At 46.0% G+C, this 144,179-nt stretch overlaps 5 protein-coding genes and 3 pseudogenes across 10 annotated transcripts in view; 7 read left to right on the top strand and 1 right to left on the bottom strand.

The window, feature by feature from the left end:
* The window catches only part of LOC149453299 (uncharacterized), a 17,972-nt pseudogene extending 15,715 nt beyond the window's left edge, over positions 1-2,257 (top strand). The window contains exon 8 of the transcript XR_016314679.1: positions 1-2,257. This exon is cut by the window's left edge and continues 1,955 nt beyond it. The product of XR_016314679.1 is annotated as an uncharacterized LOC149453299 (transcript).
* Positions 2,258-2,715: 458 nt separating this feature from the next.
* On the top strand, positions 2,716-10,477 carry LOC149453298 (uncharacterized). The gene is made up of 6 exons (XM_089688314.1): positions 2,716-3,448; positions 3,569-3,870; positions 3,987-4,130; positions 4,223-4,357; positions 4,699-4,840; positions 8,862-10,477. Exons 1-6 carry the CDS (start codon positions 3,415-3,417, stop codon positions 10,343-10,345), a joined length of 2,241 nt encoding a protein of 746 aa, XP_089544440.1. The 5' UTR covers positions 2,716-3,414; the 3' UTR covers positions 10,346-10,477.
* Positions 10,478-19,629: 9,152 nt separating this feature from the next.
* LOC149453297 (uncharacterized) lies at positions 19,630-39,792 on the top strand (annotated as a pseudogene). Its single transcript, XR_016314700.1, has 6 exons — positions 19,630-19,725; positions 19,820-19,961; positions 20,215-20,312; positions 21,796-21,931; positions 24,217-25,677; positions 37,797-39,792. The product of XR_016314700.1 is annotated as an uncharacterized LOC149453297 (transcript).
* Positions 39,793-64,125: 24,333 nt separating this feature from the next.
* Positions 64,126-67,817, top strand: LOC149453296 (uncharacterized). Its single transcript, XM_089688233.1, has one exon. It carries the CDS (start codon positions 64,126-64,128, stop codon positions 66,835-66,837), a length of 2,712 nt encoding a protein of 903 aa, XP_089544359.1. The 3' UTR covers positions 66,838-67,817.
* Positions 67,818-72,063: 4,246 nt separating this feature from the next.
* LOC149453295 (uncharacterized) lies at positions 72,064-79,239 on the top strand. 2 transcript variants are annotated; one of them, XR_016314694.1, is made up of 7 exons: positions 72,064-72,187; positions 72,525-72,648; positions 72,765-73,168; positions 73,816-73,956; positions 74,915-75,136; positions 78,562-78,993; positions 79,114-79,239. XR_016314694.1 is itself a non-coding variant. In XM_089688552.1 (5 exons), exons 2-4 carry the CDS (start codon positions 72,564-72,566, stop codon positions 73,915-73,917), a joined length of 591 nt encoding a protein of 196 aa, XP_089544678.1. In that variant the 5' UTR covers positions 72,064-72,187; positions 72,525-72,563; the 3' UTR covers positions 73,918-73,956; positions 74,915-77,616. The 2 variants fall into 2 exon arrangements, 1 of the variants encoding a protein (XP_089544678.1); XM_089688552.1 differs by lacking the exons at positions 78,562-78,993; positions 79,114-79,239 and having other exon boundaries at positions 74,915-77,616.
* LOC149453294 (uncharacterized) lies at positions 73,935-89,498 on the top strand. Its single transcript, XM_089688623.1, has 5 exons — positions 73,935-73,956; positions 74,915-75,304; positions 75,474-75,669; positions 79,114-79,166; positions 84,062-89,498. Exons 1-5 carry the CDS (start codon positions 73,935-73,937, stop codon positions 85,078-85,080), a joined length of 1,680 nt encoding a protein of 559 aa, XP_089544749.1. The 3' UTR covers positions 85,081-89,498.
* Positions 89,499-99,942: 10,444 nt separating this feature from the next.
* Positions 99,943-128,125, top strand: LOC149453293 (uncharacterized). Of its 2 annotated transcripts, XM_089688557.1 has the most exons (3): positions 99,943-101,349; positions 109,664-109,725; positions 127,543-128,125. In XM_089688557.1, exons 1-3 carry the CDS (start codon positions 101,019-101,021, stop codon positions 127,663-127,665), a joined length of 516 nt encoding a protein of 171 aa, XP_089544683.1. In that variant the 5' UTR covers positions 99,943-101,018; the 3' UTR covers positions 127,666-128,125. The 2 variants fall into 2 exon arrangements, with proteins under 2 accessions (XP_089544683.1, XP_089544684.1); XM_089688558.1 differs by lacking the exon at positions 109,664-109,725 and having other exon boundaries at positions 99,943-101,354.
* Positions 118,498-139,008, bottom strand: LOC149453292 (uncharacterized; annotated as a pseudogene). Its single transcript, XR_016314699.1, has 9 exons — positions 138,922-139,008; positions 137,674-137,797; positions 137,256-137,557; positions 136,991-137,140; positions 136,754-136,889; positions 136,300-136,499; positions 134,792-134,921; positions 129,828-130,908; positions 118,498-119,528 (listed from the first exon to the last, which is right to left on the bottom strand). The product of XR_016314699.1 is annotated as an uncharacterized LOC149453292 (transcript).
* Between the last annotated feature and the right edge of the window lie 5,171 nt (positions 139,009-144,179).

Raw genomic sequence — 144,179 nt, 5'->3', positions numbered from 1 at the left:
GAACCTTGATTACTTACCTACCTGATGAGGGGTCCACGGAAGGTCTGCTAAGGATACCCACCTTTATTGGAACAAGATCCTGTAGTGATCTTAAAGGTGTGTTGGCCCATTGGGTCACAGAGTGAAGGTGATGGGGCAATCTAGCCACAGGAGGAGCGTGCATACACCATCACTGGAAGTTACCTGTGTGATCACTTTTTGCATGAATATATCCAGAGCAGAGCACCAGTATCTATTATTTGTGAACTTTTGTATTAATCTTGGTTGGTGACCATCATATACTCACTTATCACGCCCCTAGAGTGTGATTGAAGGGGCCACATGTGCAGTGATTAGTTCCTTAGCAGGAACAGTATTATAGATCACCCACCTACCTGCATATATATACTGTATATTAAGAGCATGTGTGGCATATATATGTTTTGATTAATTCATGTGTATCTGTATTGACTTTTTTACTACAAAAAAGCTATGGCTATATTTTGATTTATTTATGTTTTCACTGTGTAAGGTATCAGTTTGAGTGCTAGAAGCTTGTGAGAACAGGTATTCCATCAAGCGCAGGAGGAATATTCATTTATTTATGTTAAAAATTCATGTAGTTACTGTGTGTAATTTATAAATCATGCGCATCAATTTCAGTTTGGCTTTCATTCTTTTGTTTTTCCATAATTATAAATATTGAGGAGATGAACTTACCTGGGTTTTATTCGGTGCCGGTTTAGCGAATGCTACTGAAGTTTGGATCCTGAAGCCAAACCTTGGATATCAGTGATGGCCATTTTCTGAGCTAATAGTCAAGGGATTGTCCAAGAAAGGGAGCTGGGCAGCGGCCTGAAGGATGTGTACCAATGCTTTAAAAAATGTTAATGATTTTTCAGTCGCGTCTGTGGGGTTGATGGTGACATGCTCCGCATTTGGCGGTCCCATCCACTGGCGCATTGTCTATGGATTAGGGTGTATAACTTAGTACTATCGCCTACACAAATCAATGTCAGGAGAAACCAGTGGGACGCTTTCCTCCGCAGACCAATAAAAGATGTGCCACGGCGATCTCCTTCATTTTTATGGCTACAAAGCAACCCACAGTCCACGTGTAGAAATCCTCTACCCTTAGTTTTGTGGAGGTTAAGTACAGAATACAAGACATTTTTATTCATGAAAAGCTCACTTCGATCCTGGAGGACAAACATGATACATTTTTTAAGTATGGCAGCTCATGCTTGATTACCAACTGGTCTCTTGCACTTGCTACATTTGTGATCCAAGAGTTTATTATGGTAGTCCTCCTACTTCGCACTAGCTTTCGGGAACAGAAACCGCTGTACCCCGTGGAAAAAGTTCCTCTGCCACTTTTACCATTTTTTTCTCTTGGTTTTCAGAGTCCTTCACCTACTTTCCCCCTCTTGCTTCAGGGTCACCCTTTATTTTTTCTTACAGGAAAGTTCTCCTGTACCATTATCCCCTCCCTCCTAGATTGTAAGCTCGAAAGAGCAGGGTCCTCGAACCCCTCATGTATCACATTGCATTGTATTGTTACTGTACTGTCGCATGTTCTGTCCCCCTTTGTAATGTACAGCGCTGAGTGAACTGTTGGTGCTTTATAAATACTGTATAATAATAATATTAGAGCCAACCGTCCAGCCAGAGCCTCTGGTTTATATACAGATATATGAGACTGCTGATGGCCTTCTTGGATGTGATGTCAGAGATGTCAAGTGACATTCTATATCAGTAGTTCCTAACCTCAGCCATCAGGTACCTCAACAGGCCATATTTTGGGGATTTTTCCATAAATATGACAGCTGTCATACATACCAAGCCATTGACATGGATTACAAGCACCTGTGCAAGGTGAATAAAATCCTGAAAATATGACATATTGGGGGTAATTGAGGGGCGAGTTTGGGCAGCACTGGGCTACAAGTATTCCCCTCTGCACCCGCTCCATCAGAGGGATACCTCCTGATTTAAGAATTCTAGTAAGAGGGGCAGCCACGGGAGAGGAGGATCTGTGGTGCTCCTTCGGCCATAGGTGGGGGTAAGTTACCCTGAATACTGGGTGTGGTATAATAGAGTCTCCAAAGATAATATGAGAAATAGAGAAAAAAAAAAGCGCCACAAACTAAATAGAACAAAAGCTGCACTCCTAACCAAAAAAAAAAACAAAAGAGGCTGTCATTGCTGGTGTCGGCTAGACACCCTGTTTGTGAGTGCATTTCTGACGTTTTAATAAAACATTTTGGTTTTAAATGTACTACACCATGATTTCCTTTTTTGATTCCCCGAACATGATCTATGGTATGGAAATGTGATGAATACCTGCTGTTAAAGGCTATTTCATATTGTGCTGACTGGCTGCTTGCAGTATATTGCTCCCAGTTTAGATTACTTCTGCTGATCATCGCTCCCAGAGCAAACGCTATCTTTGCTGACTTATAATCTGGTCAGCATGGAGCTCTGGTGAGTGTACCCATTTCATTCGGTGGTGGATTTTTTTTGCACGGTGTTTGATTTATACAAGATTTCAGAACTGTGTAATTACTTTGTTATGGTGGATGGACTTTTATATTTTTTCTATCACGGACATCATTATTTTAAACTAATAATTTTTGTATTTACTTATATTTAGCGCACTCTTTGATTTATTCACATAATAGAGTCTCCGCCTACTTGTGTATACACAACACATGTATTCCTTCTACTCACAAAATACTCCTTAATTACAGAGGAACCAATGACAGTCTCCCAGACACAATGCAAGGGAGGGAAAAAAATATTTTATGAAAAAATACGGCAAGTAAATAATTAACATATTTAATTTTTCTATGTCTCTATCTGCATTTTTTAAGATGGTTACAGGATCTGGCTAGGGTGGCCGCCTCATCCTTTTAGAACTGAACACATATTAATGACACGGGTTCTGAGGCCAATTTAAAGCAGATAAGGCACTTAGTGAGTTTAATTTCCACCCTAATCAGCCACAGAACCCGTGTTCTTAATATGTGTTCGGTTTTAAAGGGATGAGGTGGCCACCCCTAGATCTGGTGGTTCTTATTTTTTACCCATTGTGGCGTTATCTTATAATAATCACATGCTGATAACAGCCGGGACTTCCCCTTTAATGACATTACTGGCAAGGTGGAAGATCTATTCCTTATATATGGAGCGGAACACGGAGACAGGAAGAGCCTGATTGTACCGACACAGAAAGTGATCCCACAAATGGGGAGGACATGGTGTTAGGTGCATACAGGAAGTGAGGTCATTTAGAAACAGGAAGTGATATAGGGGTCTAAACAGGAAATTCCAGGTGAGAAGTGAGTTGAGAGGAAGTAACAAGAAGACGATGTTGGAACTGGCAGCAAAGAAGGTAATCACATATTCATTTATTTAGAAGGACACAAGGACGTCATGATGGACAATCAGCCGCCCCTCACATCATCGGGTAAGAGGAGACTTTATTGTAAAGGAGAGAGCAGTACGGAGGGTCCACCTAGATCCCCCATCATCTGATAAACACATAGAAACAATGGATTCAGTCAGTGTGTGTGTGTGTTTCCTACAGATGGATCCAGTCATGGGAACCCACCAGAGAGATGTCCCTGTCCTCTGTATTCCCGGGATTCCACACAGGAAGGTCACACCAATCCTCACCATCATCAAGTAGATGGATCCAGTAATAGGAACCCACCAGAGAGATGTGCTCATCCTTTGTATTCCCGGGATTCCACAATGGAAGATCACACCATCCCTCACCATCATCAGGTAGATGGATCCAGTAATGGGAACCCACCAGAGAGATCTCCCCGTCCTCTGTATTCCTGGAATTCTACACAGAAAGATCACACCATCCCTCACCATCATCAGGTAGGTGGAACTGAGCAACTAGAGCTCAAATATGTTGTAAAATTCTACACTTCAAGATAACATTTTTTTATGTCCTCTTGTTTCCTTTTACAAATTCGTTCATATTTGGTCTTTAGGGTGAAGAACTGAGAGACATCAAAGTTGAGGTTAAAACGGAAAAAGAAGAGACGTTTGGGGATCAGCAGTCCATGGAGGAGGGTGATCCTCTGTATTCCTGGGATTCCACACAGGAAGATCACACCATCCCTCACCATCATCAGGTAGGTGGAACTGAGGAACTAGAACTCAAATTCAAAGTAGAATTATATGCTTTGAGATTACATTTTTCTATGTTACCTTCTATGTGCTTTAGGGTGAAGAACTGAAAAACATCAAAGTTGAGGTTAAAGTGGAAAAAGAAGAGATGTTTGGGGATCAGCAATCTATGGAGGAGGGTGGTCCTTGGTATTCCATACAGGAGGATCACACCATCCCTCATCAGAATCAGGTAGGTGCATGTAGATCTAAAATTGAATTGTAAGCTATGAGATTACATGTCTATGTAGTTTCTTCTTGTAATGCATATTTCTACATCTGAAGTGCAGCCTTTGTTCCCCCCATCCCCATTTATAGCTCCTTTCAGCGCCCTACATATTTTAAACCCCCCATTTTTTAAAATGAATATACATTCCTTTCCTCTGGTCTTAAGCCCAGTCACAAGCCATAGTGGGTCCTCTTCCTCCTTGTGTTCTTCCAATGGAGGATGCATACTAAATTATGTAATTTGTGTCTTTTATATCTGCCTAGAGTTTGACTTTATTAGATGTTTTCTATTATTTTGGGGTTTAGGGTGAACAACGGATTAATATAAAAGCTGAGGTTAAAGAGGAAGAAGTGGTGACGTATGTGGGGGGTGGTCAGCCATCCACGGAGGAGGTTGGGATGGTTATGAAAAGTGAACAGGAAGAACTTTCTCTACCTATCAATACAGGTAAGTACAGGCACTATGGAAGAAATGGGTCACAGTCTCATTTTACTTCTGAGTAGAAGGATTGTAGTTTAAGTACAAATGTTATATAAGTAGCAGATCTTCGAATCATCCTGCAGGGAGGTGCTAAATGGGTAAAGATGTGTTTGCCTAAAAAAGTATTAATGTGTGCTGTTCCAAGGGTTAACACTTGGTGCTGTGATGTACCTTCCCCGGCACGTGTCACTTCCTGCTTCTGAAGTGACATATGCAAGAGGATACTGGACCTTGGGGCCTGTCCATGTATGGGGGGGGGGGTTGATCAGTGAGGGAGCTGCAAAAGATGTGAATTGAACTGTATGGTGGAGTTTCCCCTTAGCGGGACCCCGGGATGGGTTCCAAGGACTGGAATTTTGATATTATTTACTGAGATGAGGAGGCGTCTGTGTTACTTTGGAAGAGAAGGTACTTTACAGTGTATTGGGGAGACGTGGAGAACGAAATGTACAATTCAGTTTTGTCTTGATGTCACGGAGTGAAGCGTAATAAGGAGCAGCCAGTTCGGGGCGGAGAGAATGGTGGTGGCTGGTGACAGAGGTTCTGTAGATAAGAGGGGCCAAGCTGCGTACCAAGCTACCACGTTATGGCCTACTGCAGGACAGAACCCTCCTAGGGACCATGCCCGGAGCCACAGTGTGCAAGGCCTTGCAAAGTAAGAGTGGTGATTCCCATCCTTGCCATGTGCTGGGTTGTGATCCATGCCAAGCTGGCCATCTCCATCCTATTCATCTTCATTGGTAGTGCACTGGAGTTGGCACATCTGGAGTATTATAATTATCAATAAATAAATACTAAAGTGCCTATTATACCTAACAATTAATGCTCTCTGAGAAAGAGCTCATATACATATATACATCAGTGTAAATTGGATAAAACGTGAAATGGTAATAACAATTCCAAGTGAATATATAAAAAATATTTTCTCAAATTATTATATAACTGTGAATCACACCAATATACGATCACCATCTGTGAATAATCAAAATTAGTAATATATAAGACACAAGAGAAATCCTCCCCACACTGACCCGCACAGGGCCAAAAGGCTATTAATCTCCTCTGTATCAGATCCTTATGTGTAGATAGCTCATCCAGGGATCACAGGGGGATTGAAAACTTCTCTATTCCACTCCACCTCCACTCAGTGGTATATAAGACACAAGAGAAATCTTACGTGTCCAGGAGAAGGCAGAACCAGTGTGGGGAGGTGAGCAGGCACTGCTGCCATTTGAGGATTTGTGCACTAGAAGTGAAGATCACTTTTTCCACGAAGTTTCACTTGCATGGACTTTGTTTAATTTTGATTATTCACAGATGGTGATCGTATATTGGTGTGATTCACAGTTATATAATAATTTGACAAAATATTTTTTATATATTCACTTGGTATTGTTGTCATTACCATTTCACGTTTTATCCAATTTGCACTGATGTATATATGTATATGAGCTCTTTCTCACAGAGCATTAATTGTTAGGTATAATAGGCACTTTAGTATTTATTGATAATTATTATACAGCGCTTCACTAATTTGTTAACACATTGATCACTTATTGGTTTAGGCGAGTGACAGCACCTAACACTATAGGGATAATATAGGGAATTTTCTATATAAAGCGCAGGAGGATACTCCCATTTTACATCTGGAATATTGATCTGCTCATGTAAATTTTCACTGGTCACATGCTTATTGTACTTTTCGCTTCACATGATTGCATATTTGCCATCAGATTCATTACCTTGTATTCCGGTATAAGTGGCTACAGTCTCCCTTCCAACTTTTCTTCACTAGAGAACTTATTGGTTAAGAGGAGCTGTCTGTGTTCCTTTGGAAGAGAATGTGCTTTACAGTGTATTGGGGAGACGTAGAGAACGAAATGTACTATTCAGTTTTGTCTTGATGTTACGGAGTGAAGCGTGATAAGAAGGAGCAGCCAGTTCGGGGAGGAGAGAATGGTGGTGGCCGGTGACAGAGGTTCTGTAGGTAAGGGTAGCTTGGCATGTAGCTGGGCCCCTATGTTAGGGCCTACTGCAGAACAGAACCCTCCTAAGGACCATGACCGGAACCACGGTGCACAAGGCCTTGCAAAGTAAGAGTGGTGATTCCCATCCTTGCCAGAGTTGCAAAAGTTTACATTGTAAAGTGAATACATTCCAAATGCAGTCCCAATTATTACAGTAAAAGTCAGAGATATACCCCTGTCTTACCTGTCAACATTGCTGGTCCCTATAAATAGTCAAGGCTTTGCCTGTAAGGGTGGACCAACCCCCAGAGGGGTCTTCAGAGTCTGGGTTCCATAAGGATGGACCATGGCCCTGGGCTTATATAGCACCCTGTAGCTAACTGCCTATAACATATAAAGTGGAGAGGAAAAGGTCCATCTCCATTCCTCAATATAACATCATGTTCCAGACAAATGAGGAGGAAATACTGGACACCATATGAAAGGTCCATCTCCATTCCTCAATATAACGTCATATTCCCACAAAATTGTATGGCATCTCCATTAATCCCCATAGTCGTCATTAATAAACAAAAAATGTTGCACAGTGTGTTGTTGTTTTGGATGTTTTATATCCTTTAACCACTAGCCTGCAGGGCACTTATACCCCCTTCCTGCCCAGGCCAATTTCCTGCTTTCAATGCTGTCACACTTTGAATGACAGTTGTGCGGTCATGCAACACTGTACCCATATGAAATGTATATAATTTTTTTGTGACACAGCTTTATTTTGGTGGTATTTAATCACCTCTGGGTTTTTTATTTTTTCTTAAAAATAAAAAAACCACTGAAAATTTTGAAAAAAAAAAAGTTTTTTCTTAGTTACAAAATTTTATAACAAAAACTAAGTGATTTTTCTCCTTCACTGATATGCGCTAATGAGGCTGCAGTGTTGGGCACTGATAGGCTGCACTGATGGACACTGGTAGGTGGCACTGATGGGCATTGACAGGCATCACTGATGAGCACTGAAAGGCAGCACTCATATATGGTACTGATAGGCGGCACTGACTGGCACTGTTAGGTGGCACTGATTGGCATTGATAGGTGGCACTGACTGGTACTGATGGGTGACACTGAAAGGCAGCTGAGATGGGCACTGATAGTGGCATTGATATGCACTGGTAGGCACTGATATGCGGCATTGATGTGGCACTGACAGGTGGCTTGGATGAGCACTGACAGCTGGCACTGATGGACACTGGCAGGTGGCACTGCTGGGGCTACACAGATCATCAGGGCGCACTGATCATCAGTGCAGATGTCCCCTCCGAGGAATGCCTATTACCAGCTCTCCTCTCCTCTGTCAGCGTGACAGCTCATGATCAGAGAAATGCCGATAACCGGCATTTCCCTATTTACATGCGATCAGCTGTGGTTGGACACAGCTGATCACATGACCGAGCCGACACCTTTGGCTCTTTCCGTTGATCGGTGATCTGCTGTGTCCGAGGGACACAGCGCACCGCCGATCGCCACGCTAAGCGCTTCCGGAGCTGCGCATGCGTGGTTAGAATGGGAGGACGTCATATGACGTCCTCTCAGAACAAGAGAACCACCTTGCGCCCGTCATTGTACTATATGGCGGGCGGGAGGCGGTTAATCTTTTTTTTTTTCATATTTTGATGTTACAATTGTACCCAGTACTATGTCAGAGTTCTGTTGACTGTTAGACCAATGACTTTTTTTTGCTGACTAAGGTTGGAGTCCATATATGATCTGCAAACCAAATTTAAAATTCAGGCAATCCAATGTAGTAACAAACCACTAATACATTTTATCTAATGAAGCCTTGGTGATGGATATTTAATATAAAAGAATCTGCAGATCATATATGGACTCGGTGTGAACACTTTTTTTGATCGATTTTTGGAGGGAGAACAGGAGCCCAGCTGTGAGATCGGCACTGCACTGTTGGGGAGGAGGAGCTAAATCTCCAGTTATCTGTGAATTCTGATGTTTCTTCCGTTTCTCTCCATCAGATGGGGCTGATGTCAGGAATTCCTCGGAGAGATGTCTTCTATTATCTGCTGATTGGAAGTCAGAAGATAATGCCATCACACAGGATTCTCCAGGAGTGAATCCAGATACACCCAATATCCATCACAGACCTTCCTGTCCGGAGACATCAATGGATCCCTCTGATCGGGGGGAATATTCTGACCAATCACATACTAGGAGTGCAAATGTCCATTTAGGATCTCACACTGCAGAGAGACCAACAGATCCATCTAATCCCAAGGAATCTTCCTCATTCCATGAAGGAGCTCACCGAGGGGACAATTTATTCTCATGTTCAGAGTGCGGGAAATGTTTCACTCAGAAAGGAAACCTTGTTAAACATCAGAAAATTCACATGGGTGAGCGTCCTTATTCATGTTCAGAGTGCGGGAAATCTTTTGCTCATAAAGGAGATCTTGTTGTACATCAGAGAAATCACACAGGTGAGCGTCCTTATTCATGTTCAGAGTGCGGGAAATCTTTCACTCAGAAAGGAATCCTTGTTAAACATCAGAGAATTCACACGGGTGAGCGTCCTTATCTGTGTTTAGAGTGTGGGAAATCTTTCCATAAAAAACATCATCTTGTTACACACCAGAAAATTCACACGGGTGAGCGTCCCTACTTATGTTCAGAGTGCGGGAGATCTTTCATTCATAAAGGAGACCTTGTTAAACATCAGAGAATTCACATGGATAAGCGTCCTTATTCATGTTCAGAGTGCGGGAAAGCTTTCACTCATAAAGGAGCCCTTGTTAAACATCAGCAAACTCACACCGGTGAGCGTCCCTATTCATGTTCAGAGTGCTGGAAATCTTTCACTCAGAAAGGAGCCCTTGTTAAACATCAGAAAATTCACACAGGTGAGCTTCCTTATTCATGTTCAGAGTGCGGGAAATGTTTCACTCAGAAAGCAGACCTTGTTGTTCATCAGAGAATTCACACAGGTGAGCGTCCTTTTTCATGTTCAGCGTGCGGGAAATCTTTCACTCAGAAAGGAGCCCTTGTTAAACATCAGATAACTCACACAGCTGAACTTCCTTATTCATGTTCAGAGTGCGGAAAATCTTTTAATTTAAAAAAAAACCTTGTTAAACATCAGAGAATTCACATTGGTGAGCGTCCTTATTCATGTTCAGAGTGTGGGAAATCTTTCAATTCCAAAGAAAACCTTGTGAAACATCAGAGAATTCACACAGGGGTGCGTCCTTATTCATGTTCAAAGTGTGGGAAATCCTTCACTCAGAATGGACACCTTGTGCAGCACCAGAAACTTCACACGGGTGAGCGTCCTTATTCATGTTCAGAGTGCGGGAAATCTTTCACTTATAAAGGAGACCTTGTTAAACATCTTAGAATTCACACGGGTGAGCGTCCTTATTCATGTTCAGAGTGCGGGAAAACTTTCACTAATAAAGGAGGCCTTGTTAAACATCTTAGAATTCACACAGGTGAGCATGCCTAATCATGTTCAGAGTGCGGGAAATCTTTCAATAGAAAAAAAAAACCTAGTGCAACACCAGTGTTTAGGAAATCTTTCTATAGGAAAGATTAGACTTTTGAACAACAGAAAATTAAGTGTAATGTGCATGGTGGAGGAGAGCTGTCGGAGAATGTAGTGTGGATGGTGGAGGAGGAGAGCTGTCGGAGAATGTAGTGTGGATGGTGGAGGAGGAGAGCTGTCGGAGAATGTAGTGTGGATGGTGGAGGAGGAGAGCTGTCGGAGAATGTAGTGTGGATGGTGGAGGAGGAGAGCTGTCGGAGAATGTAGTGTGGATGGTGGAGGAGGAGAGCTGTCGGAGAATGTAGTGTGGATGGTGGAGGAGGAGAGCTGTCGGAGAATGTAGTGTGGATGGTGGAGGAGGAGAGCTGTCGGAGAATGTAGTGTGGATGGTGGAGGAGGAGAGCTGTCGGAGAATGTAGTGTGGATGGTGGAGGAGCAGAGCTGTCGGAGAATGTAGTGTGGATGGTGGAGGAGCAGAGCTGTCGGAGAATGTAGTGTGGATGGTGGGAGGAGAGCTGTCGGAGAATGTAGTGTGGATGGTGGAGGAGAGCTGTCGGAGAATGTAGTGTGGATGGTGGGAGGAGAGCTGTCGGAGAATGTAGTGTGGATGGTGGGAGGAGAGCTGTCGGAGAATGTAGTGTGGATGGTGGAGGAGAGCTGACAGTGTGTTTTCTACTGATTGGCGAGTCCTGAGTCCCAGAGCTGCTAAGGACACTCTCCAGCATACCTACCCCTCAGCTCCCTGTTGCTACTTGGGTGATCAGAGGATCGCAACTTGGCTAACGCCTGCCGCGTAACATCTCCACTTTTTAGGAGTTCTGAAGCTGACCAAGCTGTATTTTAGACTCTGCACCTCAGCCCTTCACAAGGCTTTCACCATCACTAATCAAGCATTCATGCTGAGCTCCTAATACTTTGTGGCTTTTGCAACCATCTGCCCATCTCGGACAATCACGTCCTGCTGATAAAATGAATATCTCTGAGTGTTAGTATTACAAAATAACGTCAGAGGACTTTTCTTTAAAATTCCAAAAGAGACTGGATCTGATGAGGACTGCATCTCCTGTCCTAATCCATTCATTCCTGGTGATGGATCCTCCAGCACTGTAGGTCGGGCTGATTGGTCAGATCTGAGGTCTTCTCCATCCATGGAGCACCTTCAGGAAGCACATGGCGGAATCCCAAGTCATTCCAATGTGTTTGGATGACAATGAGAAGATGTATTATCCACAAGTAGCAGCAACTATACCAGAATACGTTCCGGTGATGCCACATGTGCACATTGGAAGGACGTGAACTATAGTATATAAAGAAGCCCTGCGTGTATGTTGGTAATCATAAAATATTGTCCAATAAATACGAGATTTCTACAATCAAGGTGTGCACTTTTGTGTTTCCATTTCAATTTGTTTCTCATTCTTTTGTTTCGCCATAATTATAAATACGGATGAACGTACCCAGGTTAGATTCAGTGCAGGTTCGGTGAATGTTATGATGGTTGGATCCCAAATCCAAACCCCACTGAAGTCAATGGGAGTCGAACCTTAGATATCGGAAGTGGCCATTTTCTGGGCTAAAAGGCAAGGGATTGTCAAACACGGAGCTGGGCAGTGGCCTGAGGGATATGGACCTGTGCTAAAAATTGTTTTACACATTATCATTCCGCAGTAAAAGAGTCTTTTAAGGCAGCTTATAGCAGGGCTCAACAAATCCTAGGTTGCCATGGCAACTAGAAATTGCGTCCTGACGCCTGGGTTCACGCACTGCCTCCCACTGATTTCAATGCAAAATCACGTCCCATTGACTTTAATGCAAAAACGCCTCCCATAGACTTCAGTGCAAATCCCCTCACCACTGACATCAATGCAAAAATGCCTCCCATTGACTTCAATGCAAAAATGCCTCCTATTGATGTCAGTGTAAAAAATGCCTCCTATTGATGTCAGTGTAAAAAATGCCTCCTATTGATGTCAGTGCAAAAACGCCTCCTACTGATGTCAGTGCAAAAACGCCTCCCATTGACTTCAATGCAAAAATGCTTCCTATTGACGTCAGTGCAAAAACGCCTCTGTGACGGGAGTGACTTTGGGTGGGGGGCCCATGGAACACAGCCGCCCTTGGAGAGGTGGGGAGACCCCTGTCTCAGCTCCCCATATCCATTATGTGTGAGTCACCCTGTGCCTGTTAGGGGTACAGGGTGATCTGTCCTAGTATTGTGTGGACATGTATAGGTGGGGTGTGGGGGTTGTTCATTGTTTACTGCCACGTGGTTGTTCCATTGTTCTATTGTGTCTTGCTTGCCAGCAAACTATTATGGGATGTATGTGTTCCTGTATTGTCTACTGCCATGTGGTGTATCCCATTGTTCTATTGTGTGTCTTGGTTTGGTGGGGGGTGTTTCTGGCAGCCCTTCCACCTGATGGGACGGCCTGCTGATGTGTTTCCTGTTACTGGGTGTATTTCCCCGCCCTGTGTATATATCTTGTGTTTGTGTTAAAACAAAGCAGTTCACTTCCTGTCTTAAGAAGCCTGGTGCTGTCTCGTCTTGTATGGCCAGTGGTGGTGTCCGTGGATTTGTGTTCGGACAGGGAATCGGGAGTCTAACGGAAAAACCCTAGCGCAGTTGGGGTCCGGTTCCGTTACAGCCTCCCATTGACTTCAATGCAAAACCACCTCCCATTGACTTCAGTGCAAAACCACCTCCCATTGACGTCAGTGCAAAAATGCCTCCTATTGACGACAGGGCAAAAACGCCTCCTATTGACTTCCATGCAAAAATGCCTCTCATTAACTTTAATGCAAAGTTGCCTCCCATTGAATTCAATGAAAAAAACGTCCACTATTGACATCATTGGGAAAATGCCTCCTATTGACTTCAATGCAAAAATGCCTCCTATTGACTTCAATGCAAAAATGCCTCCTATTGACGTCAGTGCAAAAATGCCCACCATTGACATCAATGCAGAAATGCCTCCTATTGACTTTCTTGTAAAAACGCCTCTCATTAACTCCAATCCAAAAATGCCACCCATTGACTTCAAAGCAAAATTGCCCTCCGTTGAATTCAATGAAAAAACGCCCAATATTGACATCATTGCAAAAATGCCTCCCATTAACGTCAATGCAAAATTGCCTCCTGTTGACTTCAATGCAAAAACACCCACTGTTGACATCATTGCAAAAATGCCTCCCGTTGACTTCAATGCAAAAGTGCCTCCTATTGACTTCCATGCAAAAATGCCTCTCATTGACTTCCAAGCAAAAACAACTCCCATTGACTTCAATGCAAAAACTCCTGTCAATAGCAATCCTATGTGAACACTTATCTCCACAAGCGAGTCTGGAACGGATCACTACAAACGAACACAGGACCCTTTTCATAACGGCAATCAAAATGCAACGCGTGTGGATCGCATCTGTGTGAACCAGCTTAATAGGAACATGTAATATCCTGCCTGTCATGTGAATCCGTGAGTTTGAAAACACCTCCAGAATCGCATGTGTGTGAACCAGAGCGGCTCCATTCACTCCTGGGCGTGTTGGGATCATGACAGAATCACTGCGATCACAAAATCCAGGCCCAGGTTCCATTATTTTCAACGGCCCCTTAAATATGGTGAGGTTTTGCCGTCATTGTTGCGCAGCAAATTGCATTGTGTGAAGGTTGTTACCCAAAGGTTGCCTTGCCTGGGCACTGACAACTCACGCTACGCTGAAAAACTAAGTGGTTCCTAAGTTTTTTAGCTGGCTCCTAGATTCAATGCAAATTTGTCTTGCTCTGGCTTAACCACTCTAAGTCCGGACACTTTCGCCCCCTCCCAGTCCAGGCCAATTTCAGCTTTCAGCTTCATCACACTTTGAATGACAATTGCGCGGTCATGCGACACTGGACCCATGTGGCATTTTTTAGCATATTTTTGAGACAGATAAAACTTTATTTTGGCAGTATTTATTCATCACTGGGGATTTTTATTTTTTTCTATATAAATAAAAAGTCCAAACATTTGGAAAAAAATTGTGTTTTTCTTATAAAATTTTGCAAATACTCTTTCTTCATAAATCTTGGCCAAAATTTATTCAGTTATCTTTATAGTAAAAAAAATAAATAAATAACCCAAATTAGTTTATAACCAAAAATTATAAATTTTCTAAATTTTTCTTTGACATTTTTGTTATATTTTTTTAATTTTGCAAATAAATCTTTTTTATATCATTATTTGTTTTTTTACATACTGTCACCCTAGCAGTACAGTGTCACCATAGTGACACTGTACTACTTTAAGTGGGTTTTCTACACTGATTGCTTTTACACCCATAAAGGCTGAAAAACCAATCATTTCTCCTTCTCTCTGGCTGCATTCCTGCAGCCATTGAAAAATACTATGTGAGCTGTGACTGGTCACAGCTTGTCACATGGTACACGGTTATTGTGAATAGCCCTGTACCATGTGATCTCGGTGATCATTCACAGATTTCACACATAGTAAGCAATGATGTCAGAAGTGACATCTTGCTTACTACTATTCATGTGATCACTGATTGGCCAATCAGTGATTACATGAATCGGGACCACACAGAGGTCCCGTACAGTGATCGGTGTCCGGATTGATCTTGTGCTTTTTTTTTTTTTTTTTTAAATGTCCGGAACCAGAAGTGACATTGCTCCTGTCCTCCAAGGGCATAGAGAGTGGAGGCCATCTTTTCTATTCATGTGATCCCTGATTGGCCAATCAGGGATCACATGAATCGGGACCTCACACAGAGGTCCCATGCAGCGATCGGTGTCCGGACACAGCGGACACTGGATCGCAGGGAGCGTACACAGGCAGGGAAGCGGGGAGGACGTTAATAAATAGCCACGCGCCCCTACACTGCTTGGTTAAAGGTCAAAATTAAAACGTTAGAAGTCCTTCAGATTGCACATTTAGGGGATGCCTTAAAGGAAAACTTCAAGATAGGCAAAAAAAATCTCCGATTACTATCACCCCTCCTTCATAAAACACTAAACCATTAATAAAATTGTGAAATTGATGAGGACAAAAGTTGAATTGGATGTTCATGACTTCATCTCTGTGTAACGAAACCGACCCCAGACTGCGCTTGGGTACTTCCGTTAGACTACCACTTCCCCATCCGAACACCGACCACAGGTTTACTTCAAGACGACACCAGTCTTGAAGTAAACCAGGAAATAGACTAGTGTTGTCTAGTCTTGTATGGTCAGCTGTGGTGTCTGTGGTCGGTGTTCGGATGGGGAAGCAGTAGTCTAACAGAAGTACCCAAATGCAGTCTGGGGTCGGTTCCGTTACATTGGTGGCAGCAGTGGGATTCACACAATCAACAAACCCCAATATTAGGACAGATCACCCTGTACCCCTAGCAGGCACAGGGTGACTTACACATAAGAGGGATATGGGGAGCTGAGACGGGTCTCCCCACCTCTCCAAAGTGAGCTGGGTTCCATGGGACCCCCACCCAAAGTGACTCCTGTCACGCTCTGTAATTCAAAAGATAACAGCATCTGCTCTGCCCGGGAGGAGGTGTGACAGCTGAGATTACATCCTCTCCTCTCTGCAGTAAAAGGAAACTACAGTTCCCATCATGCACAGGAAATTGTAGTGAATGTGGGCGGGTACACTAGGCCTGTACATGTTGAATGTGTCTGAGAGTCCCGCTCCGCCAACCACTACAAGTGGGGCTGAATGACATCACTGCTTCCTGGAAAAAGAACTACAGAAGGGAGGTGCCAAGACTGGTGGCTGGAGGAATAGGAGGCTGAGCAGCCACTGTTCTTACAAACAGGAAACCCAAGAGAATTAACGGCTTGATTTGAAAACGAATCGGCTATTGCAGAGCAACTACGGAGTGATTCAGAAGAAGGAGGACATAGTCAGTGAAAGTAGGAAATCAGCAACAAGGACATGTAAAGAAGTTTTTGCCCGGAGTTTTCCGCTTTACAACCAAACGTGGTTTTCGCAGAACGTTACGATTCTCAGCGACACCATATTGGAGCATCACATAAATTGTGTGTAATCATTTCGTTTTGCTCGTTTCATTGGCTCAAATGCAGCAGAAACTAACCTACATGGTTGGTTTCCATTCCAAAAGTCTTCTTTTGGTGGTCGTTTTGGTTTTTTCAAAGTCAGCAATTTTTGGTTGTAGCAGTGTCAGACCACAAGTGAGCGCTGGAAGTAGCATGGATAATCTAGATCCTATGTGCTATCTTCCTGGTGTCCGTCCATAGCAGCATACCGGCGACAGAGCTCCGGGTGGGCACCAGGAAAGGAAAATTATGGTAAATATAGAAAACATTTCCGTTGTAATTTATAACAAAAGGACAAACATTTAAATAATAAATATGTATAAAATGAAGCCAGATCCCACCTCCTTGTGTATCACTCAACACTGAAATAATAAAAAAAACTTGAGAATTGCACTACACTTTCTGTTCTCCCAATGGGAGTAGGAGGAGATTTCATAGATATGTATGAATGTAGACCACAGGATTCAAACCATGATCTCACCCGGAATGTACAGACAGGAAGTGATGTTGTGTATAAAAAGGAAGTTCCGGGTGAGAGGTGAGTGGGGCAGAACTAGAGAGGAAACATTGCTGGAACTGGCAGCAGAGGAAGTAATAAGATATTACTTTCCATTGACACCCAGTAACTCCCCCGTCATGTACGTCCTCTTCCTCCATCGTCATGTCCGTCATCGTCACTGTGACATCTTTTTTGGTTTATAGACCGGATACGTCCTAAATATAGAACCATTTATCCAACCGTCCATCCAGATCCTCTGGTTTATAGACCGGATACGTCCTAAATATAGAACCATTTATCCAACCGTCCATCCAGAGCCTCTGGTTTATAGACCGGATACGTCCTAAATATAGAACCATTTATCCAACCGTCCATGCAGAGCCTCTGGTTTATAGACCGGATACGTCCTAAATATAGAGCCATTTATCCAACCGTCCATCCAGATCCTCTGGTTTATAGACCGGATACGTCCTAAATATACAGCCATTTATCCAACCGTCCATCCAGAGCCTCTGGTTTATAGACCGGATACGTCCTAAATATAGAACCATTTATCCAACCGTCCATCCAGATCCTCTGGTTTATAGACCGGATACGTCCTAAATATACAGCCATTTATCCAATCGTTCATCCAGAGCCTCTGGTTTATAGACCGGATACATCCTAAATATAGAGCCATTTATCCAACCGTCCATCCAGGGCCTCTGGTTTATAGACTGGATAGATGAGACTGTTGCTGGATGCCGCCATCTTGGATGTGATGTCAATAGACTCTCTAGTGAACTCAATAGCAGTAGTCCACCACATCAGTCCTCAGACTCCCAGCAGGCCATGATTTTTAGGATTTTTCCTTAGATATAATAGTTGTCATAAAAGCCAAGCCTCTGACATGGATGTAAAGCACCTGTGCAGGAAATCCTGAAAACATGACCTGTTGGGGGTAATTGACTGAGGCTGGGTAGCTTTGCTCTACAGGATACTCCTACCAAGCACTTACAGAAAATAGTATGTAGTGGGGCATAACTTCCAACTTAATAATTCTAGTAAGAGGGGCACCCAATGGAGAGGAGGATCTGTGGTTCTCCTGTGGCCATAGGTGGGGGTGTTGAAGTTACCCTGAATACTGGGTGTGGTATAATAGTCTCCGCCTACTTGTGTATACACCACACATGTGCACCTTATTTCTCCTACTCCCCTTTTGTTACGTTATACCCATTCTGATGGTATGGGTATCAGTCCCTGTTCTGATAGCTAACCGGAGATCTTTTCCCGCACTGGTTCCACCCGGCCGCATCGTTCATTCTCAGTGTTCTGTGAATGGGAAACTACAAGTTCCATCAGCCTTTCTAATTCTCAATGAAATACCAGGGCACGGTTGATCACCCTAGGTAGTTCATTGAGCTTCCTGTCAAGAGTGTAACTTTCTGCCCGTGTCAGAGGCACAGGCAGACAGTTACACAGATAGCCTGCAGGATCATGGCATTACACCCACCATCTGCTGATTGTGCTTTACAGCTCCCCAACAAAAAAATAAACAACACAAAAACAAATGTATATATTTTTACCTGCAAACAATGTGCATTTATTATTATTTTTTTGTAAAAGTGAACTCATCCTTTAAGATGGTTACAGGATCTGGTGGTTATTTTTTAACCATTGCAGTGTTATAATAATCACATACTGAAAGCATACAGAACTCCTCCTTTATTGACATTAATCTCAAGGTGGAGATCTTTTTCCAGTTATATCAAGAGGAACAAAATACAATTCACGGTGGACCGTGGAGACAAGAAGTACATCATTTTACAGACAGGAGGTCAGAAACAGGAGGAGATGCCACAACTGAGGAGGAAGTGATGTTAAGTGAAAACAGGAAGTTATATACTGACAGGAAGTGACAATCCAAGAACAGGAAGTGATGTAGGAGGTCTAAAAAGGAAGTTCCAGGTGAATTGGGAGGAAGTACAGGGGACATTGCTGGAACTGGCAGCAGAGAAGGTAATAAGATATTATTTTATATTTACACCCAGTAACCCCCCCTCCCCCGTCATGTCCATCAGCTTCCTCCATGGTCATGTCTGTCCGCTTCCTCCATGGTCATGTCCGTCCTCTTCCTCCATCGTCACTGTGACGTCTTTGATCTCCAACAGATGGTGATACACACATGACATCACTCTCATCTTTATTAATAAAACACGGACCTGACCGGAGAGGTGAGCAGGATTCTGGGAGGTCAAATGACATCACTCCTATCTCACTAATAAAACACAGACCTGACCAGAGAGGTGAGGAGGATTCTGGGAGGTCACATGACATTATTGTTGCTTTTTTCAATATAGAATATACCTCCTGTGAAGTCTGCTGACCATTTAACCATCACACTTCTTTCCCCACATACCTTGAATCCCAAGAGAAACAATTGCAAGAGGATACTATAAGTCACCAACAAAATCACTGAGCTGCTGCCGAGAGTTGTCAGCATGTCACTGTCTATTTCTCCATGGAGGAGTGGGAGTATTTAGAAGGACACAAGGACCTCTACAAGGACGTCATGATGGACAATCAGCCGCCCCTCACATCACCGGGTAAGAGGAGACTTTATTGGAAAGGAGAGAGCAGTACGGAGGATCCACCTAGATCCCCCATCATCTGATAAACACATAGAAACAATGGATTCAGTCAGTGTGTCTGTTTCCTACAGATGGATCCAGTCATGGGAGCCCACCAGAGAGATGTCCCTGTCCTCTGTATTCCTGGGATTCCACACAAGAAGGCCACACCATCCCTCACCTTCATCAGGTAGGTGGGAAATGACTCAACTATATGAGATTACACCCTTCTCTCATTTTATTGATGCTCACATTTAAAAGGTTTTATTTTTTTGTTGCTTTAGCATGAAGAACAGATGTTTGTGAAAGTTGTTGTTAAAGAGGAAGAAGAGGAGACGACTGTGATGGGTCATCAGGAGTCTATGGAGGAAGTTGGGATGTTGGAGACAACTAAAGAGGAGGAACCTTCTCTAGATACCAGGACAGGTGAGTAATGAACACAAAATACAGAAACTGTTTAAGAATATAGATTGATGGTAGAGGATCAGTGAATGTACACATCAGTTAGTATGATCTCTACAAGGACATCATGATGGACAATCAGCCGCCCCTCACATCACCGGGTAAAAGGAGACTTTATTGTAAAGGAGAGAGCAGTACGGAGGCTCCACCTAGATCCCCCATCATATGCTGAACACATAGAAACAATGGATTCAGTCAGTGTGTGTGTTTTCAACAGATGGATCCAGTACAAGGAAGCGAACAAAGAGGCATCCTCGTCCCTTGTTGTCCTGGAATTCCTCACAGGAAGATCCCACCATCCCTCACCAGGATCAGGTAGGTGGGCTCAGTGTATAGGACACAAATATTTCTGAATTTGTGAGATGGCATTCTTCTAAGTAGTCCCTTATTTTAATGCCTACTTTCACATCTGAAATGCAGTCTCTGCCCTGTGCACCCTATTTACAGCTCCTTCTTTAACCACTTGCTAACCACTCTATAGCCGAATGACAGCTACAATGCGGTTGTCCAGTTCTGGAAGGGCGTCATATGACGTCCTCCTGCGCCAACCCCCCCCCCCCCCCCCCCGCCCAGCGGCGCGCACAGCTGATCACATGATAAGTGAATAGGCCAATCATAATCAGCTGTGTCCAATGACACATCAGATTATGCAGTAAATACAGTTGCCGGTTATTGGCAGCACTGTCATAGCATGAGGAAAGTACTGCTGATAACCGGCAACTGTCACAGAGCAGATCGGCAATGATCATCAAGGCACTGATGATCAGTGCCCTGCAGTGCCTCCCATCAGTGCCGCCCAGCAGTGCCACCAGTCAGCGTCTCCCATCAGTTCCCCCCAATCAGTGACCATCATTGCAGCATCATCAGTGCCTCGTCATTAATGCCCACCAGTGCCACCTCATCAGTGTAGCCTATCAGTTCTGCCTCTCCGTGCCACCTCATCAGTGCTGCCTATAAGTGCAGCCTCATCAACGCACATCAGTGAAGGAGAAAAATTACCTGTTTGCAAAATGTTTTAATAGAAACAAAGAAAAACCTTTTTTTTTTCAAATTTTTTTGCTCTATTTTTTGTTTATAGTGCAAAAAATAAAAAATCCAGAGGTGATTAAATACCACCTAAAGAAAGCTCTATTTGTGTGAAAAAAAATGATAAAAATGTCATACGGGTACAGGGTTGCATGACCGCGCAATTGTCAAAGTGCGACAGCGCTGAAAATTGGACTGGGCACGAAGGGGGTAAAAGTGCCCGGTAGGGAAGGGGTTAAACACCCTACATTTTTCACCCCCCCCCCCTTTTTATTGTTTTTTTTCTGTGGGTCTTAAGTCCAATCACGTCACCATGGGTCATCTTCCTCCTTGTGTTCCTCCATCATGGGGTACAGGCTGAATGATTTGGTGCTCTTCTTTGCTCCTGTAAGTCCAGGCCATTGTGATGATTTGCCCCTAGGGGGCGGGTCCCTGGATTCCTAGGCTCACAGGTTATGGGTAGTACACCTGATTTATCTCTGCTTTAGGTCAGTAAAACCTGCCTGTCTTATCCCTCCCCCAGCCTGTGACTGGACAGTGAAAGGAGAAGCAGCAGACTGTCGAGTTCCACTCTCGGTCACTCTGCTCTCTCCTGCTGAGGTAACGCAAGAGCCTGATCCAAGGTTCACATTCAGGTGTGTGCTGCTTACATTTTTAAAAATAAAAAACATTTAATGACGTATTAATGAATACAGAGCTGCTGTCATTTGTGTCTTTTATATCTACTTGGAGTTCAGCTTTCATGGATGTTTTCTATTATTTTGGGGCTTAGGGTGAAGAACGGAATAATATAAAATTTGTAGTTAAAGAGGAAGAAGAGGAGACGTATGTGGGGAGGGATCAGCTGTCCATGCAGGAGGCTGGAATGAAAAGTGAACAGGAAGAAATGTCTCTACTTATCAACACAGGTAAGTATGGGCACTATGGAAGAAACGGGTCACAGTGTTATTTTACGTCTGAGTAGGAGGATTGTAGTTTTAGGAAAAATGTTAGATAATTATCAGAGCTTCACATTCTCCTATAGGCAGGTACTAAAAGTTTTTTGCCTAATAAAGGATTCATGTGTGGAGTTGCAAGGGTTAACATTTGGTGCTGTGATGAGCCTCCCCCCCCCCCCCCCGTGTCACTTCCTGCTCCTGAAGTGATATATGTAGGAGGAAACCAGACCTCATGGGAGGGGTGATCAGTGAGGGCGCTGCAAAGCTGTGAACTGATCAGTAAGGGGGAACTTCCCCGTAGCGGGTCCACAGGATGGGTTTTTTAAGGTCCAGACTTTCGATCCTATTTACTGAGATGCGACTTATCTATAAAAAGGTTTGGACAGCACCGCACAGTACAGCCAAATCCGGTACAATGATTGGAGAGAGTGTGGAAATGCAAATATGACTCTTTATATCCCACCTATGAACCTACCCCACATCTCTCCCCTGCAATGTAAAGCATTGGATCAAAAAAAAGCACTGATCTAGCGCTGTAAAAAAAAAAAAAAAAATGGCCGCTCTGGTCCTCCAAGGGCATAGAGGTGAGTGGAGGTCATCTTTCCTTCACTCATCTCAATGCCCAGCGCCGGGATTGTTTGATGGTTTCTCAGGTAAGGCTGAGAACTACCAAGTGGCGGCAGCGGTGGGCAGGCTGCGGTGACAGCGGGCGGCGGCGAGGGGCGGGGTTTTTTTTGGCACCTGTATTGGTGCTTTTTTTTTTTTTTTCATATCGGCCGATGGCCGAAAGGGGTGTTTTCAGCCAAAATAACCTATGATGTTATGGAGTGAAGCATGATAAGGATGACCAGCCAACAGGGGAGAAAGCACTGAGGTGGCTGGAAAGGGGAGATTCTGTAAGTAAGGGTAGCTTGGCACTTGGCTATCCATATGGAGTGGCTGGGCCTCTAAGTTAGGGCCCTCTGCAGAGCAGGGCCCTCGGTGGAGGTTCAGGGACTATGTCTGAAAGCATGGTGTGGAAGGCTTCCTGAAGTCATTTAATTGATTCTTGAGGTTCTAGAGTGAAATAGAAGTGGAGGTTCTGTAGCGAGGGGTGACTTGGCGAATCTTACTGAGCAGCTGGGTCCCTAACACAGGGCCAGAACAGAACCCTCCTAGGGGCCGTGTCCAGAACCATGGTGTGTGTGGCTTCGTGAAGTAAGCGTGGTGACTCCACACTTTTCCTTTGAGTTGGAAATGGCACAGTGCACACCGTGGTGAAGAGCTGGTGGAGGACAATCAATACAGCGAGACACGATCCTTCTGGTGTGGGGCCTGGTGAGGTGGTGTTGACCCACATGTAAGACAGTATGAATGTATTAGCACGCTGTTCCCCCATACTGCCTACAGTCCACTTCCACATACTCGCCAGGGCCCTGGTTACGGCATACAAGGGATAACAGATATATAGAGGAAAGACCCAAGGGTCAGATAGGGGCAAGCAAAGGTCCACATCTGGCCCCTTGGTCGCAGTTTGGAAACCACTGGCCTAGGCGATCGCAGTGGGAGCGGGTACCTGTCAAATTCAGGTACCCCCCCACTCCCCAAAGATGCCAATCCTTAACGGGGAGCCTTAAAGCAGAACTTCCCCTTTTGGGTGGAGCCCCGCTTTAACCTCCACCAGTGTGTGTGTAAATCTGACAAGCTGACTTTTGGCTGCCAGGTGAAAGCGATCTGGTGGCTATACAGCTGTACTGATTTCATGCCCTCCCTTACACCCCTGCCATGTTTCATCCACCATGTTGGGTGCTGCTGGGTAGAGGGGAAGGAGACCTGCGAATGTTCATTTGCTGATCTCCCCTCCCTAGTAAGAACCTGGAAGTGTTGTGAATTACATCACTTCCGGGTCTACCCGTGTCTTCCCCCAGACGCTCTGGCTGGGGAAGGAGCTAATGGAGCATGATCTGTATTTTATTGCCTTCAATAGAAGGAAGGTGAGACATTAGGGGTCAAAAAGACCCCTGATGTCCCATTAAAGGGTTAGTAAACCCCTAAAGAAAAAAAAAGTATTCTGGACAAGTCATATATGGACTCTGCAGGAAAAGATTTCTGATTGGATGTTGAACAGAATTCCAGCTAGAGATCGGTATTTCCATGTATTCCTCTGACAACTGAACCTGGAGTTCAGTTGTCAGAGGAATACATGGAAATGTGAACTTCTGACATTTGTGAACTTCTGACATTCTTTACTTTTTTTTTACATTTCTTTCCATCAGATGGCTATTATACCAGGAATACCTCGGAGAGACGTCTTCTATTATCTGCTGATTGGAAGTCAGAAGATAATGCCATCACACAGGATTCTCTAGGAGTGAATCCAAATACACCCAATATCCATCACAGACCTTCCTGTCCGGAGACCTCAATGGATCCCTCTGATCAGGGGGAATCTTCTGACCAATCATATACTATGAGCGCATATGTCCATTTAGGATCTCACACTGCAGATAGATCAACAGATCCTTCTAATCCCAAGGAATCTTCCTCACCCCGTGAAGGAGCCGAGAATCTATTCTTATGTTCAGAGTGTGGGAAATGTTTCACTCAGAAAAAAGACTTCACTGAACACCAGAAAATTCACACTAGCGAACGTACTTTCCCTTGTTCTGAGTGCGGCAAATGTTTTAAACAGAAATGCACCCTTCTTAGACACCAACAAGTTCACACAGATGAGCGTCCCCATTCATGTTTAGAGTGCGGGAAATGTTTCAAGCAGAAATGCAACTTCCTTAGACACCAGAAACTTCACACGGGTGAGCGTCCCTTTTCATGTTCCGATTGCGAGAAATCTTTCATTTGTAAAGGAGACCTTGTTACACACCAAAGAATTCACACTGGTGAGCGTCCTTATTCCTGTTCAAAGTGCGAGAAATCTTTCATTTGTAAAGGAGACCTTGTTAAACACCAGAGAAGTCATCTGGGTGGGCCTCGCTATTTACGTTCAGAGCACAGGAAATCTTTCTCTAAGGAACAGAACTTAGATGAACATCAGAGAAATAACCAGCCTCGGCGTTCCTATTCATGTTCAGAGTGCGGGAAATCCTTCACTCAGAAAGGACATCTTGAAAAACATGAGAGAATTCACACGGGTGAGCGTCCCTATTCATGTACAGAGTGCGGGAAATCTTTTACTCAGAAAGGAGACCTTGTTAGACACCAGAGAATTCACATGGGTGAGCGTCCTTATTCATGTTCAGAGTGCGGGAAATCCTTCATTCAGAAAGGACACCTTGATAAACACCAAAGAATCCACAACGGTGAGCATCCATATTCGTGTTCAGAGTGTGGGAAATCTTTCTCTGAGAAACAGGTACTTCTTAGACACCTGAGAATTCACATGGGTTAGTGTCTTTATTTATGTTCCGAGTGTGGAAGTTCGTTCGCTCTGAAAGGACACCTAGTTGACCACCAGAGAATTCACATGGGTGAGCATCCTTATTCATGTTCACAGTGTGGGAAATCCTTCATCCAGAAAGGACACCTTAATAAACACCAAAGAATTCACAATGGTGAGCATCCATATTTGTGTTCAGAGTGCGGGAAACCTTTCTCTGAGAAACAGGTACTTCTTAGACACCTGAGAATTCACACGGGTGGGCATCCTTATTTATGTACTGAGTGCGGGAAATGTTTCAGACACAAAGAAACCTTTATTACACTCCAGAGAAGACACACCACACGGAGTCCTCAATGACTTCAAACTACGAGAAATGTTTTACAGGTAAGAGAAGTCTGATTTGACTTCAGAGGAAAACCACCTGACGATTCTTTTGACAACTAAGCTGTTGATTGGTCAGTTTCATCCGGTAAAAAAAAATTGTACAACTGTAGGAAGAAAATACTTACTATATAAAAGGAGAGCATCCTCAACAAATGTGATGTTAAATTTATAGATGGAGTTTGATGGGTGAGTCGTCTCTTGGCTTCTTGTGTTTCTTGGAGGGATGGGCCTGCCCCCCACTTCTGGTATCCCCCTTCCTCTTTTTTCATTTTACATACTTTAAAAAAAAAAAAATTTGCAGCGTGGTAGCCCCTCAAAATCGGTTAAGGGGCTACACAAAGATATAAGCATACCAGGGAACAATTGTAACCCAGTGAGCCTCAAATTCTCCAAGGGGGAGCAAAGTGGTATACAGTGCACATCACCATACGTTAGTGGCATGAAGGAAATCTGACTTTTTAGGGAGTGGTTGGATATTTATATACCTATATGGAGTAAATTCTAGTACTACAGTCTTCATGAATGAGTACTGAGAAAATGAGAATGTAGTGTGGATGGTGGGGGGAGGAGAGCTGTCGGAGAATGTAGTGTGGATGGTGGGGGGAGGAGAGCTGTCAGAGAATGTAGTGTGGATGGTGGAGGAGAGCTGTCAGACAATGTATTGTGGACAGTAGGAGAGCGGTCAGAGAATGTATTGTGGACAGTAGGGGGAGAGCAATCAGAGATTGTCAACAGAAACATGTATCTGTAATTAAAAAATGTCTGTTTAAAATGTAAAAGAAAAAAGAAATGCACAAATCTGCAGCCCCTATTGGATAGGCCCCACGTCCAGAGGAAAGAAGCAGATTGTATGTAGATTTAAAAAAAAAATGTACTGTTTTGGAGCCTAAAGATGAAAAGGGTTAAAGATTGGCACCTCAGATATTAGGCCTATGGCCTCCAGAAATTAAAAATAATAATGTCTTTTTGTGTTAAATTGCAAATAAAAAACATGAACCAATTTGCACCACACTTTTGAAGCCTTTATTGGATAGGCCTCAATTTCTGAGGGAGAGAACCAGCACATTGCATCTGGAAGTAAACATTTGTACAAGGCTAGGCATTCCTATTCATGTTCAACGTGCTGGAAATCTTTTACTCAGAAAGGACAGCTTCAAAAACATGAAAGAATTCACATGGGTGAGCGTCTTTGTTCATGTTCAGAGTGCGGGACTCGGTCTTCGCGGGACTGAGATTCAGCTTGGCAGCCACTTTTGTTGTTTTCTTATTCTGGGTCCCAATCCCGCACGTCATCTTGTCTCTTTCGGTCGGATGACCATACGGACCGCGCTTATGCTCATCAGATGACGTTTTCCCGGAAGCTGTATACGCCTTCATAACCTTTGATACGTTACCATTTATCCTACTGTCCATCCGGAGCCTCTGGTTTATAGACCGGATACATCCTAAATATAGCCATTTATCCAACCGTCCATCCAGAGCCTCTGGTTTATAGACCGGATACGTCCTAAATATAGAACCATTTATCCAACCGTCCATCCAGAGCCTCTGGTTTATAGACCGGATACGTCCTAAATATAGAACCATTTATCCAACCGTCCATCCGGAGCCTCTGGTTTATAGACCGGATACATCCTAAATATAGAATCATTTATCCAACCGTCCATCCAGAGCCTCTGGTTTATAGACCGGATACGTCCTAAATATAGAACCATTTATCCAACCGTCCATCCAGAGCCTCTGGTTTATATAGCAGATACTTGGCACCACCATCTTGCATGTGATGTCAGACAACCCAAAACTGTAACTCAAAAGGAACCTGAAAGCACTAGTTCCCAACCTTTAGTCCTCACATATTCCCAGCAGGCCATGATTTATGAATTACAGCACCTGTGCAAGGTGAGGGAAATCCTAAAAGCATGACCTGTTGGATGTAATTGAGAAATGAGGTCAGGCAGCACTGCTCTACAGTAGTCCTATTTTTTAACCACTGCAGCGTTATAATAATCACATAATGAAAGCATACAGAACTCCTCCTTTAATGACATTAATCTCAAGGTGGAGATCTTTTTCCAATTATATCAAGAGGAACAAAATACAATTCATGGTGGAACACGGAGACATGAAGTACATGATCATACACACAGGAAGTCAGAAACAGGAAGTGATACCACAACTGAGGAGGAAGTGGTGTCAGGCGCAGACAGGAAGTGAGGTAATATGAACAGGGCGTGATGTAGGGACCTAAAGAGGTAGTTCCATGTGAGAGGTGAGCTGGGAGGAGACAGGATCACATGACTGGACCAGTACACACTGAAAATAGGTAAGTATATACATCTTTTTTATACAGCTTAGTATACATGTTAGGATGAGCAGAAGGAGCATTTGTATACTAGTTAAGCTTTAGCTGGACTTCTACTTTAAAACTTACCCTGGCGATCATCTACCTGCTGATCGGAGAGGTTAGGAGGATTCTGGGAGGTCACATGACATTAGTGTTGCTCTTTCAATGCGGAGTTTTCCTCTGGTGACCATTTAACTATTACAGTTCTTTCATCTCATGCCTTGAAACCCAACAATCAATGAGAAGAAGATTCTAGAGGTCACCCAGAAGATCATTGATCTGCTGACAGGAGAGGTGAGCGGTGCCGGGAATTCTGGGACATTCTCCAGTAATAGACAAGGGATGTGTAGCACAGTGGCTAAGTGGTTAGCACTTTCACCTGGCAGTACTAGGGTCGCCGGTTAGAATCCCATCCACAGCACCACCTGCCTGGAGTTTGCATGTTCTCCCTGTGCCTGCGTGGGTTTCCTCCGGGTACTCCGGTTTCCTCCCACACTCCAAAGGCATGCTGGTAGGTTAATTGGCTCCTGTCTAAATTGTCCCTAGTATGTGTATGTATGAATGTGAGTTAGGGACCTTAGATTGTGCGCCCCTTGAGAGTTAGGGACTGATGTGAATGTACAATACATATGTAAAGCGCTGCGTAAATTGATGGCGCTACATAAGTACCAGAAATAAATAATGTGTCTGGATGGTGACTGTATCATTGTGTGTGCCAGGTTCCTATAAGGTGTCAGGATGTCACTGTCTATTTCTCCATGGAGGAGTGGGAGTATTTAGAAGGACACAAGGACCTCTACAAGGACATCATGATGGACAATCAGCCACTCCTCACATCACCGGGTAAGAGGAGACTTTATTGTAAAGGAGAGAGCAGTACGGAGGCTCCACCTAGATCCCCCATCATCTGATAAACACATAGAAACAATGGATTCAGTCAGTGTGTGTGTTTCCTACAGATGGATCCAGTCATGGGAACCCTCCAGATAGATGTCCCCATCCTCTGTATTCCCGGGATTCCACACAGGAAGGTCACACCATCTGTCACCATCATCAGGCAGGTGGATCCAGTAATGAGAAGCCACCAGAGAGATGTCCCCGTCCTCTGAATTCCCGGGATTCCACACAGGAAGATCACACCATCCTTTACCATCATCAGGTAGATGGGACTGAGCATGAAGACCTAAAAGTTCTAAACTATAACCTTAAAAAGAATTCTAAGCTATGAGAGGACATTCTTTGATATTATTTCTTTTTCCTTTTTACAAATGTATTCTATCATCTTTGGGGTTTAGGGTGAAGAACTGAAAGACATCAAAGTTGAGGTTAAAGAGGAAGAAGAAGAGATGTTGATGAGTGGAGATCAGCAGTCTATAGAGGAGGGTGGTCCTCTGTATTCCTGGGATTCCACACAGGAAGGTCACACCATTCCCCACCATCATCAGGTAGATGGGAAGAACATAAAAGTAACTCCAGACTGTCTGAGATTACACTCTTCTCTTAGCCTATTGGTGCTCACATTTTAATCCTTTCTATTAGCATGAAGAACAGATGTGTGTTAAAGTTGAGGTTAAAGAGGAAGAAGAGGTGATGACTGTGATTAGTTATCAGGAGTCTACGGAGGAAGTTGGGATGATGGTGACAAATAAAGAAGAGGAACCTTCTCTAGACACCAGCACAGGTGAGTAACGAACACTAAATACAGAAACTGTTTAAGATATAGATTGATGATGGAGGATCAGTAGACCTTCACATCAGGTAATATAATCTCTACAAAGACGTCATGTTGAAGAATCAGCCACCCCTCACATCACCGGGTAAGAGGAGACTTTATTGGAAAGGAGAGAGCAGTACGGATGGTCCACCTAGATCCCCCATCATCTGATAAACACATAGAAACAATGGATTCAGTCAGTGTGTGTGTTTCCTACAGATGGATCTAGTAATGGGAACCCACCAGAGAGATGTCCCCATCCTCTGGAGTCTCAGGATTCCACACAGGAAGATCACACCATCCCTCACCATTATCAGGTAGATGGATCCAGTAATAGGAACCCACCAGAGAGATGTCCACATCCTCTGTATTCCCGGGATTCCACTCAGGAAGACCACACCATCCCTCACCATCATCAGGTATGGGGAAGTGACCATATAGACCTAAATATGTATTCTAAGCTATGAGATGACATTCTTCTATGTATTCCCTTGTTTTAATACTTTCTTCCATAACCAAAGTACAACCTTTGCTCCCTGCACCGGCCATATCCATTTCCAGCTCCTTCTTTTCAGCACCCTACATATTTTCACCCCCTCCTCTTCTCTTTTGTGTACCTCCAATGGGTGGTGCTTACATAGCGCTGTAATTTGCTCTTGTGAGTTCAGGTGGATATGATGATGTGCCTATAGGTGGCGGGTCCCTGGCATTTTAGGCTCACAGGAAATGGGCAGTAACGCCTGCCGGTCTTGCCCCTCCCCCAGCCTGTGACTGGACAGTGAAATGAGAAGCAGCAGACTGATAAGCTCATCTCTCTGTCACTCTGCTTTGCAGCACAGCTGATTGGCTCATTGTTCTCCCTCTCCCAGTCTGAGCTCTTATGTACAGGTAATGCAGGAGCCTGCTCACATTCAGGTACTTACATTTATAGGAAAAACACATTCAAAGATGTATTGATGATTACAGAGCTGCTGTCATTTGTGTCTTTTATTTTTGCCCAGAGTTCAGCTTTACTAGATGTTCCCCGTTGTTTTGGGGGGTTTAGGGCAAAGAACTGATGAAAATAAAAGTTGAGATTAAAAAGGAAGAAGTGGAGACGTGTGTCGGGGGTGATCAGCTATCCATGGAAGAGGTTGAGGTGAAAAGTGAACAAGAAGAAATGTCTCTTCCTATCGACACAAGTAAGTAACAGACAATATGGAGGAAACGGGTCGCAGTCTCATTTTATCTCCTAGTAAGAAATAGTGAGGGGCCGAATACCCCCCCCCCCCCCCATTTGAACCTTATGAAAGCTTGACTGCGAACTTCAAATAGAGAGAACAATTCACCAAGGGGTATCTGAGTATGTGGTAAGATAGCGCACAGCTACTAAAATCAGGTATGAGATATATTATGAAGTCATGCAGTAAATAGACCCAGCACTGAGTTCATTCCATGGTTGCCAACATTCCAAAAGTTGTATATCCAAAAGGTGTGTTCCCCAACAGTTTGAACTGGGACTTTAAGGGCAACCCAAAACAGACAACAGATAATAATTAAATAGATAAATTATGATGTCTTTTCACATCTTTGGAATAAATGAACATATAACATACATGTTAAGAACCTACATACAGCATAGTAATTAAACTGTATACCGTATATACTCGAGTATAAGCCGAGTTTTTCAGCACATTTTTTGTGCTGAAAAACGGCCCCCTCGGCTTATACTCGAGTCAACGTCTGCAGATGTCTAGCAGGGGGCGCTGCTTCTAAAGCCAGTGCTTCTCAAATAGTGGGGCGTGCCCCCTGGGGCTCCGTCAAGGGGGGCGCGTACAGGGGTGGGCAGAGGGCTGCTGTCTCTTACCTGGCTCCCACGATGATCCATCCAGGAAGTGCTGCTCCTTCCGTCACTCCGGCCACTCCCTCACTCCTGCCGCTTGGCTCCGCCTCCTCACCGGTGATTGGCCGCCAGAACTGTAGCTCAGATAAGGTACACAGGCGGCCAATCACGGGCGAGGAGGCGGAGCTGAGCGGACCCACGAAAATCGAGTGAGGGAAAAGCCGGTAAGTGTGCAGTGCAGAGGTGCTGCTGCAACCACATATGCTGGCTGCAGCAGCACCATACTGCAACAGGGGTCAGCAAGTGTCATTGGTGTCAGTGGGAGGAATAGTGCCGCATCATTGGTGTCACTGGTACTAATGATGGGGCATTATTCCTCCCACTGACACCAACGATGGGGCACTATTCCTCCCACTGATACTAATGATGGGGCATTATTCCTCCCACTGACACCAACGATGGGGCACTATTCCTCCCAGTGATACCAACGATGGGGCACTATTCCTCCCACTAACACCAACGATGGGGCACTATTCCTCCCACTGACACCAACGATGGGGCACTATTCCTCCCACTGACACCAACGATGGGGCACTATTCCTCCCACTGACACCAACGATGGGGCACTATTCCTCCCACTGACACCAACGATGGGGCACTATTCCTCCCACTGACACCAACGATGGGGCACTATTCCTCCCACTGATACCAACAATGGGGCACTATTCCTCCCACTGACACCAATGATGGGGCACTATTCCTCCCACTGACACCAATGATGGGGCACTATTCCTCCCACTGACACCAATGATGGGGCACTATTCCTCCCACTGACACCAATGATGGGGCACTATTCCTACTTATAACAATTTTATAGACAAATGATACTATTTACAGTCGCGCAAAATGTTTTCTTCTTCCTAGGGGGGGCATGACAGAAAATAATTGAGAAGCACTGTTCTAAAGCTAAGGTTTCCATAACCGCGGCTGCAGATATGGAAACCTTTGCAGTGATGTGCTGGGCATTCCTACAGTGTGTGCTGTGCCTGTGCGAGCGGTGGGTGCTAAGTTGTCACCTGCCGCCCGCAGAAGTAGTTGTAGTAAGCACGGACCCTCCGCCCCCCCCCGACTTCCCCCGCAGAGGTACCTGTAGTTGAGCAGAGTTGGCCCCCCCTCGAGCCCGCAGCAGCACATCCTGGACAGTGTGACAGGCTCGGGCTGTCACAGGCAGCGTTAAGGAGGCTGGCACATCACACAGAGGCACAAGCTCCTCCTCTGTATGTATGTGCCAGCCTCTCAGTGAAAACACACACATAGCCCCTGTAAATTCAGCAGATTGAGCCACGAGGAAGGGGAAAGTAAAATTAAAACGTGCTATATTACAGGTATTTTTATTTAACATGATAGTTGTGTTGCCCATGTTCAGGGTGGTTGTCCTAAGTGGGAACGTACTGTCCAGTGCCTAATGTACTATCTACTGCCGAGCGAACGTACTGTCTAATGCCAAGCGAACGTACTGTCCAGTGCCAAACGTACTGTCCACTGCCTAATGTACTGACCTCTGCCTAATGTACTGACTACCTAAGTAATATAGGGACTGATTTATAAAGCCAAATGCAAGTTAAACTTTTCAAGTGGAGAAAAAGGAGGGACGGGGCATGACGCCCCCCTCCCCATCCTAAAAATTCTTTTTTTTATCCTGTTAGAAATGGATCCCAATATCGGTGCCAGTACTTCTAATCCTGGACCAAAACAAAAACGCAGGTCATACGAAGCTGCTTTAAAACTTAATGTTGTGTCAAGAGCAGAAGAAAGCAATAACAGTATTGCAAGTAGGGAATTTTGTGTTGACGAAAAACAAGTAAGGGAGTGGCGGAAAATGAAAGCTGACTTGGAAAAGATTCCAAAGGCAAAAAAAGCTCGACGTGGTTTAACGACTTCATATGGGGCTCTAGAGACTGAATTGCATAAATGGGTTATGGAGTGTCGTCAAAATGGTTACTGTGTAACACGCATGGGAATTCGCTTACATGCCCTTCAAATGGCTGAAGATGAAAAATTTAAAGTACAAGGCACTAAAAAATTTGTTGCATCAGCAGGATGGTGTACCCGCTTCATGAATAGGTTTGGCCTATGTTTGCGGCAAAGAACAAAGATTGCACAGAAGCTGCCAAAAGACCTTGATGAAAAAGGGATGTCATTCCATTCATTCATCATAAAAAAAAGAAGGATCCATAACTATGACCTTCAAGATATTGGGAATATGGATGAAACGCCTATGACCTTTGATCTTCCAAGCAACAGAACTGTGGCAAGTTTGGGAGACAAAACTATTTTACGAAGAACCACAGGAAATGAAAAAAACCATTTCACAGTCGTTCTGTCATGTTTGGCTAATGGAACCAAGCTGCAGCCTGTTATTATTTTCAAAAGAAAGACCTTGCCTAAAAAGGTCAAATTCCCACCACGAATTACAGTGCGTGCACATATTAAAGGCTGGATGGATGAAGACGGAACAAAAAAATGGATGGAAGAAATTTGGAATGGACGACCAGGAGTAGCCTTAAAGAAAAAACCATCATTGCTAGTTTGGGATATGTTCAGAGCCCACACATCTGATGACATAAAAACATTGGCAAAGTCTTCTCAAGTTACTTTGGCCGTTATTCCAGGTGGGCTTACATCTGTATTGCAGCCCCTAGATGTGTGTTTAAATAAACCTTTCAAAGATCGTGTGCGAAAGATGTGGCATGAATGGATGTCATCTGGTCAAGCTCAACTGACAAAAGTTGGAAATCGGAGAAAGCCAGACATAGAATTGATAGCACAGTGGGTTCGTGATGCATGGGAAGATATTCCAGAGGACCTGGTGCAACGCGCCTTTAAGAAATGTGGCATTAGTAATGCTATGGATGGCAGTGAAGACAGCGCATTGTATGAGAACGACAGCAGTGATGGTGATGACTGTGAAGTCAGTGATGATGACAATGTGTATGCTGATAACATCACAGGAGCTGAAGCAGCTGAAGCTCTGTTTGGACATACTGATGATGAGGAAGAGAACTCCAGTTTTGAAGGATTTTAGCTCTTGTGTGTTAGCTTGGTTGCTGATTAAGCTAAGGTTGATGTACTTTTAAAGATACGGTATTTTTGATACCATATTGTTTTTGTTGACCCCATTTTCCACTTACAGAGCTATTTTACTGTTTTTTGTTTAAATAAATATTCATGTGATTTTATTGGTCTCTATCTTTATTTTTTACATTGACTAGTAGGTGCCTCATTTCCCACCCTCGGCTTATACTCGAGTCAATAGTTTTTCCCAGTTTTTTGTGGTAAAATTAGGTACCTCGGCTTATATTTGGGTCGGCTTATACTCGAGTATATACGGTATATAACTTTCAGGGTGCGGTGGAACAAGCCCATGTAGGGGGAAGAGTGGGCGGGAGGCCCTACAATGACCCTCTGCACTGCTGGACATAAGAACCAGGACCGGCCGGCCCTGGTGCGGTGGAGAGGAAAGACCAGAACCAAGGGAGGTGTCTCCCCCCTCAGCCATGTCAAAGCATGCGTAGTGAGTAGAGTAGCAAACCTCCCCAAAAATTCACCCCACATACATGCAAACCTAAAAATAAGCATTGGGGTGACTACACGATGGAGTGAGAGCAATAACTCATGGACCTGTAGGGACTTCTGGAAAATGTAGGGTTTCAAAGTTTGACACAGTTTTAAGGATGCACACAAATTTAATGCTTGAAAGGTTAAGCACTTATCTAATCTGAGCACACTCATCTGAGCACACTCATCTTTTATATTTTACCAAACAATTTGGTAACATTTTGTTGGCGTGCCCTAAAATTAACTTTAGCGCGTTTTTTACTGAAATTGTGCACTTAAAAAAAGTGGTTGAGAAAAAAGTTTATCCTGTAAAGGGAATACATTCTAAACGCAGTCCAAGTTATTACAGTAACAGCCAGTGATACAATGTAACCAGTCCCTATAAATGGCCAAGGCTTTGTCCATAATAGTGGGCAAACCCTCAGAGGGGTATTCAAGGTCTGGGTTTCATAGAGATGACCCACAGTCTTGGACATGTATAGCACCCTATATACCTCAATCTAACGTCATGTTCCCAACAAATGAGGAGGAGATAGTGGACACCATATGGAAGGTCCATCTCCATTCCTCAATATAACGTCATGTTCCCAACAAATGGGGAGGAGATACTGGACACCATATGAAAGATCCATCTCCATTCCTCAATATAACGTCATGTTCGCAACAAATGAGGAGGAGATACTGGACACCATATGGAAGGTCCATCTCCATTCTCAATATAACGTCATGTTCCCAACAAATGAGGAGGAGATACTGGACACCATATGGAAGGTCCATCTCCATTCCTCAATATAACGTCATGTTCCCAACAAATGAGGAAGAGATACTGTACACCATATGAAAGGTCCATCTCCATTCCTCAATATAACGTCATGTTCCCAACAAATGAGGAGGAGATACTAGACACCATACGGAAGGTCCATCTCCATTCCTCAATATAACGTCATGTTCCCAACAAATGAGATACTGGACACCATATGAAAGGTCCATCTCCATTCCTCAATATAACGTCATGTTCCCAACAAATGAGGAGATACTGGACACCATATGAAAGGTCCATCTCCGTTCCTCAATATAACGTCATGTTCCCAACAAATGAGATACTGGACACCATATGAAAAGGTCCATCTCCGTTTCTCAATATATCGTCATGTTCCCAACAAATGAGGAGATACTGTACACCATACGGAAGGTCCATCTCCATTCCTCAATATAACGTCATGTTCCCAACAAATGAGATACTGGACACCATATGAAAGGTCCATCTCCATTCCTCAATATAATGTCATGTTCCCAACAAATGAGAGGAGATACTGGACACCATATGAAAAGTCCATCTCCATTCCTCAATATAACGTCATGTTCCCAACAAATGAGAGGAGATACTGGACACCATATGAAAGGTCCATCTCCGTTCCTCAATATATCGTCATGTTCCCAACAAATGAGCAGATACTGGACACCATATGAAAGGTCCTTCATTCCTCAATATGACGTCATGTTCCCAACAAATGAGGAGGAGATAGTGTACACCATATGAAAGGTCCTACTCCATTCCTCAATTTTATTTTAAGAAAACATAGTTTTAAAAAGGTGTTCACACTGGAGTCTGTGATAGGAGTGATGTTTGGGGGTGGGGGGGACCCCTGTATCAGCTTCCCAAATCCCTCTTATGTGTAAAGCACCCTGTGCCTGTTTGGGGTACAGGGTGAAATATTATAATATTGGTGTGGGGATTGTTCCTTGTTCTCTGCCAGCTGCATCCCATTGTTCTAGCAAACTAATATGGGATGTAATGTTTGTGTATTGGTGTGGGGGTTGTCCATTGTTCACTGCCAGGTGTTGCATACCACTGTTCTATTGTGTGTCTTGGTGTGGTGGGGAGTGTTTCCAGCAGCCCTTCCCCCTGATGGGGACGGCCTGCTGATGTGTTTCCTGTTCCTGGTTGTATTTCCCCGCCCTGTGTATAGATCTTGTGTTTTGTGTTAAAATAAAGCAGTTCACTTGAGTCTGGTGCTGTCTTATTTCTTGTATGGTCAGCGATGGTGTCCGTGGATTTGTGTTCGGACAGGGAAGTGGGAGTCTAACGGAAATACCCAAGTGCAGTCTGGGTCCGGTTCCGTTACAGAGTCTATATATGATCCGCAAATTCTCATAATTAGTCATAGCTGTTAGTTATTAAAGAATCTGCAGATCATATATGGACTCGGTGTGAACACTTTTCTGATCGATTTTGGAGGGAGAACAGGAGCCCAGCTGTGAGATCGACATTTGCACTTATTCCACTGACAGGGGGAGGAGCTAAATCTCCAGTTATGTGTGAATTCTGATATTTCTTCCATTTCTCTCCATCAGATGGCGCTGATGTCAGGAATTCCTCAGAGAGAAGTCTTCTATTATCTGCTGATTGGAAGTCAGAAGATAATGCCATCACACAGGATTCTCCAGGAGTGAATCCAAATATCCATCACAGACCTTCCTATCCGGAGACATCAATGGATCCCTCTGATCAGAGGGAATCTTCTGACCAATCACATACTAGGAGTGCAAATATTTATTTAAAATCTCACATTGAGTGTAAGCATCCTTATTCATGTTCAGAGTGCGAAAAATCTTTCACTCAAAAAGCAAACCTTGTGCAACACCAGAGAATTCACACGGGTGAGCGTCCATTTTCATGTTTAGAGTGCGGGAAATGTTTCACCCAGAAAGGAAACCTTGTGCAACATCAGAGAATTCACACAGGTGAGCGTCCCTTTTCATGTTCAGAGTGTGGGAAATCTTTCACCCAGAAAGGAGACCTTGATAAACACCTGAGAATTCACACTGTTGCGCGTCCTTATTCATGTTCAGAGTGCGGGAAATCTTTCACTGAGAAACAGGTACTGCTTAGACACCAGAGAATTCACACGGGTGAGCGTCCTTATTCGTGTTCAGAGTGCAAAAAATCTTTCACACTGAGAGGAAACCTAGTTGAACACCTGAGAATTCACACGGGTGAGCGCCCTTACACATGTTCAGAGTGCGGAAAATCTTTCACACTGAAAGGAAACCTAGTTGAACACCTAAGAACTCACACCGGTGAGCATCCGTATTCATGTTCAGAGTGTGGGAAATCTTTCACAAGGAAAGGAAACCTAGTCGAACACCTGAGAATTCATATGGAAAAATGAAGCCTGAATGTGCGGGAGAGCTGCCACGGAATGTTGTGTGAAGAGTAGGGGAGAGCTGTGACAGATCAAAATGAAGCGGAACTGCTGTAGAATACTTGCCTGTTCCATGCTCCAGGTCCGGGTCATTTCTTCTGTGCCCAGCCGCCAAGTTCCTGCCTCCTCTTGCACTTCAGCCAATGACAGGGTGGGCACTGTCTTGAAGGGTCAGCGTGGAGGTTGCTCTATTTTCAAGAAACACATCATAACTCTAGTAGCTGGCCCTCCTGGTTTCCTAAGTGACGTATTTGTTTTTGTTTTTTTCTTCAGTGCTTGTCCAATATTGTCTCAATGACCCCTACTCTCCGTCCAGCTCCAGCGTCTCAGTGGTTCCCAATGTCATGAGTTATTTCAGCCTTGTGATCCCAGTGTACTCCAGGCTGAGAGCTCTTACCTGCCTCCTTGGGTGATCAGAGGACCGCAACCTTGGTAACCCCTACAGTAAAACCTCTCCACCTCTAGGAGCTCTGGTGAAGACCAAGTGGTACCTTAGACTCTGCACCTCAGCCCTTTTTAGAACCCAACGCAATATTCCCCACGCACACGTTCCTGAAAATAGCTATTTGGCAATAATGGGTGCTGCAATGGACCACGGGCTGAGAACCATAGACAATCCAAGTGGAGAAATGTCACCAGCACACCAAGGATTCCTCGAGAAGGGTCCAAAGCTTTATTCTTGTGGTCACATGGTACGCATAGAGCAACGTTTCGGAGCCATGCAGGGCCCCTTCGTCAGGCAAGTGATGCTTCTCAGGGCTCTCACCAGCACTAGTCAAGCAGGTGCACCAAGCTGTCTACTCTGGCTTATGCCAACGTCCACCCAACTGGTAAAACTAATTCCTGCTCAGCCACTCAACCGCTAGTGGGAGCGGATTCCCTATCCTTGACAGTGTGGATGGGAGGAGCTCTGAGGGAATGTAGAACAGACATTGTAAAAGGAGGTATAAAAGCAGAGAATGTAGAGAGTGTTTAGTGATGTGGACACTTCTGAGAACAATGAGTGGTGGGGATGTAGACGCTGATGATAGTGTGCCAACCAGGGTGCCGTCATCACTGAATCATTTGTGCGCCGAGGACTTTTCTTTACAACTCGGGAAGTGACTGGATCTGATGACAGCTGAATATCCTTTCCTAGTACAGTCATTCCCGGTAATGGAAGCTTCTAGTACTGGAGGTGAAATGTACAAAACGTATTATACAGTAAAATCATTGGCAGCGATGTCAAAGGTGCAGATTTACTATGAAGGTGCAATGACCGGTACGTAATAAAGGAATCGGGTGTGTATCGGTAATCAAAAATTCATATACCGTATTTCTATAATGAATGTGTGTACTTTAAAAAACAAACTGAATTAATGCACAAATGTATAGTCTTTTGTTTTGCCATAATGTAATAATATACTATAAAAAAAACGTTTTGGTGGGTTATGAGAAATGGCCCCCCCAGACAAGATATTACCTGTAGGTAAACAAGAGAAAGCAGAACCTTCACTATGTGGAAGAGTGGGTGTGACAATAAAGCTGGTAGTGCCTCCATCGAGGACAGGGCCCCCACCATGAACAGTGCCAACACCCAGGACAGGGCTCCTAACCAGAACAAACAGAGCCCCAACCCAGGACAGGGCCGACACCTAGGAGAGGACCTCCATCCAGGACAGAGCCTCCACCCAGGACAGAGCCCCTACGCAGGACAGGGCATTCACCTTAGCGAGGGCCTCCACCAAGAACAGCACCTCCAGCCAGGAGAGGGCCCCCACCATGAACAGTGCCTCCACCCAGGACAGGGCCCCTAACCAGAAAAGAGCCCCCACCCAGGACAGGGCTGTCACCTAGGAAAGGGCCTCCATACAGGACAGGGCTCCCACTCAGGACAGAGCCATCACCTAGGAGAGGGCCCCCACCCAAAACAGTGCCTCCACCCAGGACAAAGCCCCTACCAAGAACAGTGACTGCACCCAGGACAGGGCCCCCATTCAGGACAGTGTCCCCACCCAGGACAGGGCTCCCACCAAGAACAGTGCCCCCACCCAGGGCCTCCATGAACAGAGGGGATTCCCTTCCTGGGAAATTAACCTCTTGGCGCGAGGTGTACGCAAATAAGCGGTCTCTTAGTGGGTTGGCCTTGATGCAAAGAGGCTGCATATTTGCGCACCAGATGTAAACAAACACGTGCCAAGAATGCGCACCCTGCGCTACTTGCAATCAGGAGCTTTCCGATCATGTGACAGCCAATCACAGCAGTCACATGATCATACACCCTGCCCCTCCTCCCGCCATCAGAAACCCCTTAAAGGGCCGGGCGGTTAATCAGTAATCTAAACAAAGTAATTGGGAACATAAGAACTACTGCAACCAGCATATAACACACAGATGTACACCAGTATAGAAACAATTCTATAAAAGTAGTGATTCATAACAGTACATACATCCAATGTTCAAACGTAAAGGGCCCAATAGGGGTCCTGGTGTAACCGGCTATATATAGTTATTAATAAAGATACCCCCCAGATGAATGTTGCAGTCAAGTCGCAGGGGCCCCTGCAAATGATGCAGTTTCTGCTTGTGTCAGGAGACCGGAAGGCATGATCCTCCAACTGTTGTCCAACCAGCCTGGAATGGAACTTCTCATCGGCAGGAACTGTGGTGTGGCACAGGAACTCTCAAGTCAGCCTACCTACTCTGCACTTTAGTCCCTCCCTAGCAGTTTATAATAGTCTCTTCCGGTCCAGGATTTAGCAGCATGGAAAGAACGTGTAGCTGAAACTTTCTTTCTCTCTGCTTCCTCCTCCTACAAGAGGGATAGGATATATTATATTGTAAAGCGCTGAACAAACTGTTGGCACTACATACATCCTGTATAATAATAATATACAGAGTCCCTGCCCCCCCCCACTCCAAACAAGTTATATAGAGAGTTCATGCCCCCCCCAAAGCAGTCATATACAGAGTCCCTGCCCCCGACCCCAAAGCAGTCATATACAGAGTCCCTGCCCCCCACCACAAAGCAGTCATTTACAGAGTCCCTGCCCCCAACCCCAAAGCAGTCATTTACAGAGTCCCTGCCCCCAACCCCAAAGCAGTCATTTACAGAGTCCCTGCCCCTCCCACCCCAAAGCAGTCATATACAGAGTCCCTGCCCCCCCCACCACAAAGCAGTCATTTACAGAGTCCTTGCCCCCCCCCCCAACCCCAAAGCAGTCATTTACAGAGTCCCTGCCCCCCCAAAAGCAGTCATATACAGAGTCCCTGCCCCCCCCACCACCATAAAGCAGTCATTTACAGAGTCCCTGCCCCCCCCCCCCCAACCCCAAAGCAGTCAGTCATTTACAGAGTCCCTGCCCCCCCAAAGCAGTCATATACAGAGTCCCTGCCCCCCCCACCCCAAAGCAGTCATATACAGAGCCCCTGCCCCCCCCCCCAAAGCAATCATATACAAAGTCCCTGCCCATCCCAAAGCAATCATATACAGAGTACCTGCCCCCCCCACCCCAAAGCAGCCATATACAGAGTCCCTGCCCCACCCCCACCCAAAGCAGCCATATACAGAGTCCCTGCCCCCCCCAAAGCAGTCATATATAGAGTCCCTGTCTTCCCCCCACCCCAAAGCAATCATATACAGAGTCCCTGCCCCCCGCACCCCAAACAAGTCATACAGAGAGTCCCTGCCCCCCCCCACTCCCCCAAAGCAGTCATATATAGAGTCCCTGCCCCCCCAAAGCAGTCATATACAGAGTCCCTGCCCTCTCCAACCCAAAGCAGTCATATACAGAGTCCCTGCGCCCCCCCCCCCCAAAGCAGTCATATACAGAGTCCCTGCCCCCCCCAAAGCAATCATATACAGAGTCTCTGCCCCCCCCCCCAAAGCAGTCATATACAGAGTCCCTGCCCCCGCCAAAGCAGTCATATACAGAGTCCCTGCCCCCGCCCACTCCCCCAAAGCAGCCATATACAGAGTCCCTGCCCCCCCAAAGCAGTCATATACAGAGTCCCTATCCTCCCCCCACCCCAAGGCAATCATATACAGAGTCCCTGCCCCCCACACCCCAAACAAGTCATATAGAGAGTCCCTGCCCCCCACTCCCCCAAATCAGTCATATACAGAGTCCCTGCCCCCCCCCCCCAAGCAGTCATATACAGAGTCCCTGCCCCCCCCCAAAGCAGTCATATACAGAGTCCCTGCCCCCCCCACTCCCCCAAAGCAATCATATACAGAGTCTCCGCCACCCCACTCCCCCAAAGCAGTCATATACAGAGTCTCTGCCCCCCAACCCCAAAGCAATCATATACAGAGTCCCTGCCCCCACCCGAAAGCAGTCATATACAGAGTCCCTGCCCCCACCCCAAAGCAGTCATATACACAGTCCCTGCCCCCCACCCCAAACAAGTCACATAGAGAGTCCCTGCCCCCCACTCCAAAGCAATCATACACAGAGTCCCTGCCCCCCCACTCCAAGGCAGTTATATAAAGAGTCCCTGCTGCCCCCCAAAGCAGCCATATACAGAGTCCCTGCCCCTCCCCCCCACAAAGCAGTCATATAAAGAGTCCATGCCCTCCCCGTACCCCAAGGTAATCATATACAGAGTCCCTGCCCCCCGCACCCCAAACAAGTCATATAGAGAGTCCCTGCCCCCCCCCACTCCCCCAAAGCAGTCATATACAGAGTCCCTGCCCCCTACTCCAGGGCAGTCATATACAGAGTCCCTGTCCTCCCCCCACCCCAAAGCAATCATATACAGAGTCCCTGCACTCCCCCCCCCCCCCCAAAGCAATCATATACAGAGTTCCTGCCCCCCAAAGCAATCATATACAGAGTCCCTGCCCCCCCCAAAGCAGTCATATACAAAGTCCCTGCCCCCCCCCACTCCCCCAAAGCAGCCATATACAGAGTCCCTGCCCCCCACCCCAAAGCAGTCATATACAAAGTCCCTATCCTCCTCCCACCCCAAAGCAATCATATAGAGAGTTCCCTGCCCCCCACTCCCCGAAAGCAACCATATACAGAGTCCCTGTCCTCCCCCCAAATCAGTCATATACAGAGTCCCTGCCCCCTACTCCAGGGCAGTCATATACAGAGTCCCTGTCCTCCCCCCACCCCAAAGCAATCATATACAGAATCCCTGCATCCCCCCCCCCCCCAAAGCAATCATATACAGAGTTCCTGCCCCCCAAAGCAATCATATACAGAGTCCCTGCCCCCCCCCCAAAGCAGTCATATACAAAGTCCCTGCCCCCCCACTCCCCCAAAGCAGCCATATACAGAGTCCCTGCCCCCCACCCCAAAGCAGTCATATACAAAGTCCCTATCCTCCTCCCACCCCAAAGCAATCATATAGAGAGTTCCCTGCCCCCCGCACCCCAAACAAGTCATATAGAGAGTCCCTGCCCCCCACTCCCCGAAAGCAACCATATACAGAGTCCCTGTCCTCCCCCCAAATCAGTCATATACAGAGTCCCTGCCCCCCCCAAAGCAGTCATATACAGAGTCCCTGCCCCCCCCTAAAGCAGTCATATACAGAGTCCCTGCCCCCCCCAAAGCAGTCATATACAGAGTCCCTGCGCCGCCCCCCCCCCCAAAGCAGTCATATACAGAGTCCCTGCCCCCCCCCCCCCCCAAAGCAGTCATATACAAAGTCCCTATCCTCCTCCCACCCCAAAGCAATCGTATACAGAGTCCCTGCCCCCCGCACCCCAAACAAGTCATATAGAGAGTCCCTGCCCTCCCCCACTCCCCCAAAGCAATCATATACAGAGTCCCTGTCCTCCCCCCAAATCAGTCATATACAGAGTCCCTGCCCTCTCCAACCCAAAGCAGTCATATACAGAGTCCCTGCCCCCCCCCCCCCCAAAAGCAGTCATATACAGAGTCCCTGCCCCCCCCCCTAAAGCAGTCATATACAGAGTCCCTGCCCCCCCCCCCCCCAAAGCAGTCATATACAGAGTCCCTGCACCCCCCCCCCAAAGCAGTCATATACAGAGTCCCTGCGCAGCCCCCCCCCCAAAGCAGTCATATACAGAGTCCATTCGCCCCCCCAAAGCAATCATATACAGAGTCCCTGCCCCCCCCCAGAGCAATCATATACAGAGTCCCTGCCCACCCCAAAGCAATCATATACAGAGTCCCTGCCCACCCCAAAGCAGTCATATACAGAGTACCTGCCCCCCCCCCACCCCAAAGCAGCCATATACAGAGTCCCTGCCCCACCCAAAGCAGCCATATACAGAGTCCCTGCCCCCCCCCAAAGCAGTCATATACAGAGTCCCTGCCTAAAAATTGACTATCTCCGCGCTTCATGGCTCCGAGATGGTCGTAGCGTGTGACGTCACCATTAGTTGCGGGCAGTTTGCAGATATTGTGTAGCCAGTGGGATGTTTCTAGCAGCGCACTGGCTCGGGTATGGCCGCAATATTGACGTCATTCGCGCACACGCGGTGGTGTCTGGCAGTACGTGGTGGCTAGTGCGCATGCGCGGCCTTATATATACAAGCGGCGTCAAACTGAGAGGATTTACCCCTTTGATAAAGTGCGGTTTGCACGAAACCTGTCAGGGGAATCCCTATAATTGACGCTATTTTTTATCCGAATTATCGATTACTGAGGTCATTTTTTGAATAGCCTCTTTTTGCTATGCTGTATTTCATGTGAGTGTTTTGCAGTTTACCAAGCTATTTTTTGATTTAATAAACGGTATCACGCTATTAGTACCATTTTGCCTCCCTGGTTCGTTATGTTCTGAGCCATCTAAGGTGGAGGAATCCCTGGACTCTAGACGTCGTTGGACCCTTCTGGTGAGCCTATGATGACCCCCATGAGTGAGTGACACCATCCCTGGGAGTTGATCACGGCCTGAGATGACACCATCCTAATGACCAGATCTGGATGTCTATGTGGAGTATTTACATACAACGCCTAGTTTGTATGTACTTCTGGCAAGTGCATCACTATACAGTTATCTCACGGAACAGCTAGGAGTCTGCTATACTATCGTGTATCCTACAATTTGGAATTTTTTATGTTCACAGGACTTCCTATACCAGTTTATAAAATGAACTGACAAATGAAATGGACATATTATTTATGGTTTTTATTGTAATTTTGACATTTAGCGCTGCATTTTTTTTGATTTATAGTCATATAGAAAGTCCCTGCCCCCCCACCCAAAAGCAGTCATATAGAAAGTCCCTGCCCCCCCACTCCCGCAATGCAGTCATATACAGAGTCCTTGCCCCCCACTCCCGCAATGCAGTCATATACAGAGTCCTTGCCCCCCCCACTCCCCCAAAGCAGTCATATACAGAGTCCATGCCCCCCACTCCCCCAAAGCAGTCATATACAGAGTCCTTGCCCCCCCTGTAGCAAACTTGCTCATCAGAGTTGGACGCGGAGTTCCCCTTTTTTATTAGAAATATTCCTCAATCCTTTATTCCCTACCCCCTCCCTTCCTGAGAGGCACAGGGACAGATGTGTAAAAGTTAAAAATTGCTGGCAGGCTGGAGCAGCAGGGGGCCCAGCGCTACAAAGCCCCCCCATAGAGACAGCAGACACTCTGTCCCAAGGCCTGTGTAAAATATCACACCTCCTAATCAAGATAAAATAGTTTTTTCCCTGGACTTGAAAGAAGTTGGAACCTCATAAACCCTACCAGCCAGGTGACAGAAGTTAAATGAACATTCCTCAAGTCAGGTTTTTCCCCTATGTTTCATGTCATGGATTATGACAGATGTTGGTCCTAATTCAGAGTTCGCCCGACTGACCCCTCCCAAAACAGCGTATTGGCCAGTATTCAAAGCCACCCCTAAAAAATGAAGCTACAGAGATCTCCTAATTTTAACATCGTAACAGCAGGAGATCAAAGACCCTTCACTCTGCAACTTGGATCTGCTTACTTTAAGGCTTAACATGGCAAGTAACTTAACCTTTTAACTTCTTCCTGTTATCTCTTGGCTGCGATATGCTGTTTTTATATATAAATATATATATCTAGTTACATTTTCTTTGTAAATATTTTATTGCACCTGTTTGACTCTTTTAGTAATAAATCTTTCTTTCTGAAAGTGTTAAAAACTGTTTCTAAGTGCTTACTTGCAATTCACGAATTCCTGCCTTTTGAAGAGACGCTACTGTGTTTGTTTAATCCTCTGCCCAATCGGCCTGCAGTGACCGTATTGGACAGGCGACTTTTCAACCATCACAGTGTATATTTGATAAAGAGAGTTTCCCCTTTCTCTGTACAAAAAGGGGTGGTGGCAGTGAAGGGTTAGTTGCGTAATTAACCCGACCCAGTAACAAGCGCATTCAGGCTGCCGGTGCGTCGATTGCATTCCATTAGCTGGACAATCGTGCGGGGCGCAGCTGAGTGTGGCATTGTTACGCACGTCACATCGCGGTTTTAGATCGGCCGGTCCTTTGGTCACGAGTTTGGTGAGAAGGTCTGGGGTCTGATGCCGCAGGCGTGACATATTATTGTTGGTCGCGGTCGTGCGATTGTCGCATGTTGAGGGTGGCGATCGGGCGACCGTGACACCCCCCACTCCCCCAAAGCAGTCATATACAGAGTCCCTGCCCCACTTCCCCAAAGCAGTCGTATACAGTGTCCCTGCCCCCCCACTCGCCCAAAGCAGTCGTATACAGAGTCCCTGCCCCCCCACCCCAAAGCAATCATATAGAGAGTCCCTGCCCCTCCCTTCCCCCAAAGCAGTCATATACAGAGTCCCTGCCCCCACCCCAAACCAGTCATATACAGAGTCCCTGCCCCCCCCCCCCCCCAAAGCAGTCATATACAGAGTCCCTGCCCCAAAGCAGTCATATACAGAGTCCCTGCCCCCTACCCCAAAGCAGTCATATACAGAGTCCCTGCCCCCTACCCCAAAGCAGTCATATACAGAGTCCCTGCCCCCTACCCCAAAGCAGTCATATACAGAGTCCCTGCCCCCCCACTCAAACCCAAAGCAGTCATATACAGAGTCCCTGCCCCCCACTCCCCCAAAGCAGTCATATACAGAGTCCCTGCCCCCAACTCCACCAAAGCAGTCATATACAGAGTCGCTGCCCCCACCACCACAAAGCAGTGATATACAGAGTCCCTGCCCCCCCCCACCCCAAAGCAGTCATAAACAGAGTCCCTGCCCCCCACCCCAAAAGCAGTCATATACAGAGTCCCTGCCCCCCCACCCCCAGCAGTCATATAGAGTCCCTGCACCCCACCCCAAAGCAGTCATATACAGAGTCCCTGCCCCCCACCCCAAAGCAGTCATATACAGAGTCCCTGCCCCCCCCCCCCCAAAGCAGTCATATACAGAGTCCCTGCCCCCCCACCCCAAACAAGTCAAATACAGCGTCCCTGCCCCACCCCAAAGCAGTCATATACAGAGTCCCTGCCCCCACCACCACAAAGCAGTGATATACAGAGTCCCTGCCCCCCCCACCCCAAAGCAGTCATATACAGAGTCCCTGCCCCCCCCCCCACCCCCAGCAGTCATATAGAGTCCCTGCACCCCACCCCAAAGCAGTCATATACAGAGTCCCTGCCCCCCCACCCCAAACAAGTCATATAGAGAGTCCTTGCCCCCCCAAAGCAGTCATATACAGAGTCCCTGCCCCCCCACTCCCCCAAAGCAGTCATATACAGAGTCCCTGCCCCCCCACTCCCCCAAAGCAGTCATATACAGAGTCTCTGCCCCCCCCCCACTCCCCCAAAGCAGTCATATACAGAGTCTCTGCCCCCCCACTCCCCCAAAGCAGTCAAATACAGCGTCCCTGCCCCCCCACCCCAAAGCAATCATATAGAGTCCCTGCCCCCACCCGAAAGCAGTCATATACAGAGTCCCTGCCCCCCACTACCGCAATGCAGTCATATACAGAGTCCCTGCCCCCTACTCCCCCAAAGCAGTCATATACAGAGTCCCTGCCCCCCCACTCCCCCAAAGCAGTCATATGTAGAGTTCCTGCCCCCCCTTTCCCCTAACCAGGCATTAAATTCAAATTACTAACTCTGACATACAAAGCCATTCACAAGGCTGCCCCCAAACTACCTAACTGACCTGATACCCAAATACTATCCTACCTGTGCCCTTCGCTCTTCACAGGACCTCCTACTCTCCAGCTCCCTGGTCTCCTCCTCCCACGCCCGACTGCAGGACTTCTCCAGGACTTCCCCCATCTTTTGGAACTCCCTACCCCTATCCATCAGACTGTCACCTACCCTCCTCACCTTCAGGCGCACCCTAAAAACCCATCTCTTCAGGGAAGCCTACCCCACCCTCACCTAACAACCAATCTCCTCCACTCCATCCCCCACAGCCACTTCCTCCTGTACCACTATCCCCTCCCTCCTAGATTGTAAGCTCCAAAGAGCAGGACCCTTGAATCCCTCGTGTATTGTATTGTACTGTATTCTCATGTTCTGTCCCCCTCGCTAATGTACAGCGCTGAGCACACCCTTCGGCGCTATATAAATACTGTATAATAATAATAATAATATACAGAGTCCCTGCCCCCCCACTCCCCCAAAGCAATCATATACAGAGTCCCTGCCCCCCCCCCCCTCAAACTCAAAGCAGTCATATAGAAAGTCCCTGCCTTCCCACCCCACAGCAGTCATATAGAAAGTCCCTGCCCCCCCACTCCCGCAATGCAGTCATATACAGAGTCCTTGCCCCCCACTCCCGCAATGCAGTCATATACAGAGTCCTTGCCCCCTCACTCCCCCAAAGCAGTCATATACAGAGTCCCTGCCCCCCACTCCCCCAAAGCAGTCATATTCAGAGTCCTTGCCTCCCACTCCAAAGCAGTCATATACAGAGTCCCTGCCCCCCCCCACACTCCCCCAAAGCAGTCGTATACAGAGTCCCTGCCACCCCAGTCCCCCAAGCAGTCTTATACAGAGTCCCTGCCCCCCCACCCCCACGCAGTCATATAGAGAGTCCCTGCCCCCCCCACCCCAAAGCAGTCATATACAGAGTCCCTGCCCCCTACCCCAAAGCAGTCATATACAGAGTCCCTGCCCCCCACTCCCACAATGCAGTCATATACAGAGTCCTTGCCCCCCCACTCCCCCAAAGCAGTCATATACAGAGTCCTTGCCCCCCCTGTAGCAAACTTGCTCATCAGAGTTGGACGCGGAGTTCCCCTTTTTTATTAGAAGTATTCCTCAATCCTTATTTCCTACCCCCTCCCTTCCTGAGAGGCACAGGGACAGATGTGTAAAAGTTAAAAGTGTAAAAGGCTGGAGCAGCAGGGGGCCCAGCACTACAAAGCCCCCCCATAGAGACAGCAGACACTCTGCCCCAACCCAAAGCAGTCATATACAGAGTCCCTGCCCCCCCCAACCCAAAGCAGTCATATACAGAGTCCCTGCCCCCCCCCAACCCAAAGCAGTCATATACAGAGTCCCTGTCCCCCACTCCAAAGCAGTCATATACAGAATCCCTGCCCCCCCAACCCAAAGCAGTCATATATAAAGAGTCCCTACCCCCCAACCCAAAGCAGTCATATAGAGTCTCTGCCTATTTACAATGTATGGCAAGTACAAGGAGGGGATCGGTTTACTCTCAGCAGGATTGGAGATACATTTTATTGGAGGCCACAGTACTCACACTGTCCAATAACTATTTCTCTCTCCTTTACTAAGGGGAAGACAGGAAGTGGTGTCACACGCAGGTAGGAAGTGGTGTCACATGCAGGCAAGAAGTGGTGTCACGCAGGAAGGAAGCTGTCACACGCAGGCAGGAAACGGTGTCACACGCAGGCAGGAAGTGGTGTCATGCAGGAAGGAAACAGTATGCAGGCGGGGAGTGGTGTCACACACAGGCGGAAAGTGGTGTCACACACAGGCAGGAAGTGGTGTCACACGCAGGCGGGAAGTGCTGTCACATGAAGTCAAAAAGATTCAAGTTGTGAAAAACAATTCTGGAATCCCCATCATGTCCGTCCTCTTCCTCCATTGTCACTGTGACATCTTTTATCTCAGGCAGATACTACATGTACATATAGAGGGATGTAAAGATGTGACTCTGTTAATATTTTCCCTTTACCTCATTTCCTGTGACAGAAAACAGACCCCATTCCACCGTCACTTCTGTCACCGATGTAAAACAAAATGGAGAATTCATGAATAGGAGAGCCGAGGAGAGCCGGATACCTCACAGCCCTCACCTCAGAGTTCCCGCTTCACACCTCCTCCACTGCCATTGGCTGCACTACCTCCACAGGAACCAATCACAGGGCGGGATCACAGTCACCAGGCAGATTCTACTCTTCACAGAGAATCACCTCAGAAATTTCCACTGTCATTGGCTGCACTCCCTCCACAGAAACCAATCACAGGGCAGGATCACAGTCACCAGGCGGATTCTACTCTTCACAGAGAATCACCTCAGAAATTTCCACTGCCATTGGCTGCACTACCTCCACAGGAACCAATCACAGGGCAGGATCACAGTAACCAGGCGGATTCTATTCTCCACAGAGAATCACCTCAGAAATTTCCACTGCCATTGGCTGCACTTCCTCCACACCAAACAATCACAGGGCAGGATCACAGTCACTGGGCAGAATCTGCTCTCCACAGACACTCTCCTTAGATCTGTGCACTGTGATTGGCTGCACTCTCTTCACAGAAAGCAATCACAAGGCGGGATCAGCAGAGACTCACCTCAGACCTCACCAATCACACACTATTATTATACATTTATAAAGCTCTGACATATACCGCAGTGCTGTACAGAGATCACTAAGCCAGTCCCATCAGTCTCTGTACAGAGGAGCTTACACTCTAATGTCCCCTCCCCCACCCCAAAGCAGACATATACAGAGTCCCTGACCCCACCCCACCTCACAGCAGTTATATACAGAGTCCCTGCCCCTTACCCCAAAGCAATCATATACAGAGTCCCTGCCCCCCCCCCCCCCCCAACCCAAAGCAGTCATATACAGAGTCCCTGACCCCCCAACCCAAAGCAGTCATATACAGAGTCCCCGCCCCCCCACTCCCCCAAATCAGTCATATACAGAGTCCCCACCCTAAAGCAGTCATATATAGACTCCCTGACCCCCCCCCCCCCCCCACCCTAAAGCAGTCATATAGATTCTCTGCCTATTTACAATGTATGGCAAGTACAAGGAGGGGATCGGTTTACTCTCAGCAGAATTGGAGATACATTTTATTGGAGGCCACAGTACTCACACTGTCCAATAACTATTTCTCTCTCCTTTACTAAGGGGAAGACAGGAAGTGGTGTCACACGCAGGCAGGAAGTGGTGTCACATGCAGGCAGGAAGTGGTGTCACGCAGGAAGGAAACAGTGTCACACGCAGGCAGGAAGTGGTGTCACACACAGGCAGTAAGTGGTGTCACACACAGGCAGGAAGTGGTGTCACGCAGGAAGGAAAGTGTCACACGCAGGCAGGAAGTGGTGTAACGCAAGAAGGAAACAGTGTCACACGCAGGCAGGAAGTGCTGTCACACAGGAAGGAAGTGGTGTAACAAGCAGGCAGGAAGTAGTGTCACACAGGAAGGAAAGTTTCACGCGCAGGCAGGAAGTGGTGTCACAGGCAGGCAGGCAGGAAGTGGTGTCACGCGCAGGCAGGAAGTGGTGTCACGCAGGAAGGAAAGTGTCACACGCAGGCAGGAAGTGGTGTCACACAGGAAGGAAGTGGTGTAACAAGCAGGCAGGAAGTGGTGTCACACGCAGGCAGGAAGTGGTGTCACACGCAGGCAGGAAGTGGTATCACACAGGAAGGAAACAGTGTCACACGTAGGCGGGAAGTGGTGTTACACACAGACAGGAAGTGGTGTCACACGCAGGCAGGAAGTGGTGTCACATGAAGTCAAAAAGATTCAATTTGTGAAAAAGTAAAGACAATTATGGAATCCCCATCATGTCCGTCCTCTTCCTCCATCGTCACTGTGACGTCTTTTATCTCCGGCAGATACTATATGTATATATGAGTTCCCGCTTCACACCTCCTCCACTGCCATTGGCTGCATTTAGAGATGAGCGAAGTATTCAAAAATTCGATTCGGCTGATTTGGCGAATTCGCGGAATAAATTCGATTCGAGTCGAATATATTCGCTGCGAATTTAACTTATAAAAAGGGTGTTTCTAGGCTTCAGAGAGCCTTTATATTAGTGCAGAACACTGTACCTTTAATTTAAATGCCCTTGGAGTCTGCTGGGGAAGAGAAATAATACTGTCAGTCAGTATGACATGCAGATGAGTGCCGTCGATCTTAGAATCACCGCACACTTCACTCATTTGGGCAGTCACGGGGCCAAAACCAGAGTGTGGAGCCACAGTGTGGCGGTGGAGGCAGCAGCAATGGGAGGCCATACAGCACCCTATGACAAAATGGAACCCACCAGCAGTGTGAGGAGACCTGAAAGTGGCACATGGCAGAGTGTGGCGATGGAGACAGCAGCAATGGGAGGCCGTACAGGGACCCATGACACACTCTGGACCTGGCAGCAGCATGAGGAGGCGGTACAGGGGCCCATGACAGATTACGGGCCTGGCAGCAGCATGAGGAGTCGGTACGGGGGCCCATGGCAGATTACGGGCCTGGCAGCAGCAATGGGAGGCCCGTAATCTGCCAGCACCCTATGACAAAATGGAACCCACCAGCAGTGTGAGGAGACCTGAAAGTGGCACATGGCAGAGTGTGGCGATGGAGACAGCAGCAATGGGAGGCCGTACAGGGACCCATGACACACTCTGGACCTGGCAGCAGCATGAGGAGGCGGTACAGGGGCCCATGGCAGATTACGGGCCTGGCAGCAGCAATGGGAGGCCCGTAATCTGCCAGCACCCTATGACAAAATGGAACCCACCAGCAGTGTGAGGAGACCTGAAAGTGGCACATGGCAGAGTGTGGCGATGGAGACAGCAGCAATGGGAGGCCGTACAGGGACCCATGACAGATTACGGGCCTGGCAGCAGCATGAGGAGGCGGTACAGGGGCCCATGACAGATTACGGGCCTGGCAGCAGCAATGGGAGGCCCGTAATCTGCCAGCACCCTATGACAAAATGGAACCCACCAGCAGTGTGAGGAGACCTGAAAGTGGCACATGGCAGAGTGTGGCGATGGAGACAGCAGCAATGGGAGGCCGTACAGGGACCCATGAGACACTCTGGACCTGGCAGCAGCATGAGGAGGCGGTACGGGGGCCCATGGCAGATTACGGGCCTGGCAGCAGCAATGGGAGGCCCGTAATCTGCCAGCACCCTATGACAAAATGGAACCCACCAGCAGTGTGAGGAGACCTGAAAGTGGCACATGGCAGAGTGTGGCGATGGAGACAGCAGCAATGGGAGGCCGTACAGGGACCCATGAGACACTCTGGACCTGGCAGCAGCATGAGGAGTCGGTACGGGGGCCCATGGCAGATTACGGGCCTGGCAGCAGCAATGGGAGGCCCGTAATCTGCCAGCACCCTATGACAAAATGGAACCCACCAGCAGTGTGAGGAGACCTGAAAGTGGCACATGGCAGAGTGTGGCGATGGAGACAGCAGCAATGAGAGGCCGTACAGGGACCCATGACACACTCTGGACCTGGCAGCAGCATGAGGAGGCGGTACAGGGGCGCATGACAGATTACGGGCCTGGCAGCAGCAATGGGAGGCCCGTAATCTGCCAGCACCCTATGACAAAATGGAACCCACCAGCAGTGTGAGGAGACCTGAAAGTGGCACATGGCAGAGTGTGGCGATGGAGACAGCAGCAATGGGAGGCCGTACAGGGACCCATGACAGATTACGGGCCTGGCAGCAGCATGAGGAGGCGGTACAGGGGCCCATGACAGATTACGGGCCTGGCAGCAGCAATGGGAGGCCCGTAATCTGCCAGCACCCTATGACAAAATGGAACCCACCAGCAGTGTGAGGAGACCTGAAAGTGGCACATGGCAGAGTGTGGCGATGGAGACAGCAGCAATGAGAGGCCGTACAGGGACCCATGACAGATTACGGGCCTGGCAGCAGCATGAGGAGGCGGTACAGGGGCCCATGACAGATTATGGGCCTGGGAGCAGCAATGGGAGGCCCGTAATCTGCCAGCACCCTATGACAAAATGGAACCCACCAGCAGTGTGAGGAGACCTGAAAGTGGCACATGGCAGAGTGTGGCGATGGAGACAGCAGCAATGGGAGGCCGTACAGGGACCCATGAGACACTCTGGACCTGGCAGCAGCATGAGGAGGCGGTACGGGGGCCCATGGCAGATTATGGGCCTGGGAGCAGCAATGGGAGGCCCGTAATCTGCCAGCACCCTATGACAAAATGGAACCCACCAGCAGTGTGAGGAGACCTGAAAGTGGCACATGGCAGAGTGTGGCGATGGAGACAGCAGCAATGGGAGGCCGTACAGGGACCCATGACACACTCTGGACCTGGCAGCAGCATGAGGAGGCGGTACAGGGGCCCATGACAGATTACGGGCCTGGCAGCAGCAATGGGAGGCCCGTAATCTGCCAGCACCCTATGACAAAATGGAACCCACCAGCAGTGTGAGGAGACCTGAAAGTGGCACATGGCAGAGTGTGGCGATGGAGACAGCAGCAATGGGAGGCCATACAGGGACCCATGACAGATTACGGGCCTGACAGCAGCATGAGGAGGCGGTACAGGGGCCCATGACAGATTACGGGCCTGGCAGCAGCAATGGGAGGCCCGTAATCTGCCAGCACCCTATGACAAAATGGAACCCACCAGCAGTGTGAGGAGACCTGAAAGTGGCACATGGCAGAGTGTGGTGATGGAGACAGCAGCAATGGGAGGCCGTACAGGGACCCATGACAGATTACGGGCCTGGCAGCAGCATGAGGAGGCGGTACAGGGGCCCATGACAGATTACGGGCCTGGCAGCAGCAATGGGAGGCCCGTAATCTGCCAGCACCCTATGACAAAATAGAACCCACCAGCAGTGTGAAGAGACCTGAAAGTGGCACATGGCAGAGTGTGGCGATGGAGACATGGGCCCCCTGGCCACGCTTGACTTTCTGGCCACATAGTCGACATACGGCTATGTTTACTTCCTCGGGCGGCTTGACGAAAAATTGCCACACCGCCGAGTAGGAAACTTTGCCCCCGCTACTCCTCACTGGCTGACTGCTACTTCCTCCGTGCACACCGGCACCACTACTGGCCGTGGTGGTAGGCTGCAGTGGAGCTGGTGCTCTACTCCGTGGCCGTTTGCCTCCACTGACATTGCTGCGACCCTGCTGCCTCCTGGGCAACCCACCGACTGTTTTGCTCGCTGCCAAGCTGGCACCCTCTTCTCCTGATGATGCGGAAGCAATAGCCTGATGACGACGAGGCTGCCAAGTGCGATCAGCCTCATCATCATCAATTAGGGTCTCCGCCTCACTACTAGCCCCCTCGGCTGCGTGTGGGTCAGGAGACAGACCTGTCTCTAGACCGGCTACCGAGCCACTCTCCTCGCCAGTACTTCTTCGCCTGGCTGCTGAAGAGGCGGATGTCTCCCCCCGTTCCTGACCGCCCTCTGTTAGCTCTTCCTCACTGTACAGTGGGGCTGAGCCCACAGCATGCTATACTTCGCTTGGTGAGGGAACACCAAAGGACAGGGGCAGGTAGAGGACACGTGATTTCAGTGGGCTTGCTCCCCGGCCATGCCAACTAACGGTTGTGTCTGACGTACCCACCGACCGTTGGCTGTAGGTGTCAGAGGTGACCTGGGAAGAGGAAGACGACCGAGCCAACCAATCGATGACGGCAGGGTTGTCGGTGGAGACACGACCGCTGGATGACACCGGGAGCACTGGCCTCTGGCTGCGACTAGTGCTGCCTCGACCCCTTCCTCTGCTGCCACGTCTGCTCGCTCCTGAAACATTGCCTCCTCTGCCACTCCTCTGCGTGTTGTCTGACATACTCTTTAATTCAACGATTCTGTGTCCCTGAGTAACGATTCTGTGTCCCTGAGTAACAATTCTGTGTCCCTGAGTAACAATTCTGTGTCCATCAGTAACGATTCTGTGTCCCTGAGTAACAATTCTGTGTCCCTGAGTAACAATTCTGTGTCCCTGAGTAACAATTCTGTGTCCCTCAGTAACAATTCTGTGTCTGTCCCTGAGTAACAATTCTGTGTCCCTCAGTAACAATTCTGTGTCCCTCAGTAACAATTCTGTGTCTGTCCCTGAGTAACAATTCTGTGTCCCTGAGTAACAATTCTGTGTCCCTGAGTAACAATTCTGTGTCCCTGAGTAACAATTCTGTGTCCCTCAGTAACGATTCTGTGTCCCTGAGTAACAATTCTGTGTCCCTGAGTAACAATTCTGTGTCCCTTAGTAACAATTCTGTGTCCCTCAGTAACAATTCTGTGTCCCTCAGTAACAATTCTGTGTCTGTCCCTGAGTAACAATTCTGTGTCCCTGAGTAACAGTTCTGTGTCCCTGAGTAACAGTTCTGTGTCCCTGAGTAACAATTCTGTGTCCCTCAGTAACAATTCTGTGTCCCTCAGTAACAATTCTGTGTCTGTCCCTCAGTAACAATTCTGTGTCCCTCAGTAACAATTCTGTGTCCCTCAGTAACAATTCTGTGTCCCTCAGTAACAATCCTGTGTCTGTCCCTGAGTAACAATTCTGTGTCCCTGAGTAACAGTTCTGTGTCCCTGAGTAACAATTCTGTGTCCCTGAGTAACAGTTCTGTGTCCCTGAGTAACAATTCTGTGTCCCTGAGTAACAATTCTGTGTCCCTCAGTAACAATTCTGTGTCTGTCCCTGAGTAACAGTTCTGTGTCCCTCAGTAACAATTCTGTGTCTGTCCCTGAGTAACAATTCTGTGTCCCTGAGTAACAGTTCTGTGTCCCTGAGTAACAATTCTGTGTCCCTGAGTAACAGTTCTGTGTCCCTGAGTAACAATTCTGTGTCCCTCAGTAACAATTCTGTGTCCCTCAGTAACAATTCTGTGTCCCTCAGTAACAATTCTGTGTCTGTCCCTGAGTAACAATTCTGTGTCCCTGAGTAACAGTTCTGTGTCCCTGAGTAACAATTCTGTGTCCCTGAGTAACAATTCTGTGTCCCTCAGTAACAATTCTGTGTCCCTCAGTAACAATTCTGTGTCTGTCCCTGAGTAACAATTCTGTGTCCCTGAGTAACAGTTCTGTGTCCCTGAGTAACAATTCTGTGTCCCTGAGTAACAGTTCTGTGTCCCTGAGTAAGAATTCTGTGTCCCTGAGTAACAATTCTGTGTCCCTCAGTAACAATTCTGTGTCCCTCAGTAACAATTCTGTGTCCCTCAGTAACAATTCTGTGTCTGTCCCTGAGTAACAATTCTGTGTCCCTCAGTAACAATTCTGTGTCCCTGAGTGTAGAAATTATGTTGCTTAAAACAGACGTCTCATATCTTTCAAAATGACAGCAAAAGTCATTGAGAAGTAATTTTAACTTAGCGTGTGAATGAAGCTTTGGAAAACAGGTGTTAAAGATGAACCATGGTATATTCATGTCTAAGAGGTCAGCAGGTCATAAGCTTAGTTTTAAGAATAGCAATTGGAATGTAAAAAGATATTGATATGTAGTAGAACAAAGAAAGGATATATCTTTTATAAAGAAAATCATGTCTAATCCATAATATAGTTAGTTGGATAATTATTTCATATAATCAATTTATTAGTTAGGAATAGTGTGTGATAAGTTTAGTATCAATTATTGTTGGTTATATGCATTTATGTGATCATTGTCCTTTCTAAAGATATGTGAAGCCATTATATCAGATGACAGTATCATATATTTCTGTCGTCTAAGAGGTTTTCAAATAACGTCATACTAAGTATACGTTTAGAAGGCTTACATATATGGACACTAAGAGTATAAGTTTAGAAGAAGCACAAATAAGGGTTTTACTTATTTAGCTCACACTGGATTAGGAAATAACTGTTTAGTGGGTTGGTCTGGTAAAACATATATAAGATGTGCCTTAGAGATAGAGAGACACATACACTCACTCACACTCATACATCAAGACATTATACAGCTGACACGCACTGACATATTTGTCTCCTGGTAAGGCCTGCAAAGCCTTGATACACCTGTTGTCTTCCTTGCCAAGACTGAAACACTTGTCATAGAACAGGCAAGAGATTAGACATTTCTCCAAAGCTTATTTCTTTTTCCATAATCTACAACTTTTGTTATATTTTACTCTGTATTTTATTTTATCTTTTGTATTCATTTTTGATGCCAAGTGTGCATTAAATAAAAGTCACACTGTTTTAAGTCAGCCTGGCGCTAGAGCAATTTGCCTCAAACGCCTAAAGACAGACACTTAAATAATATAAGTGTCACGATATTTAACATTTGGCTAAGCCAGCCTCCGCCACCGTTTTTTCATTCCTTGATAAAGGGGGAGAAAGCACAGATTGATCAAGTTTTGGGAAAAACACGGTGCAAAGAACCTAGAAGTGAAGGCGTTTGTGTTTCGTCAGACGTTCACGAGAGGTCCTGTGACAGAGCCACCGGCTGCAAAAAAGAAAATCATCTGATTACGGTGAGTAAAAGTTATGGAATTTATTGATAAACTAGCTATAGAAAGCAAGTTAGAGTTTAAGGATGTTTCTTTATATCCTGATGATGGTAAATTATGGCAGTACATGTACAAGGAATGTTTACAGGCCAATGTTCAGATAGATAAATCTAGATTTACTGTAAACAAACAGCATAAGAAGATATCTAATATCTTAAAGTTGGTAAGAATATTCAACAAAATGATTTTGAATATTGACTTACCTGCTAAAAGTGTTTCTACACTGAAGCAGACAGAATGTAGCACTGTACAGAACACAGAAATGCATGAATATTTGTCTCAAGATCCTCTTAATTGTCCAAATTGTGACATACTTTGTAACTACATAGAAAATCTTGAGGAGCAAATTGATTCTAAAACAAATCTTTTGTTAAGACTGCAGAATGACAGAAAAGAGGTTGCTGTATTAACAAAAGGTGGTAAAAAGACTGATTCTAAACAGTCAAAGCCTCAAGCTTCCTGCATTCCTGAAATGGGGGAAGATGACGCAAATGACGAAGCCGAAGTTAGAAAGAAAAAACTACTAGACCGTGCAGCTAAATTAAAATTACAAATTCATGATCAATTAATTAAAATTTTAAAAGATATTCCAGCGTATGACTCAAAGGTCGATGCCTTTTATAATGCGGACATCTTCGAGTCTTATACAGATCGTTATCACTTGACTGACGAACAGCGTAACCGTATCTATTATCTTTGGATACCTGCACATTTTGCTAGACGACTTGTGCAATCACCTGTTATTGACGATGACGGACAGGAGATACATAGTGACGCATCAGACAGATTACGACAATTGTTGTTATGTACCACAGGTGAGGAAGTACCTTCTTTAGAAGTACTAGACTCATTACAGACTTCAGTTAGAGAAGACCCTTATGAATTTAAAATTAAATTCACAAAGGCATACAAAATGGTCTTGGGTGTAGATGATGAAAACGATACAGGTATGATAAAAGCATTTGTAAAAAAATTTAAATATCTTGATCCAACTTCTTTGGCCATTGTGCAAGATAAAACTTCGATTACAGATGCTTGTTCATTCATTGATAAAATCAGAAGACAAATGAAACAGAACTATCTCAAGTCTAAGATAGCTCTAGTTCAAAATGACACTTTAAATAGGAACGGTCAAACTACAGCTAAGACAGGAATGACTGCTCTTAGTAAAAGTGACAGATACAAGCAGGTGAGACAGAGAGAGCCAATAACTTGTTACTACTGTCAAAAGCCTGGACATTTAAAATGGAAGTGTAAAAAATTCTTAAAGGATATGCAGATAAAGGATTCAAGAAATTTAGGTAAAGAAAATGGACTTATCTCTCTTGAACCATCTGCTCCTCCTAGTCAGAAGGAAACTCAATCTTCTTCTCCCTATGCTCCTCTGATAAAACAGATCAGAGAGTTATCGGTCAGCAGCGGTTTGACTGAAAAGAACTTGCAGTCAACCACTGTTAATTCAGCTCCATTATTGCCTACTCCATGACTAGACAATAAAAAGGAAATAAAGTCTCATCATCTAGAATATGTAACACCAATATGTCTAGATAAATGTGGACGCCCTTACATTAAAGCAAAATTAAATGGACAAAAGCTCAAGTTTCTAATCGATACAGGTGCTGAAATTTCTATTACTGGTGTAAGATTACCTCTTTTGACAGATGCAACAGTATGTACAGTTGTTGGATTTAACGGATCAGGTAACTCGAAAGCTTCAATGTGTAAAAATGTTTCATTTGAAATCCCTGATTATTTGGATACTGAGATTGATATTTGGTATTGTCAAGGTGCAGAGAATATCATTGGGACAGATATCCTTCAACGAAGAGGTTGGATAATTGACCTTGGTAATGGCATTGTATGGAAAGGTTCCATTAATCGTAAGCCTGTGGTAATTGACCCAGCAGATTACTGTGAGGTCGGCAGCATCTGTTTAACAGAAGTGCCTGCTGCAGACCATAAATGGCCAGATAGTGGTGACAATCAACAATTAGAACAATTGGTCAAATCATACAAAAATCTTTGGAGCCAAGGCAAAAATGAGGCCGGTCTATTTAAAGACATAGAAGTAGACGTGCAAGGCAAGGATCCGCCCCCACAGAAGCAATACAAATTGCCACCAGAATCTATTGAACCAGTATCAATAGTCATACAGGAGCTTCTGCAACAAGGTATTATCAGAAAAACAAATTCTGTAACAAACAATCCATTATGGGTAGTACCTAAACGTGATGACCCTAAATCATTCAGGCTTCTGGTAGATCTCAGAATGCTGAATAAATATACCCCAAGCTGCGCTCCAATAGTGGCAGATACACCAGATATAATTTCCCGAATTGATGCAAAAGCAAAAGTGTTCTCTGTGATTGACATTGCAAATGGATTTTTCTCAATCTCTTTATCTAAAAGCTGTCAATATAAATTTGCCTTCTCCTTTGCAAATTCTCAGTATACCTTTAATCGTCTTCCGCAAGACCTACATTTGAGTCCTAGAGTATTTCATCAAGCTTTAGCGGAAGTCCTATCCAAATTTTCTAGGCCAGATTGTATCCTACAATATGTGGACGATATCTTGTTATCAACAGAAAATGACCAAGAACATTTAACCCTTTTGGCAGAATTGTTTGATCTGCTGCAAGATGCAGGTCTCAAGCTGAATACTCGTAAGGTTCAGCTCATGAAAAGCGAGGTCAAGTTTCTCGGCATTCAGATCAGTCCGGGTAAACGCCAACCTTTGCAAGAAAGGGTTAATGCTATTGCTGCACTTCCTGTACCAACAACATTCAAAGCACTAAGACAATTTCTAGGATTAGTGAATTTTTCTAGAGAGTTCATTGAGTCATTTGCTGATAAAGCAAAACCTCTGTATGAACTTCTAAAGAATAATGAGGAAAATGGTTTTGGTCCTTGGACAGAAGTTCAGCAAAAGGCCTTTGAATCTTTGAAAAAAGATTTGCAGACAGCACCAGCCCTAACTACAGTAGAAAAGCAAGCACCGTTTGCTTTGCAGGTGCATACATCTGAAACTGCTATTTCTTCGGTGTTGCTTCAGCTACAAGGAGGAAATTGGAGGATCCTAGCATATTTCTCTAGGCTTTTAACACCTGTTGAGAAAGGTTTTGACACATGTGTTAAACAATTGGTAGGAGTTCACTATGCAGTAAAAGCAACTGAGCACATTGTAGGATTCAACAAAATTATCTTACAAACACCCCATTCCACCCTGAAATTTCTCCTTGAAAAAAACATCCCAGGTGTTTCCAATCAAAGATTTTCACAATGGTTGTTGGCTTTATCACCCAAACAGATCCAGGTTGAACATAATGCCAAATATGTACTCCCTCAATTGATGGAATATAATGGATCAGAACATGAGTGTTCATGTGAAGTCCAAGACACTCACTCTCCTCTGTTTCGCAGAGAAGCAGAGAAGACTGATGAACCTGTGTTTGTGGATGGTTCACGTTATTGTGTCTCAGGGGAGTATTTTTCAGGTTATGCAATCTGGTTTCCAAAGAGAGGATATGCCATACAACACAGACTTCCAGGACACTTTTCAGCACAAAAAGCAGAACTGATAGCCATTGAGACAGTGTTAACTGTAGACAAAGAAGAGAATCAAGGTCCACTAGTGATTTATAGTGACAGTTCATATGTTGTGCGTTCTCTTACTGATTATCTTCCAATTTGGAAAAGACGAGGTTTTGTAGATGCTTCAAACAAAGCTTTAGCACACAGAGAGATACTAGAGTCAATTTTTACACTAGCAGGGATAAACCCTTGTGCCTATGCAATTGTTAAAGTACCAGCGCATAGGAAAGACAATGATGAACTGAGCATAGGAAATATGATAGCTGACACATTAGCAAAAGAAGCAGCTGTTAATGAACAGTCAGAGACTCCATCTGAAGTAGTTTCAGTAAACACAGTCAGAAAAACAGATACACAGATCCCCTCATTTGCAGAAGAACAGAAAAAGGACCCGTCCCTTTCTGCTTCTCAGGTTGATACAGAATCTTCCTTTGTTTTTGAAAACAAGATTTTGTTTCATGACTGTAACGGGGTTCTGCGTCCTGTCATACCAAAACATTTACAAGTGGAGTTCACAAAATACAATCATGAAAGTTTAGGCCATGTAGGTAAGCAGAGATTGTTAGAGATTCTCAAAGAGAAATTTTTCTGGGAAAAAATGGATGAGACTGCAGACAATGTAATTCAATCTTGTCTTATTTGTGCTCAAGTGAACCCCAGGCCAAAAGGACAGAAACCTCCTTTACAAAGAACTCCTCCAGCTAATGGTCCATGGTCCACATTACAACTTGACTATATAGGATCATTACCAACAGGAAAAAATGGTTTCAAATATGCTCTCATAATTGTTGATGTTTTCTCAAAATGGGTTGAGATTTTACCTGTACGCACAGACGATGCACTAACAACTGCAAGAATGTTAATTAATCATGTTTTTCCTACTTGGGGGATCCCAATTGACATCAGTTCAGATCGTGGAACTCATTTCACAGGTAAAGTAATGCAGGCAATGTGTAAAATTTTGGGAATCCAGCAAAGATTTCATGTTCCATACCATCCGCAATCTGCAGGTATTGTGGAAAGAATGAACAGGACTATCAAATCCAGAATTGCTAAAATGTTGTTAGACAAAGGACATACATGGGTAGATGCCGTGCCTTTTGTTCTGATGAGTATCAGAAGTACAACATCTTCATCTACACAATACAGTCCATTTGAACTGATGACAGGTAGAAAAATGCGGCTTGTTTTTCCACATGAACCGTGTTTTTTGTCAACTCTGCAGAAAGAAGCAATTGAGAAAACCAAATGGTTACAGATGTTGCAAGACAATCTAAATGCCATTTTGCCACATGCAGCTACTCACATGCAGAAAATGATCCCTCCACACTCCTCAAAATTTGAGAAAGGTGGACAAGTCATGATTAAAACATTTAGAAAAAGTGGGCCGTGGCAAAGTAATTGGGAAGGTCCTTTTGAAATTTTGGACACACGTGGTGTAATGATACAAGTCCAAAGACCTCTCAATTCTGTTAAAAATGCACGGAGACAACAAAAAATATGGGTTCACACTGATCAATGCAAGCTGTTTATGCCAAGATAATGATACTGCATTTCTTTTGCAGAAATGACATCTGATAATCAAATATGGAGGAACATCAAACTCCAAAAAGAAATACTGACGACAACATCAGAAAATTGGAAAGAAAGAAAGAACATTAAAAGGAGAAAATTCGTCATCACAGGACTCCTTTTCTCATTAATGACATTTTTATTCCTAAAAACTTATATGACTTTTTCCAGCCCAGCAGAGAAGAACAAGTCTGAGACCCTGCATAAAAGAGAATTGCCTTTATCCAGAAACAAGAGACATTTTCCAAGATACAGTGACAATGACACAGCCGTAGACTTGTATGGACTTGCTTGTATAGGTCATGGAGCTACTTGTTGTATGCAGTTTTATTTTCTTCATGGTAACTCTATTGAAATACAAGCTAGAATAGAATCTAAAACAAAGTTTACAAAAATGCAAGGATCATATGTACATAATAATAAAACTGGTACATATGAATGTAATTTAACTGAGATGGGGTTCTGGTCCATAGTTTTAAAAGGAAATGAGTCTACAATTTGGACTGGCGATGTAACTGGAGATAGAGTAGGTTCTTCTTCTGTAGGAGGATCCAAAACAGATATTTGGTTTTTGACCCAATATTATTTACAGTTTATGGATCCTGAACACTTAAAGATTACAGGAGATGAAGAAGGAGATGTAATTAGAGTATGGGATTTTCAAATAACAAGAGGTTCAGCTCACGTTAAAGTGAGAGTGACTATTTCAATTGTAGACTTGATTATTCCAGATATAAAAGTATCTCCTCAAGCTGTTAAAATTATTGAAGGAAAGGATGATTTAAATTTGATATGTACTACACAAATATATTTACCTCAAAATTCCCTATTAACTTGGAAAAGAAATGGTGAATTTTTGGGCAGTCTTTTCCATAGCTCTACTAATATAATTCGTAAGAGTAATCTTGGAAATGTAGATTGGACTAATAATAACTTTATTTATCAACACAGTAGTCCAAATCTTAATGACAGAGGCATATATGAATGTTGCATATCATTAGAAAATAATCCAATGAAATGTGATACTGCAAATGTTATAATTTCATCTCCTAAGAACATTAAGTGTACTGATGAAAAATGTATTCCTTCTAGTCCATTTCAAATTAATCATTTCCAACCCAGACATCTCTTAAGAGAAGGACATTTTGTGATTATACTTTGGAAATTTAATGTTTCTGAATGGAAAATTTCATCAAAGTATCCTCAATGTCAAGAATACTTAATTAATATGGAATTGGGTATGGATAAATGGTTTGGAACTAATAATAAAAATAACAACAGGAATAAACGAGGTATCATAGAAGGAATTTTAGGTGGAGTTGGTACTATTGGAAGTATTACCAATAGTATGGATATTAATACATTACAGTCTGATCTGGAAACAGCGGGCTTAGTGGGTAGTAAAAGTATTAAAGTTCAAAGAAATGTAAATCAAATATTAGAAAATATGTTAATGAAGACAGCTACGGTTATAGGCCCAGCTGTAGTCCACTTACAAGATGTTACTTTGAATTTAATGGACAGAGAACAACATTCCCACATAGCCAGAACATGTCTAGAAATACAGACAGAGTATTCTACCAATTTTAAAATAATTGCACAAGCATTCCAAAGTGGAATAACTCCTCTAAGTCTTTTGCAAAGTTTACCTAATGAATATGTATTTGCAAAAAATCATACAGATTTATGGGTAAATAAATGGGTAGGATGTAATCAACATGAATGCTTTGGTACCTCAATGATTCCCATTGCTGGGAAAGAACAAATGTTAGTTCCAGTTACAGTCTTAGGATTGCCAGTTAGTAATACTCAGTTGTTATATTATCAATTACAGTTTGTAGATTTTGCTTTGGATACTAATATATCTGAACCAGAACAACTAGATTTATCTTCTTGTTTACATTTTCAATCAAAAGTAATATGTTTGCCTAATCAGGACAAAAGTATTTTTCACTCTTGTTTTCATAATCATTCATTATGTACAGCAAGAATAGAAAAAGTAAAAACTTCATTTGACCTAGTCACTGTTGTAGGAAAGAGGAAAGTCTGTTTTCAAGTCATGACAGACACTGAAACAGTGAAAGCTTTCTTCCTATCCTGCACACATACAGATATCCTGAGTCGAGGCTTGTATTGTATAGAAGGAGATCTTACAGGAATTAGTTTAAATGGAATTAGAGTAAATTTAACTAATATACTTATGAAAAATGTGAGTGTTCTACCTATACAATATAATATATCTCAAGTAGATGAGTTTCCATGGAAGGAATGGGCAGAGATCATACAAAAGGATAAGGGATTATTAATTGCTTTGTCTGAAGAACTTCAGAAAGCAGAAATAATATTTAAGCATGAACAAGGAAATCTACTAGAGATAGAACATGATTGGTCTGAATTTTCAGGTCGTTCATGGTGGTCAAAATTTAAAAATACTGTATCAATGTGGGGAAAAACGTCAGTAACAGCAGCTGCTGGAAATATATTATTACACCCATTAATTATTATATTTATTATTATGATTTTATGTATTTTATCTCAAATATGTATTATGATTAGAATGAAACAATTTTACAAATTGATTAAGAAACAAATGAAAGAAGGTGAAAAAATCCTGTCAGGTATTATTAGAAGGAAGGTTACCTCTGACCTAACTGACCTGGTTATAGAAAATGGTGCATCTGGAACAACTGATTCAGAGCGTGTATAGTTGGGCCATGAATGAAGTATGAATGTATATATAATATTATATGATAAATTATATTTAGGGGGAATATTGTAGAAATTATGTAGCTTAAAACAGACGTCTCATATCTTTCAAAATGACAGCAAAAGTCATTGAGAAGTAATTTTAACTTAGCGTGTGAATGAAGCTTTGGAAAACAGGTGTTAAAGATGAACCATGGTATATTCATGTCTAAGAGGTCAGCAGGTCATAAGCTTAGTTTTAAGAATAGCAATTGGAATGTAAAAAGATATTGATATGTAGTAGAACAAAGAAAGGATATGTCTTTTATAAAGAAAATCATGTCTAATCCATAATATAGTTAGTTGGATAATTATTTCATATAATCAATTTATTAGTTAGGAATAGTGTGTGATAAGTTTAGTATCAATTATTGTTGGTTATATGCATTTATGTGATCATTGTCCTTTCTAAAGATATGTGAAGCCATTATATCAGATGACAGTATCATATATTTCTGTCGTCTAAGAGGTTTTCAAATAACGTCATACTAAGTATACGTTTAGAAGGCTTACATATATGGACACTAAGAGTATAAGTTTAGAAGAAGCACAAATAAGGGTTTTACTTATTTAGCTCACACTGGATTAGGAAATAACTGTTTAGTGGGTTGGTCTGGTAAAACATATATAAGATGTGCCTTAGAGATAGAGAGACACATACACTCACTCACACTCATACATCAAGACATTATACAGCTGACACGCACTGACATATTTGTCTCCTGGTAAGGCCTGCAAAGCCTTGATACACCTGTTGTCTTCCTTGCCAAGACTGAAACACTTGTCATAGAACAGGCAAGAGATTAGACATTTCTCCAAAGCTTATTTCTTTTTCCATAATCTACAACTTTTGTTATATTTTACTCTGTATTTTATTTTATCTTTTGTATTCATTTTTGATGCCAAGTGTGCATTAAATAAAAGTCACACTGTTTTAAGTCAGCCTGGCACTAGAACAATTTGCCTCAAACGCCTAAAGACAGACACTTAAATAATATAAGTGTCACGATATTTAACACTGAGTAACAATTCTGTGTCTGTCCCTGAGTAACAATTCTGTGTCCCTGAGTAACAGTTCTGTGTCCCTGAGTAACAATTCTGTGTCCCTGAGTAACAGTTCTGTGTCCCTGAGTAACAATTCCTTGTCCCTGAGTAACAATTCTGTGTCCCTGAGTAACAATTCTGTGTCCCTCAGTAACAATTCTGTGTCCCTCAGTAACAATTCTGTGTCTGTCCCTGAGTAACAATTCTGTGTCCCTGAGTAACAATTCTGTGTCCCTCAGTAACAATTCTGTGTCCCTCAGTAACAATTCTGTGTCTGTCCCTGAGTAACAATTCTGTGTCCCTGAGTAACAGTTCTGTGTCCCTGAGTAACAATTCTGTGTCCCTGAGTAACAGTTCTGTGTCCCTGAGTAACAGTTCTGTGTTCCTGAGTAACAATTCTGTGTCCCTCAGTAACAATTCTGTGTCCCTCAGTAACAATTCTGTGTCCCTCAGTAACAATTCTGTGTCTCTCCCTGAGTAACAATTCTGTGTCCCTGAGTAACAGTTCTGTGTCCCTGAGTAACAATTCTGTGTCCCTGAGTAACAATTCTGTGTCCCTAAGTAACGATTCTGTGGCCCTAAAGTCTCTTTGGCCCTAACTCTGTCCCTAATACAGAGAGGTCTGTCTCTCTTGAATGACCGGAGGCTAATGGAGAATTCTAAGATGGCCGCAATTTATAGCTCGACCATTACACAGTGCTGGCTGGCTGGCTGCTGATTGGCTAATGCGATCACATGTCATGAATGAATGCATTATGGGTCAGCGCGCCTTGTCTGCGCGTCTTCCCAGAGATCCCCGCTCCGTCACCACCATTTTTGGAAAATTTCGATTCGATTTCGATTTTCGAATTTTTCCTAATCTTCGAAACGAATTCCACTTCGCCAAGTTCGATTCGCTCATCTCTAGCTGCATTTCCTCCACAGGAACCAATCACAGGGCAGGATCACAGTCACCAGGCAGATTCTACTCTCCACAGAGAATCACGTCAGAAATTTCCACTGCCATTGGCTGCACTTCCTCCACACCAACCAATCACAGGGCAGGATCACAGTCACTGGGCAGAATCTGCTCTCCACAGAAACTCTCCTTATATCTGTGCACTGTGATTGGCTGCACTCTCTTCAGAGAAAGAAATCACAGGGCGGGATCAGCAGAGACTCACCTCAGACCTCACCAATCACACACTATTATTATATATTTATATAACTCTGACATATACCGCAGCGCTGTACAGAGATCACTGAGCCAGTTCCATCAGTCTCTGTACAGAGGAGCTTGTGCTCTAATGTCCCCTCCCCCCCAGTCACATCAGTCTCTGTACCAGAGGAGCTTACGCTCTAATGTCCCCTCCCCCGCAGTCACATCAGTCTCCGTACCAGAGGAGCTTACACTCTAATGTCCCCTCCCCCGCAGTCCTGTCAGTCTCTGTACCAGAGGAGCTTACACTCTAATGTCCCCTCCCCCACAGTCCCATCAGTCTCTGTACAAGAGGAGCTGACGCTCTGATGTCCCCTCCCCCACAGTCACGTCAGTCTCTGTACCAGAAGAGCTTACGCTCCAATGTCCCCTCCCCTGCAGTCCCGCCAGTCTCTGTACCAGAGGAGCTTACGCTCTAATGTTCCCTCCCCCCCAGTCCCGTCAGTCTCTGTACCAGAGGAGCTTACGCTCTAATGTCCCCTCCCACCCAGTCCCGTCAGTCTCTGTACCAGAGGAGCTTACACTCTAATGTCCCCTTCCCCTTAGTCACATCAGTCTCTATACCAAAGGAGCTTACACTCTAATGTCCCCTCCCCCACAGTACCATCAGTCTCTGTACCAAAGCAGCTTACACTCTAATGTCTCCTCCCCCACAGTCACATCAGTCTCTGTACCAAAGGAGCTTACGCTCTAATGTCCCCTCCCCCACAGTCACGTCAGTCTCTGTACCAGAAGAGCTTACGCTCCAATGTCCCCTCCTCTGCAGTCTCGTCAGTCTCTGTACCAGAGGAGCTTACGCTCTAATGTCCCCTCCCCCCACAGTCACATCAGTCTCTGCACCGAAGGAGCTTACGCTCTAATGTCCCCTCCCCCACAGTCCCGTCAGTCTTTGCACCAGAGGAGCTTACGCTCTAATGTCCCCTCCCCCACAGTCACGTCAGTCTCTGCACCAGAGGAGCTTACGCTCTAATGTCCCCTCCCCCACAGTCCTTGCACCAGGGGAGCTTATGCACTAATGTCCCCTCCCCCACAGTCACACCAGTCTCTGTACAGAGGAGCTTATGCTCTAATGTCCCCTCCCCCACAGTCACATCAGTCTCTGTACCAGAGGAGCTTACGCTCTAATGCCCCTCCCCCACAGTAACACCAGTCTTTGTACCAGAGGAGCTGACACTCTAATGTCCCCTCCCTCACAGTCATATCAGTCTCTGTACCAGAGGAACTTATGCTCTAATGTCCCCTCCCCCACAGTCACGTCAGTCTCTGCACCAGAGGAGCTTACGCTCTAATGTCCCCTCCCCCACAGTCACGTCAGTCTCTGCACCAGAGGAGCTTACGCTCTAATTTCCCCTCCCCCACAGTCACATCAGTCTCTGTACCAGAGGAGTTTACGCTCTAATGTTCCCTCCCCCCCAGTCCCGTCAGTCTCTGTACCAGAGGAGCTTACGCTCTAATGTCCCCTCCCACCCAGTCCCGTCAGTCTCTGTAGCAGAGGAGCTTACACTCTAATGTCCCCTTCCCCTTAGTCACATCAGTCTCTGTACCAGAGGAGCGTACACTCTAATGTCCCCTCCCCCACAGTCCCATCAGTCTCTGTACCAAAGCAGCTTACACTCTAATGTCTCCTCCCCCACAGTCACATCAGTCTCTGTACCAAAGGAGCTTACGCTCTAATGTCCCCTTCCCCTTAGTCACATCAGTCTCTGTACCAGAGGAGCATACACTCTAATGTTCCCTCCCCCACAGTCACATCAGTCTCTGTACCAAAGGAGCTTACGCTCTAATGTCCCCTCCCCCCCAGTCACATCAGTCTCTGTACCAAAGGAGCTTACGCTCTAATGTCCCCTCCCCCACAGTCCCATCAGTCTCTGTACCAAAGCAGCTTACACTCTAATGTCTCCTCCCCCACAGTCACATCAGTCTCTGTACCAAAGGAGCTTACGCTCTAATGTCCCCTCCCCCACAGTCACGTCAGTCTCTGTACCAGAAGAGCTTACGCTCCAATGTCCCCTCCCCTGCAGTCCCGTCAGTCTCTGTACCAGAGGAGCTTACGCTCTAATGTCCCCTCCCCCCACAGTCACATCAGTCTCTGCACCGAAGGAGCTTACGCTCTAATATCCCCTCCCCCACAGTCCCGTCAGTCTCTGCACCAGAGGAGCTTACGCTCTAATGTCCCCTCCCCCACAGTCACGTCAATCTCTGCACCAGAGGAGCTTACGCTCTAATGTTCCCTCCCCCACAGTCCTTGCACCAGAGGAGCTTATGCACTAATGTCCCCTCCCCCACAGTCACACCAGTCTCTGTACAGAGGAGCTTATGCTCTAATGTCCCCTCCCCCACAGTCACATCAGTCTCTGTACCAGAGGAGCTTACGCTCTAATGCCCCTCCCCCACAGTAACACCAGTCTCTGTACCAGAGGAGCTGACACTCTAATGTCCCCTCCCTCACAGTCACATCAGTCTCTGTACCAGAGGAGCTTACACTCTAATTTCCCCTCCCCCACAGTCTCTGTACCAGAGGAGCTTACGCTCTAATGTCCCCTCCCCCCCAGTCCTGTCAGTCTCTGTACCAGAGGAGCTTACACTCTAATGTCCCCTTCCCCTTAGTCAAATCAGTCTCTGTCCCAAAGCAGCTTACACTCTAATGTCCCCTCCCCCACAGTCACATCAGTCTCTGTACTAGAGGAGTCTATGCTCTAATGTCTCCTCCCTCACAGTCACATCAGTCTCTGTACCAAAGGAGCTTACACTCTAATGTCCCCTCCCCCACAGTCACACACTATTATTATACATTTATATAGCTCTGACATATATCGCAGCACTGTACAGAGATCACTGAGCCAGTCCCATCAGTCTCTGAGACAGGAAGAGCCTGATTGTACTGACACAGGAAGTGATCCCACAAATGGGGAGGAAGTGGTGTCAGGTGCAGACAGGAAGTGATAGACAGGCAGGAAGTGAGGTCACTTAGGAACAAAAAGTGATGTAGGGTCTAAAAATTAAGCTCTGGGTCACATGCAAGTTAGAGGGAAGAAGAAAGGAGACATTGCTGGAAGTGACAGCAGAGGAGGTAATAGGATTTTATTTTATATTTACACCCAGTAATCTCCCATCATGTCTGTCCTCTTCCTCCACAGTCACTGCAATGTCTGTCCTCTTCCTCCATAGCCATGTTTGTTCTCTACCCTGGCCCAGAGCAGTGTCTCTTCTGCCCCTCACTAAGTGTTCTTTGCGTCCTCATCCCTCAAATCCCGAAAGCAATGCCCCCTGTCTTTTTCTCATCAGTATCCCCCCACTGTAGTTTCCCGGGTCCCCCTTCCCCCAGTGTCTCCCCCTTCCCCCAGTGTCTCCCCCTTCCCCCAGTGTCTCCTGTGTCTGGATGGTGACTGTATCATTGTGTGTGTCAGGTTCCTATAAGGTGTCAGGATGTCACTGTCTATTCCTCCATGGAGGAGTGGGAGTATTTAGAAGGACACAAGGACCTCTACAAGGACGTCATGATGGACAATCAACCACCTCTCACATCACCGGGTAAGAGGAGACTTTATTGTAAAGGAGAGAGCAGTACGGAGGGTCCACCTAGATCCCCCATCATCTGATAAACACATAGAAACAATGGATTCAGTCAGTGTGTGTGTTTCCTACAGATGGATCCAGTCACAGGAACCCACCAGAGAAATGTCCCTATCCTCTGTATTCCCGGGATTCCACACAGGAAGGTCACACCAGCTCTCACCATCATCAGGTAGATGGATCCAGTCATGGGAACCCAACAGAGAGATGTCCCCGTCCTCTGTATTCCCGGGATTCCACACAGGAAGGTCACACCATCCCTCACCATCATCAGGTAGATGGATCCAGTCATGGGAACCCACCAGAGAGATGTCCCCGCCCTCTGTATTCCTGGGATTCCACACAGGAAGGTCACACCATTCCTCACCATCATCAGGTAGATGGATCCAGTCATGGGAACCCACCAGAGAGATGTCCCCGTCCTCTGTATTCCCGGGATTCCACACAGCAAGGTCACACCATCCTCCACCATCATCAGGTAGGTGGGCTTAGTGTAAAGAACACAGAAACATTTCTGAATTTGTGAGATGATTCTTCTATGAAGTCTCCTGTTTTGATGCCTACTTTGCATCTGAAGTGCAGCCTTTGCTCCCCACACTGGCCATCTCCATTTCCAGCACCTTTTTTGAGCACCCTACAGCTTTGAACCCTACCATATTAAAATCATTATTCGTTCGTTTCTTCTATGAGTCCAGTCCAGGCCAACGTTTTGTTGTGCCACTAGGGAAAGGATCCCGGGATTCCTCATCTCACAGGATATGGGAAGTAGACCTGATTTATCTCTGCTTCAGGTCAATAACACCTGCTGGTCTTGCCTGTGACTGGACAGTAAAAGGAGAAGCAGCAGACTGAGCTCATTTCTCTGTCACTCTGCTCTCTCCTGCTATCAGCATGTCCTTTTTTAGAACTGCAGCACAGCTGATTGGCTCACTGTTCTGCTTCTCCCTCTCCCAGTCTGAGCTCTTATGTACAGATACTGCAAGAGCCTGATACCAGGCGGTACCGTTTACAGAAAAAAAAAATTCAGTGATGTATCCATGATTTACAGAACTGCTGTCATTTGTGTCTTTTATATCTGCCTGGAGTTTGGCTTTACTAGATGTTTTCTATTATTTTGGGGTTTAGGGTGAAGAACGGATTAATATAAAATCTGAGGTTAAAGAGGAAGAAGATGAGATGTATGTGGGGGGGAACAGCCGTCCATGGAGGAGGTTGGGATGGTGGTGAAGAGTGAACAGGATTAGATGTCTCCACCTACCAACACATGTAAGTACAGGCACTGTGGAAGAAACAGGTGACAGTCTCATTCTAATTCAGAGTTGAAGGATTGTTTTTTTTCTATGGAAAATGTTCGATAATTATCAGATCGTCCTGTAGGCAGGTGCTAAAAGTGTTAAATATGTGTTTGCCTATTAAAGGATTAATGTGTGGTGTTCCAAGGGTCAATGACCCTTCGCACGTGTCACTTCCTGCTTCTGAAGTGATATGTAGGAGGAGACCAGACCTCATGGTCTGTGTATGGGAGGTGTTCAGTGAGGGCGCTGCAGAGATGTGGAGTGAACTTTGGACTTTCCTCTTAGTGGGACCCCGGGATGGGTTGGAATTTTGATGCTATTTACTAGGATGCAACTAAGAGAGAAGACACATCCCACCGTGTTGGGAAGAACTGGAGAACATTCAGTTACTCCCTTGGGGTTATGAAGTGAAGCAGGGCAAGGAAAAGCATCCAGGTCGGGAGAGGGAACAGTGGTGGTGGCCAGTAGTGAGAGTTCTGTAGGCAGGGGTGGCTTTGACACTTGGCGGAAAACCCTACTGACCGGCTGAGTACCTAACTTAGGGCCCGCTGCAGAACGGAACCCTCCTAGGGACTTTCGGGTCATTTTTCAGTTGAATAATGACTGAAAAAAATGCGGTAAAATAACTTGTGCGATAAAATATCGTTACTGCGGTAATTACCGCATAATTTCATGCGGTCATTTATCACGCGGTAGCTGGTTGCTAAAGAAGCCAGTGTCGTCCTCAACAACAGGTGATTCATCAGCTGTCAGTGGGGGTCCCACTGACAGCTGAATGTAACCAAAGCATGCCAGCAATTGCAAATGATGAAAAAACAGTGTGAGGCTCCCCCCCATCCATACCCGGCCCTTTTGGGGAGGAGGAGCTAAAACTACAGATATTTGTGAACTACTGACATTTTTTTTTTTTTTTAATTTCTTTCCATCAGATGGCGCTGATGTCAGGAATTCCTCGGAGAGACGTCTTCTATTATCTGCTGATTGGAAGTCAGAAGATAATGGCATCACACAGGATTCTCTAGGAGTGAATCCAAATACACCAAATATCCATCACAGACCTTCCTGTCTGGAGAATTTATTCTCCTGTTCAGAGTGCGTGAAGTGCTTTACCCATAACGGGGATCTTGTTAGACATCAGAGAATTCACACAGGTGAACATCCTTATTCGTGCTCAGAGTGCGGGAAATCTTTTCATAAGAAAAATAATCTTTCTATACACCAAACAATTCACACGGGTGTGCCCCCCTATTCCTGTTCAGAGTGCGGGAAATGTTTCATTTATATAGGAGACTTTATTAAGCACCAGAGAGTACACACAGGTGAATGTCCTTTTTTTATGTTCTGAGTGCAGGAAATGTTTTATTATTAAAGGAGACCTTGTTAAACACCAGAGGGTACACACAGGTGAACGTCCCTATTCATTTTCAGAGTGCGGGAAATCTTTCACGCAGTAAGGAGGCCTTGATATACATCAGATTATTCACACAGGTGAGCGTCCCTATTCAAGTTCAGGGTGCGGAAAATCTTTTGATAAGAAAAATAATCTTTTCATACACCTAAAAATTCACACGGATGAGCGTCCCTGTTCATGTTCAGAGTGCGGGAAATCTTTCACTCATAAAGGCGTCCTTGATAAACACCAGAAAATTCACATAGGGGAGCGTTGTTTTTTTATGCCCACAGTGTGGGAAATCTTTCTATAAGAAAGAGAAACTAGATGATCACCAGACAAAACACACGGGAGAATTTATGTTTAGAGTATGGGAAATCTTTCACTACAAAAAGAAACATAATTAGTGACAAGCCTTCTTTATGGAGAGATATGAGGTCAGTGAGAAATAATTAGTGACAGGTCCTCTTTATGGAGAGAGATATGGGGTCAATGAGACATAATTAGTGACAGGTCCTCTTTATGGAGAGATATGGGGTCAATGAGACATAATTAGTGACAGATCCTCTTTATGGAGAGATATGGGGGGTCAATGAGAATTAGTGACAGGTCCTCTTTATGGAGAGATATGGGGTCAATGAGACATAATTAGTGACAGGTCCTCTTTATGGAGAGATATGGGGTCAATGAGACATAATTAGTGACAGATCCTCTTTATGGAGAGATATGGGGGGTCAATAAGAAATAATTAGTGACAGGTCCTCTTTATAGAGAGATATGAGGTCAGTGAGACAAAATAATTGACAGGTCCTCTTTATAGAGAGATATGAGGTCAGTGAGACATAATTAGTGACAGGTCCTCTTTATGGAGAGATATGGCATCAATGAGACTAAATTAGTGACAGGTCCTCTTTATGGAGAGATATGAGGTCAATGAGACATAATTAGTGACAGGTCCTCACTATTCCTCCCACCAACACTGATGATGGGGCACTATTCCACCCACTGACACCAATGATGGGGCACTATTCTTCCCACTGACACCAATGACGGGGCACTATTCCTCCCACTGACACCAATGACGGGGCACTATTCCTCCAACTGACACCAATGACGGGGCACTATTCCTCCCACTGACACCTATGACGGGGCACTATTCCTCCCACTGACACCAATGACGGGGCACTATTCCTCCCACTGACACCAATGATGGGGCACTATTCCTCCCACTGACACCAATGATGGGGCACTATTCTTCCCGCTGATACCAATGATGGGGCACTATTCCTCCCGCTGATACCAATGATGGGACACTATTCCTCCCACTGACACCAACGACAGGACACTATTCCTCCCGCTGATACCAATGATGGGGCACTATTGCTCCCGCTGACACTAATGATGGGGCCCTATTCCTCCCACTGACACCAACAACGGGACACTATTCCTCCCGCTGATACCAATGACTGGGCACTATTCCTCCCGCTGACACCAATGATGGGGCACTATTCCTCTCACTGACACCAATGATGGAGCACTATTCCTCCCACTGATACCAATGATGGGGCACTATTCCTCCCGCTGACACCAATGATGGGACACTATTCCTCCCACTGATACCAACGATGGGGCACTATTCCGTCCACTGACACCAATGATGGATCACTATTCCTCCCACTGACACCAATGACGGGACACTATTCCTCCCACTGACACCAACGACGGGACACTATTCCTTCCACCGACACCAACAATCGGGCCGCATTCCTCCAAATGATACCAACAACAGGACACTGTCAATTCCAACTTACCTCAAGACATTTTCTACTCCCGCTAGCCACAGTCTGGACAGTAGACTGGCCCTTCAGTTAGAAAGTTTGGAGACCTCTGCCCTAGTCCATCATTCCTTCCTGGTGATCGGTCTTCCAGCACTGTAGGTAGGGCTGATTCCTCAGATCTGGACTCCACTCTATACACTGAACTCTTTCAGGAGACGCAGGGTGGAGTCCTTGGTGACAACAAGCCATTCCATTGTCTTTTGATAAGAACGGGAAGATGTATTATCCAGGACATTGAGCAACTCTACCAGAATGATTTACAGGGATGTCAAATGTACGTTTACAATGAAGGGACCGATATTACATAAATACGTCTTGTGTATATTGGTGATCATTTTAATCTATTGTTAAAAATGCCAATATTTATACAATGAATGTGTCCATTTACAAATGCGTGCATCAATTTCAGTTTGTTTTCCATTCTTTTGTTTTTTGCCGTAATAATCGGGATATATGGGTGTGATTCAACGCATGTTCATAAAGTTTGGATCCCAAATCTGAACCCTATTAAAGCGAAGTTCCACCCAAAACTTTTTGGCACCCTTGGGGGGGGGGGGAGGAACACCTGGTTTTGACAGGTACCCGCTCCCACAACTGGCTAAGTTTGGCACAGCGAAGTGAGCTGGAAGTTCACCCCTCTTTCCCCCTGCAGTCTCCTAGGAACCTTCACAGGTCCCAGAAGACTGCCGGAATAATCAGAAAGTGCAGCGCGACTCGTGCATGCACAGTGGGAGCCCAGGTGCCCACAGTTGAGATGCCAGCTCCGGGGAGAGAAGAGACATTGCAGATGAGCACGTCGTTAGGCCCTGAGATGCCAGCGCTGGGCAGAGGAGAGAAGAAACGTTGCGGGTGAGCGCATCACTGGGCCCTGAGGTGCTGGGCGGAGAAGGAGAGAAAAGACGTTGCGGGTGAGCATGTCACTGAGCCCTGAGATGCCGGCGTCAGGGAGAGAGGTGTTGCGGGTGAGCACGTCACTGGGCCCTGAGGTGCTGGGCGGAGAAGGAGAGAAAAGACGTGGGTCGCTGGGCCCTGAGATGCCAGTGCCGGTCTCTGTGGAGAGAAGAGGCGTTATGGGTGAGCATGCCGCTGGGCACTGAGATGCCAGGGCTGGGAGGAGAAGAGGGAGATAAGCGAGGTTGCGAGTGAGCACGTCGCTAGGCCCTGAGATGCCGGCGCCGGGCTCCAGTAAGAGAAGAGGCGTTGTGGGTGAGCATGCTGCTTGGCACTGAGATGCCGGGCGGAGAAGAGGATGAGAAGAGACATTGCGGGTGGGCATGTTTTCTGGGACATTCTCCAGTAACAGACAAGGGATGTGTCTGGATGGTGACTATATCATTGTGTGTGTCAGGTTCCTATAAGGTGTCACTGTCTATTTCTCCATGGAGGAGTGGGAGTATTTAGAAGGACACAAGGACCTCTACAAGGACGTCATGATGGACAATCAGCCGCCCCTCACATCACCGGGTAAGAGGAGACTTTATTGTTAAGGAGAGAGCAGTACGGAGGATCCACCTAGATCCCCCATCATCTGATAAACACATAGAAACAATGGATTCAGTCAGTGTGTGTGTTTCCTACAGATGGATCCAGTCATTGGAACCCACCAGAGAGATGTCCCTGTCCTCTGTATTCCCGGGATTCCACACAGGAAGATCACACCATCCCTCACCATCATCAGGTAGATGGATCCAGTCATGGGAACCCACCAGAGAGATGTCCCTGTCCTCTGGATTCCCGGGATTCCACACAGGAAGATCACACCATCCCTCACCACCATCAGGTAGGCGGGGGTGAGCATGTAGACCTAAAAAAAAAAGATATTTTGACCTGTGAGAGGACTTTCTTCTATGTAATCTCTTGTCCCTTTTTATAAATGTATTTTATAATCTTTGGGGTTCAGGATAAAGAACAGAAAGACATCAAAGTTGAGGTTAAAGAGGGAGAAGAAGAGAGGTTGGTGAATGGAGATCAGCAGTCTATGGAGGAGGAGAGATGATTGTGGAAAGTAAACCGGAGGAATCTTCTCTACATACAGTCATGGCCGAAATTGTTGGCACCCTTGATATTTCTCCAGGAAATCATGTATTTCTCACGAAACGTATTGCATTAACACATGTTTTGCTATACACATGTTTATTCCCTTTGTGTGTATTGGGACAAAACAAAAAAAGGGAGGAAAGAAAGCAAATTCGACATAATGTCACACAAACCTCCAAAAATGGGCTGGACAAAAGTATTGGCACCCTTTCACAACTGCGGATAAATAAGAATGTTACAAGCATGTGATGCTCCTGTAAACTCACCTGGGGCAAGTAACAGGTGTGGGCAATATAGAAATCACACCTGAAAGCAGATAAAAAGGAGAGACGTTCACTTAACCTTTGCATTGTGTGTCTGTCTGTGCCACACTAAGCATGGACAACAGAAAGAGGAGACGAGAACTGTCTGAGGACCTGAGAACCAAAATTGTGGCAAAATATCAACAATCTCAAGGTTACAAGTCCATCTCCAGAGAACTAGATTTGCCTTTGTCCACAGTGCGCAACATTATCAAGAAGTTTGCAACCCATGGCACTGTAGCTAATCTCCCTGGTCGTGGACGGATGAGGAAAATTGATGAAAGATTGCAACGCAGAATAGTCCGGATGGTGGATAAGCAGCCCCAAACATGTTCCAAAGACATTCAAGCTGTCCTGCAGGCTCAGGGAGCATCAGTGTCAGCGCGAACTATCCGTCGACATTTAAATGAAATGAAACGCTATGGCAGGAGACCCAGGAGGACCCCACTGCTGACACAGAGACATAAAAAAGCAAGACTACAGTTTGCCAAAATGTACTTGAGTAAGCCAAAAGCCTTCTGGGAAAACGTCTTGTGGACAGATGAGACCAAGATAGAGCTTTTCGGTAAAGCACATCATTCTACTGTTTACCGAAAACGGAATGAGGCCTACAAAGAACAAAACACAGTACCTACGGTAAAATATGGTGGAGGTTCAATGATGTTTTGGGGTTGTTTTGCTGCCTCTGGCACTGGGTGCCTTGACTGTGTGCAAGGCATCATGAAATCTGAGGATTACCAAAGGATTTTGGGTCGCACTGTAGGGCCCAGTGTCAGAAAGCTGGGTTTGCGTCCAAGATCCTGGGTCTTCCAGCAGGACAATGACCCCAAACATACGTCAAAAAGCACTCAGAAATGGATGGCAAAGAAGCGCTGGAGAGTTCTGAAGTGGCCAGCAATGAGCCCAGATCTAAATCCCATTGAACACCTGTGGAGAGATCTTAAAATTGCTGTTGGGAAAAGGTGTCCTTCCAATAAGAGAGACCTGGAGCTGTTTGCAAAGGAAGAGTGGTCCAAAATTCCGGGTGAGAGGTGTCAGAAGCTTATTGATGGTTATAGGAAGCGACTGATTTCAGTTATGTTTTCCAAAGGGTGTGCAACCAAATATTAAGTTAAGGGTGCCAATACTTTTGTCCAGCCCATTTTTGGGGTTTTGTGTGACATTATGTCATATTTGCTTTTCTGCCTCTGTTTTATATTTGTTCCAATACATACAAAGGGAATAAACATGTGTATAGCAAAACATGTGTTAATGCAATACCTTTTTTGTGTGAAATACTTGATTTTCAGGAAAAATATCAAGGGTGCCAACAATTTCGGCCATGACTGTATGGACACAAGTAAGTCATAAACACTAAATGCAGAAACAGTTCACATTATCCGTGTTTGCAGCTATATACATACAGTTATGTTCAAAATAATAGCAGTCAGACATCACTAACCTGATCAATCACTGTTTTTGGTAGAAATGATATTTCTACATGGCAAATAATTTACTAGCAGGTGTAGTAGAGTAATAGAAATCCAACAGACCCAACAGTTATGACATGCATGCTGCTGATTCTGTGTAATTGAATCACTCATTGAAAGGGGCATGTTCAAAATAATAGCAGTGTGGAGTTCTATTAGTGAGGTCATTCATTCTTTGAAAAACAGGTGGCAATTATTGCCCTTATTTAAGAAAGGAAGGCAGCAAATGTTGTACATGCTGGTTACAGTGCATTTCTCTCTGAAATTCTGAGGAAAATGGGTCGTTCCAGACATTGTTCAGAAGAACAGCGTACCTTGATTAAAAAGTTGATTTGAGAGGGGAAAACATATAAAGAAGTGCAGAAAATGATAGGCTGCTCAGATAAAATGATCGCAAATGCTTTAAAATGGCAACCAAAACCTGAAAGACGTGGAAAAAAGCGAAAAACTACCATTCGAATGGATAGAAGAATAGCCAAAATGGCAAGGACTCAGCCAACAATCAGCTCCAGGAAGATGAAAGAAGGTGTAAAGTTACCTGTGAGTACTGTTACAATTAGAAGACGCCTATGTGAAGCCAAGCTATCTGCAAGAAGCCCCCGCAAAGTCCCACTGTTGAAGAAAAGACGTGCTGAAGAGGTTACAATTTGCCAAAGAGCACATTGACTGGCCTAAAGAGAAATGACGCAACATTTTGTGGACTGATGAAATTAAGATTGTTCTTTTTGGATCTAGTGGCCGGAGACAGTTTGTCAGACGACCCCCAAACACTGAATTCAAGCCACAGTACACTGTGAAGACAGTGAAGCATGGTGGTGCAAGCATCATGATATGGGGATGTTTCTCATACTACGGTGTTGGGCCTATTTATCGCATACCAGGGATCATGGATCAGTTTGAATACATCAGAATACTTAAAGAGGTCATGCTGCCTTATGCTGAAGAGGAAATGCCCTTGAAATGGGTGTTCCAACAAGACAACGACCCCAAACACACCGGTAAACGTGCAACATCTTGGTTCCAGACCAACAAGATTGACGTTATGGAGTGGCCAGCCCAATCCCCGGATCTTAATCCAAAAAAAAAACTTGTGGGGTGACATCCAAAATGCAATTTCTGAGGCAAAACCAAGAAATAGAGAAGAACTGTGGAATGTAGTCCAATCATCCTGGGCTGGAATACCTGTTCACAGGTGCCAGAAGTTGGTTGACTCCATGCAACACAGATGTACAGCAGTTCTCAGAAACAACCAAATATTAATTAAGTGATTCAAAGGAAAGCAAAATCTTCAACCATTTTTCGGTTTATATAGTGAATGAGTTTGTAAGAAGAATACAAATACTGCTATTATTTTGAACAGTCTAATATTCACTTTTCTTCAATTTTTTTAGAGGAGAAACACAAATTTGATCTATTTTTCTTCATGTTTTGATTTGGAATAGAATGTGTAGTGTTCCCAATGCATTTGTGTATATGGAAATAAAAGCTATTAGAAGGATTTTGAGCTTTATTCATTTTTTTCAACTCATTGCTATTATTTTGAACACAACTGTATATGTCCATCGGGTTGCCCCAAAAATAATCCAAAACAGCAGTTGATCCAGAGGAGGACAGAAAAGCCACATAAGGTTTGGCCCAGTTTTCTATAGGAGAGAATAATTTTTTCTTAATCAAAAAAGTAATCAGATAACTGCCCAGGTTCTACAATCATTCTACAATGATTCTTCCTACAAATATTAGAAACAATTCCAGTCAGTCAGAGCAAGTTCCTGTGGATGACTATTGCTCATTTTTACAGCTGTTGGAGCAAATAACCCTTTCTATATACAATATGGTGAAACTATTTCCCTTCAAGTATGTTATACAGTAGTAAGTATATGCTGTCCCTGTTCAAAAAAGGGAGATCTTCACATCCTTCAGCGCACACAAAGGACTAGAAACATTATCTGTTAATAGCAAGATCGTCATCAATATACCAACCTCACATTTAATGTTCCCAAAAAATGAGGTCATCTCTATTCCTCAATATGATGTCCTTTTCCAAACAGATGAGGTGGAGATACTGGACATCATATGAAAGTTCCATCTCCGTTTCTCAATATAACGTCATGTTCCCAACAAATGAGGAGGAGATACTGGACATCATATGAAAGGTCCATCTCCATTCTTCAATATAACTTCATGTTCCCAACAAATGAGGAGGAGATACTGGACACCATATGAAAGGTCCATCTCCATTCCTCAATATAATGTCATGTCCCCAACAAATGAGGAGGAGATACTGGAGCCCATATGGAAGGTCCATCTCCATTCCTCAATATAACATCATATTCCCAACAAATGAGATACTGGACACCATATGAAAGGTCCATCTCCGTTTCTCAATATAACGTCATGTACCCAACAAATGAGGAGGAGATACTGGACACCATATGAAAGGTCCATCTCTATTCCTCAATATAACGTCATGTTCCCAACAAATGAGGAGGAGATACTGGACATGGAAGGTCCATCTCCATTCCTCAATAGAACGACATGTTCCCAACAAATGAGGAGGAGATATTGGACACCATATGAAAGGACCATCTCTATTCCTCAATATAACGTCATGTTCCCAACAAATGAGGAGAAGATGCTGGACATGGAAGGTCCATCTCCATTACTCAATAGAACGTCATGTTCCCAACAAATGAGGAGGAGATACTGGACACCATATGAAAGGTCCATCTCCATTCCTCAATATAACGTCATGTTCCCAACAAATGAGGAGATACTGGACACCATATGAAAGGTCCATCTCCATTACTCAATATAACGTCATGTTCCCAACAAATGAGGAGGAGATACTGGACACCATATGAAAGGTCCATCTCCATTTCTCAATATAACGTCATGTTCCCAACAAATGAGGAGGAGATCCAGTACTCTGTATGAAAAGTGCTAGACCAACATAATTGGCTCCTGAAAATAAGGCATGGAGAATAATATTTATTTCTAATGTTTCCCAACAGGTGAACATTATGTCTGGAATACCTCTGAGGGACATCTTCTTTTATCTACAGACTGTACCAGAATCATAGAATTTTTCCAGGAGTAAATCTTGTTCCTGAAAACATATGTAGGAGATCTTACCATTTAGAGGAACCAACAGATCCCTCTAATCCTGAAGAATCGTCTGATGAGTCCCATACTGTAACTCTTGACGAACATCCGACATCTCATAGTACAGATAAATCAACAGATCCATCGAATTTCAAAGGATCTTCTCAAAGCCATGAAGAAAGTCCCAAAGGAAAGCGTTCCTTCTCATGTTCGGTGTGTGGGAAATTTTTCACTAAAAGCTTTAGGCTTCCTACACACCAGAAAATTCACACAGGCGAGCGTCCCTATTCATGTTCGGAGTGTGGAAATTGTTTCATCGACAAATATAAACTTCTTAGACACCAAAGAAGTCACACTGGTGAGCATCCCTATTCATGTTTGGAGTGTGGAAATTGTTTTGTCGACAAATATAAACTTCTTAGACACCAGAGAATTCACACAGGTGAGCATCCTTATTCAAGCCCAGAGTGTGGGAAATGTTTCAGTCAGAGAGGAAACCTTCTGAAGCACCAGAGAATTCACACACGTGAGTGTTTCCTGTCATGTTCAGAGTGTGGGAAATGTTTCAGTGAGAAAAAGCCATTTCTTAATCACCACAGAAATCACACAGGAGAGTGTCCCTATTTATGTCCAGAGTGTGGAAAATGTTTCAAAGAGAAAAGAAACCTTCTTATCCACCAGAGAATTCACACGGGCGAACAACCTTTTTCATGTTCAGAATGTGGAAAATGTTTTTTTCAGAAGAGACAACTCACACAGGTGAGCCCTTTCTTATGTTCATATTGTGGGAAAAGTTTCATTCAAAACAGTGACCTTCTTAAACACCAGAGGATTCACATGGGTGAGCATCCATATTTATGTTCAGAATGCGGGAAAAGTTTTACAGAGAAAGGAAGTGGGAAATGTTTCATTCAGAGAGCAGACCTTCTAGAACACCAGAGAATTCATGTGGGCTAACAGGGAAGAGAGAGTGAGAGTCCCTCATAACAGGGATGTAGACCCCGGAACACTAGAGATATGTTTTTCTGAGAACTTTTGTTAACCCCATGAGCCTCTTATTATCTAGGGTGGTCAGACATGGTGCTTTGCTCACCTTTATCCAGCCCTTGGGGCGGCACCACTCTATCCACTGACACCAACGATAAGGAACTATTCCTCCCACTGACACCAACAATGGGGCACCATTCCTCCCACAGACACCAATGATAGGGCACCATTCCTCCCACAGACACCAATGATAGGGCACCATTCCTCCCACAGACACCAATGATGGGGCACCATTCCTCCCACAGACACCAATGATGGGGCACCATTCCTCCCACTGACACCAATGATGGGGCACGATTCCTCCCACTGACACCAACGATGGGGCACCATTCCTCCCACAGACACCAATGATGGGGCACCATTCCTCCCACAGACACCAATGATGGGGCACGATTCCTCCCACAGACACCAATGATGGGGCACGATTCCTCCCACAGACACCAATGATGGGGCACGATTCCTCCCACAGACACCAATGATGGGGCACGATTCCTCCCACTGACACCAATGATGGGGCACGATTCCTCCCACTGACACCAACGATGGGGCACTATTCCACCCACCGATACCAACGATGGGGCACCATTCCTCCCACTGACACCAATGATGGGGCACTATTCCTCCCACTGACGCCAATGATGGGGCACCATTCCTCCTACTGATACCAATGATGGGGCACTATTCTTCCCACTGATACCAATGATGGGGCACGATTCCTCCCACTAATATCAATGGTGGGGCACTATTCCTCCCACTGACACCAATGATGGGACACTATTCCTCCCACTGCTGCCAATGATGGTGCACTATTCCTCCCACTGATACCAATGATGGGGCTCTATTCCTCCCACTGACACCAATGATGGGGCACTATTCCTCCCACTGATACCAATGATGGGGCACTATTCCTCCAACTGACACCAATGATGGGGCACTATTCCTCCCACTGTGGCCAATAATGGGGCACTATTCCTCCCACTGCTACCAATGATTGGGCACTATTCCTCCTACAGACACCAATGATGGGGCACTATTCCTCCCACTGATACCAATGATGGTTCACTTTTCCTCCCACTGACACCAATGATGGGGCACTATTCCTCCCACTGATACCAATGATAGGACACTATTCCTCCCACAGATACCAATGATGGGACACTATTCCTCCCACAGATACCAATGATGGGGCACTATTCCTCCCACTGACACCAATGATGGGGCACTATTCCTCCCACTGACACCAATGATGGGGGACTATTCCTTCCAGAGATACCAACGATGGGGCACTATTCCTCCCACTGATACCAACGATGGGGAACCATTCCTCCCACAGACACCAACAATGGGGCACCAATCTTCCCACAAATACCAATGATGGGGCACCATTCCTCCCACAGATACCAAGGATTGGGCACCATTCCTCCCACTGACACCAACGATGGGGCACCATTCCTCCCACAGACACCAATGATGGGACACCATTTCCCCCACTGACACCAACGATGGGGCACCATTCCTCCCACAGATCACAACAATGGGGCACTATTCCTCCCACTGACACCAATGATGGGGCACTATTCCTCCCACTGACACCAATGATGGGGCACTAATCCTCCCACTAAAACCAATCATGGGGCATTGGTTACTCCTAGCAATACCAGTGTGTTTTCTGCCCTCACTAACCACAGTCCAGCCCCCTAAAACGTAATGGACAGTAATCTGGCCCTTTGTTTAAAAAGCTTGAAGACCTCTGCTCTAAGAGGAAGATAGACTTGCCACAATGTATCACAGGCATGGCAAAAATACTGAAGTGTTTCAGGGAGGGATCAGTTACAGCCCTGCCGTGAATAAATTATAGTAATATAAAAAAACACACCTACCTATATGACATGATAACCGTGATAACTCATGGGCCAATACCTCCATTCATGGACAACTCACTGAGAATTGGAAAGTACACCACAAAGGTGGATATCAATCATAACAACACATGGGGCAATAATTGGGCAACCATGACAATACATGGGGCAATAATTGGGCAACCATGACAATACATGGGGCAATAATTGGGCAATCATGACAATACATGGGGCAATAACTGGGCAACCATGACAATACATGGGGCAATAATTGGGCAATCATGACAATACATGGGGCAATATTTGAGCAATCATGACAATACATGGGGGAATAATTGGGCAATCATGACAACACATGGGGCAGTAATTGGGCAACCATGACAATACATGGGGCAATAATTGGGCAATCATGACATTACATGGGGCAATAATTGGGCAATCATGACATTACGTGGGGCAATAATTGGGCAATCATGACATTACATGGGGAAATAATTGGGCAACCATGACAATACATGGGGCAATAATTGGGCAATCATGACAATACATGGGGTAGTAATTGGGCAATCATGACATTACATGGGGCAATAATTGGGCAACCATGACAATACATGGGACAATAATTGGGAAATCATGACAATACATGGGGCAATATTTGAGCAATCATGACAATACATGGGGCAATAATTGGGCAATCATGACAACACATGGGGCAGTAATTGGGCAACCATGACAATACATGGGGCAGTAATTGGGCAATCATGACATTACATGGGGCAATAATTGGGCAACCATGACAATACATGGGACAATAATTGGGAAATCATGACAATACATGGGGCAATATTTGAGCAATCATGACAATACATGGGGCAATATTTGAGCAATCATAACAACACATGGGGCAATAATTGGGCAATCATGACAACACATGGGGCAGTAATTGGGCAACCATGACAATACATAGGGCAATAATTGGGCAATCATGACATTACGTGGGGCAATAATTGGGCAATCATGACATTACGTGGGGCAATAATTGGGCAACCATGACAATACATGGGGCAATAATTGGGCAATCATGACAATACATGGGGCAGTAATTGGGCAATCATGACATTACATGGGGCAATAATTGGGCAACCATGACAATACATGGGACAATAATTGGGAAATCATGACAATACATGGGGCAATAATTGGGCAACAATGACAACACATGGGACAATAATTGGGCAATCATGACAAAACATGGGGCAATAATTGGGAAATCATGACAAAACATGGGGCATTAATTGGGCAACCATGACAATACATGGGTCAATAACTGGGCAATCATGACAATACATGGGGCAATAATTGGGCAACAATGACAATACATTGGGCAATAATTGGGCAACCATGACAATACATGAGGCAATAATTGGGCAACCATGACAACACATGGAGCAATAATTGGGCAACCATGACAACACATGGAGCAATAATTGGGCAACCATGACAATACATGAGGCAATAATTGGGCAACCATGACAACACATGGGGCAATAATTGGGCAAACATGACAATACATGGGGCAATAATTGGGCAACAATGACAACACATGGGACAATAATTGGGCAATCATGACAAAATATAGGGCAATAATTGGGCAACCATGACAACACATGGGGCAATAATTGGGCAATCATGACATCACATGGGGCAATAATTTGGCAATCATGACAATACATTGGGCAATATGGAGTCATGTTTTGGGCCGGAATCATTGGAACAGAGCTGGTCGGCCCCTTTAGGGTCCTCGAAGGTGTACAGATGACCTCTGCAAAGTATGTGGAGTTTATGACTGACCACTTTCTTCCCTGGTACAGAAGGAAGAACTATGCTTTCCGTAATAAAAACATCTTCATGCATGACAATGCACCATCTCATGCTGCAAAGAATACCTCTGCATCAATGGCTGTTATGGGGATAAAAGGAGAGAAAGTCATGGTGTGGCCTCCATCCTCCCCTGACCTCAATCCTATTGAGAACCTTTGGAGCATCCTCAAGCAAAATATCTATGAGGGTGGGAGGCAGTTTACATCCAAACAGCAGCTCTGGGAGGCTATTCTGACATCTTGCAAACAAATTCAAGCAGAAACTGTCCAAAAACTCACAAGTTCAATGGATGGAAGACTTGTGAAGCTGCTATCAAATAAGGGGTCCTATGTTACAATGTAACGTGACCTGTTAAAATGTTTAAAAAGTTAAAATGTTGTTAAAAGTTTGATTGAAATAGCTTTTGATTTCAGTAAATATGCTGCAAACACAACAAATGACAATTTTTAGTTCTTTACAACCTATAAAGGGTTTTGAAACTTACTGTGCGTAATAATTTGGAACAGTGCATTGTAAGTGTTTTATGTTTAAAGAAAATACTGTTATCATTAGGAGGTTTGTTCAATAAAATGTGAATTGTACTCCTAATAGTTGATAACATGAGAATTATGCTGACTGTTATGTACATCAATTATTTAGGTAAATGAGAAAAATATCATTTGCATAATAATTTGGAACAGGGTGTATAGGTTCCCTGTCAGTGGTAACTGGTTTGTCCCAATCCTCTAACTGCCATTTTTGCTGGACAAGTTAGGCTGATAAAAGAAGTTGCCCAAAAAATTGTTACTAGAGGCGTTTGTGTAGTGAGTTCTAGACTGCACGTTCACATCAGTCCTTGCCCTCAAGGAGTTTACATTCTAGGGACATTTTTTTTTCCGACCCCGCGGTTCGGTGCGTTTACCCTTTTTTCCACTTTCTAGTTTCTTTTACTTTTGTTTCCTCAAATATTCTTCCACTCTAACTGCACCCCCTTCATCATATAATAATAAATTAAGTAATATTCGGCAACCCAAATTATAAATATTACACAAAATGTATGAGCCCAATTTATGTGAAATTCAAATAATCCCAAAAAAAGTCACACTTTCACCCTTGAAAGTAAATATTATAAACCTTTTTTTTCCCCATATACATTCAGTCAATAAGTATATCAAAATAAAGTCCAAAAAACATTTGTTTAGTCCAAAAAAAATAAAAAAATCGATCCTCTGTGTCCAACTTCAATATCTTCATAAATCCAAACCAGGCGAATACCTCAAAAAAAGAAAACTAAAATAGTGTATTACCTCAATAAAATAGGTATATACTATTTCAACCAATTATAATAAATACGTGCAAAAAAAACAAAATCAGAATATCTGAAGAAGTCCAGAAGTGACGAATCGCGTCCTGGGACGTGACGTCTTACGTAACTGCGCAAAACCGGAAGTGGCAGCGTGGCCATTTTGACTGTTGGAAAGGCATGAATAATGTTCCAGGAAGCTGCTCAGGCTGAGTCATGGGAACTTATTACTGATTGATACTATCCCTAATGTAAGCAATACTATTAAATATTTGTTACCCACTATACCTTGCTACATGGGCTTTTCTCTCTTTACATGAGGATGATGAAGTCTTAAGGGCTTACCCTATACACAGCATACTGGAGTTTGGAAAGTGACTACAATATCTGAGTATTCTCTAATGGGGGCCATAGACGGGTCAAAAATTGGCCGATTTTTCAGGCGAAAAAAAAATTGGACGATTTTCGCACCGTTAGTGGGTTAATTGGTTGGTCGTTTTTTGGGGTTTTTGAACATTTTTTTTAATCAGGATGTTGGAAAATTTGCTGCCGATTTTGACAATCGGCCAATTTTCCTGACAATGATGGGCAAATCGGCTGATCGTTTTAGCAATAGAAAATCTGCGCATGAGAGAAGAAGAAGGATGGAAGAAGAAGAAAGCAGAAGAAGAAGGAAGGAAGAAGAAAGAAGAGGAAGAAGGAAGGAAGGAAGAAGAAAGAAGAAGGAGGGAAGAAGGAAGGAAGGAGAAAGGAAGAAGAAGGAAGGAAGAAGAAAGGAAGAAGGAGGAAGGAAGACGAAGAAGGAAGGAAGAAGAAGAAGGAAGAGAAAGAAGGAAGGAAGAAGAAAAAGGAAGAAGAAAAATGGATACATTGTTACAACCACAAGACTTTCATGTAAAATATAATAGCAGAGCTCTCTGCAAGGGACAGAAGTAATTATGGGGTTAATGCCGGCCATAGACGGGACAAAAATCGGCTGTTTTTTTTACTGTTGGTGGTAATGTCGGCCAATTGAACGACCGTTTTTTTCGTTTTTTTTGTTGCTTTTTTAAAAACAGATGGTTTTTCGACCCGTCTATGGCCTACATAAGGCTTTATATTACTCTATGAGGGTAATTGTATGCATTTTTGCCCTTTAGAAGTGTTCACGGAGTGTTCACCTTTTATTTATTTATTATTTTATTGATTGATTGATTGATTGATTAATTTAATTTATTTATTTAATTTGATTTCAGAGTGTTTATTTATTTATTTTCGGCTTTGGAGTGTACACTGTTTGTCACATTGATTTGTTTATTTAATAATGTACACAGAGTGATCGCACGATTCACGTGTTACTCACGTTTTTAATCTGATTTTGGTTTTTTTTTGCACATATTTATTATAAATATATACTTATTGGTTGTGATAGTATATACCCATTTTATTGAGGTAATACACTATTTTAGTTTTAATTTTTTCGAGGTATTCACCTGGTTTGGATTTAGGGAGATATTGAAGTTGGACAAAGAGGATTGATTTTTTTATTTTTTTGGGATTAAACAAATTTTTTTTTGGACTTTATTTTGATCCCCTTCATCACATAGCTCCTCTCACCAACCTCCTACAGAACTTTTTTCTTTTTCCTTTTTTTCTCTCCATTCCTTTCTTTTTTTTCCTGGGGACTCAGCACAGGAATGGTGGGAACCCCTCATAATGGACACAGCGGGTGTACAGACCCGGGGACTCAGCACAGGGATGGTGGGGACCCCTCATAATGGGAACAACGGGTGTACAGACCCTGGAACTCAGCACAGGGATGGTGGAGACCCCTCATAATGGGCACAGTGGGCATACAGACACGGGAACTCATCACAGGGACGGTGGGAACCCCTCATAATTGGCACAGCGAGTGTACAGACCCGGGAACTCAGAACAGGGATGGTGGGAACCCCTCATAATGGGCACAGCGGGCGTACAGACCTGGGAACTCAGCACAGGGATGGTGGGAACCCCTCATAATGGAATAACCAAATCTTATAGTACAGCACTACTAGAATATAATTCAAATGACTCATATAGTATACAAATACTCAACAAAGATGATTAGTCAGAATTGATGCCACACGTGCTCTTATATGTGCAAATACGTAAGTGATCTATAGTCCTGTTTCACTACAGGACTGGTAACTTACTAATCACTACAGAAGTGTGACAACATAAACTGGCCCCCTGGAATCACACTCTACAGACGTGATAGGTGTACATACTATGGTGACCAAACAGAATAAATATTAATTCTCTTAATGCAAACATTCATATATGGTTCATGTTTGTGCTCCACTCAAGATCAGCTCATGCAAAAGGTGACAACACAGGTGATGATATCCAGTGATGGTGTCAACACACTCCTCCTATGGCTAAATTGCCCCCTCACCTTCACTCTGCGACCCAATGGGCCAACACGCCTTCAAGATCACAAAAGGATCTTACTCCAGTATCAGCGGATATCCTCAGCGGTCCTTCCGTGGACCCCTCAACAGGTGGGTAAGTATTCAGGATTCTTTGGGCAATGACATCAGCTAAATACAGCCTTCATCAAGGACCATGATGGGTGAAGAAAAAAAATCCTCATAGTGTAGTAATTCTTGTAAATCGTCAACTTTTAATAAGGTAAAAATGCCCTCTCATATTTGGTAGCATATGTGTATCCAGTTCACAGCACTGTCAGACCACATGCATGGGTGTACTGCATGGGTGTACTACATACATGTACTGCATGGGTGTACTGCATGAGTGTACTGCATGGGTGTACTGCATGAGCGTACTACATGGGTGTACTGCATGGGTGTACTGCATGGGCGTACTACATGGGTGTACTGCATGAGCGTACTACATGGGTGTACTGCATGGGTGTACTGTATGAGTGTACTGCATGGGTGTACTGTATGGGTGTACTGTATGAGTGTACTGCATGGGTGTACTGTATGGGTGTACTGCATGGGTGTACTGTATGGGTGTACTGTATGAGTGTACTGCATGGGTGTACTGTATGGGTGTACTGCATGGGTGTACTGTATGGGTGTACTGCATGGGTGTACTGTATGGGTGTACTGCATGGGTGTACTGTATGGGTGTACTGCATGGGTGTACTGTATGAGTGTACTGCATGGGTGCACTGCATGAGTGTACTGCATGGGTGTACTGCATGGGTTTAAGCACTTGCCAACCACAGATAGCCAAATGATGGCTGCACTGCAGCCAGCCAGTTCTGGGAGGGTGTCATATGACGTCCTCCCAGAACGTGCTCTCCTGCGCGCCCCCCGGGGGCGCGCACCAGGTGATCTCCGTGATCGCTGTGTCCTACGGACACAGCTGATCACGTGATGTGGTAAAAGACCAATCACAGCGCCCTTTTACCACGTGATCAGCCGTGTCCAATGACACGCTGATCACCAGGAAATGCAATTGCTGGTTCTCAGCTGCAGTTTCCTCATGCTGTCAGATCGTGAGGAAAGTACTGCCAAGAACCGGCAGTTGTCAAAGCGGGGATCGGCACCGATCATCAGGGCACTGATGATCAGTGCCCTGATGATGGGTGTCCAGCAGTGCCGCCCCTCTGTGCCCAAGCAGTGCCACCCACCTGTGCCCAGCAGTGCCACCCACCTGTGCCCAGCAGTGCAGCCCAGCAGTGCTGCCAGTCAGTGCCCAGCGGTTGTGCCAGTCAGTGCCCAGCAGTTGCACCAGTCAATGCCTAGCAGTGCCGCCAGTCAGTGCCCAGCAGTCATGCCAGTTAGTGCCACCTATCAGTGCTGCCTATCCATGACACCTCATTAGTGCTGCCTATCAGTGCCGCCTATCCGTGCCACCTCATTAGTGTTGCCTATCAGTGCTGCCTGTCAGTGCCCATCAGTGCTGCCTATCAGTGCCCATCAGTGACGCCTATCAGTGCCCATCAGTGCTGCCTCATCAACGCACATCAGTGAAGGAGAAAAATTACCTGTTTGAAAAATTTTATAATAGATACAAAGAAACTTTTTTTTTCAAATTTTTTGTACTTTTGTTTATAGCGGAAAAAGTAAAGTGCCCAGCGGTGATTAAATACCACCAAAAGAAAGTTCTATTTGTGAGAAAAAAATTATAAAAATTTCATATGGGTACAGTGTTGCATGACCGCACAATTGTCAATCAAAGTGTGACAGCGCTGAAAGCTGAAAATTGGCCTGGTAAAGAAGGGGGTATAAGTGCCCTGTAGGCAAGTGGTTAAAGCTCATCCAGGTGTACTAAGATGGCGGACGTACCGAATGTACGTCACCGCAAACCAGAAGCTGCGTTGCGGCGTATCTATGCATTGCGTCACTGTAACACGTGACTTCGTCAGGATATCGCCATTGGTGCGCAGCTCATCATTATATGGAACCTAATTGCCAATTATCAGCTGGAATTGTTCTGTCTTCACAATTGCCTGCCGGCGGGCATTTTATTGGAGTCCGGCGGTTCCCGCGATGTAACTCTATGGATAACCTCCATTGCTAGTATAAAATGAATTAGAAATACCGATCCAAATGCAAAGCCTCGGTCGCCAGCCATAATATTATAGCCTAACGAATTCCTATTGTAATTAAACAGTGATTACCCTATTTATAATAAAACTAGCACAATACTGAGCCAAAAAGGAGATCATTTCTAAAAATAAATGCAAGCTTGTAAATAAATATATAAGAGGGAAATAAGTAATAATAAAATTAATCTTTATTAAATATTCAATTAAAATTCAACAATATCCATAAATAGCTATATAGGCTCTAGATACTAGTAATGCCTACTCATGCAGTATACCCATACATTTACAATGTAGACCACGGTTCCTATAAATTTTAAAATATTGAAACTCAATAAATATATGAATAATAAAAATATAAATATATATATATATAAAAAAATAAATATATTTATAAAAAATATAAATATACAGTTGTGTTTAAAATAATAGCAGTGTGTTGAAAAAAGTGAATAAAGCTGAAAATCCTTCTAATAGCTTTTATTTCCATCCACACAAATGCATTGGGAACATTACACATTCTATTCCAAATCAAAACATGAAGAAAAATAGATCAAATTTGTGTTGTTCCTCTAAATAAAAAGAGAAGAGTGAATATTAGACTGTTCAAAAAAAATAGCAGTGTTTGTATTCTTCTTTACAAACTCAAACATTCACTATATAAACTGAAAAATGTTTGAAGATTTTGCTTTCCTTTGAATCACTTAATTAATATTTCGTTGTATAAGCACTGTTTCTGAGAACTGCTGTACATCTGTGTTGCATGGAGTCAACCAACTTCTGGCACCTGTGAACAGGTATTCCAGCCCAGGATGATTGGACTACATTCCACAGTTCTTCTCTATTTCTTGGTTTTGCCTCAGAAATTGCATTTTTGATGTCACCCCACATGTTTTCTATTGGATTAAGATCCGGGGATTGAGCTGGCCACTCCATAATGTCAATCGTCAAAATGTTGCGCCATTTTTCTTTAGGCCAGTCAATGTGCTCTTTGGCAAATAGTAACCTCTTCAGCACATGTCTTTTTTTCAACAGTGGGACTTTGCGGGGGCTTCTTGCAGATAGCTTGGCTTCACATAGGCGTCTTCTAATTGTAACAGTACTCACAGGGAACTTTAGACCTTCTTTGATCTTCCTGGAGCTGATTGTTGGCTGAGTCCTTGCCATTTTGGCTATTCTTCTATCCATTCCAATGGTAGTTTTTCGCTTTCTTCCACGTCTTTCAGGTTTAGTTGCCATTTTAAAGCATTTTCGATCATTTTAGCTGAGCAGCCTATCATTTTCTGCACTTCTTTTTATGTTTTCCCCTCTCCAATCAACTTTTTAATCAAGGTACGCTGTTCTGAACAATGTCTGGAACGACCCATTTTCCTCAGAATTTTAGAGAGAACTGCACTGTAACCAGCATGTACAACATTTGCTGCCTTCCTTCCTTAAATAAGCGCAATAATTGCCACCTGTTTTTCAAAGAATGAATGACCTCACTAATAGAACTCCACACTGCTATTATTTTGAACATGCCCCTTTCAATGAGTGATTCAATTACACAGAATCAGCAGCATGCATGTCATGACTGTTGGGTCTGTTGGATTTCTATTACTCTACTACACCTGTTGTAAATTATTTGCCATGTACCAAAAACAGTGATTGATCAGGTTAGTAGTGTATGACTGCTATTATTTTGAACACAACTGTATATATAAAAAAATTAAATATATATATAAAAAATATATTTCATTATCAATACAACCATAAAAGAAGATAGCAAATCATAAATCACTGATAAAACAATTGAGGTCAAACTCCACATTTAACCCTTTTGGAGCTTGGGTACCCATATAGTAGTTCCATCTTGATTGAAGCTTTACTAAGCGATCTGACCTTATTACTGCCCCTCCAATGTCGTTTGAACTTCTCAATACCCCAAAATTTTAAAGTCTGGGGATTCTTTTTATGATGTATAGCAAAATGTTTTGAAATGCTATGTGTTGGAAAACCTTTGCTAATGTTCTGTACATGCTCATAATACCCTACAGTGGGGCAACACAGTGGCTAAATGGTTAGCACTTCCGCCTGGCAGTACTAGGGTAGCTGGTTCGAATCTCAACCACGGCACCACCTGCCTGGAGTTTGAAAGTTCTCCCTGTGTCTGCGTGGGTTTCCTCCCACACTCCAAAGACATGCTGGGAGGTGAATTGGCTCTTATCTAAATTGGCCCTAGTATGTGTATGTATGAATGTGAGTTAGGGACCTTAGATTGTACACCCCTTGAGGGTTAGGGACTGATGTGAATGTACAATATATATGTAAAGCGCTGCGTAAATTGACAGCGCTATATAAGTACCTGAAATAAAATAATAATAAATAATGCTCTCTAATCCTTTTCCACAACGGCCTTTTTGTTCTTCCAATGTACTGAAGGCCGCATTCACACTCTAGGCAATAAACTACTCCCTCCGTTCTGCATGATATAAAGTCTTGAATTCTGTATTCTTTACCAGTAGCGTTTGCTATGAACTTTTTGCATTTTTTATTTAGTCCCTTGGTAGCCAGACATGCATAACAACTCCTACAGGGAAAAAAACCTTTATCGTCCAGAAATGGGACTTTGTTTTTGATAGGAGGGTCTAGTACATTTTTTACTATTTTAGATCTAATAGTCGGTGCTTTCCTATAAATAAACCTGGGATAATCTGTCAATATTTTATTTAAAATCGGATCTAATTTTAAAACATTCCAATGCTTCATAAAAATTTTTTCTATTTTTTTGTGATGACTATTGTAATCTAATATTACCGCTAGCTGATCTCCAAACTCTTCTTCTTTCTTTACATCTTGAAGTAAGATCGACCTATCTATATTGCCGATTTCTTCAATTTTATCATTGATATTTTCACTTGGATAGCCTTTCTCTATAAACCGTTCTCCTAATATATTTGCTTGTTCCAAGTACTCCTCCTTCAAGGTGCAATTGCGCCTAATTCTAACAAACTGCCCCTTTGGGATATGGTAAAGCCAAACCAGATGGTTACAGCTTCCTAACAGTATATAGCCATTTCTATCAACTTTTTAAAAAAAATGTTTTAGTATAAAATTTTCCTTCCACGTTTCTAATGTTTAAGTCCAAAAAATCGATCTCTTTATTGTTGTGCTCCCAGGTAAATGTAATGTTCTTATTATTAACATTCAATTTATTCAAGAACATAAGTAGCGTATCAAGTTTCCCTTCCCATGTAGTCAAGACATCATCAATGTATCTTTTGTATAACCTCAATTCCTTAGGGTAATTTTGATAGACGACCGCCTCCTCCCAATGGGCCATAAAAATAGTAGCAACACTGGGGGCAAATCTTGCCCCCATCGCGACCCCCTTAATCTGCTTGTAATATTTATTACCATGCCAAAAATAGTTATGGTTAAGACAAAAATCCAGACATTCAAGTAGATATTTTCTCTGTGTCCATGATAAATCTGTATACTGTGTAAGACCCACCCCACTGAGTTCATAGCATCTTCATGACTGATTGTAGTATATAGGGAGGCTACATCAGCACTCGCCATATAAATTTGTGTCACCTCGATAGGTGTCCAACTGTTGTATAAGGTGTTTCGTATCTCTCAAATATGATTTTGTCTGTTTCCCTACTGGTTGGAGGAACTCATCCACATATTGGCCCATCCTTGCTAGGACAGATTGGATTCCGTTGACAATGGGCCTTTCTGGTGGGTTTGTACTATTCTTATGGATTTTAGGCACTGTATAGATGACCGGTATTCTACAAATTTCAGGCACTAGGTATTTGGATTCTTTATTATTAAGTATGTTCTTTTCTTTCCCTTTTTTCACCAGCATCTCCAGTTCCTTTTTATACTTCAATGTGGGGTCCCTTGGGATAACCTCATAGGTGCTTTTATCTTCCAATTCTTTAGCTAATACTACTATTACTCCTCCTTTATCAGCGGGTCTCACAACAATGTCATCTCTCTTCATTAATGTTTTCATACCTATCTCAATTCCTATATTTCATGGTCCATGACCATGGAATCATGGTGTGGTGGATCCATCCTGCCTTGTATCCATGGTTCAGGCTGGTGGTGGTGTCATGGTATGGTGGATCCATCCTGCCTTGTATCAATGGTTCAGGCTAGTGGTGGTGGTATCATGGTGTGGTGGATCCATCCTGCCTTGTATCAATGGTTCAGGCTGGTGCTGGAGTCATGGTGTGGTGGATCCATCCTGCCTTGTATCAATGGTTCAGGCTGGTGGTGGTGGTGTCATGGTGTGGTGGATCCATCCTGCCTTGTATCAATGGCTCAGGCTGGTGGTGGTGGTGCCATAGTGTGGTGGATCCATCCTGCCTTGTATCATCGGTTCAGGCTGGTGGTGGTAGTGTCATGGTGTGGTGGTTGCATCCTGCCTTGTATCAATGGTTCATGCTGGTGGTGGATCCATCCTGCCTTGTTTCAATGGTTCAGGCTGGTGGTGTCATGGTGTGGTGGATCCTTCCTGCCTTGTGACCCGCTAGACAGCACTGGTACTGCAGCCACACAGCAGGTGAGTCATTTCCTGACACTGTGGGGAGAGGCTGTGTGTGAAGCTGCTCTGCTGAGCTCCAGGAGGGCCAGAAAGCCTGGGGCTTGCCTGTCCCAACCCAGCCCAGGTGGGATGTCGGTCCCTGGGCCTGGTTCTACTGGCCTGAAGGCCCCAAAGCCTGGGATCTCAGGTGATTTATCCGGCCCGGACAGGATGGAAGGCCCTGGGCCTAGTCCTGAAGAGAAGAAGGCCCCAAAGCCTGGGACCCCAAGTGCCCTGCCCGGCCCAGGCAGGAAGGAGGGACCTGGGCCTGGGTCCAGCAAGGTTAGTACCCCGGAGGAACCTAGTACCGGCCTCCAAATCCCAGCAGTGGAGGACCTGGGAACAGCCCCAAAGATGGGGGAGACCTACTCCCAATACAGGGAGCGTGTGGCGGCTCGGATCAGGCTAGTGGAGCAGGAGGGGGCAAAGCTTAAGAAGCTGTCCCTTGATTTAAAGAAGCTGCGGACCTCTTATTTGCGCGTGTGGTCCTCCAAGAGGCAGGCGCTGAAGCCAGGCCTGGAGGCCTTGGAGCTCCAAGTGTCCCAGCAGGAGCAATACGTTTTGGCGCTGCAGCGCAAGAGTGGGGCCCTTAGTGAGCGGTATCTTAATGAGGCCAAGTCCAAGGCCACGAGGAGCCGCAGGGTAGCGGCTGTGCGTGGCCCATTGGAGGAGGCCTCATCTGTGGAGGATCTTACAGTGGAGTTGCCGGAGGATGGTGGGAGGAGACTGTCAGGAATGGACTCAGCACTGGTGGTGGGACTCACCTGCCGTGTGGGCTGCAGTACCAGGGCTGACCAGCGGGTGCTCTCAGCAGCCAGAAGCTCACTCCTGCAATCAGCCAAACCTGGGGCTGATTGCAGAAGGTGTATTTAAGGCATGACCAGGCCTGTGATCAGGGCCTTGGTGTATGTTTTCCCATGAGCCCCTGTACCGTGTATCCTGTGTTCCTGCTTCGTTGCTGACCCTGCTTGATCCTGACCTCTGCTGACCGTCTCCTGTTGAACCCCTGGCTTGCCTGACCATCCTTCTGCCTGATCCCCTGTACCGCGCTGCCCGTGAGTTACTGAACCCAGCTTGTGACCCTGACCATTCTCTGCCTGCTCCTTTGGTACCTTGCTGCCCGCACGTTGCTGACCTGGCCCGTCTGACCACGCTAACTACTCTGCCATCCATCCATCCTGCACGGATCCAGCCGTCCCTGCTCACACCTTCTGCCTCTTTACATCAGGCTTTCTACCTGCACATACCTCTGGCGGATCCCTCTACCACTAGCAGGTGTACTCAGGGGCCGCGACCTGGTTCCTGTCTGCTCCAAGTCCATCCCCACCATCAGGGGCCCTGGTGAATAAGCAGACTGGTACTTAGACTCCGCGCCCTGGGGAATCCTGTCCTGAGGACCACTAGAGGTACCACCAAACGGTCAATACAGAACCCTACGGCCGGCCTGACCATTCCACCTCTCCAGCCCTGACTAGGCCTGTGTTCCTGCACCTCCTAAGATTAGTGGAAGGTTGGTTTGTTCACTGTGCGTTTATATATATATATATATATATATATATATGGGTGGCTAATAATAAACTGTATTATACTGTACCTGAGACCTGCGTTTCCCTGTATCAGTCCACACCTTTCTGGTCATTCCTAGATTCCTGACAGAGACAGGGGCTGGCTGAGCCCGCTGTGTTGGTGGAGGAAGAGGTTAGGCCTGATATGGAGCAGCGTGCAGTTGCAGAATCATCAGAGCCCCTCCCCCTTGGGCAGCGTCCCACGGATTGGGGGACACGGATGGAGGAGGCGGAGCTGGCAGGCAAGCTCCAGTTTACAGTGGAGGAAGGACCGGAACTGCGTCACGCGGACTTCCGGTTTTCGTCCGAGGAGGAAGTGGACGCCGGAAGTGACATCATCCTGTGCAAGCCCGCCAAGCCGGTGGCCAGGGAGCGTGCAGTGTTCGTGCGGCTGGATCACATTCCGCAGGAGGTGCTGGCTAAGGCTGGGGAACTTCCCTCAGGACACAATGGACAGGATTCTGCTACCGGGACTGGTGAGGTATTCTCGGGCATGGGGGTGAAAAATGTTTGTCTGTTGATGTGTCAGGAGCGCAGGTCTGCCCCACAGTCCTGACTAGGGGTCTCCTCTCCCCAGTAGTCCCACCGGGCCCCGCCCCCTCGGGGGTTGTGACGGCTGCGGGTGTACAGCCTCCTACTACTCCTCAGGGGGATTTGTCTTCTGAGTCACTAGTACAGGCTCCTGTGGGTCAAGTCCAGGTGGGCTCCCCTGCCCGGGTGAGTGATGCCCGCCTTCCAGCTCCCCGGGGTCCCGTTGTTTAACAGCCTGTGCCCTTTGACTTGGCTGCCAGTGCAGTGGTTCCTCCTGAAGCAGGCTCCCCTGGCATAAGTGTCCCTAAGCCCGCGTTGAGCTACTCCGCGGCGGTTAGGGGTGGTCCAGTGCCCATGTGGTCAGCCAGGGCAAGGGCAGGCAACCTACCCACTTTAGCAGCCAGGCGTAATGTAGTCCAAATTAAGTGGACAGGGGAGGGCCCCCCCTTAGTAGGAGGGAAGTAATCAACCGAATCCTGGAGATGGGATTCCGGGCAAGTGAAATTTTTGCCTTCATCGCCCCGGTTGGGACTGGGGAATATGTTTCTTTCATGCGGCCTGATCAACTCGATTTATTTTGGCAACGATATGAGGCCACTTTTGTGTCCAGCCCCAGGTGGGTGGGTTTGACCCCCCGGCTTTTGTCCCGCCAGTCCCTAGCTAAGAAGGTTACAATCCTGGTGTGGAATGAATCCATCCCTGCTGCGGATATCCAGGTCTGGTTGAGCAGGTATGGAGATGTGTTGGGGCCCTTGGGAAAGGTCCTGGATGACCGGGGCATATGGACAGGCGGGTGGACGTCTTCCGTTCGCCTCTGTGTGGTCGGGAATGTTATCCAGCATGTCCCCTCCTCTGCGTTCTTGGGGAAAGATCGGTTGATTATCTTCTATCCTGGCCAGCCAAGGGTCTGTCACCGGTACAGGGCTAAGGGGCATTTTGCTGCCACCTGCCCGGTCGTACGTTGCTCTCTCTGCCAGGAGATAGGGCACTTGGCAAGAGATTGCAGTACCATCAAGTGCAACCTCTGTGGTACAGAGGGGCACTCGTACAACAGGTGCCCAGAAGCCCTTCATAACCTCCCTGTGGGAGAATTGGCAGCTGAGTTTTCCCGCATGGATGCCGAGGAGGCGGGTGAGGAGTTAGTGAGGGCTGCTTCGGATTTGGCAGCTACCCTGGCGGGGGAGGTGGAAACTGCTGAGGCTTCTTTGGTCTCTGCCCAATCTGCCCCGGTTGTGTCCTCTGTCGCCCCTTCTGGCATGCCTGTCCCTCCTCCTAGGAACAAGAAAGAGCTAGGGGGGCTGGGTTGGTGGAGGCCAGGTCTAGCGTAGTTGTAGCTACTCCTCCTGTGCTCTTGCCTTTGCGGAGGGAGAAGCCTGGTAAGGGGCCTCAGGAGTCCCAGGGTTCTGTCCCGGTAGGGACTCAGGAGGAGGAGAGGTGGTCCCAGGTGTCTGGGGGTAGGCATAATAGGCCTGTACTATCCTCTGCGGGGTCAGTCTCCTCTCTGGAGGTGGGGGAGGTGGCCCTGGAAAACCGGTTTGGGGCTCTATCGGGGGAGGAGGGTGAGTTTGATCCCACTTCTCCGATGGAGGATGAGGAGGCGAGAGGGCCCCTGAAGCGTGTAAGGGACCCTGCTAAAAAAGTCAGGAGGAGGGTTAAGAAACGTCCCTCTCAATTATCTTAATGACAGTTCCCGCTCCGATAAAGGTGGCAACCATTAATGTTGGCAGCCTGAAGTCTGTAAGTGCTAGAGAAACAGCCTTACTTTTGATCAGTGGGATGGAAGCTGATATTTTCTTTTTGCAGGAGACCAAGTTGCCCACCTTGGCTGATGTCCATCTGACCAAGCGTGAGTGGAGGCGTGGGGCCTCCTACTGGTCTCTTGCAGCTGAGCCTTACAGCGGAATTTCGGTGCTTTTTACCGGCATCGTAACGTGTCGGCAGATAATTGAGTTAGAGATCAGAAGATGTCTGATTCTGGATGTTCTCGTAAGGGGGCAAGTGCTCCGTCTCATTAATATCTATGGCCCACAGTCCAAGTGGGACAGGAAGAACCTCTTTGCGAGGATTAAACCTTACCTCTTTACATCCCGGCTGGTAGTCTTTGGTGGTAATTTTAACACCATTACTAGGCCCAAGGACAGGAGAGGCTTCACTGACAGGCTGGGATATGATAGCGTTTTTCTAAATGCTATAGTCAGGGAGGCAGGTCTGGTTGACGCTTGGATTCAAAGTGTCCCAGTGTCAGGGACCGCCGCGGCCCCATCCCCGGCGCATGCGCACTAGCGGCGGCTCATGCCGGGACACAAGCACCAGGTCCCGGCGGGCCGCAGCTGACAGGAGGCTGCGCATGCGCAGTAGGAGCCGCGGGCGGCCAATGACAGCCCGGGGGCGCGTCCTGGGTGGCCAATGACAGTGCAGGGCGCGATATTTAAAGATGCCCTGCACTGTCACAATTCGCCGCAAGGTCTGATCTGTTACCTGTAGTTCCTGTGCCCTGTGATTAAAGACCCGGATTGTTTGACCTTCTGCCTGCTCCAGCCCTGACCCGGATTATCTGACTACGCTGCCTTCTCCTGTGTTTGACCCGGATTGCCCCTGACTATGCTGCCTTCTCCTATCCCGACCCCCGGCTTGTTTGACCATTCTGCGGACTGACTCCGGTACTGACCCTGCGTGTGACCTGACCACTCTCTGCCTGCCGTCTCTGTACCTCGCCATTCCCCACGGTGACAACCGCCGGTTTATCCTGCCTGGTCCTGCCGGCCTCCTCACATCTGGCTCTATTCTGTCTTACTCACATCCCCGGAGGCTTTCCTCTGACACTGGTGGCATTGCTTGGAGGTCGTGACCTGGTCCTGGTTCTGCTCCAAGTCCATCCCCACCATCAGGGGCCCTGGTGAAAACGCAGACCGGGACTTAGACTCCACGCTCCGAGTGATTCCGCCTAGTGGGCTGCCAGAGGTACCACCTGGCGGATCCATAACAGTACCTTGCGGCCATGACAGAGTCAGGAAGAGGCCCAGCCTCCCTGGAGGATATCTGCCAGCATCTGGCAACCCTAACCCAAGCAGTCCAGACGTTTCATACTCGTTGCACCCACCTTGAGGACCGCATGGAGACATTAGTCACCCTTACATCCCCGGCACAGAGCCCGAGTCCCGCAGCCTCTCCTGGGGAATCACCTGCTACCCCAGCTCCCGGAGCAGGGGCCGCACCCCCTACTCCCGAACCCTGCGTTCCCTTACCAGAACGCTTCCGTGGAGACCGAAGCTGCTTCAGGGCCTTCCGGAATGCGTGCATCTTGTTCTTTGACTTGCAGCCCCGCACGTTCACCATCGAGACCGTCAAGGTGGGGTTTATAGTCTCTCTCCTTCAGGATGAGCCCCAGGATTGGGCCCATCGTCTGATGGAGAATCGCGACCCCCAGCTTAATTCCGTGACTGAATTTTTTAGAGCCATGGCTATTCTATATGACGACCCTCAGCGAGCTGCTTCCGCAGAGGCTACCCTGTACTCTCTGCGGCAGGGTCGCCGGGCAGCCGAGGAGTACGCGTCTGAATTCAGGCGCTGGATGGGGGACACCCGATGGAACGATGCGGCATTATGTCACCAATTTCGCATCGGGCTATCTGAGTCCCTCAAAGACGAGTTAGCACGGGTAGGTCTACCTGACTCCCTAGAGAAGCTAATCGAGCTGGCCATACAAATTGACCGCAGACTGAGAGAACGCCGGCTTGAACGGAGCAACCAGGGTCAAAGGGCGGCTTGGGTACCATCGAGGGGATTATTCCCGCCCACAGGAAGCACTACCCGGAGCTCGGAACCTGGGGACACCTCCGAACCCATGCAACTGGGATTGGCTCGGTCCACATTATCGGCCAAAGAACGCCAGAGAAGACGATCACAGGACCTCTGTCTGTACTGCGGAGAAGCTGGCCACTGGGTGCGCTCTTGTCCTGCAAAAAAGTGTAAGTCCACTTCTAGTTTTTTTCCTTTATCTGCAGAGAGGGGTGATCAGTCAAGTTATCTGGCAATACCTGTGTCTTTACAGCTCCCCGGAAGAACCTTGACGGTGACAGCTATCATAGATTCGGGGGCATGTAGCTGCTTTATCGATCTCACGTTTGCTCACCAGCAAGGAATCCCTCTCCAGACCAAGGAAAGGGGGCTGAACATCTTCCTGGCAGATGGGTCTAGCTTAAAATCGGGAGTGGTGGATCAGGAGACCCGGGGGCGCATCCTGGGCGGCCAATTTCACCTCGATGGCTGATCATCACCAGGAATTCCTCCGTCTGGACGCCATCACATCCCCCCTTTTACCAGTCATTCTGGGGCTTCCTTGGCTGCGAGCCCATAATCCCCGGATTGACTGGGAGAAGGTAACCGTTCAGTTTCAGTCCACATATTGTCTGAAACGTTGGCACATCTCAGGGTCCGTGGCACCCCAATTACTCCTATGCATGGATGGTGATACGGATCTGTCCCAGGTTATTCCCCCGGCCTATCACGACTTTCTAGACGTATTTAGTAAGCGAGGGGCAGACACACTTCCTCCACACCAATCATATGACTGTCCCATAGACCTCCTACCCGGATCTGAAATTTTGTTCGGCCGTATTTTCCCTTTATCGGAGCTTGAGTCAGGAGTTCTGAGGGAGTATATAGACGAAAATCTTCGGAAGGGGTTTATTCGCCCTTCCACGTCCCCAGCCGGTGCCGGGTTATTCTTTGTAGAGAAGAAGGACAAGACACTGCGGCCCTGCATAGACTACCGCGACCTGAATAGGATCACGGTAAAAAACCGCTACCCGTTACCCCTGGTTCCTGAGCTCCTCCAGAGACTAAGGTCTGCTATGGTTTTCACTAAGCTAGACTTACGGGGGACCTACAATCTAGTTCGTATCAGGGAAGGTGATGAATGGAAGATGGCTTTCCGTACCCGATTCGGACACTTCGAGTACCTGGTCATGCCGTTCGGGCTCTGTAATGCTCCGGCCACCTTCCAACATTTTATAAACGACGTGTTTCGTGATTTCCTTGATATCTTCATGGTTGTCTATCTGGACGACATCCTCATCTTCTCTCCCTCACTGGAGGCTCATCGAAATCACGTGATGCGGGTGTTGGAACGTTTACGCCAACACAGGCTATACGCCAAAGCAGACAAATGCTGTTTTGAACAGCATAAAATCACGTTCCTGGGACTGGTTCTCTCCCCCGCGGGGGTCGCAATGGACCCCCGGAAAGTCACGGCAATCCTGGATTGGCCGATACCCACCGATAAGAAGGGCGTTCAGCGTTTTATTGGGTTTGCAAACGTTTATAGAAAGTTTATCAAGAACTTCTCCGGACTGGTCTCCCCAGTCACGTAACTGACTAAACGGGATCCGCTTTAAGTGGTCTACCGAAGCACAAACCCAAAATACTCAAGAAACTTTTTACCTCTGCTCCGATTCTCAGTCACCCCGATTCTTCTCTCCCATACGTGTTGGAAGTAGACGCCTCAGAAAACGCGGTGGGAGCGGTTCTGTCCCAAAGGAACGGCACCAAGGAGCTACTACACCCTGTAGCGTTCTTCTCCAGGAAATTGACACCTGCCGAGCGAAACTACGACATCGGAGATCGGGAGCTCCTGGCCATAAAGACCGCCCTGGAAGAATGGCGGTACCTGCTGCAAGGAGCTACACACCCCATCCTGATATATACCAATCACAAAAACTTGGAGTATTTGAGGACGGCCAGACGACTGAAGCCACGCCAGGCGAGATGGGCTCTTTTCTTTTCCCGGTTTACCTTCCACATCACGTATTGACCTGGCTCTAAGAACACTAAGCCGGACGCGCTGTCCCGCATGTTTGAAGACCCCGACGATACACCAAGACCTGACACGATCTTACCATCCAGAAACTTCCTCGTCCTACAGACGGAACTATGCTCCAAACTTCTTGACGCTTCCGTGAGACTACCAGCGCCGTCTGGGACGCCTCTCCTGAACCGCGAAGGGTTATTGTGGAAGGAGGGTTGGATCGTAGTACCCGAAGGAGTCAAAACCGTGGTCCTGGGCCACTGCCACGACCATCCGATGGTGGGCCATTTCGGAATTACGAAGACCCTGGAACTTCTGCAGCGCTCGTTCTGGTGGCCAAACATGGTCAAGGACTGCGAGCGCTACATTCAGACTTGTGCTACCTGCCAGAGGAATAAACCCTCCAGAAGCAAGGCCTGGGGATTGTTGCGCCCGTTGCCAATTCCAAAGAGGGCCATGGACTTCATTGTCGAACTCCCACCATCTCAAGGCCACACTGCCATATTTGTGATTGTCGATCGCTTCTTTAAGATGGCTCATTTCGTACCCCTGGAAAGGACACCATCAGCGCCGGAAACTGCACGAATATTTATCAAGGAAATAGTAAGACTACATGGAGTTCCCGAGGATATAGTATCAGATCGGGGAGCTCAGTTCACTTCAAGGTTTTGGAAGGCCTTGTGTGAAGCATTGGGAATCAAGTTGTCAAGTTGTCATTCTCGTCCGCTTACCATCCCCAGACCAATGGGCAAACAGAGAGGACCAACCAAGTATTAGAGCAATACCTCAGATGCTACACGTCCTACCTACAGGACGACTGGCTGACGCTGTTACCGTGAGCGGAGTTTGCCTACAACAACTCGAACCACTCCGCTACAGGGCAATCCCCGTTCTTCACCAATTATGGTTTCCATCCAACATTTCTTCCTGATCTCATGCCAGAAAGCTCAGTACCTGCATCTCAAGACATCCTAAATTTCCTTTCGACCAATAACAAAACAGTTCAAGAGGCCATCACGAAAGCCCAGGAGGACAGCAAGAAGGCATTTGACAGGAGGAGAAGGGGGGAACTGACGCTTCAACCTGGAGATCGGGTTTGGTTGGCTACTGCCAACTTGAAGATGCAGTGTCCATCAAGGAAATTGGGACCGAAATTTGTTGGCCCGTTCCAAATCAAGCGAGTCATCAACGAGGTGGCTTACGAACTCGAGCTGCCGGAGACTTTCAGGATTCACCCGGTGTTTCATGTGTCTCTTCTGAAACCGGCCGCACCGGACCCCTTCCCGGATCGAGAATTCAGACCCCCTGAGGCAGTCACCATAGGTGAGCAAGAAGAGTACGAGGTAGAAACGATTCTCAGTTGCCGAAGGAGGGGAGGCCAGACGCAGTTTTTGATAAAATGGAAGGGTTATGGTCCTGAGGAGAACTCATGGGAACCCATCCAGAATGTTCACGCTCCCAGGCTCATCCGGGAGTTCTTTCGTAGCCACCCGTGGTGGAGAGATCAGGGGGCTCCCGGAGGGTGCCCGTAGGGGGGGGCAATGTCAGGGACCGCCGCGGCTCCGTCCCCGGCGCATGCGCACTAGCGGCGGCTCATGCCGGGACACAAGCACCAGGTCCCGGCGGGCCGCGGCTGACAGGAGGCCGCACATGCGCAGTAGGAGCCGCAGGCGCGCCTCGGGCGGCCAATGACAGCTCGGGGGCGCATCCTGGGCGGCCAATGACAGTGCAGGGCGCGATATTTAAAGATGCCCTGCACTGTCACAATTCGCCACAAGGTCTGATCTGTTACCTGTAGTTCCTGTGCCCTGTGATTAAAGACCCGGATTGTTTGACCTTCTGCCTGCTCCAGCCCTGACCCGGATTATCTGACTACGCTGCCTTCTCCTGTGTTTGACCCGGATTGCCCCTGACTATGCTGCCTTCTCCTATCCCGACCCCCAGCTTGTTTGACCATTCTGCAGACTGACTCCGGTACTGACCCTGTGTGTGACCTGACCACTCTCTACCTGCCGTCTCTGTACCTCGCCATTCCCCACAGTGACAACCGCCGGTTTATCCTGCCTGATCCTGCCGGCCTCCTTACATCTGGCTCTATTCTGTCTTACTCACATCCCCGGAGGCTCCCTCTGACACTGGTGGCATTGCTCGGAGGTCGTGACCTGGTCCTGGTTCTGCTCCAAGTCCATCCCCACCATCAGGGGCCCTGGTGAAAACTCAGACCGGGACTTAGACTCCACGCTCCGGGTGATTCCGCCTAGTGGGCTGCCAGAGGTACCACCTGGCGGATCCGTAACACCCAGATGGCACGGGTTTCACCTATAGGAGAGGTAATAGCCAGAGTAGGATAGACAGATTTTTTTTGAAGGAGAACTCTGCCTTCTCGGCACCTGAGTGTCGGACGGTGGAGTTTTCCGATCACCTTATGCTGTCTGTCACCTTGAATATTTCAGACACTCCGCTGAGAGGAAAGGGCATCTGGAGGATGAATTCGTCTCTGCTGGAGGACGAGGAGGTGAGACAATCTTTCGAGTGGTTCTTTCAGGCACAGGAGACGGTGCTGGATTTCTGCGGTAGTAAGTCGGAGTGGTGGGAGCTTACCAAGGTGCGGATCAGCAGGATTTTCAAGGCCATTGGTAAGAGACGGCAGTTTAAACGGTGTAACGCCTACCAGCGGTTGTGGAGGAGGCTCGAACGCCTTGTTTCTAGTGGTGGAGATTTGGGAGCAATCTCGGAGGTGAAGCTTCTCCTCAGGCAATTCCAGTATGGTCGGCATGCTTCTTTGGTTCTGGAGAGGGATTATGGGAAATACCACTCACCTGACCCTTTCCAGAATTGCAAACCGAGTGCAGCAGTTAAGACGATCTCTGCTCTGAGGGATAGTACAGGGTCCCTGGCGAAATCCAGGTCAGGGATCCTGGAGGTCTCCAGGTCCTTTTATGCGGACTTACTGGGTGAGTAGCACCTTGACCGGACGAGGATGTTGAGCTTTTTGGAATCCATGCCTGGTCTGGACAGTGATGTCCCTCTGGCGAGTTTGACTGGGGAGATTACTGCGGAAGAGATGTCCAGAGCGATTGATAGTCTGTCCATTAAAAAAGATTCCTGGGCCAGAGGGTCTGAGAGCTGAATTCTTTAAGGCTTTTAAGTCCTGCCTGGCACCTCGTCTCGCGGAAGTGTTTAACAGCTGTCTGGATGAGGGATCTCTCCCTCCTTCCATGAGACAGCCTGCAGTTATCCTCCTGTCAAAGGGTAAGGATCCTTCGGCTATTGAGAACTGGCGCCCCATCAGCCTCCTCAATGTTGATAGAAAGGTTCTGGCGAAGATCTTGTTCTGGCGTTTGTCGTCAGTGGCAGACAGTTTGCTTTCTCGTCAGCAGCATTGCTCGGTTCAGGGCATTACTACCTTTACAGCGATGTTAGCTGTCCGGGAGGCTTTGGAACGGTGTAAGGCTGAAGGATGGGGAAAGTACTTGCTGGCGGTGGATCAGGCAAAGGCCTTTGATCGGGTTAATTATGAGTACCTCTGGCATCTCCTGGACCGGTATGGTTTGGAGGAGAGGTTCATCGGCTGGCTGAAGAAATTATATCAAGGCGCAGGAGGTGGTTTCAGTAATGGATCAGTATGCTGAAGCATCAGGTTCCAAGGTCAATCAGGACAAATGTGAAGTTCTCTGGATGGGTAGGGAGGGTGAGAGCTTCTCACTCCCGGACACCTTCCCGGTGCCTCAGCCAAACATCAAAGTGTTGGGCATCAATTTTGGCCCTGCTGATTACAGCAAGCAAAATTGGGAGACCAAACTGTCAGATACCGAGGTCAAGGTGAGATGCTGGAAGGGGTGGCGGCTCTCCTTGAGGGAAAGGGTTGACTTGATCAAGACTTTCTTGCTCCCCGTCTTTTTATATGTCATCTTTGTTTGCCTCTTGCCAGAATCGCTCTATAGGAGGATCTACAGCTGTTTCTTCCAGTTGTTATGGGGGAACAGGCTGAACCTCATCAAGAGGGATGTGGCTTACTCATCCAGGCGGGAGGGTGGCCTTGGTATGGTCAACCCAGTGGTCTTTTTCTCTCTGATGTTCTTGAAACATAACTTTGTTAGTATGCTGGCAGAGAGACCGCCTGCATGGGTTGGGCTGTTCCGGATCTGGTTTGGACCTTTTCTGTACAGCTGGGAGAGTGGTGGGCCAGTGAGAAGCCTGCGGGTCAAGCATGGTAAGCTCCTGGCTTACGTGGCCCCGTGCCTGAAGTTACTCCGACGGTGGTATGTGACTGCAGAGGAGGTCTGGTCCCTCCCCAGGAGGCTCCTGGGTGAGAGGATTGTGGCATCTGCTTTCCATGCACCGCTGGCCTTGAGAGATTGCCCGGGCCATGTTATGAGGGAGGGTTTGCGCTTGATAAATCTGGAGCGGATTCCCCTGAAGTTGCGGGACCAGGCCTGGCTCGCCTTCCACGGCAGGCTCTACGTGAGGGGTAACCTGAAGTACCGTCCTCCGGATGACCGTGGTTGTTCGAAGTCGGAGTGTGGGGGTGAAGTGGAGACTATGGACCACTTCTTGCGTTAGTGTCCCTTTAACGTAGAGGTGTATAAACAGGTGGGAGGGGCTCTGGGTGTTCCTTTCCTCCATCGCATGTCGTATGCGGAGTAGGTGTACGGAGCATTCGAGCGTCACATGGGTTTTGATTTGGACACCTTGTTTCTAGTCAGCTTAGCTGTCCGTTACTACACTTGGATGGCACGGTGTCAGGTCTCCATTCGGCAGAAGGTCCTCCCTGTTCAGATGGTGGTGAGTGACATCCTTGGTGAGGTTGGGAAAATTCGGGGTCTTGAGAAAGACAGGCTGCGGCGTAGGGCTTGGATGGAGGCGTGGAGGAACATCAAGCCTGTTGCTGCGGTCTGTTGATCTCGGGTGATGGGAACTGTTCCTGTTTTCTGCCTCTTGCACTCCCTAGCTTTTGTGTTTAGGTCTTTTTGGTAGCCTTTTGCATGGTAGGTTGTAGGGGTCAGACGTGGAAGATCTGTGGGTTCCTTAGCCCTCCCCCGTGGTGTACATAATAGTGAGGTTAAGTTTGGTCTGTGTATAGTTAGGCCATATAGGCCGTAAGCAGTGGATATATATGGAAATTGCATATGGTTCTGTTTCATGTTTTGAGCCATAAAGGCTTTTCTATAATTTTTTGGGTCTCGGCCGTAGAGGCCTTGTATATATATATTGTATATAGTTTGGGTTTTTTTTTTTCTCCCCCAGGATATGGACTTTAATGTTGGGCTCTATAGGACATTATTTTGAGGTTCCTTTTCAGGACTTGGACAATGGCCATATAGGCCGAGGTACATATAGGTATATATTTATACGTGTTTGGTTTCTGTTTCAGGAGCTGGACTTTGAGTTTATGGCCATCAGGCTCAGTTTATTTTCTTTGTTTATTATTTCTCACACAGGGGATGTTGGGACTTTTTCAGTTTCTTCATTTAGTTTTGTATTTATTTATTATATTTTTCTACTTTTATATATAAGTTAAGGATGGATATGTATGCTCATAATACATTTAAATAAAAAATCTCCATCCTGCCTTGTATCAATGGTTCAGGCTGGTGGTGGTGTCATGGTATGGGGGAGATTTTCTTGGAACTACCAAGGTGGACCTAATAAAGCGGCCGGTGAATGTACATGGTACTAGCTATGCAAATATTGGAGAGGCTCAATACTGGTTCATATGAAGACTGCATTTCCATCATTTAATCCTTTTGGGAAGAGTTTCTCAACCAGATTTCCATGGAACCCTAGGGTTCCTCTCAAGGCTGCTAGGAGTTCCTTGAGCAATGACCAGTTTTTGCCCGAGTTAGGTTCCCACTGACACCATTGAATTTTTTGCGATCTGTAAACAGGGGAATTCTTCCCAATGACCACCACACTAATGTCCTATGAGCTGTAGATATAGTCATTTTTAGCAGGGGGTTTCCTGAGACCTGGAACGTTATTTCAGGGTTTCCTCTGTGTTGAAAGGGTTGAGAAAGTCTGCTTATGGGTGTATAACTATCAAAACACCCCCCCCCCCTAAAATAATCAAATATTTTCTATGTCCCCCATGTACTGTGATGTGCTGTCCACCAGATGGGCCTACATGCTCCCACTTTGGACATTCTGAGGCTCAAAGTGTCCCCTGGTATGTTCATATCTTTGTGTATCCCTGTGGACCTTTATGAGGAGCTACCGCTCTCCGGATTTGATTTCTAAGTGTGCAAAATGAAAAAAAAATGAAATGGGGGTGGGGGGGGGTACCACAAAGTGGGGGGCAGAAACTGTAGCAGGAACATCCCTCCATTGGAGACACCATAGAATACAAGAAGCCAGGAGAAGACTCCGCCCATCAAACGCCACCTATAAATTTAATATCACTTTTGCCAGGATGCTCTGCCCATATAAATTAAATATTTTCTTACAACAGTTGTGCTATGGAGTAATATGTTCCACTAGTGCAGGGGTATCTAAACTGCGGCCCGCAGGCCGGATGTGGCCCTCTGCTTTCCTTTATCTGGCCCCTGGGGCACCATTCTTTCCACCGATATGAGGCAAAATTCCCCCCACTGACACCAATGATGGGACACTATTCCTCCCACTGACACCTACGATGGAGCACTATTCCTCCCACTGACAACAATGGGGCACTATTCCTCCCACTGACACCAACGATGGGGCACTATTCCTTCCACTGACACCAACGATGGGGCACTATTCCTCCCACTGACACCAACGATGGGGCACTATTCCTTCCACTGACACCAACGATGGGGCACTATTCCTTCCACTGACACCAACGATGGGGCACTATTCCTCCCACTGACACCAACGATGGGGCAACGCCTACCAGCGGTTGTGGAGGAGGCTCGAACGCCTTGTTTCTAGTGGTGGAGATTTGGGAGCAATCTCGGAGGTGAAGCTTCTCCTCAGGCAATTCCAGTATGGTCGGCATGCTTCTTTGGTTCTGGAGAGGGATTATGGGAAATACCACTCACCTGACCCTTTCCAGAATTGCAAACCGAGTGCAGCAGTTAAGACGATCTCTGCTCTGAGGGATAGTACAGGGTCCCTGGCGAAATCCAGGTCAGGGATCCTGGAGGTCTCCAGGTCCTTTTATGCGGACTTACTGGGTGAGTAGCACCTTGACCGGACGAGGATGTTGAGCTTTTTGGAATCCATGCCTGGTCTGGACAGTGATGTCCCTCTGGCGAGTTTGACTGGGGAGATTACTGCGGAAGAGATGTCCAGAGCGATTGATAGTCTGTCCATTAAAAAAGATTCCTGGGCCAGAGGGTCTGAGAGCTGAATTCTTTAAGGCTTTTAAGTCCTGCCTGGCACCTCGTCTCGCGGAAGTGTTTAACAGCTGTCTGGATGAGGGATCTCTCCCTCCTTCCATGAGACAGCCTGCAGTTATCCTCCTGTCAAAGGGTAAGGATCCTTCGGCTATTGAGAACTGGCGCCCCATCAGCCTCCTCAATGTTGATAGAAAGGTTCTGGCGAAGATCTTGTTCTGGCGTTTGTCGTCAGTGGCAGACAGTTTGCTTTCTCGTCAGCAGCATTGCTCGGTTCAGGGCATTACTACCTTTACAGCGATGTTAGCTGTCCGGGAGGCTTTGGAACGGTGTAAGGCTGAAGGATGGGGAAAGTACTTGCTGGCGGTGGATCAGGCAAAGGCCTTTGATCGGGTTAATTATGAGTACCTCTGGCATCTCCTGGACCGGTATGGTTTGGAGGAGAGGTTCATCGGCTGGCTGAAGAAATTATATCAAGGCGCAGGAGGTGGTTTCAGTAATGGATCAGTATGCCGAAGCATCAGGTTCCAAGGTCAATCAGGACAAATGTGAAGTTCTCTGGATGGGTAGGGAGGGTGAGAGCTTCTCACTCCCGGACACCTTCCCGGTGCCTCAGCCAAACATCAAAGTGTTGGGCATCAATTTTGGCCCTGCTGATTACAGCAAGCAAAATTGGGAGACCAAACTGTCAGATACCGAGGTCAAGGTGAGATGCTGGAAGGGGTGGCGGCTCTCCTTGAGGGAAAGGGTTGACTTGATCAAGACTTTCTTGCTCCCCGTCTTTTTATATGTCATCTTTGTTTGCCTCTTGCCAGAATCGCTCTATAGGAGGATCTACAGCTGTTTCTTCCAGTTGTTATGGGGGAACAGGCTGAACCTCATCAAGAGGGATGTGGCTTACTCATCCAGGCGGGAGGGTGGCCTTGGTATGGTCAACCCAGTGGTCTTTTTCTCTCTGATGTTCTTGAAACATAACTTTGTTAGTATGCTGGCAGAGAGACCGCCTGCATGGGTTGGGCTGTTCCGGATCTGGTTTGGACCTTTTCTGTACAGCTGGGAGAGTGGTGGGCCAGTGAGAAGCCTGCGGGTCAAGCATGGTAAGCTCCTGGCTTACGTGGCCCCGTGCCTGAAGTTACTCCGACGGTGGTATGTGACTGCAGAGGAGGTCTGGTCCCTCCCCAGGAGGCTCCTGGGTGAGAGGATTGTGGCATCTGCTTTCCATGCACCGCTGGCCTTGAGAGATTGCCCGGGCCATGTTATGAGGGAGGGTTTGCGCTTGATAAATCTGGAGCGGATTCCCCTGAAGTTGCGGGACCAGGCCTGGCTCGCCTTCCACGGCAGGCTCTACGTGAGGGGTAACCTGAAGTACCGTCCTCCGGATGACCGTGGTTGTTCGAAGTCGGAGTGTGGGGGTGAAGTGGAGACTATGGACCACTTCTTGCGTTAGTGTCCCTTTAACGTAGAGGTGTATAAACAGGTGGGAGGGGCTCTGGGTGTTCCTTTCCTCCATCGCATGTCGTATGCGGAGTAGGTGTACGGAGCATTCGAGCGTCACATGGGTTTTGATTTGGACACCTTATTTCTAGTCAGCTTAGCTGTCCGTTACTACACTTGGATGGCACGGTGTCAGGTCTCCATTCGGCAGAAGGTCCTCCCTGTTCAGATGGTGGTGAGTGACATCCTTGGTGAGGTTGGGAAAATTCGGGGTCTTGAGAAAGACAGGCTGCGGCGTAGGGCTTGGATGGAGGCGTGGAGGAACATCAAGCCTGTTGCTGCGGTCTGTTGATCTCGGGTGATGGGAACTGTTCCTGTTTTCTGCCTCTTGCACTCCCTAGCTTTTGTGTTTAGGTCTTTTTGGTAGCCTTTTGCATGGTAGGTTGTAGGGGTCAGACGTGGAAGATCTGTGGGTTCCTTAGCCCTCCCCCGTGGTGTACATAATAGTGAGGTTAAGTTTGGTCTGTGTATAGTTAGGCCATATAGGCCGTAAGCAGTGGATATATATGGAAATTGCATATGGTTCTGTTTCATGTTTTGAGCCATAAAGGCTTTTCTATAATTTTTTGGGTCTCGGCCGTAGAGGCCTTGTATATATATATTGTATATAGTTTGGGTTTTTTTTTTTCTCCCCCAGGTTATGGACTTTAATGTTGGGCTCTATAGGACATTATTTTGAGGTTCCTTTTCAGGACTTGGACAATGGCCATATAGGCCGAGGTACATATAGGTATATATTTATACGTGTTTGGTTTCTGTTTCAGGAGCTGGACTTTGAGTTTATGACCATCAGGCTCAGTTTATTTTCTTTGTTTATTATTTCTCACACAGGGGATGTTGGGACTTTTTCAGTTTCTTCATTTAGTTTTGTATTTATTTATTATATTTTTCTACTTTTATATATAAGTTAAGGATGGATATGTATGCTCATAATACATTTAAATAAAAAATCTCCATCCTGCCTTGTATCAATGGTTCAGGCTGGTGGTGGTGTCATGGTATGGGGGAGATTTTCTTGGAACTACCAAGGTGGACCTAATAAAGCGGCCGGTGAATGTACATGGTACTAGCTATGCAAATATTGGAGAGGCTCAATACTGGTTCATATGAAGACTGCATTTCCATCATTTAATCCTTTTGGGAAGAGTTTCTCAACCAGATTTCCATGGAACCCTAGGGTTCCTCTCAAGGCTGCTAGGAGTTCCTTGAGCAATGACCAGTTTTTGCCCGAGTTAGGTTCCCACTGACACCATTGAATTTTTTGCGATCTGTAAACAGGGGAATTCTTCCCAATGACCACCACACTAATGTCCTATGAGCTGTAGATATAGTCATTTTTAGCAGGGGGTTTCCTGAGACCTGGAACGTTATTTCAGGGTTTCCTCTGTGTTGAAAGGGTTGAGAAAGTCTGCTTATGGGTGTATAACTATCAAAACACCCCCCCCCCTAAAATAATCAAATATTTTCTATGTCCCCCATGTACTGTGATGTGCTGTCCACCAGATGGGCCTACATGCTCCCACTTTGGACATTCTGAGGCTCAAAGTGTCCCCTGGTATGCTCATATCTTTGTGTATCCCTGTGGACCTTTATGAGGAGCTACCGCTCTCCGGATTTGATTTCTAAGTGTGCAAAATGAAAAAAAAATGAAATGGGGGTGGGGGGGGGGGGGGGGTACCACAAAGTGGGGGGCAGAAACTGTAGCAGGAACATCCCTCCATTGGAGACACCATAGAATACAAGAAGCCAGGAGAAGACTCCGCCCATCAAACGCCACCTATAAATTTAATATCACTTTTGCCAGGATGCTCTGCCCATATAAATTAAATATTTTCTTACAACAGTTGTGCTATGGAGTAATATGTTCCACTAGTGCAGGGGTATCTAAACTGCGGCCCGCAGGCCGGATGTGGCCCTCTGCTTTCCTTTATCTGGCCCCTGGGGCACCATTCTTTCCACCGATATGAGGCAAAATTCCCCCCACTGACACCAATGATGGGACACTATTCCTCCCACTGACACCTACGATGGAGCACTATTCCTCCCACTGACAACAACAATGGGGCACTATTCCTCCCACTGACACCAACGATGGGGCACTATTCCTTCCACTGACACCAACGATGGGGCACTATTCCTCCCACTGACACCAACGATGGGGCACTATTCCTTCCACTGACACCAACGATGGGGCACTATTCCTTCCACTGACACCAACGATGGGGCACTATTCCTCCCACTGACACCAACGATGGGGCACTATTCCTCCCACTGACACCAATGATGTAATCTTTTTTTTACTCCCACTGACCAAGTCTGTGGCATTCCTCCCACCGATGCCAGGGTATTTTCTACTTTGCCTGGCCGCAGTCCGGCCCCTCTAAAATTTGAAGGGCATTAAACCGACCCTGTGTTGGAAGTTTAAAGACCCCCGCCCTAGGAAAACCCATTGTACTTTTGTGAAAAAAATCAACAGTTGCTTTCCCTCTGCTGTCTATTAGACTTCTTTATTTATAAAGCATTTCCCGCACTCTGAACACATGGAGGACTCTGTGTGGTGTGTGTTCTCTGATGAGTCACAAGAGTTTCTTTCCGATTGAAACATTTCCCGCACTCCGTACACGAATATGGACGCTCACCCGTGTGAATTATTTGGTGTCGAACCAGGCCTTCTTTTTTAGTGAAAGATTTCCCGCACTCAGTACACGGATAAGGACGCTCGCCCGTGTGAATTCTCTGGTGTGCAACAAGGCTTCTTTTTATAGTGAAAGATTTCCCGCACTCTGAACAAGAATGCTCACCCGTGTGAATTCTCTGGTGTGCAACCAGGCTTCCTTTTATAGTGAAAGATTTCCCGCACTCCGAACATGAATAAGGGCGCTCGCCCGTGTGAATTCTCCGGTGTTCAATAAGCTCTCCCTTCCGAGTGAAAGATTTCCCGCACTCTGAACAAGAATGCTCACCCGTGTGAATTCTCTGGTGTTTAACAAGGTCTCCTTTACAAATGAAAGCTTTCCCGCACTCTGAACATGAATAGGGACGCTCACCTGTGTGAACTTTCTGGTGTTTATCGAGGTCTCCTTTATAAATGAAAGATTTCCCACACTCTGAACATGAAAATGGACGCTTATCCATGTGAATTCTCTGGTGTTTAACAAGGTCTCCTTTACAGATGAAAGATTTCTTGCACTCTGAACAAGAAAAGGGACGTTCGCCTGTGTGTATCCTCTGATGGTTAGCAAAGTGTCCTTTATGAGTGAAAGATTTCCCACACTCTGAACATGAATAAGGATGCTCACCCGTGTGAATTCTCTGGTGTGTAACTAAGTTTTGTTTATGTTTAAAACATTTCCCGCACTCTGCACATGGGAAAGTGCGCTCACTCGTGTGAACTCTTTGGTGTTGAATAAGTTTTCCTTTCCGAGTGAAACATTTTCCACACAGTGAACACGAGAAAAGATTCTCATCTCGGTGAACTTTTTGATGGGGTGAGGAAGATTCCTTGGGATTAGATGGATCTGTTGATCTATCTGCAGTGTGAGATCCTAAATGGACATTTGCACTCCTAGTATGTGATTGGTCAGAAGATTCCCCCTGATCAGAGGGATCCATTGATGTCTTCGGACAGGAAGGTCTGTGATGGATATTGGGTGTATTTGGATTCACTCCTGGAGAATCCTGTGTGATGGCATTATCTTCTGACTTCCAATCAGCAGATAATTGAAGACATCTCTCCGAGGAAGTCCTGACATCAGCGCCATCTGATGGAGAGAAATGGAAGAAGCAAAAATGTCAGTTCACAAAAGTTTAGCTCCTCCTCCCCATCAGTAGAAATGCTGATCTCTAGATCGGAGATGGACCTTTCATATGGTGTCCAGTATCTCCTCATTTGTTGGGAACATGACGTTATATTGAGGAATAGAGATGGACCTTTCATATGGTGTACAGTATCTCCTCATTTGTTGGAAACATGACGTTATATGGAGGAATGGAGATGGACCTTTCATATGGTGTCCAGTATCTCCTCCTCATTTGTTGGGAACATGACAGTATATGGAGGAATGGAGATGGACCTTTCATATGGTGTCCAGTATCTCCTCCTCATTTGTTGGGAACATGACGGTATATGGAGGAATGGAGGTGGACCTTCCATATGGTGTCCAGTATCTCCTCCACATTTGTTGGGAACATGACGTTATATTGAGGAATGGAGATGGACCTTTAATATGGTGTCCAGTATCTCCTCCTCATATGTTGGGAACATGATGTTATATTGAGGAATGGAGATGGACCTTTCATATGGTGTCCAGTATCTCCTCATTTGTTGGGGACATGACGTTATAATATATATACATTCAGCGCCTGCCTCCAGGATGATGTGAAGATCTGTTTATTATCTAACATTTTTCTTTCAACTACAGACTTTATACTCAGAAGTAAAATGAGACTGTGACCCGTTTCTTCCATAGTGCCTGTACTTACTTGTGTCAAAAATTAGAAACATTTCTTCCCGTTCACTTTTCATAACCATCCCAACCTCCTCCATGGACGGCTGATCCCCCCCCACATACATCTCCTCTTCTTCCTCTTTAAGCTCAGATTTAATATTAATCCGTTCTTCACCCTAAACCTCAAATAGAAAATCTATTAAAGCCGAACTCCAGGCAGATATATAAGACACAAATGACAGCAGTTCTGTAATCATTAATACATCACTGAATGTGTTTTTTTATAAATGTAAGCAGTGTAAATTTCTGAATGGGACCCGGTATCAGGCTCTTGCAATATCTGTAAATAACAGCTCAGACTGGGAGAGGGAGAAGCACAACAATGAGCCAATCAGCTGTGCTACGGAGCAGAGTGACCGAGAGGTGAGCTTATCAGTCTGCTGGACCCATGATGACATTTGACTTGGTTTAAGATCGAAAGAAGAAGGGAATGTATGTTGATTTAAAAAAAACAAAATGGGGGGGGGGTGTAGGGTGCTCAAAAGTAGTGTGGGGAGCTGCACTTCAGATGTAGAAGTAAGCAATAAAACAAGAGAATACATAGAAGAATGTCATATCACAAATTTCTTTACTCTTATCACCGAATCCACCTACCTGATGATGGTGAGGGATGGTGTGACCTTCCTGTGTGGAATCCCAGGAATACAGAGGACGGGGACATCTCTCTGGTGGGTTCCCATGACTGGATCCATCTGTAGGAAACACACACTGACTGAATCCATTGTTTCTATGTGTTTATCAGATGATGGGGGATCTAGGTGGACCCTCCGTACTGCTCTCTCCTTCACAATAAAGTCTCCTCTTACCCGGTGATGTGAGGGGCGGCTGATTCTTCAACATGACGTCTTTGTAGAGATTATATTACCTGATGTGAAGGTCTACAGATCCTCCACCATCAATCTATATACTTGAACAGTTTCTGTATTTAGTGTTCATTACTCACCTGTGCTGATATCTAGAGAAGGTTCCTCCTCTTTAGTTGTCACCATCATCCCAACTTCATCCATAGACTCCTGATGACCCATCACAGTCATCACCTCTTCCTCCTCTTTAAACTCAACTTTCATATACATCTGTTCTCCATGCTACACCAGCAAAAAAAAAAAACAAAAAACACCTTTAAAACGTCAGGACATTCCAGAGTCACATTTATGTTTTTCTCGTCTAGCTGATGATGGTGAGGGATGGTGTGATCTTCCTGTGTGGGATTGCAGCAATGCAGAGGACACGAGGAGGATTCTGGGAGCGTGGTGACGTCATTTCCGGCGTGGCGGCCATATTTGAAATCCCTCTATTGAAATACCCATGCAGGAGATTCATAGCATGGGGGATTGAAGGCTTATGAGGAGATGAACATAAATGTGAGTGGGCAATTTTATTTTACATTTAATACACAAATTAAAACAGGATTACACTATGTGAGTCTCTTTTGTGTCTGTATATGAATCGTGGAGACTGCTGAGAGAGTATAAGAGGCGGGTGAGGTCCTGGTGAGCTACTAAAAAGTGGTATCCTGTTTTAAGTGAGCTGACCCTGTGGGGTCGTGACAAGGAGGTGAGGGGCCATCACGGCAAAAGTTTGGATTCACACAGTGTGGACACGTGTGACACATGCATGAAGATTGAAAAGTGTTTTTGTTGCATTTGGACACTTTTTTATTTATTTATTTTATAAAAACTATTTATTTGGATTCATTAATAAGTATAACAAATGTTGAAGTGATTTGGTTTGTCACTAATTGCACTTTATTTGTATTCTTTTGTAATACACGGGTTGCACAGTATTTTTGCACATAAAGTATAGTACCTTGTGGTAATATTTAGAGCACTTTGAAAAGATATTTTGCACTTTATATTTATTTATTTAGTGCACTTAGGTATAGCGCTGCACCTTATATTTAAATGCAGAGGACAACCTCCTCCTTTAGATTGCTGAGCTCCACTCACCAACGTCTCTTCTTCTTCCTCTTTAATCTCAGCTTTGATTTTTTTCAGTTCTTCACCCTAAACCCCAAAGATGATAAAAAAATACTATTGTAAGAAAAAGCAAAAGATTACATAGAAGATAGAAGAATTCTGTTCTGGTTGCTCAATCCCACCTACCTGATGATGGTGAGGGATGGTGTGACCTTCCTGTGTGGAGTCCCGGGAATACAGAGGATGGGGACATCTCTCTGGTGGGTTCCCATGACTGGATCCCTCTGTAGGAAACACACACACTGACCGAATCCATTGTTTCTATGTGTTTATCAGATGAAGGGGGATCTAGGTGGACCCTCCATACTGCTCTTTCCTTTACAATAAAGTCTCCTCTTACCCGGTGATGTGAGGGGCGGCTGATTGTCCATCATGACGTCCTTGTAGAGGTCCTTATGTCCTTCTAAATACTCCCACTCCTCCATGGAGAAATAGACAGTGACATCCTGACACCTTATAGGAACCTGACACACACAATGATACAGTCACCATCCAGACACATCCCTTGTCTGTTACTGGAGAATGTCCCAGAATTCCCGGCACCGCTCACCTCTCCTGTCAGCAGATCAATGATCTTCTGGGTGACTTCTAGAATCTTCTTCTCATGGTTTTCCCAACGTGAGGTGAAGGCACTGTAGTGGTTAAATTGTCACCAGACTTCACCAGAGGAAAACTCTGCATTGGAAGAGCAACAATAAAGTCATGTGACCTCCCAGAATCCTCCTCACCTCTCAGGTCAGGTCTGTGTTTTATTAATTGAGATGAGAGTGATGTCATGTGACGTCCCAGAATCCTCCTCACCTCTCCGGTCAGGTCTGTGTTTTATTAATAGAAATGAGAATGATGTCATGTGACCCCCCCAGAATCCTCCTCACCTCCCTTGTCAGCTAGTAGATGATCTCCAGGGTGAAGTTTAAAATACTCTACTGCCAACTCTGTCTTCTCTCTACTTCCTCCCAACTCACCTCTCTCCCAGAACTTCCTTTTTAGACCCCTACATCACTTCCTGTTCCTAAGTGACCTCACTTCCTGTCTGCATCTGACACCACTTCCTTCCCATTTGTGGTATCACTTCCTGTGTCGGTACAATCAGGCTCTTCCTGTCTCCATGTCCCACTCAATAAAATTGGAAAAGATCTCCACCTTGATGGAAACAATGGTATTGCCCGTGATACTTTTTTTATTTGCACTAACATACAATTTTCAGGACAAGTTTTTGGGGTGTGTCCCCTTCTTCAGGGTCCAAGCAGTACTGATAGCGTGGGCTGTACACTAAATGAGTGGGCTGTACACTAAATAATCAAATAAATGCTGCTACATTAAAAATGTGCATAAATTAATTGAAATGATATAAGTCCACATTCATATATTAAATAATTAAAAGTCCCAAAATCCAATAACACAGAAAAAAATCCTCCAACGGGAAGTGCATAGGTGTTCACAAATACGTGACACAAATGAAAAAAAATCAGCCTCTTACCAGACACTTTGATCTCCAATGAAGAGATCAAAACGAGCAGATGGTGTTCAGATCCCACACTGAGACCATAATTAGCCGTAGTTGAATAGAAGATGAAAGGACAACTGTGTTTATGTGTCTGTAGTGGAAGTGGCCATGCATGGAAGTGGCTGGGCCCCAGTACACATTCACCTTGGCGGCTGGGATGGGAACAGGGGTGATGGTAAGCAAGGAGATCACCCTTCTCACCTTTGGCTGCCTGCTGATCCAGGCTGAGAATGATGAGTCTTAAGCTTCGTATGGGATGGCGTGATCACCATCCAGGTACAGATCAGGTCCCATGATTTTGCTTTTCTCAACAGGATTTGGGATCCTCCTCTGCGCCAGGACCACTATAGCTGAATGGAGCACAAATAAAGCGTATGCCATATCTTCACGTACCTTGGTTGGAGGCCAAGTTGACGAGAGGACCTCCCTGGTCCAAGCAGCCCTGAATGTGGCAGAAGTCTCCAAAGAAGCACAAGTGCCAGTCGCTTGATTGCAGGTGACTGCCACAGTCATGCATGCCATACACGGGTCGAATTCTGAACAAATTTTTGTTTAGAAAATTGGAAATTTAGTGCGTTTTGTAATCCGATGGCGCCACCATTGATTTGGAAATTTAGCCAACCAAGCCTTCAATTTCACCTCATGTTGCTACAGAATTTTTGTGGCCAAGAATTTTCTTTTCTTTCCAGGTCGCAGCTCACGCTCATTTCTTTTTCCTGCACGATTCTCCCATCATTGATTCGAAATTCACTCCTTTTTCCAACATACCTAATCACTCAAATTTGATAGTCACATGGAAATTGTCCATTTTGTGACCCAATAATGGTGCAATATGAAAACGAAAATTCTTTTGGAATTCGACCCGTGTATTGCCGGCTTTAGGGAAAGGGTCAAGGTGAGTCAGGGTCATACAGGGTGAGGCAGAAGCGTAGTCAGGAAGCAAGCCAAGGTCAGTACCAGGGAAGTAGGCAGAGCAAGATCCACTAGCAGGTCCAGGTCAGTGTTGGCGAAGCACACAGAGAACAGTCAGAGGAAAGCTGAGGTCAGTATCTAGAATCCATAGAACAAGGTCAGGAACCAGGCAGGTCAGCAACAGATGATCAGTCAGCAAAAGCAGAAATGGGGATATGGGGGAGCTGAAGAACATTCAGTTATCAGCACACAGCCGGATGTCCTTTAACCACTTCCAGGCCGGACACTCCCCCCCCCCCCCCTTCCAGTCTGGACACTTTCTCCCCACTTCCAGTCCGGACACTTCCCCCCCTTCCAGTCCGGACACTTCCACCCCCTTCCAGTCCGGACACTTTCCCCTCCTTCCAGTCCGGACACTTTCACCCCCTTCCAGTCCGGACACTTTCCCCTCCTTCCAGTCCGGACACTTTCACCCCCTTCCAGTCCAGACACTTTCACCCCCTTCCAGTCTTGACATTTTCACCCCCTTCCAGTCCGGACACTTTCACCCATTTCCAGCCCGGACACTTTCACCCCTTCCAATCCGGACACTTTCACCCCCTTCCTGCCCAGGCCAATTTTCAGCTTTCATCGCTGTCACACTTTGAAAGGCAATTGCGCGGTCATGCAACACTGTACACGTATGAATTTTTTTGAGACAGATAAAACTTTATTTTGGTGGTATTTATTCACCGCTGGGATTCTTGTTTTTTTATGCTATATAAATGAAAAAGTCCAAAAATATGGGAAAAGTTTTACTTATAACATTTTTCAAATAAATAATCTTCCTTCATAAATCTTGGCCAAAATGCATTCAGCTATCTTTTTAGTAAAAAAAAAATAACCCAAAATAGTTATAACCAAAAGTTATGATTTTTCTAAAACTTTTTTTACATTTATTTTATTTTTTGTATTATTATTTATTTTTTTATTTTTTTTAACATACCATCACCCTAGCAGTACAGTGTCACTGTATTAGTTGTGGGGTGTGATGAAGATTTTTTTTTTCTTTTTTTTTACACTGATTGCTTTTACACCCATAAAGGCTGTAAAAGCAATAATTTCTCCTTTTCTCTAGCTGCATTCCTGCAGCCAATGAGAAATACTGTGAGAGCTGTGATTGGTCACAGCTTGTCACATGGTACAAGGCTGTTGTGAATAGCCCTGTACCATGTGATCTCTGTGATCATTCACAGATTTCACAAGTAGTAAGCAATGATCTCAGGATGTGACATCTTGCTTACTACTCTGCATGTGATCACTGATTGGCCAATCAGTGATCACATGATCGGGACCTCACACAGAGGTCCCGTACAGCGATCAGGATAGCGGTGCCGCACGCTCCCAGGGAGCGTGCACAGGCAGTTTGTGTGGGTGACGTTTAGAAACGTCAACCCGCTCCGGCACTGCTCCCGTCTGGCCGTTTATGTACATAGACCGGACGGGAAGTGGTTAAATAGGCAGCTTGGTGCCAATGCACATGGACATGCACACTTGAACAAAGTTATGCGCATAGGTGTCATTGCACGCTGGATACTAGCCCGAGCCCATCTGTGTGCTGGTACACGTGCATGACCGCTAGCTGCATGGAAATGAGCATTAGTTGCGGAAGAATGAGCTGTATTAGTTTCCTGACACCTATGGAGGTGGGGGGTTGCATTGCAGAGGGAAGAGGAGTGTTGGGGGGGGGGGGGGCACCAATATGCAACGTTGCTGAGTAGACAGAAATCCTTGCACTGGTCCTGTATACAGGCCTAATATCTGTTATGCATACCTGTACCCTAGTTTCCATTTTTAGACTCCAGAATAGTACATTTTTTAAATTCTAAATACAATCTGCTTGTTCTCTCCCTCAGGAATTGCGGCCTATCCAATAAAGGCTTCAAGCATGTCCTGTAAATCTGTCAGAAACAATGGAGCACTGTCCGTGATACTTTAATTATTATTATACAGGATTTATATTGCACCAACAGTTTGCTCAGCGCTTTACAATATAATGGGAGACAATACAGCAACAATATAGTTCAATACAGGAGGGTTAGGAGGGCCCTGATCCTGGGAGTTTACAATCTAGGAGTGATACTTTTTTTTTTTTATTTGCGCTAACATACAATTTTCAGGACATGTCCCCTTCTTCAAGGTCCAAGCAGTCCACTGCTTGGACCTTGAAGAAGGGGACATACCCTGAAAGGTTGTTCTGAAAATTGTATGTTAGTGCAAATGAAAAAAAAAAAAAAGTATCACACACAGTTCTCAATTGTTTCTGTCGCAAGTGCACTAATACGGCTGCAATCACTTCTGAAAATCTGTGAACTTTTTTTTTCTTTTACATTTTAAACAAATAGACATTTTATTTCTTTACGGATACAAACAGTCTGCTCAAGAAACACGCCGAAGAAATTGCAGCCTGTGCAAAAAAAAAACATTCGTTGCTGTGGTGCAAAAACCGTGAAATGTTTCCAGTCCTAGTCTAACAAATACAAATTTTTTTTGCTTTGTAATTTTTGGTGTGCTAAAAATGTGTGAAAGTTTTCTTTTTACATTTGAAACAACTGGCACTCTTTTTTTTTTTTAACTTTCCAGATGCAGTATGCCTGTTCAATCCCTAGGAAATTGTGGCCTGCCAAAGGAAATCTTAATATTGATGGAGCCTGTCCATATACGCTAAATATCTGTGGTGCCATTTTTCCATCTTCAGTCTCCTAATAAAACACATTACTTTTTTATTTCGAAGTGCAACGTGCTTGTCCTCTCTGGAGAAATGGCAGACTATCCAAGAAAGGTTTAAAAAAAGTGTGCTGCAAATCTTCAATCCAGGGAAACAGACAATTTTTAATCAAGATGAAATCTGCCTACTCTCTCCCTCCGACATTGCATCCTACAGTCCATCCAGTTCAACCTAGATAAAGAAGAGTACATACAGCCCAACAAATCTCTTCTATTCCTCCTTCTTGTGGCTCTGAACAATTACACCTTAATTTTTTTACATATAACTCAGGCCTACACCCGACCTACCGATCTGTAGGAATCGATCACCAGGAATGAATGTGTTAGCAAAACAGATGTAGAACTTTTCAGATTCAGTTTCTTCTGGATTTTTACATAGCAATACAATGTATTTGACGTACACAGAGTGTCCTCAATAAAAACAACACCCTGGTTGGGACATTCTTTTACTATCAGTATCCCACCATACATTGCTCCATCAGCATTGTCCACATCACTGAACACTCTCTGCACCCGTGTTGTATCTCTGGTCTCAATGTCTGTACTACATTTTCAGAAAGCATCCTCTATCCACACTACATTCTCTGACAGCTCTCCTCCACCATCCACCCTACATTCTCTGACAGCTCTCCTCCCCCCACCATCCACACTACATTCTTTGACAGATCTCCCCCCCCACCATCCACACTACATTCTCTGACAGCTCTCCTCCACCATCCACACTACAATCTCTGACAGCTCTCCTCCCACCATCCACACTACATTCTCTGACAGCTCTCCTCCCCCCACCATCCATACTACATTCTCTGACAGCTCTCCTCCATCATCCACACTACATTCTCTGACAGCTCTCCTCCCACCATCCACACTATATTCTCTGACAGCTCTCCTCCCCCCACCATCCACACTACATTCTCTGTCAGCTCTCCTCCCACCATCCACACTATATTCTCTGACAGCTCTCCTCCTTCCACCATCCACACTACATTCTCTGACAGCTCTCCTCCTTCTACCATCCACACTACATTCTCTGACAGCTTTCCTCCCCCCACCATCCACACTACATTCTCTGACAGCTCTCCTCCACCCCACCATCCACACTACATTCTCTGACAGCTCTCCTCCACCATCCACACTACATTCTCTGACAGCTCTCCTCCACCCACCATCCACACTACATTCTCTGTCAGCTCTCCTCCCACCATCCACACTATATTCTCTGACAGCTCTCCTCCCCCCACCATCCACACTACATTCTCTGACAGCTCTCCTCCACCATCCACTACATTCTCTGACAGCTCTCCTCCACCCCACCATCCACACTACATTCTCTGACAGCTCTCCTCCACCATCCACACTACATTCTCTGACAGCTCTCCTCCACCATCCACACTACATTCTCTGACAGCTCTCCTCCACCATCCACACTACATTCTCTGACAGCTCTCCTCCACCATCCACACTACATTCTCTGACAGCTCTCCTCCACCATCCACACTACATTCCCTTACAGCTCTCCTCCCCCCACCATCCACACTACATTCTCTGACAGCTCTCCTCCCCCCATCCACACTACATTCTCTGACAGCTCTCCTCCCCCCACCATCCACACTACATTCTCTGACAGCTCTCCTCCACCATCCACACTACATTCACTGACAGCTCTCCCCCACCATCCACACTACATTCTCTGTCAGCTCTCCTCCACCATCCACACTACATTCTCTGACAGCTCTCCTCCCCCCATCCACACTATATTCTCTGACAGCTCTCCTCCACCATCCACACTACATTGTCTGACAGGTCTCCTCCCACCATCCACACTACATTCTGTGACAGCTCTCCCCCCCCATCCACACTACATTCTGTGACAGCTCTCCCCCCCATCCACACTACATTCTCTGACAGCTCTTCTCCTCCCACCATCCACACTACATTCTCTGACAGCTCTCCTTCCACCATCCACACTACATTCTCTGACAGCTCTCCCCCCACCATCCACACTACATTCTCTGACAGCTCTCCTCCCACCATCCACACTACATTCTCTGACAGCTCTCCTCCCACAATCCACACTACATTCTCTGACAGCTCTCCCCCCACCATCCACACTACACTATATTTTCGGTTTCTATTTATGGAAAGATTTCCTTCATTGTGAACATGACGAAGGCCGATCACCCATGTGAATTCTCAGGTGTGTAAGGAGTCCTGCTTTCCGAGTATAGGATTTACCACAATCTGAACATTTAAAAGGCCACTCACTCATGTGAATTCTCCGGTGTGCATCAAGGCCTGCTTTCTGAGTGAAACAATTCCCGCACTCTGAACATGAATAAGGACGCTCACCCGTGTGAGTTCTTTGGTGTCTAACAAGGTCTCCTTTATGATTGAAAGATTTCCCACACTCTGAACATGCATAGGGACGCTCACCCGTGTGAATTCTCTGATGTGTTTCAAGATGATTTTTCTTAATGAAAGATTTACCGCACTCTGAACAGGAATAGGGACGCTCACCCGTGTGAATTCTCTGGTGTCTAATAAGGTTTCCTTTTTGAGTGAAAGATGTCCCGCACTCCGAACATGAATAGGGACGTTCACCTGTGTGAAATCTTTGGTGTGTCACAAGCATTCCTTTGTGAGAGAAAGATTTCCCGCACTCTGAACATGAATAGGGATTCTCAATTGTGTGCATTCTCTGATGTTCAGCAAGTTCTCCTCTGTGAGTGAAAAATTTCCCACACTCTGAACAGGTATAGAGACGCTCACCCTTGTAAATTCTCTGGTGTCTAGCAAGATCGTGTTTCTCATGGAAAGATTTCCAACACTCTGAACATGAATAGGGATGGTCACCCATGTGAAATTTCTTGTGTTTAACAAGATCTCCTTTATAAATAGTACGTTTCTCGCACTCTGAACATGAGACTAGATTGTCCCCTCGGTGAGCTCCTTCATGGGGTGAGGAAAATTCCTTGGGATTAGATGGATCTGTTGATCTCTCTGCAGTATGAGATCCTAAATGGACATTTTCACTCCTAGTATGTGATTGGTCAGAAGATTCCCCCTGATCAGAGGGATCCATTGATGTCTCCGGACAGGAAGGTCTGTGATGGATATTGGGTGTATTTGGATTCACTCCTGGAGAATCCTGTGTGATGGCATTACTGTAATATAATAATAATACAAGAGGCCCATCCGAGGGATTCCTGGCATCACATCCATCTGATGGAAAGAAATAAAAGAAATAACTAAAACCATGATTGCATCACACACAGAATGCAGGGTCAAGAAGTGTGCTACGCACAAAGTGCAGGGTTCAGGAGTGACCTGCCTCAAAATTCTCCCCAACCCCCCCTGTATGGGGCTCTTCCACCAAATTCCCCCCTCTAAAGAATTGTCAGGCTGCATTATATACTCTTGACCACTGACCAGCTGTCTCTTCCCACCAAGTAAATATTTTCTCCAGCGAAAACTTTCCCCCCTAAACAAGCAACACCCACCATTCGCCTCTGCAACCCTTGTCCCCAGATCACCTCTGCACCTCCTGTCTGCAGCTCATCAATATGCCCCACTGTCCACAATTCACCTCTTCCCCTGTCCAAAGCTCACCTCTGCACCCCAAAATACAAAGCTCACCTCTGCACCCCACTGTCCACAGTTCACCTCTGCACCCCACCTCTTCAACCTCGTCCAAAGCTCACCTCTGGACCCCGGCTGTGTCTCATCTCTGCCCCCTGTCTCTGTCTCACCTCTGCACTCTGTCTCTGCTCACTTCTGCACCCCGCCTGCAACTCATCTCTGCAGTCCGTCTCTGGCTCACCTCTGCAGCTTCTCTCTGGCTCACCTCTGCACCCTGTCCGTGGCTTACCTCTACACCCCGTCTTTTGCTCAGCTCTTCAGCTCATCTCTGGCTCACCTCTACACCCTGTCTGCAGCTCACCTCTACACCCTGCCTGCAGCTTACCTCTGCACACCATCTCTGGCCACTTCTGCACCCCGTCTCTGCTCATTTCTGCACCCTGTCTCTGCTCACCTCTGCACCCCGTCTCTTGATCACCTCTGCACCCCGTCTCTGGATCACCTCTGCACCCCGTCTCTGGCTCACCTCTGCACCCCGTCTCTGGCTCATCTCTGCAACCCGTCTCTGGCTCACCTCTGCAACCCGTCTCTGGCTCACCTCTGCACCATATCTCTGGCTCACCTCTGCACCATGTCTCTGGCTCACATCTACATCCAGTCCGCAGCTCACCTATGCACCCAGTTTGTGGCTCACCTCTGCCCCCCATCTCTGGCTCACCTTTTCATCTTGTCTGTGGCTCACCTCTACACCCTATCTCTGATCAACTCTGCACCCTGCCTGTGGCTCACCTCTACACCATGTCAGAGGATCGGTTCCAGTAACTGCCCCCCCTGGCTACACCCATTACCCTCCACTGTATTTTATCACCTCTGCACCCCATCTGTGGCTCACCTCTGCACCCCATCTTTGGCTCCCCTCTGCACCCTGTCTGTGACTCACCTCTGCACCCCATCTCTGGCTCCCCTCTGCACCCCGTCTGTAACTCACCTCTGTGCCCTGTCTGTAACTCACCTCTGCACCCCGTCTGTGGCTTACCTCTGCACCCCATCTCTGGCTCCCCTCTGCACCCCATCTGTGGCTCACCTCTGCACCCTGTCTCTGGCTCCCCTCTGCACCCCGCCTGTGGCTCACCTCTGCATACCATCTGTGGCTCACCTGTGCACCCTGTCTGTGGCTTACCTCTGCACCCTGTCTCTGGCTCACATCTGCACCCTGTCTCTGGCTCACCTCTGCACCCCGTCTGTGGCTCACCTCTGCACCCCGTCTGTGGCTCACCTCTGCACCCCGTCTGTGGCTCACCTCTGCACCCTGTCTCTGGCTCACCTCTGCACCCTGTCTCTGGCTCACCCCTGCACCCTGTCTCTGGCTCACCTCTGCACCCTGTCTCTGGCTCACCTCTGCACCCTGTCTCTGGCTCACCTCTGCACCCTGTCTGTGGCTCACCTCTGCACCCCATCTGTGGCTCACCTCTGTGCCTTGTCTCTCAACTCTGCACCCTGTCTCTAGCTCACCTCTGCACCCCATCTCTGGCTCACCTCTGCACCCTGTCTCTTCTCACCTCTGCACCCCCACAGCCATCACCTTTACACCCCGCTCCTCTCCCTCCACTGGCACTGCCCTCATCTGGTTTGCTTCCTCTGCAAAAAAAAGAAAACTGCCAGCAGCCGACCCCGCTATATACTACCTCCCACTGCGGGTCTCATCTTCCCACACAGCGCAAAGAGTGCACTCACTTACGGCTCCACTTCTCCCCCTACTGGCTAGAAAGAGCATCCAGCTGGGACGTCAACATCCGCGCACCAGGCCGCAGCACAAGATGCAACGCCCAGCCCATAAACACGCGGCGCCCGAAACATGGATGTTCCTCCCTTTTCCAGCAGTGAGTCCAGTGGCAGGGAGGTTCTGCAGGAGGCAGTGGCTGAGAGGCCACAGGAGCCACACTTCTGCGTTTATAAGTGATGGTAGGCATCAGTGTGCACAGGGCCAATGCCGGAGGTGGCAGAACTCCGTTCCGCCACGTTCCGGCCAAAAAAAGCCCAGGCATGCATATTCTTTAACCACTTCCCGTCCAGCCCATGTATATAAACGGCCGGACGGTGGCAGTGAAGGGTTGGGTGGCCGTTTATAAACGTCCTCTCCGCTCCCTGCTTGTGCGCGCTCCCTGGGAGCGCGCAGGACCATGATCCAGTGCTCGCTGTGTCTTTCGGACACAGAGGAACACCGATCTCTGTACGGGACCTCTGTATGAGGTCCCGATCATGTGATCACTGACTGGCCAATCAGTGATCACATGCAGAGTAGTAAGCAAGATGTCACTTCTGACATCATTGCTTACTACGTGTGAAATCTGAATGATCACAGAGGTCACATGGTACAGGGCTATTCACAACAGCCTTGTAACATGTGACAAGCTGTGACCAATCACGGCACTCACAGTATTTCTCAATGGCTGCAGGAATGCAGCCAGAGAGGAGAAATTATTGCTTTTACAGCCTTTATGGGCGTAAAAGCAATCAGTGTAAAAAAAAAAAATCTTCATCACCCCCCAGAAGTAGTAGTGTCACCATGGTGACACTGTGCTGCTAGGGTGACAGTATGTAAAAAAATAAAATAAATAAATAAATAATATAAAAAAATAAAATAAAAATGTAAAAAAAAAGGTTTAAAAATTATAATTTTTGGTTATAAAATAATTTGGGTTCTTTTTTTTTTTTTTACTAAAAAGATAACGGAATACATTTTGGCCAAGATTTATAATGCAATATTATTTATTTGCAAAATTTTATAAGAAACACACTTTTTTTCAAAATGTTTGGACTTTTTCATTTACATAGCAAAAAAAAATAAAAATCCTAGTGGTGAATAAATACCACCAAAATTCATATGGGTACAGTGTTGCATGACCGTGCAATTGTCATTCAAAGTGTGATAGCGCTGAAAGCTGAAAATTGGCCTGGACAGGAAGGGGGTATAAGTGTCCGGACTGGAAGTGGTTAATATGACATACCTATGGCTGAGGCCGAAATTCATGAATGGTTCATTGCTACCTGGGATTGGCTGTATTTGTCTGGATTTTGAATTATAAAGAATTTGCAGACCATATATGGACATATATGGAGCTCTGGCATGGAACTGGGTACAATGGTAACATCAAAATATAAAAACAAACCAGTTAAAGGATATAAAACGCCCAAAAACCACTGTTTCTTCCATAGTGTTTGAAAAACTGTGCTCTGTACACATCACCACATCCAACCCAAAGGCAATGATGGCAACCACTTTACGTGTGAGGTCTCGCACATTGTGGTTCCAGGCACAGTCTCTAGGAGGTTTCTGTTCTGCAGTGGGCCCTAAGTTAGGGAACCCAGCCGCTCAGCAATGTTCTCCTAGTGCCAAGCTACACCAACCTACAGAACCTTCACCACTGGCCACCACCGTTGATTATCTACCATTTTTCCTTAAAACTACAATCCTCAGAAGTAAAATGAGACTGTGACCTGTTTCTTCCACAGTGCCTGTACTTACCTGTGTTGAAAGGTAGAGAGATTTCTTCCTGTTCACTCTTCATCAGCATCCCAACCTCCTCCGTGGACGGCTGATCACCCCCCACATACGTCTCCTCTTCTTCCTCTTTTATATTAATCCGTTCTTCACCCTAAACCCCAAAATAATAGAAAACATCTATTAAAGCTGAACTCCAGGCAGATAGAAAAGACACAAATGACAGCAGCTCTGTATTCCCTACAACATCATTAAATGTGTTTTGGAAGCAGTGCGAGTACCTGAGTGTGACCTGGCATCAATCTATTACAGTAACTGTACATAAAAGCTCAGACTGGGAGAGGGAGAACAGTGAGCCAATCAGCTATGCAGCAGTGCCAACAAGGGACATGCTGATAGGAGGAGAGAGAAGAGTGACAGAGAGATGAGCCCATCAGTCTGCTGCTTCTCCTTTCACTATTCACTAACAGGCTGGAAGAGGGGCAAGACCAGCAGGTGTTACTGGCCTGAAGCAGGGATAAATCAGGTCTACTGTCCATTTCCTGTGAGCCTAGAAAGCCCGGAACCCATTCCCTAGGACAGGGGTGGGCAAACTGTGGCCCTCCAGCTGTTGTGGAACTACAAGTCCCATCATGCCTCTGCGAGTCATGATGCAACTGTCAGCCTTTCAATTCCTCATGGGACATGTAGTTCCATGACAGCTGGAGGGCCACAGTTACCCACCCCTGCCCTAGGAGAACATCATCATGCCAGCCCAGAGTCACAGGAGCAAAGAATAACACCACGTCATTCAGCACGCCCTTTCCCCCATTGGAGAAATGAGATCTACTACCCATTTCCTGTGAGCCTAGAAATCCCAGGACCCATTCCCAAGGAGAACATCATCATGCCAGCCCAGAGTCACAGGAACAAAGAAAAGCACCACGTCATTGAGCACGCCCCTTCCCCCCATTGGAGAAATTAGATCTACTACTCATTTCCTGTGAGCCTAGAAAGCCTGGGACCCATTCCCAAGGTGAACATCATCATGTCAGCCCCGAGTCACAGGAACAAAGAACAGAACCACATCATTCAGCACGCCCCTTCCCCCCATTGGAGAAATCAAAACTACTACCCATTTCCTGGGGCCTAGAAAACCTGGGACCCATTCCCTAGGAGAACATCATCACGCTAGCCCAGAGTCACAGGAACAAAAAACAGAACCACGTCATTCAGCACGACCCTTCCCCCCATTGGAGAAATCACATTTCCTGTGAGCCTAGAAAGCCCGGAACTCACCATCACACTGGCCTGGATTCACGAGAGCAAAGAACGGCACCTTGCTGATCTACATGCACTTCCACTCAACCACCCTTAGCTCCACTTATCAACGTCTCTTCTTCTACCTCTTTAATCTCAGTATTGAGTTCTTTCAGATCCTTATCCTAAACCCCAAATATGACAGTATACATTCATAAAAAGTGATTACATAGAAGAATGTCTTCTCATTGCTTAGGATTCATTTTTAGGCCTTCATGCTCACTCCCACCTACCTGATAATGGTGAGGGATGGTGTGCCCTTCCTGTGTGGAATCCCGGGAATACAGAGGATGGGGACATCTCTCTGGTGGGTTCCCATTACTGGATCCATCTACCTGATGATGGTGAGGGATGGTGTGATCTTCCTGTGTGGAATCCCAGGAATACAGAGGGCGAGGACATCTCTCTGATGGGTTCCCATTACTGGATCCATCTGTAGGAAACACACACACTCACTGAATTCATTGTTTCTATGCGTTTTATCAGATGATGGGGGATCTAGGTGGACCCTCCGTACTGCTCTCTCCTTTACAATAAAGTCTCCTCTTACCCAGTGATGTGAGGGGCGGCTGATTGTCCATCATGATGTCCTTGTAGAGATTATATTACCTGAGGTGAAAGCCTATATATCCTCCACCATCAACCTATATACTTGAACAGTTTTTGTATTTAGTGTTCATTATTCACCTGTGCTGGTATCTAGAGAAGGTTCCTCCTCTTTAGTTGTCATCCCAACTTCCTCCAAAGACTCCTGATAACCAGTCACAGTCATTACCTCTTCTTCCTTTTTAACCTCATCTTTCACAGACATCTGTTCTTCATGCTAACCAAAAGGAAAAAACAGCTTTGAAATGTGACGACCAATAGGTTGAGGGAAGACTATAATCTCATACAGTCCAGAGTCACTTTTGTGTTTCCATCTACCTGATGATGGTGAGAGATGGTGTGACCTTCCTGTGTTGAATCCCGGGAATACAGAGCACCACCCTCCTCCATAGGCTGCTGATCTACACTCTCCAATGTCTCCTCTTCTTTCTCTTTATCTTCAACTTTGACATCTTTCAGTTCTTCACCCTAAACCCCAAAGATGTTAGAATACATTTATAAAAACGAACGAGAGATTGCATAGAAAAATGTCCTCTCATAGTCTAGAAGACATTTTTAGGTCTACACGGTCAGTCCCACCTACCTGATGATGATGAGGGATGGTGTGATCGTCCTGTGTGGAATCCCAGGAATACAGAGGACAGGGACATCTTTCTGGTGGGTTCCCATTACTAGACCCATCTACCTGATGATGGTGAGGGACATTGTGAACTTCCTGTGTGGAATCTCGAGAATACAGAGGATGGGGACATCTCTCTGGTGGGTTCCCATTACTGGATCCATCTACCTGATGATGGTGGGGGATGGTGTGACCTTCCTGTGTCGAATCCCTGGAATACAGAGGTTGAGGACATCTCTCTGGTGGGTTCCCATGACTGGATCCATCTGTAGAAAACACACACACTGACTGAATCCATTGTTTCTATGTGTTTATCAGTTGATGGGGGATCTAGGTGGACCCTCTGTACTGCTCTCTCCTTTACAATAAAGTCTCCTCTTACCCGGTGATGTGAGGGGTGGCTGATTGTCCATCATGATGTCTTTGTAGAGAACCTTGTGTCCTTCTAGATACTCCCACTCCTCCATGAAGATATAGACAGTGACATCCTGACACCTTACAGGAACCTGGAACACACAATGATACAGTCACCATCCAAGTATAACTCTAATCAAAGACTTTTTTTTAAGTTTGGAGTTAGTGGAGAAGAGTTAGAATTTCTTTTAAGATTTTTTTCTATTTGTGTCCTGGTTTGAAGATTGCCTTACTGTCCTTCCACGTTCTGTCTAAGTGACCGATATCAAGAAGAAAAAAATGGGAGTGGAAATCAAGTATCAAGCTGGGTTGTAAAGAGAGGAATTACCTAGTAAATATTGGATTGATGAGGATCATTGACCATGTATGATGGAGGATATGTAGACATGACATTGGCCTGTATGCACAGTTGCCAGGAATGTCTTTTTTGGGAGCCCCCTCTTATTAGTGTCACTGGACACTGCATGTATACTGTACACATCAATGTCACCTTGACAGCAAAGTAAGTCTGGGGGCATCTGTGCTGTGATTGGTGTTCAGGATCACATGACAAAGACAACTCAAGCAGTATGGTTATGGTGAGGAGCCAAAGGTTTGTCAACAATCCTCCAATAGCATACAGCGAGGTATAGAATTGCAGCCTCACTTCCATCAAATCACCAAAATTAGGAGCTTTATCCCTTACTCTATGTACTGTAAGGATGTTCATTGCTTCTGCTGCCTGTATTAGAACTTGTATTGTAGTTCAGTATTCTTCCTCTCCATATCCTGATCCAGAGAAGACATGGTGTCCATTATCTCACGGAGATGAGAGCCGACAACCCCAAGATGGATAGATGGCTCTATATATAGGATGTATCCGGTCTATAAACCAGAGGCTCTGGATGGATGGTTGGATAAATCGTTCTATATTTAGGACGTATCCGGTCTATAAACCAGAGGCTCTGGATGGACGGTTGGATAAATGGTTCTATATTTAGGACGTATCCGGTCTATAAACCAGAGGCTTTGGATGGACGGTTGGATAAATGGCTCTATATTTAGGACGTATCCGGTCTATAAACCAGAGGCTCTGGATGGACGGTTGGATAAATGGCTCTATATTTAGGACGTATCCGGTCTATAAAACATAAAAGATGTCACAGTGACGATGGAGGAAGATGACAGACATGACGGGTTGGTTACTGGGTGTAAATATAAAATAATATCTTATTACCTCCTCTGCTGCCAACTTCAGCAATGTCTCCTCTACTTTTTCCCAACTCGCCTCACACTCAGAATTTCCTCCTTACATCACTTCCTGTCTTCTCATGACATCACTTCCTGTCTGGACAGGTAACACAATGGCTATAGCGACAATCCCAGTGTATGGACGACTGTACCATTACACAGACAACACACAAGAATAAAAAAAAAACGTGTTTATGATCTTTATTTATATATTAAATAAAGATTTCATTTCACAATATTGTCTTCCAAGTCCATTTTTTGTTTGTTTTTTTTTACAAATGACTAATTTTTCGACGATCAGTGATTGAAATATGCTCAGTTCATAGAGGAGAGTCAACCATTGGCATTTTAATAATGAGATAAGAGATTCCAGAAGGTTCGGTTCCATCTGTCAGCCAACATCTTTAGACAAAAACGTGGTTCATTATCCCTAAAGTAGGTGTAATGTGCATCCCAGATTGTAAGGGGATAAAGTGAGATGGAAGGGAAGGATAGAGGAGAGGCCATCCATGGTGAATTATTTGGCAAGCAAAATGATATTGACGAGAAGATTACGGATAGAAAGGTTTACAACCAACAGTCTACTGCTCTACAGAGATACTTCCATCAACATAGGCTGTCCCAAGAGATACCATAGGGTATGGTCCAGTTGGCTAGCTTGGCCCTCTACTGCTCTCGTTATGTCCATGGAGCGATACTCATCCCTTTTCTCAATGATTTTATATGCCTTTCTTTGTCGTAAGAGACATCCCTTATGCACTATTGGCCTGTCTCCTTTGTACTTTCCACTTGGTCTACCTGAGTTGAGGAGAACTTATCTTGAGCCACTGACGCTGACATCAATGATGGGGTACTATTCCTTCCACTTGTGGGCCACACATTCACAATTCTCAGACGTAACCCTCCCTTATTCCTATTTCTGGATCCTTGCAATGTTATTCCTGTGACACCCTATGAAGGTTCCATTCAGGGCTTTTTTTCCCAGAGAACACGTGCAGGAACTTCCCCTTCTGAGTCACTTCTTGTCTCCACCCCTTACCCACCTCCGAGTACTGTCCCTTGATTCCACCCCTCACCCACCTCTGAGTACTATCCCTTGAAGCTGCCCCTCACCCACCTCCGAGTACTGTCCCTTGATTCCACCCCTCACCCACCTCCGAGTACTGTCCCTTGATTCCACTTCTTACCCACCTCCGAGTACTGTCCCTTGATGCCACCCCTTACCCACTTCTGAGTACTGTCCCTTGATTCCACCCCTTACTCACCTCTGAGTACTATCCCTTGATTCCACCCCTTACCCACCTCCGACTACTGTCCCTTGATGCCACCCCTTACCCACCTCCGAATATGTACCTTGATTCCACCCCTTACCCACCTCCGAGTACTATCCCTTGATTCCACCCCTTACCCACCTCCGAGTACCATCCCTTGATGTCACCCCTTACCCACCTCCGAGTACTATCCCTTGATTCCACCCCTTACCCACCTCCGAGTACTGTCCCTTGATTCCACCCCTTACACACCTCCGAGTACTGTCCCTTGATTCCACCCCTTACCCACCTCCGAATACTGTCCCTTGATTCCACCCCTTACCCACCTCCGAGTACTATCCCTTGGTTCCACCCCTTACCCACCTCCGAGTACCATCCCTTGATGTCACCCCTTACCCACCTCCGAGTACGTCCCTTGATTCCACCCCTTACCCACCTCCAAGTACTGTCCCTTGATTCCACCTCTTACCCACCTCCGAGTACCATCCCTTGATGCCACCCCTTACCCACCTCTGAGTACTGTCCCTTGATTCCACCCCTTACCCACCTCCAAAAAAAATACAGAACTAAGGATCATTTTGTGGTGCTAAGTAATTCGTATGGAATTTATCAATGATAACAAAAAAAGCAGTAAAGTAGATCCCCCGCAGCCAGCAGCAATAGATCCCCCCCCGGTCAATGATGGGGCACTATTTGTCAGACACCGCCTGGCGGTACCTCTAGAAATCCACAGGACAGGATTCCCCAGAGCGCGGAGTCTAAGCCCCAGTCTGCTTGTTCACCAGGGCCCCTGATGGTGGGGATGGACTTGGAGCAGACAGTGACCAGGTTGCGGCCCCTGAGTACACCCGCCTGTGGTAGAGGGATCCGCCAGAGGTATACACTGGTAGAGAGCCTGACGTGAAGAGGCCGATAGGCCTGAGCAGTGATGACCGGATCCATGCAGGATGGATGGATGGATGGCAGGGTAGTAAGCGTGGTCAGACAGGCCGGGTCGGTTACAGTGGGGACAGCACGGTACAAAGCAGCAGGCAAAGAGTAGTCAGGTCACTCGCCGAGTTCGGTAACAGGAGTTCAGATCAAATAGGGATATCCAGAAGAGTAGTCAAACGAGCCAGGGATCAGAGCAGGAGATAGTCAGCAAAGGTCAGGATCAAGCAGGGTCGGCAACAAATCAATCAACAGGTACGCAGGAACAGGAACAGGGTAATAAGACCATACGGCAACTAGTGTCTGTGCAGTACAGGTTTAAATAGTGTGCCCTGCACTGTCATTGGTGCCAGGCGCGCGTCCGCGATCGCGAGTGCGCATACGCAGCCACCGCCGCAGCTGACTAGGTCCTAGCGCCTGCTGATTAGAGTGCATTGGCGTTCTGCGACGTGATTGCTGACACTATTCCTCCCACTGACACCAACAATGGACCATGATTTCCCCCCACTGACATCAATGATGGGGCACTATTCCTCCCACTGACACCAACAATGGGCCATGATTTCTTCCACTGACGTCAATGATGGGGCACTATTCCTCTCACTGACACCAACAATGGGCCATGATTTCTTCCACTGATGTCAATGATGGGGCACTATTCCTCTCACTGACAACAACAATGGACCATGATTTCTCTCATTGAGATCAATGATGGAGCACTATTCCTCTCCCTAATACCAAAGACAGGGCATTGTTTACTCCCACTGATGCCAAGACAATTTCTACTCCCATTAGCCACAGTCACTATTCCTCCCACTGACACCAACAATGGGCCAAGATCTGGTGGAAACCAAGAATGCCTATAGACTAGCAACTATAGCATCATCTACCAAGATCTGGTGGTAACAAGCATGCCAATAGACTAGCAACTATAGCATCGTCCACATAGATCTGGTGGCAGCCAAGCATGCCAATAGACTACCAACTATAGCATCGTCCACCAAGTACAAGTGGATATTGGTGTCTTGAAGAAGCAGCTGTCACAATATTTAAAAGAGAAGTAGGAGTTTTTTTTTTTGTGTGGATACAGCATCAGTCCGATGTAGCATTTGTCCCTGGCACGCTCTAGTGTGAGAACTCAGCGATCACATGACTGACCAGAGAGCAGCGACTGTCAGTCACCGATCTCCGCTCGTCCCACTCAAGCTGAGCCAGGTGCCGTTCCAGACTCTAAGATGGTTTAAAGTCAGGATCTTTCCCCAGCCTGGACCAGCTGAGTGACGTCAGCCGACAGCTCGCTGTCAGCTGAAAATGGGTCACAGAAGTGTAAAATGAAGTGCTTTGATCATACTTCTCCTTTAAGAACACAGGCTGCAGATCATATTTTCTCCACAAGGTGGTGATCTCACGTATTGTCTGTGGAACAGTGACCGGAAGTTATACCAAAGACAAAGGAAGTACTGAGTGAGAGGAAAGTTGGGAGGAAGTGGAGGGAAAGATTCCTGCAACCGGCAGGGGAGGAGGTAATAAGAGATTTCATATTTACGCCTAGCAACGCCACATCATGTCCTCTTCTTCCATAGTCGCTGTGATGTCTTTAATCTCCAACAGATGATGATACACATATAGTACATAGAACCATTTATCCAACCGTCCATCCAGAGCCTCCGGTTTATAGACCGGATACGTCCTAAATATAGAGCCATTTATCCAACCGTCCATCCGGAGCCTCTGGTTTATAGACCGGATACGTCCTAAATATAGAACCATTTATCCAACCGTCCATCCAGAGCCTCCAGTTTATAGACCAGATACGTCCTAAATATAGAACCATTTATCCAACCGTCCATCCAGAGCCTCTGGTTTATAGACCGGATACGTCCTAAATATAGAACCATTTATCCAACCGTCCATCCAGAGCCTCTGGTTTATAGACCGGATACGTCCTAAATATAGAACCATTTATCCAACCGTCCATCCGGAGCCTCTGGTTTATAGACCGGATACATCCTAAATATAGAACCATTTATCCAACCGTCCATCCAGAGCCTCTGGTTTATAGACCGGATACGTCCTAAATATAGAACCATTTATCCAACCGTCCATCCAGAGCCTCTGGTTTACAGACCGGATGCGTCCTAAATATAGAACCATTTATCCAACCGTCCATCCAGAGCCTCTGGTTTATAGACCGGATACGTCCTAAATATAGAGCCATTTATCCAACCGTCCATCCAGAGCCTCTGGTTTATAGACCGGATATGTCCTAAATATAGAGCCATTTATCCAACTGTCCATCCGGAGCCTCCGGTTTATAGACCGGATACATCCTAAATATAGAGCCATCGTTTTGAAGATGTTATGAAGGTGAAGGTGACAAGATTTTGGCAGTGACTGGATATGGGGCTTAAATAAGAAGTCAGAATCCATGATTACACATAGCATCCTGGCATCTATGAAGATACCAATGGTTGTGCCATTGATCTCGTGGAAAAGTCGAGGGAGGGGCACAGGAGGGATGAAATATTATGAGTGCAGCTTTGGAAAGATTGAGTCTGAGAATGTGGTGTGGCTGCCATACTAATTTGTCAGATTTGAGTGTCTTGGCATATGAGGCGTGTAGTATAGTATAACAAGCGGTCCAAGAGAGATCTATGAGAACTATAGAGGAACCCTGTTGAGACATTCTTCATCCCAGTATAGTGCAAATTAATATTACTTTATCATTTGTTGACAGGGAGGAGAGTCCTGTTTAGATCATATGACCAAATCAATAAACATGGACCAAGATCAAAGCCAAGTGACTGAGAAGATATTAGACCTCTCCCTGGAGATCATCTACCTGCTGACCGGAGAGGTGAGGAGGATTCTGGGAGGTCACATGACATCACTCTCATCTCTATTAATAAAACACAGACCTGACCGGAGAGGTGAGGAGGATTCTGGGAGGTCTTTAGTGAACATTGTCTCAATTCACTCAGGATTATAAAGTGGTGAAGCAAATATCTGGAGATCCATTACCATCCAGCAGACATCTTCACAG

The sequence above is a fragment of the Staurois parvus genome, unplaced genomic scaffold (genome assembly GCF_062004578.1).
Source record: "Staurois parvus isolate SC_StPar_1 unplaced genomic scaffold, SC_StPar_1.0 ptg000449l, whole genome shotgun sequence".
NCBI lineage: Eukaryota > Metazoa > Chordata > Amphibia > Anura > Ranidae > Staurois > Staurois parvus.
This window is presented reverse-complemented; position numbering and strand designations above follow the sequence as displayed.

What these genes read in the sequence shown, in the direction of transcription:
- LOC149453298 (XM_089688314.1), top strand. Translation starts at nt 3,415, where the DNA reads ATGATGGACAATCAGCCGCCCCTCACATCATCGG. An exon ending in CCATCCCTCACCATCATCAG is followed by an intron (nt 4,131 to 4,222) that starts GTAGGTGGAACT and finishes TATGTGCTTTAG; the next exon opens with GGTGAAGAACTGAAAAACAT. An exon ending in CCATCCCTCATCAGAATCAG is followed by an intron (nt 4,358 to 4,698) that starts GTAGGTGCATGT and finishes TTTGGGGTTTAG; the next exon opens with GGTGAACAACGGATTAATAT.
- LOC149453294 (XM_089688623.1), top strand. Translation starts at nt 73,935, where the DNA reads ATGTCTCCACCTACCAACACAT. An exon ending in GCACCAGAGAGTACACACAG is followed by an intron (nt 75,305 to 75,473) that starts GTGAATGTCCTT and finishes TTATTCACACAG; the next exon opens with GTGAGCGTCCCTATTCAAGT. An exon ending in AAAGAGGGAGAAGAAGAGAG is followed by an intron (nt 79,167 to 84,061) that starts GTTGGTGAATGG and finishes AATACCTCTGAG; the next exon opens with GGACATCTTCTTTTATCTAC.
- LOC149453296 (XM_089688233.1), top strand. Translation starts at nt 64,126, where the DNA reads ATGACATCTGATAATCAAATATGGAGGAACATCAAACTCCAAAAAGAA.
- LOC149453293 (XM_089688557.1), top strand. Translation starts at nt 101,019, where the DNA reads ATGGAGCAGCGTGCAGTTGCAGAATCATCAGAGCCCCTCCCCCTTGGG. An exon ending in GGATTCTGCTACCGGGACTG is followed by an intron (nt 101,350 to 109,663) that starts GTGAGGTATTCT and finishes TGAATATTTCAG; the next exon opens with ACACTCCGCTGAGAGGAAAG. An exon ending in CTCTGCTGGAGGACGAGGAG is followed by an intron (nt 109,726 to 127,542) that starts GTGAGACAATCT and finishes TTAACTTTCCAG; the next exon opens with ATGCAGTATGCCTGTTCAAT.
- LOC149453295 (XM_089688552.1), top strand. Translation starts at nt 72,564, where the DNA reads ATGGAGGAGTGGGAGTATTTAGAAGGACACAAGGACCTCTACAAGGAC. An exon ending in ACCACCTCTCACATCACCGG is followed by an intron (nt 72,649 to 72,764) that starts GTAAGAGGAGAC and finishes TGTTTCCTACAG; the next exon opens with ATGGATCCAGTCACAGGAAC. An exon ending in CCATCCTCCACCATCATCAG is followed by an intron (nt 73,169 to 73,815) that starts GTAGGTGGGCTT and finishes TTTGGGGTTTAG; the next exon opens with GGTGAAGAACGGATTAATAT.